This window comes from Phocoena sinus, chromosome 15 (genome assembly GCF_008692025.1).
Source record: "Phocoena sinus isolate mPhoSin1 chromosome 15, mPhoSin1.pri, whole genome shotgun sequence".
Classification (NCBI taxonomy): Eukaryota; Metazoa; Chordata; class Mammalia; order Artiodactyla; family Phocoenidae; genus Phocoena; species Phocoena sinus.
The window spans coordinates 84796488-84904571 of NC_045777.1; the positions used below are offsets into that span (position 1 = coordinate 84796488).

The following is a 108084-nucleotide window of genomic DNA, read 5'->3' on the forward strand; positions in this document are numbered from 1 at the left end:
GACCCGCCGCCCTTGGACCCAGAGGGAGCTGCTTCTGGTGGTAAAAGAAAATCCAAGAAGCGGGGCCCCGGCAGGAAGGGCGGGTACACACACAATGGCGAGAGCTGTGTCCTGAGCATTTTGAACCCTAACGTGGGAAACAAGGCCTCGAGAAAGGAACCTGTGAGATGAGAGTAGTTTCTAAGACGTGGGGAAGCAACCTGAGGACCACGGACAGAAACCACGGCTGTGCCCACCGCACCCCAGCCCCGGGCCTCCCTCCCTCCCTCCCTCTCGGGCCCTCCCACCTTTACAGCAGCACGCGTGAATGGTTTAAATGATGCTCTTATTAAACACCATGGTCTCTTGGCAGAGGTGTCACGAGGGCGGCTTCGGGCAGCCGTGGAGAAGCCACTTTCACCGTCAGCCACGCGGGGACGGGGCCTCGGTTGAGCAACTCCGGCCGCGTCTACTTGCAGGCCTCGTGATCATCTTGGGTAACTTATTCTAGAACAAGCAGCGCACTGTTTACTCGGCACTGAAGCGAGGGGCGGCCGCCATGGTCTGTGGCGCCCGAAGCCCGTTCCCGGGGGCACGACGGTCCCTCGTCCCAGATGAAGCCATCCCAGGGCAGAGCAGAACTTGAGGCGTTTGGAGAAAAACAGCTCATTCCCCCGCCTCAACTGTATGTTAAGTCTAAGCCCTAGAAGCCCCGCGAGCAAACCTCTCTTCTCTAACACGCTCTCACGTTTGGTCTGTTCTTTGTCTGCGTAAAGGAAGAAACTGACCAAAGTAAAAAGCCAAAAAAAAAAAGTCTTTCTCCTCTTTCTGAACTCCGAGCGGCCAAAGAAAGGGGTTTCTGTCCACAGAGATCTCACAACACGCCCCAGGAGATGCACAGCTCACTCGGAACGGTCCACGCAGAGCTACCTTTAGAGGAAGTAAGAGCAATTGCTGAACGATGTCTGCGACCTTGAGCTCGTCTTCCGCCAGGACCAGTGAGGTCCAGAGAAGGGGCCAGGCAGCCCCGGGGCCCCCCACAAGCCCACTCCCTTCCAGCTTGAGAATCACCGAGGCACGTTTAGCAGCTCAGAAATCCACTTTCGCCACAACTCCCACAGACAGCAAGCCCCAAACATGAACCAGCCAGGCCCCGGGAGGGAGACCGAAGGCCCCCCTGCAGCGAGCGAGTCAGAGACAACGGTGTCCGGCCTAGGGACCCGCCCCCCCCCCCCCCCCCCCCCGCCCCCCAGCACGACTCTGATCTCATGGGGAATGCAGGTTGTGTACGCTTTACGGACCTAAGAAGAAGCGAAGCTGGACAGACTGTCTGAGCACTGATCACAGGTCCTGCCCTCGACGGCGCTGTGTGACCGGGAGCTTCGCGTGGAGAGAAAGCTGCAGGTGGCGGACGAGTGACACTCGGTGTTCACCCCGGGGCAGCTGATGAGCTCCTAGGTACAGCCCTTCCCACTTCCGACGCTGCACCCAACTGTCTTGGGGGAGACACTCAACTGTTTAAGAGCAGTGATTTCGTGGCTTCCTTCCTGTGCAGAGCGTGTTTCCCTGTATCTAGCACTGGTAAAGGTGACGACTCGTCAAGCACAGCCAGACAGGTGGACCCAAGTACCCGGATAGAGACGGAGCCGCTGTGACAACAGGGGCCCAAGTGCCCCGCCCCGAGCCACACCCGCCTGGCTGATCCTCTGTGCAGATCCCAGCCCCTGGGTGCCCTGAGGCTGCAGTGACACGACCATCAGGCCAGGTCGACTTGCTTGCGCTTCCTGTCCCAGCCTCGGCTGGCTCAGCCCATGAGCCGCAGCGCATGCCCGTGGCGGGCCGCGGCGCCGGGCCCTGAGGGCAGCAGCTCCGCTGTCGCTCTGGCCTGCCGCCCTTGCTCCCCTGGACGGGTCTGGCGGGGGGGAGGGGGTGTGGAACCATCTGAGAACATCGGCGACCCTTCCGGCCGCGACATGTGTCTTCCCTGGGGAGCTGGCCACTCCTGGGGCCCCTGGCTACCAGCCCCAGGACAAGTGCTGGCAGGAGCCATGCATGCCATCTCGTCAGGTGACCAAAGGCCCATCCGGAAGCATACCGTGAACCTGGAGTGGTAGGTCCCCCGAGGCCAGGCTCCACAGGGTCCCTTCTTCTCCTTCCCAGAAGAAGCGAGAAAGGAACAAGTTCTCCACGTGGCAGAATGTCACCGAAGGATACCCTGTCCTGTCTCCCTTCCGGTTCCAGTCACCCCCCTCCACTCCCTTCTCCCTGAACCACGGCCAGAACAAACAGTGGGATCGCCGCTGATAACAGACAGAAACCAAAGAAGCTCAGAAGTCAGGAAAGCACAGGGTCAGGGCCAGACCGGCCAGACCAAGCAGCGGGGCCCGGGGCTGAGGGCGTCCCGTGGCCTCAGCTGTCCTGGGCGTCTGTCCTCCGTGGGGGGTGCCAGCTCTCCCGAGGAGGACAGGTCGCGAGCAAAACGCCCCTGCGGGAGGCCTGCGCGGCCCCGGGACCGAGCAGCAACGAAGGGGAAGGAAGCGACGGCCGCCCCGAAGCCCTGGCCGAGGACCCACGGGGGCCAGGCCACCGGCGTCGGGGCGCCCGCCTCGGCCTCACTCGCTCTCACACTCGCCCACACACACCAGGCGCGGCCAAAGACACAGTCCACGCGACACAGCACAGAACGTCAGCGGGTCGTGAGCGCCTCTCACCACTGGGCGGGAACAGGGCCGAGGCGCCACCCCTCCCCGTCTTGGCCACGTCACAGGAGAGCTCCTTCCCACGTGGGGTTCAGTGCCGCGGACGCCGGACCAGGCGTTTCCCGGGCCAGGCGTGCGGGGACAACCGCGACAGCTAGAGCACCTGGCCACGCCTGGCCCTGCGGTGGCGCTGCCGTCGGGGCCCTGATGCGGACGGCGCTCTGTGAGGGAGGAACCGTTCCCACCTGGGCCCCTGGAGCTCGTGCGGAAGGTCCGACGCGGGGCACCAGGCCAAGTTGAAAGCCACTTTTCACAGAGACGTGCGTAACATTTCCTGAGAACGTTCTCCCAGCGAAGCCGAAGGACTGTGGGCTCCCCCTGCTCTGCTCACGTCTCCGGGGGGCGCAGGGGGTCCCACCGAGCCGGCGCGAGCTGTGGGCCGAGCCCAGGGCCTCCGGCGCCGCGGGCGGCAGACACGGTTCCGATGGGAAACGCCAGGCAGGCTGTCGGGCGGTGAAGACACTGGAACCTGGTGATAAAGCCTGGTGAGCGGCCGCGTGGCAGCCGGCCATCAGAGCCACCGGGAAATGGGGGCCGCTCGACGTGACAGTCCTCCTGTCGAGTGGCCACCTCCTTCCCCCAGGGACCAGTGGCCGCGTGTCCCCCGTGTGGCCAGGACGCAGGTCAGACGCTGCAGCCGCTGGCTCAGGTGGATCTTTTGTGTGAAGCGCTTTCGGCCTTGAACACCAGTCCGGGAGGCCGTCAGTCTTTCTTGAAGTTAACAGACAGAGCGGCAGGTTTACCCTCCGTGGGATTAATGCCAGTAAGAAGCCCAGACCTACGGCCGCTAAACTGTCTACAGGTGAAAACCGCAAAAACAGATGATCCCTTCCGTGTCTGTCTCAGGTTGACAGTGAAGCCTGAATTCTGTGTTTCAACAAAACCAGAAACACTTGGGGCCCAAAGCCAAACCAGGCCCCTCCCCTCCGTCCCATTAATGCCAATACTTTCTATGTCATTTTTAGGGAAGAAGCCATAGGACAGTCTGAAATCTGGCGGTGCTGCCTTTCTCTCGCCTCTTTCCAATCTCTTACAAACAAGGCTGGATCCCCAGGCCTGTGCTCTCCTTTGGAGGCCCGTCTGCACCAGGATGCATCTCTGTCCCGTCCTCGGGGCGAAGGCTGCTCTGGGAGCCTGGCTCCTGTGCGGGGTCGGGGCCGCCTGGACGTGGTCCTGGAGACGCTGAGCTACAACCTTCTCCCCACGCCCTTGACGAAAGGCATGGGGAGAAAAGGTGCTGCTGGGGGGAGAAAGAAACGAAAACAAAGAATTCCCAGAACCGTACAATCAGCTGTCTGAACGTTTTTATGGGTTTTTGTTTTAAACCAGAGCGGGGGCAGGAGATAAGACGCCGGGAGGATGAGTGTGTCCGGGTGCACGTGGACGGAGGCGTCCTGCCCGTTTGGCACCGAGCTCGGTCCGCGTGGAGCCCTCTCATCTCGGTCCCGAGCGGCGGTGGTGTCGGCCGCCTTGGCCCAGCTCCGGAACTCCTTTTGGCGTGTGTCCCACTCCACCTCCACGCCGGCGACGTCACTCCCCGGTCCCGGGGCCCTGTGGGCCGGCGGCCGCAATCGCCCCGGCCTGCGTGGTCACAGTCCCCATGGGCTCCTCCACTCGGGACCTCTTGAGCTCGGGCTCCCCGGGGGGAGAAGCGGAGGCGCCGGTGGAGGCGGTGCTGGTGGCCGCCGCTGCTGCTGGCTCCTCAGGCCCCACCTCGCGCACACGCGTGACCACCACCGGGGTGGACGAGCTAGCCTGAGCCGCGAGGAGCTGCAGGGGGCTGGCGAGGGCTAGGGCGGAGGAGAAAGAGTCACGTTGGGAGGCCGGCTGGGAGCGGCGCCCGTCTGTCCTGAACACAGGCCAGCGTGGCCACACGAGGGCCGAGGGAAGCAGGGGCCCAGCTCCCCGGCACGCTGGGCGCCTCTGGGCAAAGCCAGCAGCAGCGCTTGGCTGCCAGCCCCTCCCGGACCCCGGCCCACTCCCCGCCCCGGGGGCCTCCGTCCCCGTCTCCTCCTTGCGCTGCTGCCTCTGTGTGTGGATCCCTCTAGACACCCCGCTGGCTCCCGCCTCCCCTCTGGCAGGGCCTGCCTGCACCAGGAACTCTCCCCAGCCCTCCCCACACCCTCCCGCGTGGCGCTCAGGGTGCCAGCGCCTTTTCACTTCCCTCTCTGACCTCTATCCCCCCAGCAGGGCGTGAGCCCCGTGACCTGGGGATTTTGCCCGTTCCCTCGGGGCTACCCTGGCATCGTATCCCAGTGCCCGGCACGTAGCAGGTGCTCGAAAAACTGAATGGATGACTGCCTTAACTGGGAAAATGTTCTTGCTGCACTGACCCTGGTCAAACCACACAGCTGAAGGCCAGGAAGTGGACGCCGGGCAGGGCCTCACCGTAAGCGCTGCTGGCTAGACTACTCGTGGGGACGGTGTGCTTGCCGTTCTGAGTGACCGCCCGGACCGGAAGGTGGTGCTGCCCGATGGTCACTGGTGTGGCCGGCTGCAGGATGGTGACCGTGTGTCCGGGGACCCCTGGGGCCATCTGGCTGGCCACCGTCTGGATCACTCGGCTGGCGGCAGGGATGGTGGCAAACGCGATGGTGGGCTTCTCTTCCAAGCCTGCGGGGACAGCGTGTGTCAGAGCCACATTCATGGCACCCGCGGTGGCACTCACAGGCGTCTCAGCCTGAGCCTGTCCACGAGGGGAAGGGGGCCCTGAAGCAGGGACACTGGGAAAAGACCCTGGTTCTCACCAGAAAACTTCCAGCGATGGAATGTTTTGAAACGAGAAAAACAAGTAATAGTGCTTTAGGAAAAAATGTAAATACCTTGCGCTTTAACCAAAGCAAATGTAATCTAAGAAAAAAAGCGTATTGCTTGGAATGAAAGGATTTGCACTTGGAGCCGTAACTTAGTTTTCTTTCCCCAGAACGCACGTGTCGTTCGGACGGTCTACGGAAGACGCAGCCGCTGAGATCAGCCGTCAGCGGCCAGTAGGATGCTGCCTGACTCAAGTGTCCCTCGAGGGTGTCTCACAGCGCTGGCTGCATTTTCAACATTTACCTCATCAGTTCCCTGGGACCCAGATTTCTAACCCAGGACTTTGTTTCTTACTTTGAACGCCTCCCAAGGACCCCTGCTGGGGGCCTACAGGACTCTTCCTCCGGCTCCAAGCTGAGGCCCCGTACCTAGTTCAGGGGCACCTGGGGGCGCCGGGCACCTGAGGTGCTGTGCACGGGGAGCAGCGTTTCAGAGGACGATCAGTGCCGCTTCATAGGACGCGCTTCCCGAAAAACAGGAGTGGGGCGCAGGGGCCGCAGCCCGGGAGCCACTGTCCCCCAGAGACAGCCTGGGCCCCACGCCTGGGCTCTGCCGCCCCCCTGGCCCAAGCTGACGGCTCCACCTTCTGGAGACCCACGTCCCCGCCAAGGGACCGCGTGGCGACGTTACCTCTCGCCTCGCTGCCCAGGTCCAGCACGGCCGTGCCCGCCGCTTCGTGGGCAGCCCCCGCCGAGGCCTGGCTGGCGAGGATGTATCCGTTGGCAGAGCTGGCGGAGCTGGTGACCACCCTGAGCATGGTGACAGGGGGCGCCTGCTGCACCACGTGGATGGCGTGGCCCGAGGGCTGCTGGGCCGTCACCAGGGAAGCCGGCATGTAGGCGACGGGCTTGGCCACCAGATTGGGCGGTCGGGGCGGCACGGCCATGATCACCGGCTGGGCGCTGACGGGAGAGCCTGTGGAGGAGGACGCGGGTCAGCGGAGACCCCCGCACGCCCCCTTCCTGCGTGGGGCGCGGCGCCGAGTTCCGCCACATCAGACCAGAGGACGAGACCCTTCTTACCGGGTGCGCTTTGGGAATACCGATACTCGGGAACGGAAGCTAACTTTGCCCCGAAGTCAGGGTCATGCGGAATGGGTGAGCCCTCCCGGGACAGGCACTCTGGAGTCTGCAGGCCACTGGAACGCGGGGACATGAGCCCGGGGTGGGTGGGTGAAGCTGGGGCGCTCCTAGGAGTGGGGAGACAGGACCACAGCAGTGAGTACATACGACAAGAAACGAAGACGGCACTTATCAAAACGGGAGACGTCTCAACGCCCGTGCCCTACGTGCTGCCTTTGCCCGACTTTTCCCGATGCCCCTCTGTCCTCGCGAGGGACTTCCGACCCTGGCACTCCGCCCGGTACGCATAACATCACCCAGCGCGTAAAGGCCCAGCGAAGGCCACGGTCCAGAGCGTTTACCTCCTGAAGGCCCGGGCCGGCCTCCCAGGAAAGCGGCTCGGGCTTCTGGGTGAAAACCAGCAGCTTTGCTGGGATGGGCACCAACCTCCCCCGGGACACATCGACACCCGGAGAGCAAAGCGCACGCCGGGAGCCCAGCCGTTCTGTCTCGCACAGATAGTAATCCACAGAACACTTCGCCTGGGTCTAAAATCGAGCATCTTGCCCAGCTCCTGCCCAGAGCACTGCCGGGATGGGCTGGACAGCAAGACTGTCCCCGACCCAGGCCTAGCGGCCTCATCTGACTGGTCTGACGCTCAACCTGGCGGCCACTGGGTCACTCTCCGGCCCTCACGTCTGTGGCGGCCCCGACCCCCCATCGGGGCCTGTCTAATCCGGCTTTGCGCCTCCACCCGCAGCACAGGCACCCCTGCCTTCTCTCCCTGAGACGTGGCGCATGCCAAGCTCTGGCTGAGCTCTCCTCCTGGCCTGGGGACTCCCTTCCCGAGCCCCACCCGCCCCAGTGCAAGTTCTGCCAGCACAAGAACAGGTTCCCAACTGCCAGTGTGACCTTGAGGACGGGCCCCCTTACAGACACTCTTTACGCGGGGTTCCCCGGGCAGCGCTGGACACGCAGCGCAGGCCCTGTCACTATCCCCCGCTGGCTGGCGGGCTTGTCTACACGTGACAAGCAGTGTTGGTCACGGGGTTGAACTGTGTCCCCCAGAGACATGCTGGGGTCCTACCCTCCAGGGCCTCAGAAGGGGGCCTTCCTTGGAGACAGGGCCTGTAAGAGGCGGTCGAGTCAGGTGAGCGGGAGGGGGCCCTCATCCGCCTCCGTTCCTCCGTTTCCCCCCATTCCCACCGTGCATCATCCCAGCGTCCGAGAACCGACGTGGAGGGCCAGCTGCCGGTCTCTCCAAAATCCAGTGAAGAGGTCTGAGTGGCCACGGCCCCCGGGGCGGCGGGGCGGGGACTTACCTGGATGACAGCGGCCCGAAGGGGGTGCGGAAGCAGGAGACGCCCCGCTGCCTCCGCTTCCGGAACGCCTGCTCCACGAGCTTGGCCTCGGAGGCGGGGTCTATCCGCCAAAAGGACCCCTTCCCGGGCTCCTCCTGGGAGCGAGGGACCTTGATGAAGTAGCGGTTCAGAGAGAGGTTGTGGCGGATGGAATTCTGTGGGCAAAGCAGAGGGAGTCACTGGTCACGGCGGGTCAGACCTAAGCACAGCAGCCGGGAGAGCACAGCCCCAGGTCCGGGCCGGAGAGGCCTCCTTGGGGGCAGGGGGCAGCTCACTGGGGAAGGACAGGGGTTCCACAGTGGTTTTTCTTGTGAAAATTCAGCACAGGCTCACGAGCACCCCTTACACAGGAAGCGAAACGTAAGGACAAACCCTGGCCTGGGAGACACCCAGCTCAGAGCTCATACTGAACCAACCAGCCAACGGGACAGAGTGGCCACGGAGGAGACCTGAGCGGCTGTGATATGCTGGCTGTGGCCAAGGCCGGCGACGACGGTCTTGTGAACCCACACAAGAAACCGTCTGGAAAGAGCGGGGACAGCGTGTTTCCAAGTTAGCTCAGGAGAAGCCGGTGCACCAAGCGTGGGAACGTTTCCGGACCCAAGCGGGCGCTCACTCCGGACACGACGCGGCTGTCCGGGGAACGAGCCCCCAGCCCCGGGGGTCGTGAAGTTGGGGCCTGGGCACACCGCACCTGCCAGCCCTTGTCGGCTGTCCGGTAGTATGGGTAATGCTTGGTGATGTGCGCATAGATGCCGCTCAGCGTCAGCTGCCGGTCCTGTGCCGAGGAGATGGCCTGCACGATCAGCTGTGCGTAGGAGTACGGCGGCTTCGACTCGTCCTGAGGACACAGCCAGCGTGGGGTTAGCCCGGAAAGACGTTTCCGGTCCGACCCCCACCCCCCGCCCCAGGCCAACTGCTCACAGAGAAAACCCTCCAATGAGTGCGCAGATTTGCAGGGTATCCGCTAAAACCAATCCCCACGACCTCCTCTTGTTTAATCCATGTGGTTTAAGCTAGGAAGAGCTGTGTCTCCCTCATGGGGGTAAAAATTCGGTTTATTCATAGTTTAATTCTGAAATTTCTCACCTCCTCTGCAAACTGATTTAAAAACAGTTGTCAGATGGGAATGAACTAAGACAAGGCTGTAAGGCGAGAGCCTGACATTCTTCTCAGAGACTGTAATTACGCTCGGAGCCATCCCGTCCTCGTGGACGGGACGAGGGGAGGACGAGGGAGGGAGGGGCAGGGACGCCAGCACCCCACGCCCGGTCACTGGCCAACGCGCCGAGGGCTGAGACCTTGGGGCTGTCCCCTCCGGACGCGTCGGCCTGCTGCTCCGAGGCGGCCTTCGCGGCAAACTCTGCCGCCAGCTGCAGGTCCGAGGTCACGTTCTGGACGAAGCGGTAGCTGGAGGACCCGGCCCCTCGGGGGCTGGCCGGGCAGGAGTTGGGGACACTGCGGAGAGAAAGGACACGTCCTGAGTTCTGACCCTGAGCCGAGGAGGTGGGCCCGGTGCTACAGGATGCCCGGACCCCCGGACGGCGCGGGTGGCCGGAGCTCACGGCACTGCCCCATCCCCACTGTCCTGACACCGCACCGAGGGCGGCCAGGAGACTTGGGCAGGTGGCGGCCACACGATGGCGCCCGAGGAGAGGCCAGGACGCAGGGAAGCACAGTGCCCGCCTGCCTCCCCGACCGGTTCCCAGGCCCGCGGCGCCCACCCTCACGGTCGCCGCCTCAACCCTCGGGTCCCGGGGTGGGGGGGGGTGGGGAGCGGGGAGCTCCCCTCCGGTTGGAAGCTGCAAGCCAATCCGTGGGCGGGAAACATCGGGGCTCCCACTCCGAGTCTCAGTCCGCACGGCCCAACCTGTCTGCGGTCTGTCCCCGCTGCCCTGCAGCTGGCACAGCGGGGCCCGCCAGCCACGGGCGGGGCCCAGTTCCTGCTGCTAACAAGGTGGACCGCGGTCTTCAAGCCGTGTCGGAATTTTGATTCTGTAAGTTACAAGCATTCACAAGCTCTGAAAGTGGGTCCCAAACCCAGGTAAAAAGTGTCCCTCCTGAGAGCTGACAGAGAGCCCGGGGTTGCCCCCCTCCTTCTGCCCATCCCCGCCTGCCCGCATCCACCAGCACCCCGGCAAGTCGCCCTCCATGCTCCCAACGCGCCCAGGCGTTCCCGCCATTGTCCAAATGACAAGACGCCCCCCAAATCCCCACAAGTCAAGCTCATGTGAAAGCTCTTTGTGCCACTTTCCTGGACACACACGCAGAGCCTCGTCTCCGGCTGGGCTGCCGTCACTGGCTTCCCTGCCCAGCTCCTCAGAGGGGGAGCCGTCTGTGGCTTTGAAGGAGGGGCTCAGGAGATAGTTAGTAAACACGGGAAGGGAAGAACGAAAAAATAAAAACACTGTGACTGGGAGAAACCTGGCAGGTGATATGAGTGGTGAGTTGCACTACAGTCAGTAATTACCCCTTTTTGGTCAGGAATCTGCAACCTATGTAGAAATTTTAAGGCATTTTTTTTTTTTTTTTTTGAGAATTCTTGTTCTCCTCTCCCCTAGACTCCCCAAACATGGAGAGAGTAGGTCCTGTGAGTACAGAAATTTTAACCAACGACCGTAAGGTAGGATGCAGTAATAAAAGCAGCTCTTTCTGAATTTCATTTTGAACGAAACATACAAAACCCCAGCTTATAAAGTAAGGCAGGAAGGGAGAGGAAGCGTCTTACTAGTAACGTGCTCACACACTCAGCGTCAGGTCTTCCAAATGCATCCACCTGGGGACCAAATGCCATGGCACACGGTGGTTCGATGAAGGTGCAGCCCTGAGGGGGCCTGGGGGGAGGGGGTCCCTGAAGACTCTCTGCCCTGCTTCCTCCAACGACGTGGTGCTGTAGGACGTGCCAGCACAGAAGCGCCGCTTCGCCAGCTCCAGTCCCAGACACGTTCAGCGCCCCTTCTGGACTTGCACACAAGTGAACCGAAACACCACGCCTGGCCCATGCTCTGACCACAAGGGGCGAGAACCATCCCCTGAAAACACAGTGGCCTCAGGACAGATCAGGAAACGTCCAGGTTGGTGGAAACAGACAGTGCAGGGCTTATCTGGGAAAACCTCGCTGACATCTGACCTGTGTGACCCACGGGGCACCCTGACCAGTGTAGACGACAGACAGCGACTTCTGGGCTTGGGCACCGGGGGATCCACGGCCTGTCCCAAGTCCATATTTTGTAAAAGATCATAGAAAATTTATATCTAACTCTCAAAAAGCAAAACCCAGAGAAAAGTCTGTCATTCCCCACAGAATGATTTCTAGTGGAAATAATGAACAGCGGGCTCGCAAACGGGAGGAGAGGCTGGGCAGCCTCCACGCCACTTTCTACGACGTGCGCCAGCTTGTGCCGACAAACCCTTCCTGGAGAAGCGTCCGCGGGGACAGGGCACCGCTGATGCCCAGAGGGCCCAGCAGGCCCGGCCTGGAGAACGTGCGTTCGCGCACACCGCCGCGCAGACCTCAATAAACCCCATTCAGCCGTCACTGCAGGCTGGCCTCGGCCCAGAGGGCTGTGCCTGGTACCCAGCCACCCTGGCGTCACACGTCCGGAGGGAAGGAGCAGAGGTGGAAGGAGGTGAGCAGGCCGTCTCTGGGCAGAGAACACGCGAGTCAAAGGCGGGCCTCGTGGGTGTGTGTGTGTGTGTGTGTGGGGGGGGGTGTCTGGGCGTCTGGGGGGCGTGTCCCACCCTGGGAAACCGACCAAGACACTGAGTATCCCCCGAGGGAGTTTCCTAGTCCTCTGCAAAGTCCCTGACAATCAGCAAAATAGGAAAGATTCCTACAGCATAAACACACACGTCACCTCTAGAGGGGTGGGGGAGAGGAAATGCCGGGCCCCCGGGGACGCCCGGCTTCAGCAAAGAGCCGCCCGCTGCAGGGGCCCCCCAAGTGCCCGGGGTGGGGAAGTCTGATCTGCGGACGGGGTAAAGCAGCAGAGGCCACGCAGCCTGGAACTACCCGACGTCACACGATAAACACCGTTCTTCCCACCTTGAGGCTGAAAGTGGTAACGACGTGGAAGATGCACTTTAGGACGTCAGTCACTGAGCCCCCCAGCCCCCCTTTTACGGAAAAACAATTCCTAAGTCACATTTACCGTTCAGGCAAGAAGGGCTTCGGGTCAGGAGTGGAATTGGCTCATGGCTGGCCTGTCTTGCCAGTGGCTGCCCTGCATCTGGGCCACCGTCTCACCAGGACAAACACGCCGGGCCCTGGGACAGTCCAGGCCCAGAACATGACTCCTGTGACCGCCCAAGACACACCTGGAACCACTCTGCACCCTGTATTCACAGCAGCCTGACGGGGAGAGAGCGCCCAGGCCCACTGCGAGGGTGAGAGCCTGAGCTGAGAAAAGCAGATCTGACCAGAGGCCACTGTCCCCAGAGACGCGCTGAGCCTCGTCCGGGCTCCTGCCGTGCCCGCGGCGTGGCCCTTGCTGCCCCGCTCAGACGCCTGGCGGTCCGGCTCCGGCTGGGCCTCAGCAAAACGCGCAGGCGGGAGGCTCTGGGTCCTGCCCCTCCCGAGCCAGCCTCCCGGGAAGGAAGTCCTGCTGGTCCCGCACCAGAAACATATTCTTTCGTTGTTACTTGTTTATAAAGCGCTTCAGCCACTTAAAGAAAATCTGCTCATGGCACAATTTGCCTCAAATCGATTCCAAGTTGTAGAAGGGTTTTTCAACAGAAAAAAATTATAATTGAAAAATACAAGGAAGCGGGAATGGATCTGAAATGGAGGTGGGAACGTGGGCCGCCCAGGCGCGGGGGCAGCGTGGCCCCTCCACCCTGGCCCTGTGCCTCGTTTGCCTGGATGGAGGGCAGCTGGGCCAGACAGGACACGGGGAACACACAGGGGAGGGGCTCGCGGAGGACGCCAGACGGCGGGGAGGGGGGTTGCCGGGGAGAAGGCAAAACAAAGCGGCAGGATCACAGCCCCGAAGAGGTGAAGAGGCTGCCTTCACAACAGCAGGACACAATTAGAACATCTGGAGGACAAGGAAATGCTCGTACGAGTTTTAAAAAGAGGAGAAACAAAAGTTCAATAAAGGGTGGAAGAAGAAACTTGAGAAAAGCAGAAAGCAGAAAAGAGAAAGGGACGGACAGAGGAAGAACAAGGTGGGAAAAGAAGACGAGTACGCAGGGGGAGAGAACGTCACAGAAGAAGATAACTTCCTAGAAATGCAGTAAGCGAGTCTTCAGATCCAAAGGGTCCCATTAAACGTCCAGCCCCCTCCTAGGCACCCCGCTGAGACGGGGCCGGTGCTGCGGATGCCGGAGACCCAAGCCCCCCCCCTCCACCGCTCCCAGGGGGACACACCACGTACAAAAGGGCCAGGATCACAGGAGCAACTGACTTCTTAACAGACACACTCCAAGCCAGAAAGCGACATCAGTTCTGAGCAAAAACGTTTCCAACCTAGAACTCTCTACCCAGGATAAACATCTACCTAGTGTGAATGGAGAATAATGATAATTTTCAGGTGTGGAAGTTTTTATTAAAAATTTGCCTCTCCTGTCCCCTTCCTCAGGACTGGAAGATGTTGTCCAATAAAAGGAAGGAGCAGATCAGGAAAGGGAAGACTGGGGAGCTGGGAGAGAGGGGATGCCCAGGATGGTGTGGAAGATGATCCCAGGGTCAGAGGCGCCCCCCGCACCTCGGGGCCAGGTGGGAGGAGGCCTGGGTCCCGGGTGATGATGTAAATGGGAAGGATGTGCCAGTCGTCCCAGGTACCAGGAGACCTAACCCAACAGAGAAGGGGCCACTGTAACTCCCGGGAGCGCAGGCCGGGGAGAGGCTCAGCAGAGTAGCCGTCACACAGCCGCACTGAGGCCATCGACCAACACTTCTGATGGGACCTCGCCGGGCTGATGGGGTGGGAGGAAAAGCCAAGTCCTCTATCCCACAGGAAGTCAGTGTACGATGCTCTGAAACTGAGACACCAGAAGGTGAGTGGGTACCGAGGGCCGTGAGGACAGGCTGGGCGTGGCCAGGGGCTGTTCTGTCATCACCAGCCCTGCAGGATCTTCTGCCTTCTTAGATCACGTGCACATTTTACTTTGATATGAATAAACCTTTAAAAAACACGAACGAAATCAGCACCACCTCTCTCCCTGTGGGCACCTGCGAACGCGCAGCCCAGCCGTTCTACCCGCTCTGCTGGAGAAGAACCTCAGTCTCCCATCTGCAAAGTGGGGACGGCAAGGCTGTGACACCACACAGCAACACCACACAGGGCCACTGTGGAGCTGAACGGATGTACTGAGCTCCCAGCCCACTGCACAGGTCTGGCGTGTACGTCAGAAACAGCTCTATTTTTTTTTGGGTTTGTTTTGCGGTACGTGGGCCTCTCACTGCTGTGGCCTCTCCCGTTGCGGAGCACAGGCTCCGGACGCGCAGGCTCAGCGGCCATGGCTCACGGGCCCAGCCGCTCCGCGGCACGTGGGATCTTCCCAGACCGGGGCACGAACCCGCGTCCCCTGCATCGGCAGGCGGACTCTCAATCACTGCGCCCCCAGGGAAGCCCACGGCTCTATTTTTATCACTGTTCTTAACATCTTGTGGCTCACGACCCTAACAAGTGTATTTTAACCAAAATAATCAAACCTGAGGGTTTCACGGCCTCAGCACGGACCGTTTAGACACTTCAGAGAGGCGATTTCAGACCGAGGAACTAAGAAACTGGAAAGAGCTGCTGGCCCTCGGCGGGGAACTGGTCAATCAAATACAGGCCACGTCAGACAGTCCACTGTGCAGCCACGAGCGATGCAGTGACACAGAAGGGAGCCCGAGACACAGAGGGACAGGAGAAAAAGCAAGCTGCAGGACATTCTGAGCTCCGAGGGACCTTTCTGGGGAGGGGCCACAAGTACTCACACCCGTCAGACAAGCTCTCGGGCATGTTCAGAGAAGATGCACCTGCAAACGTGGACTTCTCTCCAAGAATGTCACTGCACGGTTTTTATTTTCTGAAACATTTCAATTTTGTAGAGTGCACGTATATTGTCATATTTCTGTAATCCGGGGGAAAATAAAGGGAAAGAGAGGCCAGTCTCTTAAGAACACCTGTGCTCACTAAGAGACACTCAGTGCTGTGAAGTCCCGGGACACTATTTGAAAAGGTTAACTCATTTATGAAACACACCTTGTCCCAGTGAGAACAATAAGCGAACAGGCCTGAGCCCAGAAGTACCAGGTGCATCTCCCTCTGAGGAGAGGGCAGATCCGGGCGGGGGGCCCATGCCTCCCTCACGTCTTCCTCCAGGCTCTGCCTGCTTCCGGAAACCCAGAGCCGCAATCTGGAAAGGAAGGGCTCTCGGCGGCAGGGCACCAGGCCGGGCCTCGCCCAGAAGGCACACCCAGGAACACATTACATGGCACCCATCCCCCGAAGACGTGCCCGAGAGCAGGGAAACAGCTGCCCCAATGGACACGAGACTAAAGCACAAGCCCAGTCAACCTCCTCTCGACAATTTAAAGCCCAAAACACCCTGGCACGGATGCAGGCAGAAGGAAACTATAAAGGACACGGAGGGCCGCACCTTTCTGTGTAGATGAACCAATTTTTATTTCTCCCAAGTTTTCAGACGGGGAAAGGGACCAGGTGGGTGTGAGTGGGGCTGCTGGGTGCGAGGGCCACCGGTGCAGATACAGGTGCGGGACCCACTGACGGCGGGTCTCCCAGACCAGCCAGGCAGGGCTCCCCACTGTGCAGGCACCTTCCTCTCTGGGTCACTCGGGGGAACTGAGGCAACGCTGCAGCTGGAAACTTCGCAACAGAATAAATCACTCTCAAGGAAGGATCCAAAGTTTGCCAGAAACACAAAGACCTTCCAACAGCCAACTCGAAAACCTCCCAACTCAAGGCACTTAACACTGCAAAGTGAGTTAGGACTGAATCTCGCGCAGCAGTGAAGCAGGACTGGGCTGGAAGGTCATGGTTAAAAGTGGTTTAGGTTCTGAGGTTGGTTGCTTAATTTTTATTTCCTACAGGGTTCCGCTAACCTTGGCCAAATTCCACAAAACAAATTACTTTTGGTTTTGATCTCTATATTACAAAAATTAAGAAATGCCTTCCTCAAGAAATAGCTTCTAAAAACTTAGTATAAATTAGCTGCTCTCTTTCTGTGCTGCTCCCTTTCTCTGGTTGAATTTCAGCATTTTTCTTAACAAAAGAGAGTTCATTCATTTTCTGGGTGGAGGACTTCAGTGCAAGGAAAAAACCCCGCAGAACCCGCCCCCGCCCCCGCCCGGCCACCTGGGGAAGGAGGGAGGGGCGGGTCAGCAGGGAGGGTGGGGCCGCTCCTACAGGTGCAGCCGCTCCCCACACCTCGAGAGGACGGGCCCAGAGCCGGAGGAGGCCGACCCGGGCCGAGGCCTGCGAGCCTCTGCAGCTGAGCCGCCGGGCGAGCGGGCCAACCGGGCAGCGGGCTCAGACGCTCCAAATGGGGACCGCGGCGGGGCGGGGCGGGGATTGCGGAGGGGGCCGCGGGGAGGGGCGGAGGGGGCGGTTGTAGGGCGTAGGGACGGGGACTCGGACGGGGACCGGGGCGCGGGCCGCTGCCGGCCGGGGTCTCCCAGCCCGCCCGCTTCCCCGGGGACCTGCTATGGGCGACGGGCGCAGGGAGGGTGCCCGGGCGGGGTCGGGGGAGGCAGCTGTTTGTAAACACGCCGGCCCCGCGCCTGCGCCGGGCGCGCAGGAAAAGGATCTGGGCAGCAAAACCTCAAGGGCCTCTGAGGTTTCCAGCGGGCAATCGGATTCCGCGGCGCCAAGATAAACGGATGTAAACAGAAATCCTTTTCTGTGACACTTAAAGGCCCAAGAGTGAAAGAGCCAGTCTCAAAGTTACTACTTTCCCCGCAGAGCTGTTCTACCGGATGAAGACCAGAGGCGAGTGCCCCGGCGCCCCAGCGCCCCAAGCCCACTCGGGCCCGGGGTCTCCACAGTCACATGGCCGCGACTTCCCAGAACGGCGCAGGGACACCCGCCTCACTCTGCTCCGTGACACCATCTACGCCCCTTTAGAACCGCCGGCGCCTCCTAACACACAGGCGGCCGCAGCACGTGAGCCGCTGCACTAACTAGCTCAGCCTGCTGGCCGCTGTTTTTATTCAAAATGTTACTGGGAATTGTATCTATTTTATGAACACCTCCAGATACAAACCAAAACAGTTTTCTTTCTTAAAAAGCGTCGCCAAAAAAAAAAAAAAAAAAAAAAAAAGGGTCGATGTGGCAGGATTCCGCAGCCCCAGGCCAGTCTAAGGCTGACCTCGGGCTCTGGTTTCACCAGGTGTGTAAGGGCTCCGAGGCCCACCCGGAGGCCCACACGCCTGTCTGGCTCCCAACGGCACGTAAAACACACTTGGCCACTGCTCCTGCAGCCGCTCTGAGGTGCTACTGGATAAAGGTGTCAGCGCCTGCAAAGTTTTATCAGCTTCACTGAGCTAGAATTCACACACGACACAATTCACCCGTTCCGAGTGTACAGTTCAGTGGTTTTTAGTGCATCCAGCGTTGTGTGACCATCACCTCATTCCGCAATACTGTCGCCACCCCAGAAAGAAACTCCGTGACAGTGTGCAGCCCACTCCCTTGAAACCCCAGCCCCTGGCAGCCTATTTTCTTTCTCGACGGATTTGCCCATTCTGGACATTTCATATCAACAGAATCACACCATGTGTGGTCTCTGGGGACTGGGTGCTTTCACTCTGCATCATGTTTTCGAGGGTCATCCATGTTGTACCAGGCGCCAGCGCTTCATTCCTTTTTATGCCGGAGTAACCCTCCAGCCTGTGGCTGTAACACATTTTCTCTCCACTCAGCAGCTGATGGACACGTGAGCTGTTTCCACTTTGGGGGCTGCTATGAATAACACTGCCATGAACCCTTGTGGATGAGTTTCCACGGAGACCTCACGACCCAGGGAGCTGCTGGGCGGTTAAGGTAACCCTTTAACATTTTGAGGACCTGCCAGACTGTATTCCAAAGTGGCTGCTTCGTTTTACTACACACAATTTTTTATCTGCGCATAAATCATACACACGTAAGTAAGTGCGAGAGCGTTTTCACAGCACGACTTCATCGTTAACTCCAGTGGAGCCCTCGTGTTTTAGATGACTTTCAAGGTAGATGCCTGAAAGAACAGTGAGATGACGTGCTAAATTTCGGGTTTGAGAACAGAGCTATTGCTGGAAACCTGAAAAGAACTAAAGAAAAAAATCTATCTCGTAAATCCCTAAGGACTAAATGAAATAACACACGTCCGGCGGCTGAGCGCAGGGCCTGGCATACAGCGGGTCTCCGTCACTCACTGCTCCTCTTTGGCGTCCCAGACATCTGCGATGTTGGAGGGATCCACTGAGGGAGAAAACGAAGCCCGAGGAGGCTGCAGGGACCTGCCCCCAGGTCTCCCACCAACTGGAGATGCGGCCAGAACCGGAATTCAGGTCCGTGACATTTCAGAGCCGTCCCTGAACTTTCTCTCCGTGAGAGAAACGCGCCCGCCCGCTCGCTGGCTCGGGAGGAAACTGACTCCAAGCACCTCAATGCAAATGACTCCACACATCATGGTAGGAAAACAAAAGGCTGAAGGGAAACCAATGGTGACGCCATGATTAACCCATCTGTGCTTCTAAGTGTAACCCTTAAAGGTGCAAAACCAGGGACCACGAGCCTGGCTGGTCAGCCGGAGGAGAGACCTGGTAAGGCTCAGGGACGCAAAGCTCGAGCTCTGCTGAGAAGTGCTTCTCGGAGTGTGGTTCCCAGAGGCACCCCGGGGCCCCGAGACCATTTCAGGGGGCGTGTGAGGCCGAAACTGGCTTCGTGGCGACACCGAGACACGCTCTGCCTCCTCCACGGGCTGACGTTTGACGATGCCCAGTCCGCGGTGGCAAGCGCAGTGCACGGCAGGAACCCAGGCACCAGCACCAAATGCACTGGCGCTCACGGCATCGCCAGGGCCGCACGCACCAATAAGGCAAAGGCCAGCTTTGTTTTAAAATGTCCTCAACGAAGCGGTAAACTATTTAAAGTTTATTAAATCTTCATCCTCAAGTCCATGTCTTTCAACATGTTTTACGACAAAAGGGGAAGAAGGCATAGGACCCCTGTTGTCGCAAAAATACTTGTGCCCCTCAGAGGGGACAGCTCACCAGTCCCCTCCCCAGCCTCTGGCTACACACTTCACCCTCAGACCTGCCCCCAGGGACCCTCTCTGTATAACACGCCAAGGATGAGAAAGTTCGAGGACTTCCCTTTCTTCAAAATCTAGATTAATTTCTAAAACTTTGCAAAGGATTTCTGCCAATAAAGTTTAGAAAAACCTAGTCCACCAAATCCTGGTATACAAATACTCCTTTTAAATAGTTTCACTGTCTTTAAAAACTGATACCTAAGCTTGTTTTAAAAGACCCTAGTATATAAAATTTCAAACTGGAAAAGTGACTAAGTAGTGATTCTTCACTTTATAAAAGAATTCTCCAGAGAGTTTATTTAAGTCCTCAGGTCCCTTGATGCACTTAAAATTGTTTCAGAATTTCCATCCGTGGGCAATTTTCCAGAAACATACTTGATATCGTACGAAACACAGAACACCCATGTCACCTTCCCCTTTCTCGGCCGCGTTCTAAAGCACAGGGCCGCGGCTTCTGCAGAGGCAACCGCACGAGGGGGCCAGGCCACTCACCTGATGGTGCCAGTCGGGGAGGGGACGGGGCTGACCAGGCTCCGGAGGTCCGGCTCCGGGATGTGGATCTTCAGCGGGGAGATCTGCGGGTAGAGCGGCCGGAGGGGGGACGCCGGGGCCTCCTCCTGATGGTACAGCGACGTGAACTGGATCTTTATCGCCGTGCTGGGGAAGCGGAAGGTGCACCTGCAACGGGAGGGGAGCGGGACGTTAGGTCCAGCAGGGGAGAGGTGTCCCGGCGCGTCTACGCCGCCCGCCGTCACCAGCCAGTGTGCTCTCCGACTGTGCCGGGCACATACACGTACCCAAACCTGCGCCCAAACCACGCCACCCCCGCTTCCCTCGGGACAGGCCGGCGAGGGCACCGGGCTCCCCCCACCACGCGTGCGACGGCAAGACCTCCAGCCCGGACAAGCCCCCTGGTGTCCCCTCCCACACGGGCTCCAGATGGCCAGCCGGCTTCCTGTCCGCCACACGCGCCACGTGGGTCCAGCACCGGGCAGAGAACGCTCCTTGGGAAACCGAAGCGCCGCGGTCACCTCCAGGGCAGCTTTTTAACGACAGATGCCCGTCACCCAGAAGATGGAAAGCGAGCGCTGCCTGCAGAGGCGCCGGCGGGGGTCTCGGAGGAAGCGCCTGGAACCCGAGGGTATTGGCTGCCTTCACCGTCCGTTCTGGCCTCACGAGCCCCGAGCCTCGTCTCCTCTGCCGGCAGGGGACCGCCCGCCCCAGGCCACTGCAGACCCCAGTCCCTCCCTGTGTGCGCACAGGAACCCAGGGCTCATCTCCCTCCCAGAAACTCTGACCTGTAAAGCGGGGCATTACTTGTCAAGCACACCGTCTAGACTGACCAGTTATCCACAGGTTGCTAACTGTGGCTAGCAGACACAGGGTGCACACCGAAAAGTCCCTGATATTTGTTTGGTCCAGTCAATTCAATTCGATTCACTGTCTGAGTAGCCAATTACCTCCCACCTCCCACCCACACAGCAAGCACTGCTTCAATCCAATTCCCTTTTCTCGTATTAAAACAACTTTGGGGCTTCCCTGGTGGCGCAGTGGTTGAGAGTCCGCCTGCCGGTGCAGGGGACGCGGGTTCGTGTCCCGGTCCGGGAAGATCCCACATGCCGCGGAGCGGCTGGGCCCGTGAGCCATGGCCGCTGAGCCTGCGTGTCCGGAGCCTGTGCTCCGCAACGGGAGAGGCCACGACAGGGAGAGGCCCGCGTACCGCGAAAAAAACAAACAAAACAAAACAAACAAAAAAAACTTTGAAGAAACAAGACTGAAGAACAGGCTCTGGGACATGGCAGGTGGTGACTTGGCACCCCAGCACCCAGCGGGGGTGCTCGCGAGCCTTCCGCCGGGGAGACCCACCTCTCAGGAAATGACTCAACGGTACAAGCGTCTACTCTGAGAGCCCCTGCCTGCATCTCACAGGGAAAATCAGGAACTCCAGCTGGCCTCACTGGCCAGTACAGATTCTTCCAGAGACACCAAGCAGAGAGCGGCTGCGTGTGGCTGTCCAGGCGGAGCCCTGCAGCAGGCAGTGAGGCACGAAGACACTGGGAGCCGCGGCTACCAGGTCTGCATTTCCAAATCCAAAAGCAGAACAAAGGGAAGCTGTTTTCCTGTTGATGCTCTTTTGCTTCTGGGAAATTCCACCTAAACACCAAAACGTCAGGGATGGGGGTGGGGAGGTCTGGAATGGCGACATCTTCCCTCCGGTTCTGCTTATAGGGCCGCCCCAGGCTATTTAAAAAGATCGCCCGCCATCTCCTTCTTGTAAGCCAGTTAAAGGAACGTTTGCTGTCCTTTCCACTTTCTTTAGTTTCCCCACCACCCAGTGGAAATTTCCTCCATCAGTCTTGTGGCTAGAAAGTGACATCACACATATGCCTAAGATGCTTTCTGAGGCCGAGGGTCTCTCCAGACCCAGAGGCTGGTCAGCTTTTGTAAGTCAGAGTCAACGTGCATCCCCACCAGGTCCGAGACGGGCCCAGTGTCCCCGAGCCTGGGAACCGGCTGAGGGCTCCACACAGGTGAGCGGAGCGTGGCTGAGGTGGGCTCCACCTGTGAAGGACAGGACTGGATGAACAGCAGGGGTGTCTGTGCGCACGCACACCTGTTCCACCAGTGCTAGGCAGGAAGGCAGGAGTGCTGACAAACCGTTAAAAAAGAGTTTCTACGTCCCTTTACCATTTGTCTCTTCCTTCAACTGCTGCTGCCAATTAACAAAACAGGCTGCGTGCTGCTCTCTGCCAGAGGCGCGTGGAGTCCTGACTTCCTGCACGTGGCCCAAGTCCCTGTGTCAACATGAGATCGGACGACAACCTCAAGATCGTGTTGCAACTACAACTGCCAATACCAACTGGAAAGAGGCTGTGGCTTCTGGCCTCTGACAGAGGTCCCAAGACAGGCAGGGAATCTCAGAAAACGGGGTTTAGGGTGAAGACGAGAAAAGGCACGAGATCCGGAGAGAAGAGCTCTGGGCGGGGGTCAGTGCCCGCCTGGCCCTGGGCTGAGGAGGCAGATGCCGGGGAGCATCGTCAGGCCCCCTTCCCTCTGCTTCCAGCCTGACTTCTGCTGTGGGACCCCCTGCTGTAACCCCTCTGCAGCCCTGGATGCTCTGGGCAGGAGAGATCACCTCCAGGACGCTTTCCGGTTCAAATCCAAGACGCTAGACAGACAGCACCTGCACACAGACTGGGGTTTCAGTGAAACAAAGCACAGCGTTTTATAGGTCAGGGATTTGGGCATGTCATCAGTGGCAAAGTCTACTGCCATCCATAACCGATAACAGCAGGACAGTTTCCTACCGGAACGGTGATTTTCCAACTAAGGTTTAACCATGAACATTTTCACATTAGTTACAGCAACAGCTATTTCAAAAGCATCTCCTGACTCACTCTTCCAAAAATTATCCCGAGGCAGCTGGTCTACCAGGAGGAGGAGAAAATACCAGGAGGCTGCTTAATTTTAAACAGATGCCTCCCCAGGGTGCCCACCGAGTTTGCCAACTGTTACTTCTCTCCCTGGAACATTTTCGTTCTGGTTTAGGGCCCTGGCTAGAGCTTTAATGAGCGCGTTCTGCAATTAGAGCTACTCTCCTGAAGGCGCTCCACATTCGGGCTGGACCCAAGCGCACTCTGCCCCGTGCGCCGGGGTTCCTGCCGAGGGTGGGGATGCGCGCTGGAAACCACCGCCCACCAGCCCAAGGGAGGCTCCGTGCAAGCACCCGAGTTCTGCACAGAATTCTCGCCCTGCTTTGCAGAGGCGACCGTAGTCTGGTGGCTGCCCGGCGGGGGCGGGGGTCCTGCAGACGGGCGCGGGGCTTCCTTCCTTCGGAGGCGATGCGAACGCCCAACCATCGGCTGAGGCAGCAGCTGCACGATTCCCCGGGTCTCCTGAAAACCCCTGGCCTGGACGATCCGAGTGGGCTCTTCGTGCAGTGTATGAGCTGCACCCAGTCGAGCTGTTTTTGTTTTTTCATATAAATTTATTTATTCAGTTTTGGCTGCGCTGGGTCTTCGTTGCGGCGCGCGGGCTTCTCACTGCGGTGGAATCAAGCTGTTTTTTCAAACGCTCTTGCCCTGAAGCTCCTACGCCCAGGCCCGCTCTAGCCTGGGAGCGTCCAGAAGCCTGCGTTCCTGGAAATTGGGCCAAACTGGTATTGCCTCGGTTCCCCGTGAAGCTGCCCCGTTGAGCATCAGCTCAGAGATCCCTGCATGAAGGCTGGTCTGGCCCCGCTCGGCCACTCACGAGCCTCAGGGACTCGGGCTGTCACCCACCTTCACTCCCATCTCGTCCTTAGGGAGGAAGCCCCCCACCGGCCTCACCAACAGGAAGGTGTCAGAAAAGAAACATAATTTCCCTGTCGTCACTCAGTGCTCACAGAGAGGACACGGACCACCTGTGTCCCCGGGACGGGAGGGGGCGCCACCGTGGCCACCCACGGGCTGCAGCCCCAAAAGGCACCTCCAGGGAAAAACAAGGACCCTGGACGAGTAAATGTGACACAGAAGAAAACTTCACAAGGAAGCCTGGGTGACAGGCTTGAAAACACCTGCCGGAAAAGGCCAAGAAAATACAAGAAAACTTTGGAGGCTCGGTCCAGGAGGGAGAGTCACTCTGCAAAGGACGCCCCTCCTCAGGCAGCGATGGGGAGGGCAGCCCGGGACCCTGCTTCGTGGCCAGCACAGAACTGCCGCTGGCCAGGAGTCGCCAGGCGGTCACACAGTTTGAAGTACAGGGTGCTGCCTCGTCAGAGGGCAAGGACGGGAGTGCTGCAGGCTAGAAATCTGGTCACCTTCCCTGTGCCGGGTCCAGCGGTCCCCCGAGATACCCGAGAGCGAAGCCTGTGTGCCCAAGGATGCCACAAGCTTCAGGGGGACCACGGGGACCGGCGCCCGGGGCAGGAAACGATGCCACCGAGGCTGCAGCCACAGTGGCCTCAAAGGAGCCACGACTCGGGTGAGACAGGCAGAGAGGCCCCAGCCCAACGGCAGAAAAGACCAGATCAGGGTTTTCAAGAGTGAAACCCGCCCCCAGAGACCCTTGCTGTGCATCTGACCTGCGGATGTGACAGAGACAACACGCTCGGAGACTCCGGAGCCGGAGCAGCCCCAACCTGGCCTGCGAGGAGGCGTGACTGTCCCTCCCCCACCTGCCCGGCCTGGGGCACCGCCAGGAAGCACGGCAGCGTCGTCTCCGGAGCACCTCGGAGGAGGCCGGCGGACACAGAACCCTCCGCGTGCAGACACGGGGGCAGCCGGGCGGGCCCCCCGGAACCTGCCCCTTTGGGGAGCGCCTCTGAGAGCAGGGCGGCTGTGACCAGTGAGTGTACGTCCCACTCCTCCCTTTTCCAGACAGGAGCTGGGGCCGCCTTCCTCTGCTTCTCCTCGGCACAGCGCTTCACAGATCCACCACTTGGGGCCCCCTGGTGCGGGGACGCACACGTAACAGAGACCCTGGACCTCCGCGATGCGGCCACCAGGCGGGACTTGGGCCGCCTCCCTTGACGACGGAGATTAGTGGTTTTTATGTCAGAATAAGGGTCACAACCACGTGGGGGGCTGAAAGGGCAGGCTACGAGAGAGACGGCTGGTCCCCTGGACGCGTACCCTCTTCTGCTTCGACGCTGAACTCGTTTCAGCTGGACACGCGGCTGCCCGGCTAAGGACAACGCTTCTCTGCCTCTTGTGCAGCCACGAGACTGTGCTGGTTCGCGGGATGCGATGGTTCGTGCCCTTAAGAGGAAGAGAGTGTCTTCTTCACTTCTTCCCTTCCTATGGCCAGAATGTAGGTGCGATGGCCGTAGCTGGAGCAGCCGTGGTGGGCCGTAAAACGGACACTGGGTAACAGAGCAACAGAACAGAAGAGCCTGGAGCTGCCCTATCAGATTACACTGGGACTGTTATACGCAAAAGAAATCCACCTCCCTTGCCATCCTGACCTTTGTTACAAAAACCAAACCTCTGTTCTAATTCTAAACAGCTAGAGAGCTCCCCTGTGAGGAACATTCGTGGAGGAGTATCATTTGAAAGGACGCCTTCCAGGACTGTTTGTCTCTGGGCAAATCTCTTAATGCATCTGATCTGTTCTCCTCATCAGGAAAATTGGGGTATTTATGGTGTGTACTGTGTAGGGTACCCTACTGTGTAGGGTACACACACGAGACGTGTGAGTATCAGATGAAATAAGCAAAGTAGTTAGAAGCTCACACAGTACCTAACAGGTAATAAGCGCTCACGAAAACGGGCCCATGGAGGAACATTAAAAATGCTGATGACATAATGACAAGTGAAAACAGCAGAGACTAAACGGTCCAGCATTGCGGCTAAAGGCCTGGGATTTGAAATCAGACAGGCCTGGTTAGAGAATGGGCCGCTGGGATGCCGCTGGGACGCTGTGGGGGACCTGGGGCGAGTGGCTGAATGTAAGGCCCCTCCCTGGTAAACCAGAGACAGACAGGCAGGCCTGGTGCAGCAGGAGCCCTGGGGCAGGCGAGGCGGGTACAGCAAGCGGCCGATGACACCGGCTTCAGTCATTCTTGCAAACATCCCCGGGGTAAGAGTGGTATTGCCGGAGACCTCGAGTCTTTCAAAATGTTTTTTAAATGTTGTAACCGTGTCCTTTAAGAAGTGAAAGACTCAAGAATAGGGGGGAAAAGCTGTTACACATTTGATGACCAGTATGTTCAAATTTTGAAAATAACCACAACCTAGTAGTGGAAAAATGGTCAGGCTTGGGGGTCAGCTGACAGCCAGTGGCCCCACCCTCCCCCGCCGGCGTGTTCTAGGCCAGCAGGCAGCTTTTCCGGGTAGGCCCCCTGACAACAAGCAACCCTCATTTACAGAAGGTCTGCAACTGGCACACCAGAGGCTCTGAGTTTTGTAAGAACTCCAAAGAACAATAAGACAGTTCAGGAAATGGTTTTGAAAAACCTTTCACATACACAGTCCCCAAATCAAAGGATTCTGATCATCCTAAGTGTTTTTAACCTAAAATATCTATTTCTATTAAAAACGTAATACATTTTGCTAGAACGTCTTTAAAAAACAAAACCCAAAAGCAGAACCGAGCAGAGGAGGCTGGAGGCTGCAGAGGCCATAGTTCACTGCTGTGCTGGGAAGCCGTGCAGGCCGGCGAGGGGTGAGCACGTGATCCAAACACAAGCTCCAGCCAGGAAGAGGGAACGAAGCCAGGAGCCCAGGCCCCGGGAAGGCGGGGCAATGACCGTCCTGACCAGGCAGCAGCTCTGCAGGGTCCCAGGCACAACAGCAAAACCTCAAGTCATCCTACTCCAAAAAAACTGACGAGTGCTGGTGTATTGAGAGGCCCTCGTCCCCCCCTCCTCGAACCAAGGCTACCCGCAGCCTGGACCTCAGACACAGAGGGTCCCAGCAGAGCCACACAGGGTCAGGCACCCTGGGGAGGAACCCAAGCCATCTGCCCAGGGACACTCTTATCCCTCAGTGGGGAAGCATCAGGTTTAAGACAAGCAAAACAAAAAATGACTGTGGAAGTCGAGCTCCCAAGCTTTACAGTTTGGAAACTCAAATGGGGCAGAAAGTCCAATAGATCTGAAAAAGCAAATACCTTCCAGATTTGCCTGAAAAACATCAAAGGTTATCCAGTTGGGTGAATGGAGGAACTACAAAGATCAGAATTCCACTTCAAATGTTCTGGCTTCCTAAGGTTCACTGCCAACTGAACGGGCACTGCAGAGGGACATCCTGCACTGGGTGGCTCAAGTGTGGACCACAAGGCCGGGCTCTCCAGGGATGGAGCTTCAGACACAGCACCGCCACTGGGACGGACACGGCGACAGCAGAGCTCGCGGGCGACGGGCTGCCACCAAGCATAGGGCCTGGCCTCGTACCAGCAGACTCACATTCTTCAAGATTCTGTCCCCAAAGGCCACCCCCTGTACGGAGCCCGCCTCAAGGGCCCCTGCTGATCCCCGCCGGGCTTCCCAGACCACGGGCTCCCAGAGGGAAGTGTCACCTCTGCCGCTGCCTGTCCCCTCCGTGCTGCACACACACACGCTGGTGCACACGGCCGGGAGCTCACCACGCTCCCTGTCTCTGCGTAACTTAAGAGTCTATCGGGAGGTAAAGGCGGGTGTGAGGCAGGAGAGCGATTCCTTCCACGTGGGTGAGGCACCCCCGGAGGGTGTCGGCTGAAACCCAGCGGCCAGACCACAGGGAAACGATCAGACTTTTCTGACCCTGGGTTAACCTTGCAAGGACAATGACAACATGCCTTCCCTGTGTGTAGTACAATCACTCAGCCAGAGAATCAGAGGACAGCTGGCACCCCTCCATCTCACACGGAGGGCGGGGGCCACTGACTTCTCCACTCAAATCCACGTCCACAGTTTTTAACGGAGAGAGAGACTCATGTGAAAATGGGAGCGTCTGCTGGCAGCCCGACCACCGCCTGCGAGCTGCAGACTCTCCGCGTGCAGAGCCCAGCCGGCCACCAGGTCAAGTGCCACTGAAGATGGGTGGGGCGGGTACCACAGTGGTCTGTGCAGTGATGAACGCTGGCCCATTCCGACACTAACCTGATCTGAAGTCAGATGCCAAGATCATCTCCATATCACACATAGCTTCTCCCTCCCGAGGACGGGGTGTCTAAGCACGAACATGAAGACCCAGGAAAGAGCCCGGTGTGACGTCACAAGGACTACATGAAGTAAGCAATCACCGCATTTACACTTAAACATTCCACCCAGAGAGCAGCACTAACGCGCTTCCTCAGGTCAGGGAGCGCCCCTCCTGTGGGAGGATGCGATGTGGGATTAGGAACCCGAGACTGGTCGGGGCTGTCAGCCGCTGCCGGGGCCTTAACACGGCCAGTTACCCCATCTGCAACACGGAGAGTCTATTGCCTAAACGTTAAGCAACGTGAAATTCAATAATGTAACATAATACAACACAATGTAATGATAATAATAATTAAAAAGTAGCACTGGCCATTACTTATTACATGTGCCAGGAAGCCATGCACTGAGCAGGTTAAGTATACCGACTAACCAGAACATTCCATTTCTCTGGACACTCGAGATATATTTAAATACGTGTATTTTAAGGACATTACGGTAAGGGCTCTGCGCTAACACACCGCCTATAAATTTGAGAGGCAGAAATAAAAGGCTCCAGGACAGGGCGGCTGTTGCACTGGGGGGTGGGGGGGTGGGGAAAACAAGAAGACAGCAGAAATCTGCTCTGCACGTTTATTTTCTGGGTCCTGGCAAGGCCCGAGTTCAATTCTGTTAAACTCGGCCAAGGAAACGCTTCAGAAGCTGAAGGCAGGGCCCAGGAGGCCCTGCCAGAAAGGTGTGGCCACCACCGCTGCCACCGCCCACCGCGAGGGTCGGGGTGGGGGGGTGGGGGGGGGGGGAAGCGCGTCCTTCCTGAGTGGACCGCTCCAGGCAAACCCACGAGCCTCCTACCCAGGCATTACCGCCCAAACCAAGACCTTCCTTCCGATACCAGCCTCGGAGATACAGCAAAGCTCGAGAGGGGACCCCCGAACACAAACCTCAGCTCCGCCTCCAAAGAGAGCAAACAGCCTTTGCTGTTAAGGAAAAAGAAGGGAACAAAGTTCCATTTGTCGGAACACAACAGGAACCGTGTGTGCAGCCCGGCTCGGCCCCCCTTCCTAATTTGGGAAATCCGACAGGCACCCTCGGAAACCGGACGGAGCGGCCCTGCACAGAGGCTGGGGAGAGCGGGCGGCTCCCCTGCCCCCCACCCCCGAGCACCGCACGAGGCGTCCAGCCCATTTCCCTGAAGAACCGAAACCGTGAAAGCTGTGGAAGCGCCCGGGGAGGTATCGCAGTCGACAGAAGTGGAGAAAACCTTGCCTCCGGCCGAGGCCGAGTGGGATGGAAGCCCACCGCCTTCGCCCTCGTTCCCAGGGCAGCCCTGCTGATGTCAACACACAGCTCCCCTCTGTCCTCCCCAACGGGGCGGGGGTCCAAGGGCCTCCCTGCCGGGGAGCTGGGGGTGTTTCCCCAGGGCAGCTCCCACACCCAAAGGAACGTGGGCTTCACGGGGGGAGCCGATCACGGGGCCGCCAGGGGAAGGCTGGGGAGCGGAGTTCCGCCAGGCAAGTTTCCATAACTTCCTTGTAAATCAGGTCTTTGAGGGAGGCCCCTGAAAACCCCCTGTGCTGTAATGAGCGAACTCCAGGCCGTCAGTCAGCTGCCCACACGACACTGAGTCTGCCCACGGCCAGCACCCTGGCCCTGCTCTCAGGACAGTCACCACTGGGGGCTCCAGACGTCCTCTGGCTGAGATTTCAGGGAAAACCTACTCACAGAGCACTCCCTCCACTAAGGAAGTACCGCCAACTAACGTCAGAGGCTACAGTGAGAACCCGGGCACAGCTTCCGAGGGTTTCTAGAACCACACACCTTGGACAGTCCCTGCAGCAGGGACACTGGGAAGGATAGAGGACACAGACCGCAGCCCACCTCGTGGGGTTTGTCTTCGGGCAGCAACGGAGGCGACATCAGATGTTCACTCGGACACACACCCCCCCCCCCCCCGACACGACCAAGCCCCAGGCCCAGGGCCTAACCCAGGTCACCTCTCCCACGAGGTCCCTGTCAGCCAGGATGGGGGCGCAGGCGGCAGGGCGGCCACACCACTCACAGCTAAGCTCAGTTCCCCTGGGGAGGGTCTGCGCAGGTCCCAGCTCCCGCAGGAGAACGGGCTGCGTTGCTGTTCAAGAAGTCTAATTCTGAAATGAAAACCGAACGGACGGCTCTCATCGTCCTCCTTATTTTTCAGTTGTTCCCCAGTTTTCCTGTCCTCCTTCAACGGAAACCTAGGGGAGCATCCAGTCCATCTCTTCCGCAAAGTCTAAGGTGAGCTGCGGTACTCACACCTTTTCAAGTCAATTACTTTCATGACGTTGAACGTGGGTCACGACTCAAAGGGAGAAGACACAGACCAGGCAACACAGAGGCCTGATTCTAGGTGTGCCGTGGACGCAGCAGCTGAGGAGAGCCATCCTGCAAGGACGCCGCGGTAGCCTACTGATGGGAAGCAAGTTTTTTTCTTTTTTCCAAGGGCCAACTCAGGGAAGAGTTAAATATTCAGAGGCTTTTTTACAATTAAAAATTAAAATAATATTAAATTCTGTGCAAAAACCCATACGTTCATCAGACGCTGGGCTGGAGCACACGAGCCCACCTGCGGGTCAGGAATTCTCATCACTAAACTCTTCTGCCTGCATCGCCCATCAGGACAATGTCCTGGCATCACCACCTAATGACGCATACTTGCTTACTTCTTTATGAACTATATTCACGATGCCGTCTGCTAATATACACTTGATGAAACATGACACATACACTCTAAAAGGAGAAGATTAACAGTAACCAAATGGAAGTTCTGACGTTACCTCCTGCACTCCGTGGACCCTGCTCCCGGGTGACAGGTCAGCCCCAAGGGCTTTCTGCCGCTTCCCACCCCTCCCGCCACCAGGCCAGCAGGACAGACTGGGCGAAACCCCACGACAAACCGGGTCCTTGCTCAGCTTAGAAACGGCCCACAGCTCTTGGGAGACAATGCAGACTTCGGGCCCCGCCAGCCTCTCCGATGCCACCCTGCTCTCTCCCGTGCCCCCTCACCAGGCCTCCTGGCACTAGCGGCCTCGCTCAGAGAGGTCGCCTCCGACCTCGACGCACAGCAGGCCTCCGTCCTCCCTCGGGGCACTCAGGCAGCTCCCTCCCAGGACAGGGCCCAGGCCTCCTGCTGGCTGTCATATGCCAGGAGAGGCGAGACGGAGAGACAGGAAAACTGCCTCTGAGCTGCCAGCTGTGGAGACTCGCAGGTCAGGGGCTGGCATCAATCTCACTCTCAAAGTTTAAGAAAATTCTTTATGTGATTTATTTATTGATTTATGGCTGCGTTGGGTCTGCGTTGCTGCACGCAGGCTTTCTCTAGTTAGAGCGAGCGGGGGCTGCTCTTTGTTGCGGTGCGCGGGCTTCTCGTTGCAGTGGCTTCTCTTGTTGCGGAGCACGGGCTCTAGGCGCGTGGGCTTCAGTAGTTGTGGCACATGGGCTCAGTTGCTCTGCAGCGTGTGGGATCTTCCCAGCCACCGTCTCACCAAGGCTGCTGGAGCGGGTTACACCCTCATCAGAGGCCATGAAGCCGCAAGGGCCTCCCGGGAAATTCTGGTGGGATTTTCCATCCACTTCAACAGCACACACAATGCAAGGCCTCCACAGAGCCGAGGACCCCCTGTTAATCTGGGGCGGCTTCATAATAAAGCACAGCTAGATTTCGACAGAGACCTACTTCAAGGCAGCAATAACAGCACCCGGAGTTTCACAGCAGAAAGCTGTTAATTAAATGGAAAACTCTGAAAGCAACAATGATGACAACAGAATAAAAAGTAAGTCTCAGATATGCAACACCTTTATGGAGAAAAATGATAAAACTTAATTAAAGGACAAAAAAAAGACCCACCTGAATGGGAAGACAGGTCACACAGCTTATAACAGTTTACAGTAGGTTTGTCTAGTCCTGTTGGCGGGGAGGACGGGCACTGAAATGGGTGGCAGGATGAGATGGCACCATGGCGAGTGAGGCTGGTGATTCACGAGGTCTGGCTCAGCCACCAAGCCACGGTGGAGACCAGCCCCTGCCGATCGCACCATCCCCCCCGGAGGGCGGGGACACAGTATGTCCCCACCCAGGATAGGGGGCTCACACCACCCCACTGAGGACCAGAGAACACATGCCGTCCACACCAAGGACAGGGGGGACAGGCTGTGCCCACTGAGGGGCTAGGAGACATGTCATTCTCACTGAGGACTCGGGGACAGACAGGCCAGTGCAGAGAGCCAGCAGCAAGGGTGGGAGCAACTCGGGTGCACCTGTGCTCGCCCTCAGCCTCAGTGGTAGCCACATGGAAATAATAGGGGGTGTCCCCCCTTCTCCCAGTGCCATGTCAGAGGAGTGCTAGTAAAATACTGGATTTAAATAAGATCCAAAGTCTTCAAAGATTATACCCCAAACATGCAGATTTCAATTATGAGGAAAATCTCAAACAAAATGAGAAAAGGCGTCAACAGACACCAACACAGGGTGACCCTGGTGTCAGAATTATCTTTCCAGGACTTTAGAGCAGCCATTATAAAAACTCCAATGAGCAATTATAAGAAATAGAAAATCTCAGTAAAGAGAAGATATAAGGAGGAACCAAAGGGAATTTTAGAACTAAAAAAAAATATAATAACTGAAACAAATATTCAGTGACTAGGCTCAAACAGAATGAAAAGAACAGAGAAAGTAATCAGTGAACTCATAGCTAGAACAATAAAAATTACCCAACCTGAACCACAAAGAGAAAAGAGACTGAAACAAATGACTGGAGTCTCAGGGGCCCATGGGACTACAACAAAAGGTCTAACCTTCATGTTATCCAAGTCCCAGAAGGAGAACAGAAACCGGGGGGGGTAAAAAAAAAAAAGCTGAAAATTCCCCAAATTTGGGAATAAAGTAAACTTACAGAGATTCAAGAAGATGACTGAACCCCAAACAGGATAAACTCAAAGAAATCCACACCAACCTTTTGAAAACTGAAGACAAAGAAAATGTCTTAAAAGCAGCCAGAGAGAAATGATATATTATCTATGGAAGGAAAACAATTCAAAATTCAAAAAAAAAAAAAAAAAAAAGGCACCTAGGGCTTGATGAAGGCATGACACCAAAAGCATGATCTGTAAAAGAAGAAAAAAAATCAAACTGGATTTTGTCAACACTAAAAACTCTTGCTGTACAAACAGCCCATCAGAGGATGACGACAAGCTTCCGGCTGAGAGAAGGAATGTCAAACCATACATTGCACCAAGGACCATCCAGAATGCGTAAAGAACTCTCAAAACCCAACAGGAAAAAACAATTCAGTTAGAGAGTGGACAAAAGGTACGAAGGGACACTTCACTGCAGAGGACACCCAGATGGCAAATAAGCACACGGACGGACGTGCACGGCGCCACCAGCCAACTGGGAAGTGCAAAGTGATGGCGACGCACCTAGAAGAGTAGCTAAGATAGAAAGCAGCCACACCACCAGATGCCGGCGAGGATGCGGAGAAGCCGGGTCTCCCCTGCCCTGGTGCTGGGAATGGAGAACGGCACCGCCCCTGTGGGAGATGAGTTAGCAGCTTCTTAAGCTAAACATACCCCGATGATGCAACTGATCAACTGCCCTCCTGGGCATTCATCCCAGAGAAAGGAAGGCTACGTCAACTCTAAACCTGCCCGTGACTGTTCAAAGCAGCTTCACTTGTAGGAGCCAAACGCTGGGATGAGCCACTGTGTCCCTCAGGAAACGCAGGTGGAACCCACACAGTGGGATACGGGTTACTCAGCAAAAAAAGGGAACGAACTACTGCCCCACACAGCCCGGATGGAAGGCACGATGCCGAGCCAGGAAAAGCCGAACTCCCATTTATGTCACATCTCAAAATGACAAAGCCACAGAGACAGAGAACAGATGCGTGGCTGCCAGGGGTTTCGGGGCGGGGGGCGGTTAGGTGTGACGAGCGCAGGGGAGAACCGGGTGGTGGGGCGAGAGCCATGTGTCTTGGGGGAGGTGGTGATCACACAGATCTACATGTGCGGTAACATGACAAAGAAGGACACACACCTCGTGCCAACGTCAGTTTCCTGGCTTTGATACTGTCCTACAGTCGTGTAAGCTGTAACTAGTAGGGGGAAGCGGGTGAGGTGTACAGGGGACCTCCTGGAACGTGCTGAGAACTTCCTGGGAACCTATCAAAGTAACAAGTGCACCTGTGGAGCTGCAGCCCACTGTGGAAAGCCATGTAACGACGGGGTCTCACATGGGCAGCAACCCACACTCCACCCTGGACTATAACACGTGCGGAGGGCATTCGCTCCCCTTTATGTCAAAACTGAGTTATCATGGAGAAGGAATAAAAAACCTTACAGCTGGTTCACTCACATAAAACAGTGTCTGCAGACGCTCGTGAAGAGAAGGTGAAGGTAAAGATGCTGAATAATCCACCGCGTTTGCGACAGAAGAAACAAAACAACACCTGACACGAGGCACGTTATCAACTCAGGGGCTGCCGTCTTCACCTCCTGGAGGAATTTTAACCATTCCACAAGGGAACGTGGACCAACATCCTGTAACTACAAATGCACCGGCGTAGTAACGCTTCAGAATCAAGAGGACTTAGCCATGATGCTCAAGCACTTGCTTTCATAGATGAGGAACTGCATTCCAGGGGAGAGGAAGGGGCCGCCCAGGCCCAGCTGGCAGCAGGGGTCAGGGGTGGGCACAGGGCCTCGCCTCTGGGCCAGGGTGCCTGGTCACAGCACGTGGGTCCCATGCGCTGCAAACCTCCCCTCTGGCTGTAGAGGGGCTTCACTAAGAAAATCAGACGTAAACCAATTATGGGCTTTAACTTACTTAAAAAAAAAAGAAAAAAGAAAAATCAAGCAATCAGCTTCAAATGATACATAAAGTTAAACCCCGTAGGTGTCCTTCCTCCTCAACTTTGTCAGCCAGCGGCGAACCTCTGAGATGGAGATGCCCACGCTCCCGCACACGGGCTGCGGAAGGCACACACACACATGATGGGAGCCTGTGGCTCCAGGACGAGGAGGGACGGCCGGCCTGCCCTTGGAGCGCCCCGTCCAAGGACGCGGCGGGCTCCCTTCCTCTCCCTCCCCCCGGGAACTGGACAGACTGGGCTGTGCGTTCTGACCGCCCAGCCCACCGGGATGTGGGAAGCCCGCTAGCACACGGACCATGGCGGCCCAGGAGCTCTGCAGACACACGCCATCCTGCGGCCCTCATTTCTGGCCCCTTAATTACAGCTTCCAGACGGTGGGGTCTAGGTTGAAGTCTGGCAATCGCACCCTGGACCAGCCGCTGGAGGCACTGCTTTCGCTCATCTTGTTTTCCCTACATTTCTCGTTTTCCAGGAACTGGCTGTGGATGTGGGCGCTCTTGCTGGTGGAATCTGTGAGCCGCCCCAGGCTCCCAACTTGGTAACATGCCCTGCTCAGCCAGTTGGCAAGACCTGGATCCCATCGGTCAGTTACAGCGAGAAACAAAGAACCGGCAGTTTCCTGTTTCACAACACCAGAGTATTTCACATCATCCCGTTCATTCATTCTGAACTCAGCTCTGCTCAAGTCAAAAGCTGTTAAACAGACGGCTTCTCGTAGGTCAGGCTTCGTAGCCTGTGCCCCTGGCCGGAGGAGGCCCGCGTCCCGGCCAGTGCGCAGGCAGAGCGGGGCCGGCAGGGCACACAGATGTCCCCGGAGCCGGGCCCGTGGCACACGTGGGCCTCACACTAATGGCTTCGCCCTGAGACACACTTTGCCAGCAGACGGAAGCTGTTAGTCGTGATCCCTCCTTGAGATCAAACCCCCAGACACACAGCACAATCCCAGCTAAGCTCCCTCTGAGGATTTTCCGCCAGGAGACCCAGCTGACCAGAGAAGCTCCCCTCCCTGCCCGGGGGAAGGCTGATTAGCGCTGCGTGCCGCGCTTCTGACTGCGTTCTGCTTCCGCGTGCGCTCGCCTCCACCTGCACGCGCGCCCCCGCGTGCGCTTCCCGTGCACTTCCGCGCGCGCCCCCGCGGCACACAGACTTCCCGCAGGGCAGGTGAGAACACACGCTCCCCACGGCTGTGTCCGGGGAAACGGAGCCCCTCCCGGGTGAGACACCTGGGCGGGTCTGTGGGACGGAGGCTGCGGTGACCGCACACCTGCAGCTCTGAGCTGCGGCCGTGAATCACCTCCTCAAAAAGTACTTACATCAGAACTTAAGATGTGCCTTAGAGACGAGACAAAACAAACAGCACCCCGACTTTTATTAGAACAGAACGTGGGAAGAGCAAGAGGGTACAGGATACCATTAATCTGCAGAGACGACTCCCCACCGCCCCCCGTCCCGTCCCTGTGATGAGGTCCGGGAGTCACTCAAAAGCATCCTCTCAGCGACGCTTGAGACATCAGAGGACAGGGCTCCCAGCACGCTTCTGTTTAGGGCTTTCCTAGGATGAGCAGCTGCGTGGGCTGCGCGTCTCCTGATTCTTCTCCCGCCTCGGCTTTTCCAGGAGCCCTGACCCCGGGCCAGCGCAAGGCCCCGCCCTCAACAGTGCTGAACTAATTATATAAAACATTTCCCACTATTTAAAGTTTACACAGTTAAAGGTTATGAACAGTTATGAACTTTCTCTGTTGACTATTTAAAAATGTAATCAACTATCAAATTAATTGGGTAGGAAAAGAATTTTTTAATAAGCTTTTTTTTAAAAATATATTTTTGGCTGCGTTGGGTCTTCGTTGCTGCGCGCGGGCTTCCTCTAGTTGCGGCGAGCGGGGGCTGCTCTTCTTTGCGGTGCACGGGTTTCTCACTGCGGTGGCTTCCCTTGTTGCAGAGCACGGGCTCTAGGCGCGTGGGCTTCCGCAGCTGTGGCTCACCGGCTCTAGAGCGCAGGCTCAGTAGTTGTGGCACGTGGGATTCAGTAGTTGTGCCTCTCAGGCTCTAGAGCGCTGGCTCAGTAGTTCTGGCTCACGGGCTCTAGAGTGCAGGCTCAGTAGTGGTGGCACACGGGCTTAGTTGCTCCGCGGCATGTGGGATCTTCCCGGACCAGGGATCGAATCCATGTCCCCTGCATCGGCAGGCGGATTCTTAACCACCGCACCACCAGGGAAGCCCCCCAAATTTTTGTTTTAAGTCACAAATTTACTTGGATAAATTACCTGGGCATCTGACTATGAATCTGGATGTGAAGTTTATCAGCCAAAGGGGGCCAGGGAGTTGGCCTGCCCCTCAGAAGTACTGACCATTGTCTGTTTTTTTTACCGTAATTTTAAAATGAAATCTTGTTTGTAGTTCTGCAGAAGTCACAGAGCTGTGAGCACAATTTAAAGATAAATAAATAAATGTCATCTCTTGTCAACTGAAAATAAAAGAGAGAAATGATGCACACCCCCGCCCCCCATCCTCCCCAGCCCTACTCTGCGCCGATAAACCTCCCCCTGAATGTTTGAACAGTGTTTAATCATAAACGGATTCGAATGCACACAGAAGCATGAACAGAACTAAGCGTCTGTCACCCGTCCAGGAGAGGAGCAGGTTGGCAAGGTGAGAGGACAGAAAACCCCAGCTGTACAGGGAGAAGCCAGGCAGCTGGCACGTTTAAGTCCGAGGCAGACAACAGGACCATTTTCAAGATTACAAGAATAAACCCAGAATCCACAGAGTGGCGGTCTGATTGTCAACTATCAGTATTCTTTCCCAAGGACGTATGAAAGGCAGAACAAATGGGTTTCACTGTGTCTTAGAAATGCTTATCCCTCGATGGTAGTAAATGATCAGACTGACCTTAAGTTGTCCTGTCTGCCGTGGGCGATGCTGCTCTGTACACACAGGGCGAGTGGTGCTGGGAAGCCCTAGCGAAGGCCAGCCCCACTCTCCAGAGGGCGGCTCAGTCCTCAGCCTGTATTATTCAAAACCAGCGCGATCAAAACTACACACAAAGCAGACACTACTCACAGCACCCCGCACGTTTCTGTCTAAAGTAACTTCCCTGGTGGCGCAGTGGTTAAGAATCCGCCTGCCAACGCAGGGGACACGGGTTCCAGCCCTGGTCCGGGAAGATCCTACATGCCACGGAGCAATTAAGCCTGCGCTCTAGAGCCCGCGAGCCACAACTGCTGAAGCCCGCGTGCCTAGAGCCCGTGCTCCACAACAAGAGAAGCCACCGCAACGAGAAGCCTGCGCACCGCAACAAAGAGTAGCCCCCGCTCGCCGCAACTAGAGAAAGCCCGCGCGCAGCGACGAAGACCCAACGCAGCCAAAAATAAATAAATAAACAAATAAATAAAGTAACCACACTTACGAGCAGGCACCGAACGCTGGAGTGGGCACCACACCTGGCAGGACCACGCATGAGATGCAAAACGCCGGCTCGGACCTCGTCCCCACTCTCCTGGCCTGTCTCACGCATGAGGGCAAGTAACAAATAAGCACAAACAATCTACCTCAAATATCTAAGAACCATGTGCCTGGCTTCGGCCTCGCTGGGAAAGAATTCCAGAGCCCACCCCCCCCCCCCCAACCCCATTGCCACTGTCCCGCCTCTGTGCACCAGCCCTCCGGCTCTAGTCCCACCCATCTTGACCTCCCTCCAAAAGCACATCTTGATTCCCTGTCACCTGGGTCCCTGCCCCACGCACACCCTGAGTCCACCTTAACCAAAACCAGCTCATTGAGGCCCAGCTCGCGTCTCCAGCCCTGAGCCCTGATGCCTGGCCCCTGTCCCCTGGGGCCACAGCACTCCTCGTCTGCACATCTGAAGGTTTGCTTGCTGGTGATCCAGAGCTGTGTGGCCTCGGGAAGGTCCTTCCTCTCTCTAAACCAGGCCCGTCCTCTGTCAAGCGTGGGAACACACACCACACCTACCTCGTGGGGCCATGGTGATAACCGTGAGACTGCGTGTGACGCGCACAGGGCACGCGCCAAGGGCCAGGAAACACACGCAGTTACCGTCGCCCTCGTGGCTCTCCTACGGGTTTGGTGTTTAGGCCTTTCCTCACAAAGTGCCCACCTCACTACGCTCCCATCTGCAGGCTGGTGCTGACTTGGGTTCTGTTCCTGAAACACGGGCTAATCGCATCGCTTGCTTACTATGAAGCCTCCAGGGGTCCCCCACGGACCTTGGGTTTGAGCATACGTTACCACCCTCCCACCTGCCAAGCCGTCTGAGGCCCACGGGGGGCACCCCCGCCCCTGCAACATCCACAGCACCCCCTCTCGCCACAGTGACCGCTAGCTGCTCGGGGCACAGAGCTACACATTTCTCAGCATCCCGTGTGGTTCTGTGCGTCCCTGACACTCGTTCTCACCAAGGAAATGTCAGCGGGGGATACAAACCACCTCTGGGGCAAGGCTCGAGGAAGGCAGTGTGCCCGCTCCCGTTCCGGCCCCGTGGGAAGGCGCTCTCCTCCCTGTACCACCTGGAAGGGGCTGGCGACTTACTTCCTCCGTGTTCGAGCCGCTGGTACATTTGTTACGACACCCTCGCCTCCCTGACTGATGCATCACAACACAGACCACAAGCAGCCTTCACCTCTGCTTGACCAGAGCTGCCCTGTGCAGAGGGGTGGGAACTCACTGCCCTCGTGTTTCTGGTGGTACCTGCAGGACATACGCCAGCACAATGATTCTTCCACTGAACTAGAATAGACCGTCTTAGGCACAACATCCCAAAGAAACAGGCTGTTTTAGTAGAAAAAGCAATGGTGACTAAGGGTCAGGAGATGCGGGGTCCAGTCCCAGCTTTGCACCTGTAACCGACTCATGGGTCAGGGTCTTTGGTGCCTCTGCTCTGTGTTCTCCAGGGCCCTTCTGAGCTCCGAAACTCCCTGAGGTCCAGGAATCGCAACCTGCTCTCCATACACCCCAAGGGCGAGGGCAGTGGCCAACCAGCACCCATCGGTCACATCCACTGACGCACACACACACCCACCACCAAGGAGGAACGACACAGAACAGGAGAAGTGAGAACAGGACAGCGATAAGTAACTACAATGACAGATGGAAGACAACGAAGGGGGAGAAACTTGAGACGTGTAACTCCACGTGGGGGAGAGAAGAGGCTCTGAGTTCAGTTTCTATTAAAAGCAGCCTCGGCCACACAGACAGATCAGGCCCCTCTCGCCGCGGAGCAGCCAGCCTGGCCCCCGCGTGCTGGGGTCAGGACCAGACAGCCTGCGGTGCCAGAAACGAGGGCCACGGCGATGTTTTCATTACAAGCACCAGACGGTCGTCGACACAGATTCCCAGCACTCCGCCCCTAATCCAAATGCCGATTAAAACCCGGATGGACGCACTGTCCCTGAAGCCAACGTGTGGGTCCTGGAAGGAAACTTCCTTTAAACAGAACCTTCACTGAGGCGGCCGTGATCTCAGAGGGAAGCTGGCATCCTCACTGCTCTGCAGACAGGACACCATGGCTAAGAGGCACAGGCCACCCTCCAAAGTCACCAAGTCACCCAGAGAGCAAAGGGCAGCTCCTGTGCGAGCTCTGACCTCCTAACTCCTCAGAGCATGAAACAAAGAAACTGGATTTTGTGAAACAAAGTTGACAATAAAACCATAAAAAACTCCTGCTGAATCAACCTACCCCCACGAAATTTATTTTAAAAAGTCATTTCCGTGCTGCCACTGGGCTTCAGAGCAGCTCTGACCGGAGCACGGGCCCTCGCCCCTGCTGTCCCCTGTCCCCACCCACGGGCTGTCCTCGCACTGAGGAATCTCACCGCTCAAGCGCTTGGGCCAACGGCCTAACGGGCAACTTGAACTCTATGCTGGCAAAATTAACCAAAGTTCAATTCTGAAACTTTGCCCTGTCATGCCTCGCAGGCCACAGGTGCTGTCACAAAAGCAAGAAGCATTCCAGGTGGGGAGGACGTGGGTGAGGCCTGCCCGGTGGCCGGGTCCCCAGGCCCGGGCAGGGCCGTCTGGTCCACCGGGCGTCCGCTCAGCCTTTCACTCACCAACGCAGGTACTGAGCGCTTGTTGACAAGCAAGTGCTGGCCCCGCACGGGCCCCGAGAATGAAAATGATGGACTCTCCGAGGAGATGGGGCTTGTGACCCGGGCAAGGAGGCCCGTGACACAGCAGCAAGGTGGTGGACGCTGCGCCAGAGAATAAAGAGGACGACGGGCCCAGCAAAGGGCCCCCTGAGCCGGCAACCCCCTGCGGGGCGGAGGTGGAGGGCGGCTGGCTTCGGGGCTGCAGGGGGGCCCGACAGTGCAGACGAGGCTCCAGGCGACACCCAGCGCTCACCCGGAGTCCACATGTCACCAGCCAGGAGCAGCGCTTCACTGCCACCCTCACCACCCCCCGAACTCCCCAAGAGGGGGGAAGCCAGGGGCCGGGGGCCACCCCCAGCAGCCAGGGCTTCACCAAATGTCCGGGAGAAAGTTCCTTCCCAAGATCACACGCAAGTAGAAGTTTACACCATTTGGAGCAAACGTCCGTGTTTTTATTACACCAACTTGCTACACTTTCGTTACCTCGGTTGTCGTTCTGTCACACGGTATTCCACAGTAAACCAAGAAAATAACTTTCCATCATTTAAGGTCAAGCTTTAACCCTTTCAACCTTTTCCAAGGGAGTGGTGTTTCTCTGCGGCCCTCTCCGACTGACCGCAGGCCACTGATAAAACAGAAGCTGGGTCAGAGAGTCAGGAAGCTAGCCCAGGTTTCCTCAGGGAGCCGGGGTCCTCTCCGGTAACCAGCTGCGGTTTATGAAGCAGCGGGGCTTGTTTAGAGACCCCCGGCTTTGTCCTGGAGGAAGCACACAACAAAGCCCAGCGAGCAGCTATCAGCACAGGCAGAATGTGAAAAGGCCTGTATCTGACTCAGGCCCTCCCCAGAGCACATTCCTAACATCCCGGGGGGCTGGGAGAAAAGGCCGCCACATCTCCCAGCCAATCCCCAGCATCCGTCCAAGCGGTGGGGCCTGGCTCTCCCTCCACTCAACTCAGAACTGGCAGGAGACCTGGAAACAGTGCCGATGGACAATATGCTTCCACACGCGTGGAGCAGAAGACGGGGGAGGCGGAGGGACACCCCCCCCCCCACAGCAAACAGCTGGCCCTCCGTGGTGGCTCTTAAAACCACTAGCTCGCTACCGCAGATCCCCACAACTGCACGTATTTTAGCACCGCGGAGAAGAAACGATCCATTTGGGGAAAGTGGGTCATAAAACAGATTAATAACACTGAATAACTGTGCAGGGAGAAGCCTGGTTTCAGCAGCGTGGGGATAAACCAAACTGGCTTAATTGTCATGTAAACTGCAGCCTCAAACGCATCAATTTATCCCTGATGGCCTATTCGTCAGAATGGTTTTCTCTGATATAAAAACTGAGCCAGACACTTCTCAGGGCTACACACCCACCCTCGCGACACAGCCAGCCTCCGGCCTGGATCTCCTTAGTGTCTGAGCAGCGTCTGCCGCCACAGGGCCAGGGCACCGGATGGAAAACCCGGCACACAGTCTTCTCTCCCGGAGGCTGGAGGCTGACGCTCCGCCCAGTATCACCGCCCCGCGATCTGCTCGGGACGAAGGCAGGAAACCCTTAGGTTTTAATTTTCATTTTTACAAAGAAAATGCAATGGAGTTCAGTTAAGGTATAAACCAGCTAAGTTATACCTTATAACAAGTAACGAGCTCTTGTGTGACTTGTTCGGTTCCAACAAAATTCTTTGTAGACCCTGCTGCAAAGAGTTTCCGGAACAGTGGGACGTCTCTGTGGGCCCCTTGAGAAGGAGCCACCTATGCAAGGAGAGGATGTATGGGGTGTGGTACCCAGGCAGGCGAAGGAAGGACCAGCCCTGACCTCGGGGTCCAACAGGACTCAAGGGCACTTAGAGCAAAGGAAATAATCCCTCACGCTTCCAAACACGCCACCCCGTGATAAGTCCCTAACAAGATGCATCTTTTATCTTCCACATTTCTCCACGCTGACGACAATCCAGAAAAAATTAGAAATCACATATTGGTTTTGGTTACCATGAGCATTATTCGATCCAGTTGGTAGAAATGAGGGCCCACGATGATGGAGCTGGGTGGGGAGGGAAGCACAGAAGCCAGGTCCTGCCCTGACTCGGCCTGGCCACGGCTGTCAGTGTCCAGTGGCCTCTGAGAGCCGGGCCACACCGCCCACCCGCATTCGAGACCCTGCTGGGGCTCCCAACTCAGGACGGGCGCAGGATCCTAACCTACTCAGCCACACAGACGTTAACATGAAAAAGGTGCTTTAAAGCCCCTGGCTAATTGAATTCCGCCCCCCCAGCAGTAGTGATTGCAAATATGCAGTTTCAGCAAAGTGACTGCTCTGGTTTTTTAAAAGGAAACGGGCACGAGGAAAACACGCTGAATGCCATAGCGGGAACCTCGGTGAAGAGCAGTTGTACACGGCTTTTCTCCTTCCCACACTTCTGTATTTCCCAAATTTTCTGTCAGCGTGTATGCGACACCAAGAAGTTTGAAAAAATAAAGGCTGCATAGATATGTAACATCAAAGCTAAAGTGCACTCTTCTTCTTTTTTTTTTTGCTTTCTTTTAAATACTGGATCCTCCGGAAAGAACACTGAACAATTTTGACTTTTAAGAAAATTAGAGAATGCAGGCTGATAAAGTAAGCTCTCCAAAAAGCTTGAGAATTCAAGACTTTTAACTTGGTGTTAAACTACCATGTTAGTAATATGGAATCCTCTGGAAAAAAGTCACTGTGGATAGAAGAGTTCTCCAAAGAGACCCTCGTCTGCTCCTTTAAAAAGTTACTGACTTTAGGGCTTCCCTGGTGGCGCAGTGGTTGAGAGTCCGCCTGCCGATGCAGGGGACGCGGGTTCGTGCCCCGGTCCGGGAAGATCCCACGTGCCGCGGAGCGGCTGGGCCCGTGAGCCGTGGCCGCTGAGCCTGCGCGTCCAGAGCCTGTGCTCCACAGCGGGAGAGGCCACGGCAGTGAGAGGCCCGAGCGCCGCAAAAAAAAAAAAAAAAAAAAAAAAAAAAAAAGTCAAACTTCCTTGTCTGCTTAAATGACAGTGAACAAATTGAAATTACAACTCTGAAAATTATAAAAGGTGAAGTCTGAAAAGATGAAGAGTACAAGGAGTTAAACAAAGAAACTGGCAGAACTGCTCAGGAAAGGGAAATACGACCACAGGCATCGACTCCCCAAATGGCAGGATTATGGTTCAATCCCTTACAGGCTAGAGGTGTATCAGAAGAAACTTGAAGAATTAAGTATCCCCAAATACGGGCTGAACGTCTCATCGGGGTCCCCTACTTGCAGATGATAAACAATGAGCGATGCCGGAGCAGAGAGCACGGGAGACGCCAGACGGGGACGGTGATGGGGCGGGGATGGGGCGGGGGGGGGGGGGGTGGTGGTGCGTGGGTGCGGGCGGGCGGGGGCGGGGGGTGAGGGCAGGGCACTCCCGGGGCTGCCAGTATCTGGGTGGGCGGCCTGTCTGACAAGGGCTATTCCAAGGGTGGTTCCCGAGTCCTGAGACCCTCCCCACCCACTGCCCCTCTGTGAGCTGACGGGAGGGCCACGTGTTCAGCGGGGGGGGGGGGGGGGGGGGGGGGAAGGCCCAGATAAATTCTTAGGAACCGCAGCAGAAACACTTCCACACACACCCTCGCCCTCAGGGCCTTCTAGATGAATGGGGCAGGAAGTGGGGAGGGGAGGACACACAAATACATCATATAGGAAATAAACGATTATAAACTACAGGAACACGTGGGGAAACAGAGTGCAGACAGTGAGTGCCCCAACCCAGCCCCGAGGCAGTGACGCTGGGTGACCCCACGGAAGAAGGTGGACGCGCTCCAGGCAGGGCATGGCAGGGAAGGCACTGGGCGCTGGGGCCACTGAGCAGGGATGGGTGTGTGAGAAACACTTAAGTTAAAGGCTGTACCCGCCTGGACCGACAGCAGCGTGAAAGCTAAGGGCAAACAGGGATACGAGAGGGGTCAGGCCCACAGAGGGCGGGTGCCAGGGGCTGGGGGAGCGGGCTGGGGCGTTGGCGGTCAGAGGGGACCGAGTTGCAGTTTGGGGAGATGAGAAATTCTGCAGATGGATGGTGGTGATGGCTGCACGACAATGTGAATGCACTGGATGCCCCTGAACTTACACTTAGAAATGGTGAAGATGGTCAATTTGATGCCACGCAATTAGAAGGGTGGCTGAGGCTCTGGGGTAGCTGACGTGGGAGACGAGCGGCCTGGGGTGTCCTGGCCCGGGGTGGCAGGGACACGGGAGAGGTGGGGGCCTCACGGAGTCTCAGGGGCAGGCAGAGCTCGGGACGCCCGCTGAGGAGAAGGAGGCCCAGAGGAGACCGGGGACTGCGCTGCCCCGACGCGCCCTCCCCGCCCGGGGCCCAGCTGACCACCTCTCACCGCATCACCGAGAGACCTCCTTGCGGGCCTCGGTGTCACAGCCTGTGCTCTTCCCGCTGCGTACGGCGGCCAGTGATACCACTGCAAATCTCACGGGCATTTAAGAAACAAACAAAAACAATCTGCTTTAGAAAAATTAAATGCGCCGCACGGATCCAAGCTCATAGATCAAAATGACATCAGGGAAAGTCTTACAAGTTAGCACAACATATAAAACAGGAGGGAGAAGCTGTTCTGTCTTGCGGTCCATCCTCACGGCCCTACCCGCCCACCCCAGAACACCACACCAGGCCAGGGGCTCCTGGGACCCAGTGTGACAGTGGGCTGGAGAGAGACGCCATCTCGGGGCCCGGGAAGAAGCGCCCCTGCGGGTGGACGCGGCCGGCCCTGTGCCTGTCCCTCGTAGACGGTGACTGGGGCCGAGGACAGACCCTGGCACATAGAAGGCGCTCGGTGGCTAGAGACAAATCCTCCGGGTTTCACTCGGAAGCGGTGGACAAAGCCAAGGTCTCCGTGGGGCTGGGGAGTCGGCGAGGAGCTGGCCAGGGTGGGACGGGCCCCCCCCCGCCCCCGTGCTGCCGGGGCTGCGGCTGGGCCACGGTGCACACGCGCGCCTCCCACGAGAGGCCCGGGAGCCGCGCACCTCACAGCCTGGCACGTAGAAGGAAGGGCACCTAGAACCCGGGCTGAGGGACGACCAAAGGCTCCAGCCATTGCCCCAGCCTTTTCGCTGACATCTGGACAAGCCCACTGTGGGCTGGATCTCAGCCCGTGGGGCTCAGAAACAAAGAGAACGTTTACTCATAATCCTGTGAGCGAGATGCTTTCAGCGCTGCTGCCGTCAAAAAGGCTCCAAGGGCAGGATCTGAAGCCGCACCGTCCACTGTCTGAGTACTTCCCTCCCAAGTTATTTTATTAAGTGAGTAGTAGCCGATTTTCCAAAGATTCAGATAGCTACTCTCAAAACAAACAAAAAACCACACAATTTCTCTACGATGTCTGGCTTTCTGTATCAGCGACTAGCAGGGTTTTCAGCCTCTGTAAGCTTTATCTTACGTGGCTCTCACAAACTCCCTTCTGCAAGTGGAATCATGGGTCAGGTAGTTTCCCCCGTTATCATGGACTGTTCCACAGGCGCTGCATCGCGAAAGATGAGCTGGAAACACGTCCAGATCCTGGAGGAACTTCCCGCAGAGCAGGTACCGCTCTGCATGTCATGGAGCCCCAGTCCCTGGGCCGGGGCTTCCCCCAAATCATGTGGTTTATTACTGATGCTTTTAGTTTTACCACACAGAATAAAACAACCCTTCCTAAAAATGTCTGGCACTGACGCTCAGATGAATCAAATCTACCCGTCTCCTGGGCTCCGGACATCGTGTGTACACTTCCCTGCCACCCCACGACAAGGTCAGGCGACGCGGGACGCACCTGTGTAGGATGAGGACCTGAGCTGGAGGCCGCCGGCCACCCCTGGGGGCTCCGGGGGCCATCCTCCCCCACCCTCCCCCACCCTCAGAGGCAGCCCGTCACCCAGCCCACGGGCCACGTCCCGAATGGCCTTCAGCGTTACGAGCCTTGGCCACGGCCGCAGCCAGCACCCCGGTCCTCATGCCTGAGCGTGGCCCCCCACGGTCCGTCCCACTGGGTGGCCCTGGCGGTGCCCACATCACTTCTCTCCTTTGAACCTGCAGGGGGACCCCGAGGCTGTCTGCTCCATCTCTGGCTTCCCCATCAGAGCACCCCACCGTGGCCCCCGAGCCTCTGCCCTGACTCTTCCCTGTCACCAGCTCGTAACTCAGACCTCAGTTAAGATGTGGCTTCCCAGGAAGGCCTGCCACCCACCGTCTCCCCCGCCTCCTGCGGGGCCTTCCTCACTGTGCCCGCACCCCCTGAAGTCACACCGTCACTCGCTCTCTGTGGTCACAGTGTCGCCCTCCTGCTTCTCAGGAGTGGGGAGGCAGTGTGTCCTGCTCGCCCCGCACACCCATCCCCGTAGCGCCTTACACACAGGAGCGCTCCCAAGGAAAGGAAACCAGAGACCTCAGGAACCTAAAGGCCGCTGGGGTGTGGGCAGGGGTTCCGTCCAGGTCCAGCATGGAGACGCGCAGGGGCCCCTAGATCCGGCCGGGAGCTCAGGGGAGGCGGCTGCAGGTGAGCCCGGGGCCCCCGGGATGGGACAGGAGCCGGAGCCAACGGGTCGGAGGGCGGGCAGGGATGCTCCGTCTGAGGCCCGGGAGCGCGCAGGCGCACGGGGGCTGAGAGGCTAGAGCGACGAGAACAGGGGAAGGAATGCCGGGAAGGAGGCCACAGGGCCGGGAAGGGCTGTGGTCAGACGGTGGGGCCGCGAAGACACAGTCAGTTATGTGTCTGACAGTCTCACCCACGAAGCAGTCTTTCTGGAGCCGTGGAAAACACACACAGAGTAACGAAGTAGACTGTATGACGCGACTTGTGTAAATCACCCCCCACCACCCCCCCCCCCCCCCCCCCGCCACACACACAACTAAACGAACCATCATTTGCAGATGTCTCTGGGTGTGGAAGGTACGAGAAAGGCCTAGAATCAAACTCCTACGGGTCTCGGGAACTCAGAGGACCCCAATGTCAACCGTAGCGTGTCGTTTTTCTTATTTAAAAAAAATATGACAGGACGTGAACAAGGATGCGTTACATTATCCTCTACACTTTTCTGTATTTTTTAAATGCCTTGCAGTACATGTGAGCTGTTTCATCAGTTCTGGGCATCCGTCTCCAAGTCACAGCTTTTCCTTTGCCAGATGCCCTGCATCCCAGCTGGTGGGGGACAGAACACCGCGGTGACGAACAGCGAATCCGAGGCTGGCTTGAGATCAAGGCCCCGGCCCTGCCTGTCTCTCGGTGTCCTGCCCGAGTGGGAGCCAGTCCCCGCACCCTGCAGAGGCTACTCAAGCCGATTCAAGGTAAAATCCCCTGTGCTCTGAGATCCCATCCTCCGTCCGGACAAGCAGCTCAGAGAAGCACAAGAACACACACCCTCCTAATTCACTCTGATCGTACGCCCTTAGCAGCCGGGAGGCATCCTGCTGGAGCCGAGCCCGCCCCACAGCCCACGCACGAAGGCCGCCCTCTACAGAGCCCCACTAGCGACTGGCGCCTTGGTGAGAGAGCACAGGGCCAGTCCGCCCCAGCGCGACCAGCCTGAGGCACGGCAACGGCTTCCCCAGCAACAGCCCAGATCTCACTGCCGACGCCAGACGCCTCACCAAGCAAACACAGTCCCTCTCCTACGTGGTCACAGGGACAGCAGGGACGACGACAACGACGGGGGCTTGCGCCGGGTGTGTCTAGCGCCAGGCACTGCGGCGAGGGCTGTGAACACACTGCTTCCAGTTCTCAGGACCCAGGAAGTGGGCAGCGTGCCCATCTTACAGATGAGGAAACGGGAGCTTGAGCTAGGTCACCTGTTCGAGGGCACCCAGCTGGGAGGTATGCCGGCCAGGTCTTTTCAAAGCTAAGCTACTATATAACCTTCAGCCACTTTCTCTGGCCGGCTCAGCTTTGCATTCAGACCTCTACTGTTTGTGTATTAATTTTGCCAAGAATTTATGAACTGCCGACTATGTGGCAAACACACTGGTAGGTACCGGGTTTACAGTAACGAACCAGAAGTGCAGCCCTGCTCCCCTGACACTCAGACTGTGCCAAACGGTGATTAACTATAAACCCGCCGGTAACAACAAAGAGACGGTGACACCCTGGGGCGCTGGGGGGCGCTCCCGTGGGACCTCCCTCAGAGGAACGTCGGGAAGGCTGCCTTGAGAAAGTGGATTTCCAGGTCCTACTGTACAGCACAGGGCACTGTATTTGGCATCTTGTAATAACCTATAACGGGAAAGAATCTGAAGAAGAATATATATACACACACGTGTGTATATGTATGTGTGTGTGTGTGTGTGTGTATATATAAAGCTGAATCACTTTGCTGTACACCTGAAACTAACAGAACATTGTAAATCAACTATATTTCAATTAAAAAAAAAAACCTAATGAAATCTGGGAAAAAGAAGAAAGTGGATCTCAGCAGCAAAGCTCCATTTGCTCTGAACCAGCTTGTAAGCTCTCCTTGTCAGGCTAGAAATGAGAAAGGAGCCCATCATCATGGTATTTATTTAGCCACACCTGGAGGCTACAGCCAACTGAACAAGGCAACAGAAGCCAATGAGACATGAAATAGTGGAAGAAAGAGACAAAAATAATCATTATGTGCAGGTGAAGATTATGACCTAGAAAACGCATCTGAAAAGTGAATTTAAAAACTGTTACTAGAAATGGTAAACGTGGCTGGATACGAAATTAACATTTTATTCCAGTACCGCAAAAATTACTTATTAATTACAAGGAGAAAAAACAGTTAACTGTTTGGTGGAGTAGCCTGACAACACCTAAACCAAGTGACCACATCGAGAAGGCCCCATGCGCCTGGGTGACACCCCCCAAAAGGACACACGACCCCTTCCTAGCATTTCAGCCAAAGATGCTTCACCAGAACCTGATCAGGATGTTGTCAGATTAGACAAACCTAAACTGAAAGACATCCGATAAGATAACTCCTGTGGACACGAGCAGGGCTGAGGGGATGGGCACCTGAGCGCAGCCTCCAGCCTGGATCCGGCCTGGACGGCGCAGGAAACCACGAAGGAGGCCGCCAGACAACTGGCAGAAGTGGCATCTGGGGTGAGGATGTGATAAAGCGTCACAGTTACTGTGACGTTTCCTGAACTCACTGCCAGGACGGCGGTTATGGAAGCATCCTTGTTCTGAGGAAATACAGACTGTAGTACGAAGGCAGAAGAGGCCCCTCTTTCCTACCCGTGAGCACTGACCCTTCAGAAAATAACGAGGGAAAAAAGATCCAGCACATTAACCATCCCCTAAAGAAACATATAAAATGCCCAGGATTCAGCGTAACAAGAAACATGGGGGCTCTGTGTAAAGGGAGCCAGGCACACAGGGGTGCTGGCTGTGGCCCGTGGCCGTGTGCGGTGAACAGCGCGCTGTGCAAGCCGCCTTAGGCTCTTGTGCCCTGTGGGAGCCGGTCAATGAGTGGGTGCGGCCGTGCACCGGGGAAGACTTGACCGACGGGAGCCTGGGGGGTTTGGCTACAAACGGAGCGGCTCCAGTCTCCTCGGGGCCAGCCCAAGCCCATCACACGCCCCCGCACAACCTCCCGGCAGGCCTGGTGTAGACACCACTGCCGCCAGAGGCTGAGCTAACCAGCGGGTGGGGACGAGGGGACATGACACCGGACAGTGCCGGCCTGGTTCCCGGCATCGGCACCACTGATCAGAAACCCCTATTTTGTACTTTCCACGAGCAAGCTGTTGGAATGGACCCTTCCAGCTGCCTGCAGGCCACACAAGGTCAGGTACATGGGTAAACGCTCAGCCGACGCTTAGCGCCTCCCAAGGGCCAGGTGCGTGCTGGCCCTGGGGACACAGCGCCACCCTCACGGAACCTCCAGCTCCCTGAGCGGGACAGACACGGACCAGCGCTCTCACGGTATGGCGGCTGACCCTGGGAAGCCCCGAGGGCTTGACGCGTGGGCCCCATGCGGGCACACGGGGCAGCACCACCCGGTCCGAGCAGGCGTCCACATGGACAGGCGACAGGCACACGTCCGCCTGCGAAGGAGTTAAAAGTCTGCAAGGACAGAAACGTAAGCACTGGCGTTGAGGAGTTGGACTCGCAGGGGATCCATCCGTAACCAACACGTACCGTAAACCCAGGGCTATGAAGGGCCAGGGAGAGGGTTTTTTTTAATTTCCCTCAAAGCTGCAAATCTGTCTCCATCTTTACCTGCCATTCACAGGGGTCGTGTCTCAGACCCTCTCACTTTCTTCCTCTGGCGTCAAGAACAAGGGCAACAAAGGGAAAAACGGAACCGTCCATCTGGACTGGGTACAGACAGGGAAGGGGACCCCTCTGCGGAAGGGCTGCTTGCCCCGCACACAACCTGACCCCATGGCCTGGACCAGGCCTTCCCGTCCCTGCACCTCGAAGCGCACGGCGGAAAGCAAGACTCGTGCCTCGGAGGCGAGTGGGTAAACTGAGGCAGCGGCCACACCCCTGGGCTTGGGCACCCATGGACCTACCACGTCCCCAAGAGCACCCGGGGGGCCTCGGCACATGCAGTCAGTTTAACTTAAATTAAACTGAAAAATGAAATAAAAAATTAAAATTCAGGGACTTCCCAGGTGGTCCAGTGGCTGAGACTCGGCGCTTCCACTGTAGGGGGCGCGGGTTTGATCCCTGGTCGGGGAACTGAGATCCCACACGCCGCGCGAGGCAGCCAAAAAAAAAAAAAAAATTAAAAAAAATTAAAATTCAGTTCTTTGGTCACATTCGCCACAGTTCAAGCGTCAACAGCCACGCAGGACCCGGGCTGCCCTGCTGGCCGCTTCTATCATTGCAGGCCGTTCCAGACTCCAGGAGATCCCTGCCCGGCCAACCAAGGGTGGGCAGGCCTGGAAAGTCTGCTCACACCGCAACGCCAGAGAAAAACAGAATTGCTGAGCGAGTGGAACAATCAGCCGAGTCACGCTGCAGGCCAGGACCTAACAGGGCAGCAAGCGCTCCTGGTCAACGCGGAATCAGTCCAGGAGCTGGGCACTCTGAAGGGAAGGTGCTTTCCTCCGGCTGCGATGAGTCACTGTTCCCTGCGTCGGGGACGTAACTGCCAAGCAGACCAGATATTTACATCCCCACGGGTGGAGGTGGAGGAGAGCACGGACTTCTGCTGTGCGATCTTCCTTTTCACGTCGCCCCGACGGCTCCAGCCTGTCTGCTCTGTCATGTGCTTTGTCACTAGTATCATCGGATTTCATTCTAACATCCTTTCAAAATCAGCTCCGAAAAGTTACTAAATTTACAAATTATTTTTCACCGAGGAAAGTTCCAGCCAAGACTTCCTGGTAACACACAGGAGGCTCCTTAATTTCCTCAGTAAACTGTATCCAAACCACACTCGGGAGGGAGGATTTCTGGGCAGGCTTTCTACAGACAACAGCCTGGCCCCGGGAACGTGCGTTCATCTGCGGGACTCATGCCCAGCTCCCGAGGCTGGTCTCCCCGCAGCTCACCCCGAAACCCAGCGTTGCGGGTGCCCCAGCAAAGGTACACCCGCCACATCGGGTCAGCACCACCCACCTTACATGACAATTGGCACAAAATCCCAACGGAAAGATATACACTCACTTTTTGAATCCTATATGCTGCTCCCCAACCAAACACAATCTGTGAAACAGAGCACTGCAAGTGGGGGGCGGCAAGGGAGGCATCCCAGCACATATGATGTTACAACCGTCCACCTGGAAAACAACAAGCCCCGCTGGTTTTCATGATACAAGTCACAAAAGGCAAAGCTTTTTCAGCACAGACGAAAAATGTGTTTTATCCTATATGTGATACTGAGTTACTGGTGCCGGAAGGAAGAAAGAGAGAGAAAAAGACCGGATTGGGAAGGGGTAGAATAAGGTTTACGTTTATCAAAAGGGGGCCGAGTTGTTCACAAGTGTGCTCAGAAAGGTTACCCAAAAAACCCCAAAAAAGGAATAATGTCCATAAAAGCCCGTTTTGTCACTGACATCCCTCGAGGGCTGAGTCACTCCGTGTCCACCCACTTCACTCTGCTGTTTCCTGGTGGGTCCACACCCACGGCTGAAGGGAAAAAGCAGGGGTGTCACCCAGGAACCCCAGAGCACCCTGCTTGGCTGTGGGAAAATAACAGAAATAACTGACAAGCTGGATAGTTCCACCTGAAATAAGAATTGATTGTAGATACAAAAAATACTAAATTTAAGCCAAATTATGCCACCAGATGCTAATAAAGGTCAATGACAAAGTTATGACTTCTTTATTTCTACAAAATGTACTGTCACTCAACTTTTAAAGCGAATTTAAAAAGCAAATTACATCAAAAAGCCTGATCCTTTCATAGATTTCTATTTTCAAAACCATGAATTGTGGGACTTCCCTGGTGGCGCAGTGGTTAAGAATCCGCCTGCCAGTGCAGGGGACACAGGTTCGAGCCCTGTCGAGCCCTGGGAAGATCCCACATGCCGAGGAGCAGCTAAGCCCAGGTGCCAAAACTACTGAGCCTGTGCTCTAGAGCCTGCGAGCCACAACCACTGAAGCCCGCGCGCCTAGAGCCCGTGCTCTGCAACAAGAAGCCACTGCGATGAGAAGCCCGCGCACCACAACAAAGAGTAGCCCCCGCTCGCCGCAACTAGAGAAAGCCTGCACGCAGCAACGAAGACCCAACACAGCCAAAAATAAACAAATAAATAAATACATTAAACAAAAATGAGTTGTTGGGTTCAAGGGGATCAATTTAACTACCAATCGAAGATAAAACATTTGTGTAGTAAGATATACGGACATTAGATCTACGTAATTCAATCAATATTTTTCTCAATGACTAATGCAAGAGGTTACAAATTCACACATGGGTAAAAGATTTATTCAAAATGCAAGAGAAAGCAACGGATTTCACGGAGTTTCACCAAAACTCCACTGATGAGGTTTCAGATTCCATCCTGCAATTAACGTTTAAGAAACTACTACTGTCCAGTTCTGGAGAGGCATCAAAGAGCATCCACAATTTCCTGAAAGGCTACTACAACACTCCTCCCTTTCCCAGCTACATATTTCTGTAAGGCTGGATTTTCTTCATATACTTCACTGAAACAACGTATCACAACAGACTAAAAGCAGAGGCAGCTATAAAATTCAGCTGTCTTCTATCAAGGCAGACATGAAAGACATACCAAAAAATGAATACCCCTATCCTAACTTCTTTTGTTTGAAATACAAAATAGACTGAGCTATTTTTTCATAAAAACTTATTTTTGAAATAGGCTTATTATTGCTATTTTTGAATAGATTAATATATAGAGTTTAATTTCTCAGTTCTAATTTCGAATGAGGTAAGTGTAACAGACAAATCCCACATAAACAAAAGCTCCCTGGGCTCCCCAGTAATGGGTGAGGGCCCCAAACCCTGAGAGTTGATGGACTAAACAGAGGTACGGGATGCCCAGAGGCACCTCTGCCCAAAGGCAGCCGCGTACCTTGAGACGCAGGTGGCAGGTGAAGGGAAGGCCTGCAGAAGCGCTGGGACCTCTGCTAAGGGATGAACGCCAGCAGCCGTGGGCAGCAGGGTGGTCAGAGCTCAGCTCTACACGCACACGTCAGGGGAAACAAATGGTTAAACACGTCACGGGTGACTAAGGGCAAAAGTTCCTTCTTAACCAAGTCATGGACAAACTGTCCAGACTGAAAATCGTTCTCAGGAGAGAGAAGCCGCGTATTTGCAAGCAGCTCAGGATTTAGCGCTGGAACCGTCAGGTCTAAGGGAGGCAAGCCCCGCACTGGCTCACCCCCATCGCACCCAGGGAAAGAAAGCCTGTGATGTCCACCTCAGGGGTGCAGCCACAGCCCGTCACCACCAAACCAGCCGGGACACCTAGTGCTCTGCAGAGCCCTGGACAACACCCAGCATGCCTCCCTGGCTTCCCTTTACACGGTCATGAAACACGTGCACACAGGCAACACCCAGCATGCCTCCCTGGCTTCCCTTTACACGGTCATGAAACACGTGCACACAGGCAACACCCAGCATGCCTCCCTGGCTTCCCTTTACACGGTCATGAAACACGTGCACACAGGCAACACCCAGCATGCCTCCCTGGCTTCCCTTTACACGGTCATGAAACACGTGCACACAGGCAGATTACATTTTTCTTTCTTTTTAGATCAACTGGCAACATCTTACCAGAAAACTAGAAACTCGTGAAAAGCGACGGCAGCAATGAAAATTAACTACAAAATCTCCTAACAAGTCACGATGCAAGGGCCTATTTTCCAGGAAATCAAAGTAAAAGCAAGTTATAAAATCCTCTCATTTTAATATGAAATCCTTTAAATATTCGTTAATTATGGAAACGAGGCATCACTGTAATTCCAGTTGTCATTAATTTAGCAAGTTTATCTCCTGACATTCACAAGACGCAAAAACAGCAAATTACCGTGTCTCCGCATCAAATGCTTTCATTTCAGCACATAATTTTAAACATAGCTGTGTCTTTTTCCAAAGTACTATGAACACCATTAAAACTCTACTCAAGGGCTTCCCTGGTGGCGCAGTGGTCGAGAGTCCGCCTGCCGATGCAGGGGACACGGGTTCGTGCCCCGGTCCGGGAAGATCCCACGTGCCGCGCAGCGGCTGGGCCCGTGAGCCATGGCCGCTGAGCCTGCGCGTCCGGAGCCTCTCCTGCGTACCGCAAAAAACAGAACAAAACAAAACAAACTCTACTCAATACCCTTTTAGCACCTACCAATTCCATTCCTTCATCGATGACAAAGGCTTTAATAAGTTTATTACAAACTCAACACATACGACACGATAAATACCATCCTTCTCATAGACTGATTTTTTAAATACTATAGAAACTTTCTTATATGGGTGATAAGCCCAAAAAACTCAATGCGAACTCAACACTAGAACATAGATTTAATGTACTAGCTCCCAATTTCCTACACTCCTAGAAACCTTTTTTTTAATTAAAAAAATTCTTTTTTATCTTTTAATAGACCTTTATTGGAGTATAACTGCTTCACAGTACCGCCTTAGTTTCTGTTACGCAGCAAAGCGAATCAGCCACATGCAGACACATGTCCCCAGATCCCCTCCCTCTGGAGCCTCCCTCCCACCCTCCCTACCCCACCCCTCTAGGTCATCGCAAAGCACCGAGCCGATCTCCTTGTGCTGTGCTGCCGCTTCCCACCAGCCAACTGTTTTACATTCAGTAGTGTATATATGTCCATGCTACTCTCACTTCACCCCAGCTTCACCCTCCCACCCAGTGTCCTCAAGTCTGTTCTCTATATCGACTTCTTTATTCCTGCCCTGCAACTAGGTTCATCAGTACCTTTTTTTTTTTTTTAGATTCCATATATATGTGTTAGCGTATGGTATTTGTTTTTCTCTTTCTGACTTACTTCAGTCTGTATTACAGACTCTAGGTCCATCCACCTCACTAAAAATGATTCAATTTTGTTTCTTTTCATGGCTGAGTAATGGTCCATCGTATATATGTGCCACATCTTCTTTATCCACTCATCTGTCGATGGATGCTTAGGTTGCTTCCATGTCCTGGCTGTTGTAAACAGAGCTGCAATGAACACTGTGGTACATGACTCTTTTTTTTTTTTTTTTTTTTTTCCGGTACGCGGGCCTCTCACTGTTGTGGCCTCTCCCGTTGCGAAGCACAGGCTCCGGACGCGCAGGCTCAGCGGCCATGGCTCACGGGCCCAGCCGCTCCGCGGCATGTGGGATCCTCCCGGACCGGGGCACGAACCCGTGTCCCCTGCATCGGCAGGCGGACTCTCAGCCGCCGCGCCACCAGGGGAGCCCCCCATGACTCTTTTTGAGTTATGGTTTTCTCAGGGTATATGCCCAGTAGTGGGATTGCTGGTCCTATGGTAGTTCTATTTTTAATTTTTTTAAGGAACCTCCATACTGCTCTCCATAGTGCATTTATCAATTTACATTCCCACCAACAGGGCAGGAGGGTTCCCTTTTCACCACACCCTTTCCAGCATTTATTGTTTGTAGATTTTTTGATAATGACCATTCTGACCGTCGTGAGGTGATATACCTCGCTGTAGTTTTGACTTGCATTTCTCTAATAATTAGTGATGTTGAGCACCTTTTCATGTGCCTCCTGGCCACCTGTATGTCTTCCTTGGTGAAATATAAACCTTTTTAAAGAAAGTCTTTAACAAGACACAGCCTAACTCTGAACAAATACACGTGACACACAGTGACCGCCAACTAGCAAGAAAAGCAGAAGACAGCTTTTATTTAGAGAAAATGCCACATTTCGTATTTTGACCACACCATCCAGATGCGGCCTACGTCTAAAGCTCCGTTCCCGCCACGGCACGTTCCCCGCACCCCTGACCCCCCCAGCTTCATTCTGCGTGGTTATCATCCCTCCAGCTTCCAGACGCACTGTCTCTTCTACCCCGTCGCTAGATCAGAACGTTCTTCCATCAGAAGGTCTTTCAGCTGAATCTCTTCCTCGCCAGTCCCCGGGCCACCCTCCCGCAGGTCCTGCCGGGTCAGGCCTGAATGACCAGCTGGCTCCGTGGCCCTCCCAGCTCTGAGCAGGCCCACACATGTCACTGCCCCCTGGTCACCGCTCTCCTCTCCACGTGGAAACACAGCTGGCACGATCTCAGTCTCTACATCTTCAGCCACTGGCGACAGACTGATCTGATGCCCTCTCTTGCCCCAAGCGCACCCCCAGCTCAGCACACAGATACACTCCTGAACCCACCACCCAGCAAGAAGGCTTCGGGTCACGGAAGGACCCCGTAGCGCCCAGCAGACTGGGGAGGCACAGTGAGCAGGGTGGGGGAGAAAAGGAACACTGCTGCTGTTTCTGGGACGCTGGGCCCTGAGGCATTCGGCAGACACCTGCTGTCTCCACTAAGTCTGGGGCATTTTCCAGTTAATTTCAATATAATCTCAATCTGAGAACTACTGTAAGATGGTTAGTAACAAAGTCGATGTTCTTCACAGGACCAGTTGGAAGAGCAATGAGAAACTATGTCCTGTATGTTTTCACAAGGCCTAAACAATTATTTATGTAGTGAAATGCCTTGGTGGTCACTGTTAATTACTTTTATTAACAGTGCGCGTGTGGAGGCCGTGATCCGTAACATCTGCCGTTCAAAACATGCCTTTCAGAGGGCAGAATGCGTCAGCATGCTGAGGTACACGTGCTGGCAGCCAAAATGAGTGGCAAGAGTGCAGGGGAGGGCTTCCCTGGGGGCGCAGTGGTTGAGAGTCCGCCTGCCGATGCAGGGGACGCGGGTTCGTGCCCCGGTCCGGGAAGATCCCACGTGCCGCGGAGCGGCTGGGCCCGTGAGCCATGGCCGCTGAGCCTGCGCGTCCAGAGCCTGTGCTCCGTGACGGGAGGGGCCCCAACAGTGAGAGGCCCGCGTACCGCAAAAAAAAAAAAAAAAAAAGACTGTGGGAGGAGCTTCCCTGGTGGCGCAGTGGTTGAGAGTCTGCCTGCTAATGCAGGGGACACGGGTTCGAGCCCTGGTCTGGAAGGATCCCACATGCCATGGAGCAACTAGGCCCGTGAGCCACAACTACTGAGCCTGCGCGTCTGCAGCCTGTGCTCCGCAACAAGAGAGGCCGCGACAGTGAGAGGCCCGCGCATCGCGATGAAGAGTGGCCCCTGCTTGCCACAACTAGAGAAAGCCCTCGCACAGAAACGAAGACCCAACACAGCAAAAATAAGTAAATTAATTAATAAACTCCTACCCCCAACATCTTCTAAAAAAAAAAAAAGTCCTGGTGTAGGTAATGGCCAAAAGAATTCAGAACACGGCAAATTAAAAAAAAAGAAATAAAGAAAAGAGACCGTGGGAAAGTGTACGGGACAAATGACCCTGTTTCCTCATTGAGAAAAGAAAAAAAAAAAGAGTGAGATGAAGCCTATAGATTGAGAGAGATGGGAGAGATATGCCAACCAATCATAGTGTCTGGACCTGATTTGGTTCCTGATTAAACAAACACACTGCAAGAAAAGAAAAAACCAAATTCATGAGATGGTAAGGGAAATCCACATCCATTGGAAGTTTGATGATAGTAAGAAATTGTCATCAGTTTTCTAGGTGTGATAAGGACATTGTGGTTAGGTTTTAAAAAGGGGATCTTTACCTTTTACTGAAATATTTACAGATGGAGTGATAGGACATTTGTGATTTTCTTCCAAATACCTGGGGGTCGGGGGGTGGGGGGGGACGAAGATGAAACAAGCTTGGCCACAACATGGTAGCTGTAGAGGCTGGGTGATGGGCACGTGGAACTCACTCCTCTGTTTTTATGCTTGAAACTTTCTGTAATAATTAGTGTTGAAAAGAAAAAAAAAGAGCCATGCTCATCCCAGAAAATTTGGGACACAAAGTAAAAAGAAGAAAAGAATCACATACATCTTACCACTCACAGAAACCACCACAAACGGAAGTCTAGTTTTTACTGTAATTATTCATATAGTCCATGCTTATTTTATAACAGTATCAGGAAAGAAGGTTGGAAGAAAGAAAGGAAGAGCAAGTACAAGGCTGTGCTGGGTCTTTTTCCTGTAGTTCACAGATTACGTCTAATTCAAACTCCAAATCTGCTGGTATCAAGACCTACAGTCACACACACGAACCATGTCCACCCGCAGACCCAGGAAGGCCTGCTGACCACCCACCTCGGAAACCCACTAAGTTGGTGACACTGCTTCTCCTCTGGGGAAGCTGCAGATTCACTCATGGATTTTTCATTCAACAAACGTCAACTCCTCTGTGCGCACCTACTGCCAGCCAGCTCCCGTGCTGTGTCTCCACTTAAAGATAAAAAGTGCCCAGCCCAGCCCTGGGGAACGAGGGCCGGAGAATCGCACAGGAGGGGCTACACCAGGACCTGCTGCACCTCCCTCTGCATGCACCCACAGTCATGGATCAAGGTCAGCTCTAAGTTGTGTCATGTGGAATTTTTTCCCTACCAGTAATTTCAAAATTATTTCATTTTAGTTTTCGAAAAACTTACTTGTAGTCACAAGTGTGGGTGGACTCTGGGGCTCCTCTCCACCTAGTGCTTCCCTGAGTCCCGGGTGGAAAGGGAGGGGCGGCCTGGGGAGCCGTGCCCTGGGGGCGCTGGAGGGGGGATGCGGCCTCACAGGGCAGGAAAGGGTGAACCGCTACAACGCAAGGAAGAGCTCCAAGTCTCAGGCAGCTGTAGCCACAAAATGCACACAACAAAATTCCAACATGGATAAGAACTCTGAATTTATGGTGGAGAAATTCACAACTTCGAAGGCTCATGGCAAAACTGTGCACCAACGCCTGAGAGGAAACAGACAGTTAACTGCTACCGTTCTTTGAAAGTCAGCACTGAATTTCCCATTTTGAGGTGACAAGAACGTACACGTCCAACTTCCTTCCTCTGCATCATTAGCATTTCTTGATTACTCTCCACGTGGTGGGCCAAAGCACCCTGATCTAATTCTAAAAAGCAGCTTCCAACAGCCTGTCCTACAGATGCTACCACCTACAGGTTTAGTTTTCTCAAATAAAAAGAACATAAAACCGCTCGGACTGCTAACATGTTTGTCCACGGGCTCTGACGGTTTCAGAAGCAAAGTGCCCTCTGCCGGGAGGGCAGACACGGGCATCCACGTGGTGTTTCTCCGCCAGCATGTTTCTCCTGTTCCTGTAAATTCTCCAGCGCCGCCTGCGCGGCTGTTGCTCAGAGCACCACTGAACTTGAACCCAGCCAGACGCGCACCGTGGGCAAAGCCCCAGCCAGAGGGCAGGGGACATCTGGGCTGCTGGCTACACGGGCTAGGAAGGCAGCGTGAACACCAACCACATTTCATAAACAAGGGACTCGGTACTCGCACGTGATCTGAGGACTCTCGGGCTGAAATGTCCTACCCTTGAGTTAGAGAAAAGAGTAGCTGGGGCCTCTTTGGGGCTGCACCCTCTCAACAGCTAGGCAGGGAACTGTGAAAACAGGGTTGCTGGATGGACGCCCGTACAGAACCTGAATTATAAAAAGAGGCCTGAGCAGAACGGGCCTCTGAGAGCCACCAGGCAGGCCAGGGAAGGGCAGGGAGGGGAAGGCGCTGTTTACCTGTCACTTTCTCACCGTGAGGGACTGGACCCAGAATGCATTTAAGGGCCCAGAAACGCAGAGAGTGTGTAGGTCACAGAAAAGGCAGGACAGAGTAACAGCAGCCATGGGATAAAACAACTCTGTCATTCACCAAGTCCCGATTTTACAGAAACACACACACACCTTTCACGTTTGGAGAACAAAGTCTGTATACGCACCCCCCCCCTCACGCCCCGAACACCAGTGAGTCATCGTTGATGTTGAAAAGTATTCAGTACAATACTTACAACCAAACGTGCCAATACCCTCGAAAGGGGAGATGGTTACAGAAACAGGCAATCACCCCGGCAAAAACTCTCTGGACCCAGGGTGCTTATAAAAGCGAGAGTAATTAGTCAGAGACAACTCTGGAACCCAAGCACGCTGAAGAAATATAAACACTGCTGAGGAGTTAGAAGCAACTGCTACACAGAAAAAGAAAGTGCCTAAGGACCGCATGAGTAACCAAACAGGCTTTCTCCTGATCAAAAGATCTCCGGAAAGCAAGATCTCCTGGGGCAGAGCAGCTGCCCCGGGAACCGGAAGAGCCCGGGAACACGAGGATGTTGCTAAAGCACCGTGGGGCATCCGCGGCCTGTCCCCAAGCGCGCCGGGTCCCCCTCTCCTTACCCTGCCTCCCCGCCCGGCCTCTTCCCCTCCTGCCCAGGAACCCCAACTGTGCGGTGAACGCCCCCAGCGCTGGCGACCCCAGACCTGCGTCCTCAGGTCCACTGAGGAGAGGGCACTTCCTGTCCCGACCCCAGCCCACTCTCCGGCCGTCCCCTCCCGGCCCAAATTCACAGCTGGCCCCTATGGCCGGGGGCACTGCCGCTGCCCCCAGGGACCCCGCACCTCCCGGAGCGACACCGCCTGACGCCAACCCTTCTCCGCGGGAGTGCGTTTGGCGCCGACCCGGGTCCAAACAGGGTGGCGGGGAGACGGCGACCCTGGTGTCCAGCTTGGGGAGGGGCAAGGGCGACCCTCGGGGCCCGGTCCTCGGGGCTCCCGGGGCCGTCCCCGGGGGTCGGGTTGATCTCGGGCCCAGGCCCGGCGGGGGGCGGGGCGGGGGCGGGGGTGACCCGGGGCCCGGGCCGGGCGGGGGCCGCGGCACTCACTGTTTGGGCAGCTGCAGAGCGGGCGCGCCGCGACGCTGGAAGGCCCCGTCCACGAAGACGCCGTTCTTGCCGAGGCACCGCAGGTAGAAGTGCGGCTCCTGGAAGCTGAGCTGCAGGTGGCGTCGCGAGATGAAGCTGGACAGGCCCATGCTCAGGTCCACCGAGCCCTGCGACGAGTTGCGACCGATGGTGACGCTGGGCTGCCGCATGAGAAACTCGAACTCGCGGCCCTCCAGGCGCGCCAGCGCGGGCCCGGGGCTCCGGCGCACCGAGGCGGCCGCCGCGGCCACCAGGGCCTCGCCCGCCGCGCCCCCCGCGCCCCCGGCGATCGAGCCCGGCGGCGGCGGGGGCGGGGGCGGGGGCTGGGCGGGCGGCGGCGGCGACGGCGCGGCGGGCCCGGGCGCGGGGGCGGCGGCGGCGGGGAAGGCGGCGGCGGCGGCGGCGGCGCAAAGCACGGGGCTGCAGGGTGCCGAGCGCAGCGCCAGCAGGGCGCGGGCCCCGCTGTCCTCGCCGACTTCGGCCATGTTCGCACAGCTCCAAGCGGCCTCCGGCGGCGGCGCCGCGCAGGGGGTGGGGCTCCGCGGGGCGCGGCGGGAGCGGGATCCCGGTCCGGATCGCGGCGGAGCGGAGCCTGCGGGCCGCGCTCCCCGCCCGCCGGTGCTCGCGGGGGCGCGCGGGGCGGGGTGGGGGACGGTGTCCGCGCCCGGCCAGCCTCGCCGGCCCCCGGGTAGCGCCTCGCCCACCGCCCCCGGCCGTGGGCTGTCCCTTCCTCCGTCCCGGGACTGGGGCGGGGAACCCCCGAAAAAGTCTCCCTGGAAAGTTTTGATCCTGAGTCACTCACTGGAGAAGGGACAACTGACGTCAGCAGTCTCCGGGGCCCTAGTTGGCTGCATCCGCCAACCCTAAAGTGCGATACTTAGGCACCCAGTTTAAGGGGTTTCCAGCTGTAACTGAAGTTTGCCTAGAGATGCTTGCGATCCCTGATGCCCCGTGTTCCTTTTTGGAGTCATACATTCGCTCAACAAGTATCTAGACAAGTATCCTGGGACCCATACTAGGGCCCGGTGCAGTCGCCCCTGGCCCTTTACACCTCTTACAGTCTCATGGGGGAAGGCAGACGCCTGCAGAGGAGTCTTCTGTGAAAACGCAGACTTGGCCACCTTAGGCATCCTTCGGATCCCGCAATGCTTCATGCATTCCTAATTCAGCCAGGGCCCCCTACAAAAAGGTGGCAGTGTCTGCACACTGCCATCATTTAATAATTATTGAGCCGGAGAAAACAGACCCTCCCTGGTAGAGCTTACGGTGTACTGGGAGATGCGGACAGGAATCAAGTAACATTCTAATAAATACATACAAAATTACATCTGTCTCAAGTCCCGTGAGGCACTGTTGCCCAGTGACATGTGTAGGGAGTGTGGCCCCCCTAGGGTGGGAAGCTTGTCTTCGTACCCACTGTCCAGCCTGGGGCTGCAACAGATATTAGCCCAACTGTCACATGACTGAATATATAGGTACAAACAGAATTAGTGCTTGGGGGGCAAGTAAGACATTTTTACAAGAAGCTGTAACGGGAGAACCTACTTGAAGGTGGAGGAAGACAAAAACGGGGTCAGGGATCTCTTCCCTAAGGAGTGATACTTGAACTGAAGTCCAGCGATGATTAGGAGAGGGGGTTGGAGTCCGGGGATGGCATTCCAGCCAAGGAACAGCACGTGCTAAGGAACGGAGCGTGGTGCCTTCCCAGGATTGACAGGTGGAAAAGAGAGAGTGACCACACCAGCTGAACAGCATCAGTCGTGTAACTGGGGTCTGATCCCCAAAGCAATGGGAACCACTGAGGGGCTGTAAGCAGCATGGCAACATGCAGACCCACATATCGGAATTAGGATCACTGGCTGTCGGGCAGAGCCTGAATCCGAAAGGGGTCTGCGTGATCATAGGAGGCCAGCTAGGAAACTCGTAGACCAGGCCAGGGGCTGAATTAGGGAGATGGGGAGAAGTTACGGGAGTCAAGCAATATTTATCTCAGACAAAGACGTTTACAGACGCATTGCTGGCGGGAATGGAGAACGCTGCAGCCCCTCTAGAAAGCAGTCTGGTGGAAAACATACGATCATCTGATTCAGCGATTCCACTTTTCGGTCTATACCCACGAGAATTGAAAGCAGGGTCTTTAAATAAATTTGTTTATTTATTTTGGGCTGCGTTGGGTTTTCATTGCTGCACGCGGGCTTTCTCTAGTTGCAGCGAGCGGGGGGCTACTCTTCGTTTCCATGCATGGGCTTCTCATTGAGGTGGCTTCTCTTGTGGAGCACGGGCTTTAGGCACACGGGCTTCAGTAGTTGCAGCACGTGGGCTCAGTAGTTGTGGCTCGCGGGCTCTAGAGTGCAGGCTCAGTAGTTGTGGTGCATGGGCTTAGTTGCTCTGCGGTACGTGGGATCTTCCCCGACCAGGGCTCGAACCCGTGTCCCCCGCACTAGCAGGCGGATTCCTAACCACTGCACCACCAGAGAAGTCCCGAAAGCAGGGTCTTGAAATGACATCTGTACACTCACATTCATAGCAGCGTTGTTCACAATATCCAAAAGATGGAAACAAGCCAAGGGTCCACCGACATGTCTGATGGGACATTATTCAGCCTTAAACACAAAGGCAGTTCTGACACCTGCTACAACGTGGATGAATCCTGGAGACATGGGGCTAAGAGAAATCAACTGGTCACGAAAAGAGAGGTCCTGTACGATTCCGCTTATGTGGGGTCCCTAGGAGAGTCAAGTTCACAGAGACAAAAAGTAGAAGGGTGGTTACTTCCCAGAGGGACAGGGAATGAATGGGGAGTGAGCGTTTAATGGGGACAGAGCTTCCGTTTTGCAAGATGAAAACGTTTTGGAGATGACGATGGTGATGGCTGCCAATAATCTGAATGTACTTGACGCTACCAAACTGTACACTTAAAATAGTTAAGATCGTAAATGTTGGGTTACGTGTCTTTTACCACAATGTTTTCTTTAAAGAGAGAGATTTACATAAAACCTCCAAAGTTCTTTCCTCTGGCTCATCTGGGGTGACTTCTCTCTTGTTAATGACAGGTCTGTTTGAGAACAAGAGGGATATATGTGCTTCCACGGCCCTCAGGCTTGACGATATTAAATGTGAAGACTTCTGCGCATACTGACAGACCTGGACAGTTCTTTTCCTGACCAGCAAGAACCTGTACGTGACAATAGCAGGAGCTCCCAGGGCTGACTCACGATGACCCTGCAATCCTAGACACCCACTGAACCTTGCAGTTCCTTTCCTCTTAAACAGCAAGCCTTCGATACACTGACAGCTTCAACAGAGAGGTCCAGAAAGGGGGCAATAAAAAGCCATTATAGAACCAGAATCGGAGAAAGTGAATTCTTCTCACACTCTCTCCGGGTCTAGAGGGCCTGCTAAAGCTGCTTCACGATGCATTCGCTCAAAAAAGGAAAAAGAAAAAATTTGCGAGGGAGAACCCAGTCAACGCTGAGAGCCCACGACACCCAGGCTCTTACCCTGATGGAAGCCTCTGGAGCTGGTCGCAGGAACAAAAAGGAACAGAATTAACTACAAGACACTAAACCGTTTACAAGAAAAACACACCGTACTGGGGGGTGACGATGAAGGCCATGTTAAAAAGAGGCCATGAAATATCTGGAGAAACAATCCATTAAAAACAAACACACGTGGGACTTCCCTGGTGGCGCAGTGGTTAGGAATTCGCCTGCCAATGCAAGGGACACGGGTTCGAGCCCTGGTGCAGGAAGGTCCCACATGCCGCGGAGCAACTAAGCCCGTGCGCCACAACTATTGAGCCTGTGCGCCTAGGGCCTGTGCTCCGCAGCAAGAGAGGCAACCACAATGAGAAGCCCGCGCACCGCAACGAAGAGTAGACCCCGCTCGCCGCAACTAGAGAAAGTCCGTGTGCAGCAACTAAGACCCAACACAGCCAAAAAAAAAAAAAAAAAAAAAAGATAATTAAAGTCTTAAATACAAAACAAAAAAACCCACATGAACAGATCCTTCACTAAAGATACAGGCGTGAAAAACAAGCCCAGGAAAAGATGCTCAACGTCATTCATTGTTAGGAAGCAGGATAAAACCGCGCTGGGATTTCTGGGAAAATTGATGAGAAGGTCTGGAGTTCTCCCACGTGGCTCGCAGAAGTCAAGACGGTACTGCCACTTTGGAAGAGTCTGGCAGTTCCTCATACAGTTCAACGACCTTACCGAATGACCTGCAACCCCATCGCTAGCTCTTTATCCAAGTGAAATGAAGACTTGTGTGGACACAAAAACTTGTACGTGATTACCTGCAGTGGCTCTTTCCCTAAAGACCCCAAACTCGACTAACCCAACAATCCAAACGCACCTCACTTGGGGAGTGGAAAACAAGCTTAGGTACAACCGTGCAAAGGAACATCACGCAGCACTGCAAAGGAGCAAAGGACGCATACAGAGGACAACACGGAGGACCCCAAGGGCATCCTGTGTGCTTTCATTTGGAGGACATCCTGGAAAAAGCAAAACTAGAGAGGCAGAAACAGATGAGTGATTCCAGGGGCTGGAGGTCTGCGGAGAGGCTAGCTACAAAATGACACGTGGGAATCCTGGGTGGGAGGTGATGGTTGTGGTGGTGATTATATGACCCCACGTATGTGTCAAAAGAAGCAGAATTGTACCCAGAAAAAGTGAATTTTACTCCGTGTACCTTTCACTCTATGTACATTTAATTTAAAGTTAAAAAAAATATATATATATATATATACACATCTCTAGAGAGTTTGTGATTATAGACCCAAAACAAGGATTAAGGGCCATATCGTCCAATTCAGAAGCCGCTAGTCACATCTGGCTATCTACACTTATACTATAACGAAAATGAAATAAAATGAAACCCTTCCTCGTGAAACGTGGCACGAGCCACATTCCAAGAGCTGGATCTGGAGACCCACGTGGCCAATGGCTGCTGTACAGAACAGTGCAGGTGAAGAAAGTTCCCATAACTGCAGAAAGTTCTGGACAGTGCTGCTCTGGGGGCGGGGTGTGGCTGGGCTGCGTCTGCCCCCTCCTCCCTTCATCCTCCAAAGTCAGGGAATCACACCAACGTGGTCCGGGCAGAGCCGTACAAGACCTCCGCAAAAAGCGCCGACGGGGTCACCCTCCTGCCCTGAGCCGAAGGGGTCCTCGTTTGGCCTGCTGTTCCCCATCACAAGACAGGGGCCCGGTGGAAACCCCTCCACCTAGTCCTGGCTGGGCCTGAAGGTGGGCGGATGGGCTGAGAAGCCTCAGAATCTGAAAGCGGCGGGTCCACACTCACAGCTTCGAGGGCCTGAAGCTCGACGTGCACCTGGCAAATGAGTGATGAGCCCAGAGCATTCTCTGTGTTTTCAGCGTCCCCTTCCTTTTCCTGTCTGCTGAATGTCACTTCCTGCTGCTTCGATATCCTTCTCGGATCCTCTCTGCATCCCCAATGCTGCTTCCTGTCTGCTCACTGAGTCCCTGGGGCGTTACATCACACAGTGATGGGCCTCTGACCACTACCGAGAAGGACCGCATTTTTGTATCACTACAGAAGATAGAGACAGACAGACAGAATGATCCTCCAAGAAACTTCCTCACCCATTTGAGGCCCCCCAAACCTGAGAGAGACATGGCCCCTGTGCCCTCAGCTCACTTGGAACAGGTGGGCTTTTCTTTCGCAGCCTCCCCTGGCCACCCTGTCAGTTAGAACCGATCATATTTCTTAAACGCTAATTCAGGAAAAGACATGTCTGACTTCGACACCACAGGAAACTTGTTCAAACAAAGCTGGGGTGAAAACTACTCTTGACAGAACACTCGGGTGTTGGCGCTCAGGAAAAAAACAAAAAGATGTTCTGTGTGTTACTCATCCATGGCTGTGTAACAGCAAACGGTTCCAAAACGTAGCAGCTGAAACCAATCAACGTGTACCATCTCACAGTGTCTGTGCGTCAGGGATTTGGGGGTGACCCAGTGGGGTGGTCCTGGCTCGGGGTCTCTCGTGAGACGCTGGCAGGGCTGCGTCTTCCAGACGTTCGCCTGAGCCTGGAGGATTCTCCATGTCAAGACAAAGCGGAACGAAGGTGCCGGGGGAGGGGCGCCAGCCCCACTGCTAACCAGCTCTGTGCCCTCCAACGAGTTACTTGGCCACTGGGCCTCAGTTTCCTCTGCTGTGAAATGGGCTTAGGGCTGTTGGAGGACACTGAGAGAGTCACTCCTGTGACCTCAACAAAGGCAGAGTGCTTTGTAAAAATAGACTTGGAAATAAGGAAAGCAAGACTCTTAGCCCGAGGGCCAGCTCCGCAGAAGCCCCCAGAAGCTGCTCAGCCAGGCGAGCCTCACAGAGGATGGAAAGAATGCATGATGCCTGTTTTCCTCCCCTGATGGAAGGAAGCTCAAGGGGATTTGGTTTTTTCCTGATCTTTACTGTGAAAACCTGGCAGGGCTTCGAGTGGTAAAACTCATGGCAGTGTCAGGGCCCCCAGGACAGGCGCCCAGGGGTGTGTGATCTGTCCACCCAGCCCTAGATCCCCCCCACCGTTTCCTGTTCTCTGGCTTCGTGCATTGTGACTCTGCATTCGTCCGTCTGTCCAAACAACCTAGGGCGGTGGTTTGCCCTGTGACCTCACTGCTCTGGCAGATCTAAGACGAGTTTTGATTCTTCAGCTCGTCTAGCTTTTTTCTTGCGTGGCTGGGAGTGGTTGTTATGGACCAATGCAAGCTCCGTGCATGCAGGAATGGAAACAGAGGTCATTCCAAGCAGTAATTCAGCAGCTCTCTTTCTGCTTCTCCGCAAAGGTTTCTGTGCTGTTATTGCCACCACAAACAGGCTCAATCCTCTAAGCGCTCAGGGGCCCGCTCTTCTGGAGAGACATCCGATGGGCTGCATAAATCACCTTTGTACCCGGTGAACAGGTCACGCCAGGTTTTTAAATCAGCGGCTTGAAGTCGGGCCCTCCGAGCGCCCAGTCAGTGGTGTCATCCCAGTGGAGGGTCCCCACTAGCAGACAAAACCAGCCCCTGACTGATGAGCCACTGGGGTTGTGCCCTCGGCGGGAGCCTTTGCTACAATCCTAAGGATGCAGCTGGGCAGAAGTGATGGTCCTTCTAAGGCTTCACGATCCAGAATACACGCAGAAACCCCAGACGGATAATTTATAGCCGCTTTATAATTTATAGCTCTTGAGCACAGGAAATGTGACTCAGCCAAAGTGAGATGTGCTGTCCGTGTAAAACACACTACACACCGATTTCAAAGACCTAGTTTAAAAAAAAAGGGGCAAAAGGTTATTAATAGTATTTTATATATTTATATTGGTTATAGTTCGAAACGATAATTTTTTGGATATATTGGGTTAAATAAAATGTACTACCCAGATTAATTTCACCTGTTTCTTTTTACCATCTTAATGCAGTTACTAGAAAATAAAAAATTACCTCTGTGCCTCCCATTTGTGGCCTATATTATACTTCTATCAGACTGGACTGTTATAGACCAAGGTAACTTTTTTGTCCCAATAGATGTTTCTGTCTCAATTATGACGGTGCTCTGAGTTTGTGTTTTAGCAGAGCTCGGGCTGACCCCTATCAATCTGGTGTCTTTGTATCATGTGGATTCCTTCCTCTTTGGTTATCAGAGCACTCTGTGGGAGTTTTAACGTCCAAAGGGTCTGTGTTTGTGGCTGGATCAGACAAGGGAGGTGGAGAGATTTAAAAGCGCACATCGACCACTTGGTGAGCTTCGCTGTCTCCGCCACTGGGTGCTTCGGTTTTCTGCCACGGAAACCGACTCTGGCCAACTTCAACAAAAAGGGAATGTGTTGGCATGAACTGGAGAAAGCCGAGATCCAGCTTTCAGAAAGGTCTGGAGTCAGAGCAGCCCTGGGGATTTAGCTGCAAAAACCGCAAGGCTGGTCTCCCAGGATGCCCGCGCTGGGATTAACCAACTCCAAGCTTTCCCCTTTCTTGCATCATTCCATAGGAGATTGGAATTCCCAGGAGAAAGCAGCTGACGGGTTTAGGGAGGCTCTGTGCCCGGGCCTGGGCCAAAGGAGGGCAGGCACCAGGCGGGGCCGGCCCTGGAAGGCGTCATACAGCCCATGCTGTGGGGCTGGCCCGTCCACGAAGCAGTCTGGTTACTGTTAGCAGAAGGGGCGGGGACGCAGAAAAGGCAAACAATAGATGTCCACCTCCTCATTCCAACTGGATTTCGTCAGGGACCCGCCAAGAACTCAGCCAATTCAGCATTTTTTCAAAGACTCTTGAGCTCATCTTTTAAAACTTTTAATTGTGGGAACGTTGAACACATAGAAAAAAGAAGACAGAATAATACAACATACCTCCATGTACCCAAAACCCAGCTCCAGCGGGGATCCGTATACACAGCCTTGTTTCATCTATAAGCCGCCCAAATCCTCTCTTATTATTTTGAAGCCAATCTCTCAGGCATTATATCATTTCCTATAATTCAGTGCGTATCCCTAAAAGATAAGAGTTGGTTTTAAAAAAAATCACCACAATAATCCATGAAAGAATCCTAACCCTTGCCTTAACAGTATACAATTTTTGGCCAGTGTTTAGATTTTCATCTTTTCATAACCTTACTGAGGGATAATTTACCTCAATTGAGGTATAATTTACATACCACAAAATTCACACACTGTAACGTAGTTGGACAAATTTTTGGAGAATTGCACATTTGTTCAATAATCACCCCAATCCAGTTTCAGAATATTTCTGTCACCCAAAAAGTTCCCTCACGCCCATTTGCAGTCAATTCTCACTCTGACCTTCAGCCTCAGGCAAACACAGATATGCTTTTTTCTCTATGGTTTTTCCTTTTCTACCAATTTCCCATACACAGAATCACACACTATGTGGTCTTTTGTGTCTGGTTTCTTTCATAAAGCGCAAGCTTTTGGGGTTCATCCATGTTGCACGGATCAGCAGTTCATCCCTGTTATTGCTGACAATGCTTTGTTGTATGAATATACCACCGTTTAAAAAAAGAAATCAGGGCTTCCCTGGTGGCGCAGTGGTTGAGAGTCAGCCTACCGATGCAGGGGACGCGGGTTCGTGCCCCGGTCCGGGAAGATCCCACATGCCGCAGAGCGGCTGGGCCCGTGAGCCATGGCCGCTGAGCCTGTGCATCCGGAGCCTGTGCTCTGCAACGGGAGAGGCCACAACAGTGAAGCTCGCGCACCCCAAAAAAAAAAAAAAAAAAAAAAAAAAAAGAAATCAGTCCAAAAGTTGAGAGACACACGTGTTGTTTCCGGTTTGGGTTTTAGTAAAACTTCTGCTATAAACTTTTATGTACTACTTGTTGACATGTGTTTTCATTTCTCTCCAGTAGATTTATAGGGGTGGAATTGCTGGGTTACACGCCGAATGTATGCTTAGCTTTTAAAGAAATTACCAGACCGTTTTCCCAAGTGGCTACAGAATTTTATGTTCCCAACAACGAGTGAGGATTCTCTTAATCTCTTTTAGTCCATGTTTTCCCTCCACCTCCTTTCTTCCCCCTTTCGATTTATTTTTAAAAACGGGGTCACTTGTTCATTAACGTTTCCCAGAGTCTGTTTCCCACTTTTGCTGATTGCATCTCATGGAATCTAAGTTCATATGAGCTAAAACAAACAAACAAACAAAAACAAGATTAAGCCGCACGTACAGTCAGTACACAAAGTGCAAACCTTAAAGTTTAAGAGAGTTGGTAGAGATAAATCCCGGTTTTAATTCTGAGCTTCCTAACCGCCCAAAGAAGGAAGGAGGTTTGGTTACAAGAGTCACTGTCCATAAGATAAAAACAAACTGATTGCTCTGAGGAAGCTGGCTTTTTTCCTGCCAGAGACGAAAGAGAAATTTCCACCATCATTCCCTCTTCCTTATTAGGGACGTGGTAGGAGTTCGTGGGGCAGCACCCTGACTGGTGACCCAGCCAGGGCACGACAGTGTTCTTTGTCGGAGGATGTCAATGATTAAAAAAAAAAAAAAAAAGCCAGTAGGCTCCTTTGGGATCTGATGAGGTAACATAACAAGTCAGACTCCCAATTCCAGGTCAAAAAAGGCAACTTTTTTTTTTTTTTTTTTTCCTTTTTTGCGGTACGCGGGCCTCTCACCGCTGTGGCCTCCCCCATTGCGGAGCACAGGCTCCGGATGCGCAGGCCCAGCGGCCACGGCTCACGGGCCCAGCCGCTCCGCGGCACGTGGGATCCTCCCGGACCGGGGCACGAACCCGCCTCCACCGCATCGGCAGGCGGACTCTCAACCACTGCGCCACCAGGGAAGCCCAAAAAGGCAACTTTTAACCACAGAATTCAGGTCCTCACCTGAGTGTCCATCATCCAAGCCCCAGTGCTGTGTTGCTGGGAAGAGAAAGAAACATTGTTATAACATAAAGATAACTCCCAACAAAGTACCTACTATATTAGCTGCCCTTTCAGGTCTGTACCAAACCTCCCCACAAAACACAAAAATACACGAACAAAAACAACCCACTGTCAATTCATCTTTTTTTTTTTTTTAATTCATGTAGAGTTGATTTACAATATTGTGTTAGTTTCAGGTACACAGAAGAGTGATTCAATTCTTTTTGATTCTTCTCCATTATAGGTTATTACAAGATATTGAATATAGTTCCCTGTGCACTAAAGTAGGTCCTATGTTGTTTATCTATTTTATACACAGTGATGTGTACCTGCTAATCCCGAGCTCCTAATTTATTCTCCCCACCCCCCTTTCCCCTTTGGTAACCGTAAGTGTGTTTTCTATGTCTGTGAGCCTGTTTCTGTTTTGTAGATAAGTTGATAAGCAGCCTTTAAATGAAGATCGTAAGCACAGTCCTCTGTGCCCATTCTCTCACCCTCAAGTGACAAACGGGCAAGTGTCTGAGATGTAGGGGGACAATGCCCAGCAGATAAGTGGCACCTTCCTGAGGAGGGTGACTTCCTCGACCAGCTTCCCACGCGGTGGACCTGCCTCTCCCCACGAGGCCACATTTGGCCAGCTTATCTCGGAGGCCCAAGAAGAGGCCCCCCCCAGTAAAGGAGACGTTTGGCCCTGACCTTGCTTGTTGCAAACCTGGCTTAGATAAACTCACGACCTTTGCATCCTGTTTTTCTTCTAAGTGTCAGCTGTACATCAGGGTCCATCTCAGCAATTTTCTCTCCCTCCTTTCTCACTGCCCACGTCACGCCTTGGGGGGTCTCCACGGTGATGAAGGGCACTGGACAAGAGCGACTTTTCACCCCAAGAAACTTGAACATGGAGTTGCTGGCTTACTTGAAGCCTCACTGTTTATTCCAAGTCCGGACTTCCCGGCAGGAGCTAAATAATTTCAATATCTTATATTTTTGTAGCAGTTTATAAATGTAAGATGTGAGAGAATGAATTCGAATCCAAGCCCCAGGAGGGCGGGGCCCGTCTTTTGTTTGCTGTGGCTTCCCAGCACCCATAACAGAGTTCGTGCTCAAACTGTTGTTTGAATGCATGCATGACTACGAATGTACAGCCATTCTACGGGATGTAGGAGATGTCCCTGTGTTTCTACAAAATTTAAAAATAATTCTTTGAGTGCAGAGGGGGTGCAAAACTCAGTTTCTCTCTTGCTGGCGTCCTCCCTCTAACCCGGAGGTGTGCAGAGGCCTAGATGTCCCGCAGGAGGGCTCAGGCCTTTAGCCCACACTGAGCTTTGCTGATACGTCCTTTGACCAAGACCAATGCGCTCAAGGACCCCGCAGCTTTGTGGCCAAAGTCAGACACAGCAATTTCTGCAAGGCTGGAGGCCTGGTTTGTGGGGTCCAACCTTCGCATGTGCGGCCCTGATCCCTTCTTGGGGCTCTCCAAGAGAGCAAGACTTGGGTCCCCGTGGCTCACAGCACCCCAAAATCTGGCACCTTCCTTGATCTTAGTTTGTGACCCCTCCTCTGGGAGGGGCTGGGAGCCACCGCTTCTGGGAACTTTTCTCTCTCCTTCTCCCTCTTCGGAGGCCCTAGCATAACCCCTCATTGAAAACTTAGGCTTCACTTCTGCAACCCAAGCTCACCTAGAACAAGAGGACGCAAAGCCCGGCTACTTTCAAAGATAAACACAGAGAGGACAAAAATACAAATTCATATATCAGGAAACACCCTGCCGCAGACATTTTGAGGAGCCTGTCTTCATGTCTTATCATTTTCAAAGTTGCTGTTGTTCTTTAAAAAAAATCTGATTTGCTCGCAGAGGCCAACACAGAGGGAGGCGTCATCAGTTCCATTTTACAGGCTGGAGGCTGAGGTTCCAATAGGACTGGTGAGGTGCCCTCGCCTTGCAGAGGTGGGCCTGCAGCCCAGGGTTCTCAGGGTCTTTCCCACCCTCATGAGGGGATTAGAGACTGCTGTCATGGCCACGCAGGCTTGAGTCTCATCTAACCTCACAGAAGCTGCTAGTGAAACATTGACCAGGCTCGTCCCCGCAGATCTTCCCCTACCAGAACCCCAGCTCTCCCTTCTGGGTCACAATTTACTTTAGTTGACATTTATTGAGCACCTATTGTGTGCCAGGCACTGTGCTGGGAGTCTTGGGTATATTACTTAATTCTCCAAGCAACCGGGTGAAGCGTTATTAGCAGCTCCATCCCAACAGGGCCCAAAAGTGAAACTAAGATCTAGAGAAGGGAAATGACTTGCCTGAGGGCACGCTGCTGGTGGGACGGGCTGAACTGAGGCTTAGCTCTCAGGCCATCTGACGCTAAAGCCCCCTCCAGCTCTTGGTACTCCCTGCTCTTTGCAAAGGGATGGAAACAATTAATTGGAGGAGAAGTTACTAACATACTTAAGCAAAAGCTTTCCCTTTGTACTTTCTACAAAATGCTCTGTAACGCATGCAGTTGATACTATGCCTGTGTCCTCAGGTTAATGGAGCTGACGGCACACGGGTGTGTTGGGTGCATGGACAGGCCCTGGAGTCAGAGCCCCTTAGGGTCCAAATGCAGCTCCAACACTTAGTAAGTGCAGGGCCCTGGGCAAGGCACTTAGTCTCCACAGGTCTCAGTTTCCCCTCTTCACACGAACCTCCAGACCACAGGAGGGCCGTGCGTCCAGGGCATGGTGCGCAGCCCAGAAGGTAAGCAAGCTCTCCACACGTGCTACTGAGTGTCAGGACGACCCAGACGCAACTGCCGTTCAGAACTGGGCAAACGCGGTCCATCGGATGGTGTTCCTTTCACATGGTTCAACCTAAACCTATAATCGAAACTGAAGTTGAGGGTCTTCCCTGGTGGTGAAGTGGTTAAGAATCCACCTGCCAATGCAGGAGACATGGGTTCGAGCCCTGGTCCGGGAAGATCCCACATGCCACGGAGCAACTAAGCCCGTGTGCCACAACTACTGAGCCCACGTGCCACAACTACTGAAGCCCACGCGCCTAGAGCCCGTGCTCCGCAACAAGAGAAGCCACTGCTATGAGAAGCCTGCACAGTGCAACAAAGACCCAACACAGCCAAAAATAAATAAATATAATTAAAAATTTTAAAAAAAAGACTTTGGGGCTTCCCTGGTGGCGCAGTGGTTGAGAGTCCGCCTGCCGATGCAGGGGACGCGGGTTCGTGCCCCGGTCCGGGAGGATCCCATATGCCGCGGAGCGGCTGGGCCCGTGAGCCATGGCCGCTGAGCCTGCGCGTCCGGAGCCTGTGCTCCACAACGGGAGAGGCCACAGCAGTGAGAGGCCCGCGTAACGCTAAAAAAGAAAAAAAAAAAAAAAGACTTTGCCTTCCAATGCAGGGGGTGTGGGTTCAATCCCTGGTCGGGGAGCTAAGATCCCACATGCCTCGCAGCCAAAAACCGAAACATGACAGAAGCAATATTGTGACAAATTTAATAAAGACTTTAAAAAATGGTCCACGTCAAAGAAATCTTAAAAACAGAACAAAACAAAACGGAAGTTGAAACAAATAGGCCCAAGGGTGGGAGTTGAACTGGAAATCTTCAGAGCTCCAAACAGGGAAGAGGATGAAATAAAGACAGTGAGAGAAAACGAAATTGGGCTTCGGTGACTTATGCGCTGTAGGTAGGACATGCTCATTTCTCATTCTGCTCTAGGTATATACGTTCCTAGTTTTGAAGTCGGAGAAAAGGAAAAAGCAAATGTAGCTTCCCACATCTATGGGGAAACCTGTATCCGAGAGAAGGCAAGGGAATTCAAGAAGTCCTAGCTTTCAGCCCTGCTCCGGCCGTGTGTAAGAAGAGCAGTTGTACTAAACACACACGGCGCTAGGGTTAGGGAAAGCAGAAGAGACGCGGCCTCCTGTTTCGGGTGGACCTTGCGGATACCTAAGCATCGTCTCGTCCCCATGCAGTTTAACCTACCCATGCTTCAAGGGAAAGAACAAGTTGGCTAAGAGAGTCTTACGAAGTTTAAGTTAATCGAAAGATCAAAACGTCAGGACACAATGTCGCCTCCCTCTTTTTATGTTTTTTTGTTGCCATAAAGAACAGGCAGTGAGCTGTTGAGATTCAAGTGAGTCAGCATACTGACTTACCGGCTTTGAAATCCTCCCTAGCAAGTGTTTTCCTACCAAGCCAAGAGTAGTAAATGCAGGTACCGAAGGATATTTACAATAAACCTAGGATACGATAATTTCCATCTGAGAAAAGCGCCAAATACATATAAGATTTATTAAAAAAGAAAAGAAATACAGGACCCAAGATTCCTGAACCCCTCTCAAAAGTAAGAACTGAAAACCCCGATTCCCACTCGTGTAGAGCCTTATTGGACTGTAAACACAGAAAGGAAAATAGAACTTATGTAAAACTGCCACGTCTCATGTGGTGGGAGGGGTCACTGCCCAGCCCCTCGGCTCTAGGATTTAAGTAGCCCCTGAAGATTTGAAACACTGAAGGATGGGCGTGATTCTCCCCTTCGGGCTGCCAGAGAGGAATCACTGTTTGAATGAGGAAAACAGGCAGCATGCCGTAAGGGAGACCACCGTCAGAGGACGGCTTCTCATCACAACCCTGATGACAGCTGTGTCTCAGGCAATGCTCGCGGGCAGTCAGTGGTTACAGCCTGGAGTTAAAAGGGCAAAACCACCAGCAGCCTCCCCTATGGCCATTCTGCCCTTTTCCCTAATTTTTCCTGGGACGGTAATGAGCCCAGCTAAAAAACTACATTTCCCATCCTTCCTTGAAGCCAAGTGCGGCCATAAGACGTAAGTAGGGTTAATGCATTTGATGAAGACACAGGGTTTAGGACGACCAACTCATTGCCTATACGTTCTGAATTTCAGCCACGAAAACACTGCATCCCGGGAGACTCCTCAGCCCTGGACAAACTGGGACGGCTGCTCATCCCAGTCGAAGGCTCTGTGAAAGGCGAGATGGCAGGTGGCATGTGCCGGCTCCCGTCTGCCCGTCCCCTCTTGATGCATGGGGTGTGGACTCAATCCTAGAGGTGACGATGAATCGACAGACATGAAGACAAGAGCCACCAAGTTATGTCAGCAGCAAGAGCTTGACAGGAAGAACCGTTAACTAGGTCCAAAGCTGTTACCAGCTAACGGAAAGGGGACAAAGAGAACTCTGTCTCTTGGGAGGTCGGGACTAAACGAGGTGGATAATTTGGTGGTGGTGATGGGGGCACGACAGGAAGGGCTTGGGATTATGGAGATGTAGGAAGTCAGAGGAGCTGAAACTCTGGTTCCCGAGGGGGGGGGTGGGCTGGCTGTGCTGGTGGTCCCGAGGGGTCACAGTGAGTCGTTTCCATAGGCGTTCGAAAAGCAGAAGACAAGAAGCTGCTGCTACCCAACGGAACTGACGATGCAGCAGTAGAGAGGCTTTGCTAGAACAGAGTTTATGGGAGTAAGGAGCTGGTGCAGACCTAACGCGGAGGAACCCTTCTTTCCTTCCTCTTCCCTGCCTCTCAGGCTTGGTCTAGCGCCACCTATTGGCAGATCCTGCCAGGGAGCCGGCTGGCTAAACAGAAGCATGGTGTGCAGGTCTCAGCCGCAACTCCACAGAACCCCAGGCTAGGACGATGGGTTTGGGGCTGAGAGGCCGTAACTTAATAACTGGCACCCCTCCCCCGGTCACATCACCTTCCCTTCCCCCCAGGAGGAAACCACGGCACCAACTTTTCAGTTGTTTTCTTGCTGTTCCTTAGAGTTTTATCACATACCCATGCAACCCTGAATGACCTGGCTTGATTTTCCTGTTTTTAAACACTTAATGATGGGAATTCAACTGCCTATGATCTATCCTGTCTGGCTTTTTACAGTCAAATTGGAGATGCACCCGTATTTTGCAGGTGGGGGTAGTTCATTCATCTCCAGTGCTTTACCGGATTCCGTTGCGTGAGCGGGCCGCACTTTATCCATTCAACTGTCGATGGACATTTTTGGCTACGACTCTGAGGACAGTTCCTGTACGTGTTTCCTGAAGCCCGTGAGCACACGTTTCTCCAGGTGGTTCCCAAAGTGTGGCCCCCAGGTCAGCTGCATCAGCGTCACCTGGGAGGGAACTTGTTAGGGATGCAGATCCTGGAGCCCTACCCCATACCTACTGACTCATTCTGGGAATGGGGCCCAGAAGCCCTCTGGGGGATTGTGACGTCGGCTAACGTTCGAGAACCACTTTCCTAGGTTACACATCCAGAAGTAGATTTGTGAGTCATCGGACGTTTTTCTAGACAATGTCAAACCATTTTCCAAAGTCACTGTGCCAGTCTGTGCTCCCACCTGTGCTATCTTAGAGTCCCCGTGGCTGTCTTGTCTTTGTGACCACTTGGCTGGGTTTTGCCAGTGTGGAAGGTAAAGAGGTCTCTCACAGTTTTAACGGGCACTTGGGTAACTTCCAATGAGGGTGAACACCTTTCTCCAAAGTTTCTTGGCCCTTTGGATGGCCCTTTGTGTGAAGTGCCCATTTTTTCCTATGGGGTTGTCTATTTTTCGTTATCAGTTTGAAGTTCTTTACATATTTGGAAAACTGGTTTTTCTTGGTTATATTTGTTGCAGCTATCTTCTACCGCTCTGAGACTGGCCTTCTCACCTCAGTTTTCTCTTTGTTGCCATTCTTTGATGAACGACTTCTTGATTTTAATTATCGCTATTTTTATGATGAATGCTTTTAATGACTTAAGAAATCATTCCCTACCCCCAAATCCTGAAGATGGTCTCCTTTAATGTCTTTTAAAAACTTTGTAGCTTTGCCTTTCACATTTAATTCTTTTTTTTAATAAAGTATTTTTTAAAATATTTTTATTTATTTTTGGCTGCGTTGGGTCTTCGTTGCTGCACACGGGCTTTTCTCTGCTTGCGGTGAGCGGGGGCTACTCTTCGTTGCGGTGCGTGGGCTTCTCATCGCGGGGGCTTCTCTTGTTGCGGAGCACGGGCTCTAGGCGCGTGGGCTTCAGTAGTTGTGGCACACGGGCTCAGTAGTTGTGGCGCACGGGCTTAGCTGCTCCGCGGCATGTGGGGTCTTCCCGGACCAGGGCTCGAACCCGCGTCCCCTGCGTTGGCAGGCGGATTCTCAACCACTGCGCCACCAGGGAAGCCCCACATTTAATTCCTGAATCCATCTGCAATTGATTTTTGCGTATGGTGTGAGGTAGGGGTTCCATTTCGTTCTTTTTCCATGTGAATACCTAATTTTCTCAGCACCATTGATTGAAAACTACGCCTCTGCAGTGCCACTTCTGTCGTCGTTTATGCACATGGATCTGCGTCTGAGTGCTCTGCTGTTTCACTGGCGTATCTGTGTGTACTGGAATGGATACCACGCTGTACAGGATACCCTGTCGCCTCCTCTGCTGCCGCTCTCCGCAGAAGGATCCATCCTCTCAGAGGAGCTCGATGCCCTCAAGTTGAGTTGTTCCTTTGTGCCGATATCATTACACCCGGATGAGGTTAACAGCGTTGTCTGTCATTTTGCTTCTGGCTCACACGTTTCCGTGGGTGTCTCACGCCCTCTCCCCACACGGCATCCCTGGCTTGTTGACACCCTACCCTTCCTCCAAGGCCCCTGCAAGGCCGACACCGCTGATCACCTGCGGCCAGAAGGGAGCCCTTCCTCCTCAGACACACCTGCAGTAGGACGTCTGTGTGAGTTTGCTGGGGCTGCCGTAATAAAGCACCACAGACAGAGTAACTTAAACCACAGAAATATATTATGACGGCGCAGTTTGGGAGGCCAGGGGTCTGAGATCAGGGTGTCGGCAGCGTCGCGCTTCCCCTGCAGGCTGTAGGGAAGGGTCTGTCCCGGCCTCTCTCCCAGCTGCTGGCAGTTCCTTGGCTTGTGGCAGCGTAACTCTAGTCTTCCCAGGGCATCCTCCTGTGTGCCTGTCTGCCTCCATTTCCCCCTTTATGTGAGGACACCAGTCATCTTGGATTTGAGGCCCACCCCCCTCTGGTACAGTTTCATTTTAACTAATTACATCTACGACCACCCTATTCCCAAAGAAGGTCCCATTTCGAGTTACCAGCAGTCGGGTTTCAACAGGTGAATTTTTCAGGGACACAATTCAACTCGTAACAACAACTGATCATCTGAAATCGGGACACTCTGGAGAGTGAACCGGGACACTCGTGAGGATTAATTATCCCAGGATCACAGCTTAGACCGTGAGTGCTGGGGATGGTCCACGATGCGTGGGTTACCCCACGAAGGGGGAGGCCAGGGGATCCCCATCATGCGAACCTTCAGCATCGGCACTGGCTCACGTGGGAGGCTTTGACTGCAAATAACAGGAAGCCCAGCTTGACGTGGCTCCAGCACGGAGCGGGATTATGACCTTACAGACGAGAACTCAGGAGCAAGGGCGGCCCTAGGATGACTGACTCAGTGGCTCAGGGATGCCACGAAGGACTCAGCTTCTGGCCAGCACGTGGCTCCTTTGTCCCTGATGGATCGACTCTTGTGATTTTGACGTGGCTGCAGGGGCCTGAGGCCCCTCATCTTCCCAAACCAGGATCTGGAGACCGTCTCTGCTTCGTGCATCTCTTTTCTAGGAGCAAACACTTCTCTCGGGACCTCCCTCCCCCAGCCCACTTCCCCTCACGTCTCATTCGCCGAAAAGACACCACATGCCTGTGTTTAAACCACTTCCAGGCAAGGGGTTTGCGACCACCATGCTTTTCTTAGCCCGATCATGGGTTTCTCTTAGGAGCTGGGCCCCAGCTCTCCTGAAGCCGATGGAAAGATGGTACAGGACAAGAATCTGGGTTCTCGCGGCAGGAAAAACAGAAGGGTGGAGAGGAGGCTGCTAGGTTGGCAACTACAACGCATTTGCTGCAACAGGAGAGAGAACAGCGTCCCGGAGACCAGCAGCATCTCAGGGACAGGTAGGGGAGGTTTTCACGGCTGGGCATGGCAGCGGAAAGCCAGGAACCATGGATGTTTAAGGCGGTGTTCTTTCTAGGGCATTTATTAAATGTAATGTTCGGGGAAGTTGGCAGCAGTACCCACGTCTCCTAAGGTGGAAAGTGGGATAATTGAGGTCAGATCGTGTCGTTCATTGCCCTGGTCTGAAATCACTTCACACCGATTTGCTATGCAATTCAGCGTCACTACAGAGTACCAATGAGGAAAAGGCAATCAGTAACAGTGACTGTTACCAAGCAACAAGCAGCCGTAGCAAGAATCAGATAAAAGGAACGTAAATGGACCCGTCAACTCAATCACCAGAAAAAGGCAGCATACGGCAGGAAAAGAATAGGAGCAAGTTTTTCCAGTTTCTGTTCAATTTCATTGAGAAAAACGACATGCCACGATGCGACATGCGGTCGCTGCAGGAAATTAGGAAAATATGTTTCAGAAAGAAACTAATCACAGGCATGACTTTACCACTGACGGCTTTTAAGAGTTGGGTGCAGTTTCCTATCTCGCTTTTTCCACTTCACTTTATATAGTGTTTCCCCACGTTATTAAAAATCCCTAGTGGACATCATGTTAAGTAACTGCATAGCACAGGCATTGATCCATTACTCTTTGCAAAACACTATAAATTGGTGCTTTGGAAGGACGGCGCAGGGGAAAGGAGGTGAGTTGAGAACCTACGCGCCAGCCCTTCCTCACTGTTCTCCTTGTAAGGCCAACCGGCCCGAGGCAGGGGAACAGGTTGAAACTGCCCTGGAGACTTTCCACCCGGCCCAGCCTTCCCGCCTTTCGAGGAGCGGGACTAACGCTCCCCCACGATACCCGAAAAGACCACCAAATAAGGAATAATCTGTGCCCTCCCGGATTCGCCACACGCCTTTCCCTTCTTTCCCTATAAATTCTGCCCAAACCCTCGTCCGGGGGCGACTTCTCTGGCCCCTTTCTCTCGGACCAGTGAACCTCGCCCGGGAACGTTCCCAAATAAAGCTTGTTTGGGCTCTCCTCTGTCTTTGGTGCCGTTCCTTACACTCCTGTGCTGAGTTCTGACGTTACGTCAAAGGTGTGACATCTTGCTAACCTCCAGTTTGGGAAAAATAAAAACCTGCGCTGGGGATGGGGTGGGAGGGAGGTCTCTGAATTTTTGGGGGGCACCCCGTGCATTGCTTTGTGCGGCAAACCATAAAGCCAGTACACAAAACTTTCCAATTATTAGTGGCATATATATATATTTTTTAAGGTCAGCCATCAAGGGCCTCAGCACTCCCTGGAATCACAGCCTTCAGCTGTACCTTAAATTTCCTACCTTCACTGGTGTGATGGCTCCTTCGGAAGCTCTGGAGAGCTATTATTATAATCATCTCTCCTGTTAGAGGGTCATTTTATTTAATTAAAAAGAAAAAAAAAAACCCTCACAATAGCGAAGCTCCAGAAGTACTTTTTAGCCGCCATGCTGGCAATTTCCCCCGCTGCGTGATTACAGCGCCAGAGCCAGGCAAGATCGTCCACGTTCTAGTCACTCAACTCCGTTAACCTCTGAGGGATGAGCAGGCATTACCTGTCGCAAATCAAGTCGCAGAATCTGCCTCTCAGGTTTTTCTTTCTGAGAAGAGCGCTGCTAACCCTCTAGGGTTGGAGCAGTGCCTTGGTGGTGTCACGTGAGACTGTGCTCCCCTGGTCTCCTGGGCGGTAGCGCGTGAGAAGCACCCGCCCCCGCGTCCCCAAGTGTGTTCTCGTAAATTATCCAAGAGGCCAAGTTCAGGCGAAGGAGCATGGACTCTGGAGCAAGACAGACCTGGGTTTAGATCCCAGGTTTACGCTAAGTGGCCTGTTCTCGTGACTAGACCAGGGCAGCTGCTTGGCCCCTGGGAGCCCTGGTGTTTGTTCTCACCTGTAAAACAGGAAAAGAATACAAGCTCCACGGAACCCAGAACTCAGCAAGGGCTCAGGACTGGACGAAAATGGCTAGTGGGAGGCTTCTGTGCTCAGAGCCCAAGGTCGTGTTCAAGGTGAGACTGGCACGCATAGGGAGGCCGTATCCCGGGCAGGCCAAAATCTGTACCGTGAATCACACCCCTGCCTTGCGAGGCCAAGGCTGATGCTTTTTCAATAAACTGCTGTCTCTTTATTCATCTGCTTTTCCAAGCTCATCTCTGCGTTGCTTTTGGACGGACTTCTGCCCTCAAATCTAAATGGATGACATGCCGATGCTCTTTGAGCCAGCTTTTTTTCTTTCCTTTTTTCCCTTCAAATTAAATTTTAACAAAGAGAACTTGCCTTCACTCAGAGGCATAAATGTCTAGGACTGTCGCTCCTGCCGCCTGATAGGGGCCCAGCACCTGAATAAAAAGGCCATTTCTCTCTGTAACAGGACAATTCGGACACAGACACGGGACCAGAGATAACATGCCCCCTGGTCCCTGGGGGGATGAGGGCTTGCTGGGGAAATGCCTGCCTGGTGTTCTGGCCTGGGCCTTCTGTTTAAAAAGAGAAGCCAGGGCTTCCCTGGTGGAGCAGTGGTTGAGAGTCCGCCTGCCCATGCAGGGGACGCGGGTTCGTGCCCCGGTCCGGGAGGATCCCACATGCCGCGGAGCGGCTGGGCCCGTGAGCCACGGCCGCTGAGCCTGCGCGTCCGGAGCCTGTGCTCCGCAACGGGAGAGGCCACAACAGTGAGAGGCCTGCGTACCGAAAAAAAAAAAAAAAAGAAATGAGAAGCCAAACTTCCTATTTATAGATGAACGAGTAATGCAGTATCAGTTATTGGTTAAGGCAGGACAACAACATGGGAAAAAAATAGACAAAGGGGTTGAGGTTCAAGGTTATGTCGGAGAAAGAAAGCAGATGGGATTTTTTGTTTCATCTCTCCCATCCTCCTAGTATGTGTCTACTTTTACAAAATACCATTTAATTGGGTCTTGTTGGTTTCTAAAATAAAACAAGGCAGGGGCTGTGTGCAGGTGAGACCCCTCGCTGGCCATGCCTGCACAGCCTTTTGGGGGCACAGGTGCAACCGGTTGAGGTCCAGACCCCTCTCCAGGCGGCTCCTGTTCGTGTGTGTGTGTGTGTGTGTGTGTGTGTGTGTGTGGGTCCGGGAGGCCGCGGCAGGCGTCTTGTTAGTGTTACGCTGGTGAGAGGGGCTGGGGACTCTCTCTGTTCAGTTCTTTCTCTCTCTCTACAAAGCTCTGTCTGCTTAGAAAAGAGGTTTTGTTCAACTCCTTTTTTGGCCTTGGAGGCACCAAAGGGAGTGATTAATAGGGAACCACCTCGAGGTTTCCATAGGCCACAGCTAGAGCTCCAGGGCCTCGGGGCCTTTGTTCCCCGGGCTGCGGCCTTGCGCTTCGGGTGGGCCCAGGGGGCGGTGGCTGGGCCTCGCCAAGCGCTAGGGCCCGCTGGGGCCTGGAGACCAGGGTTTCTCTTGTGAAATCCAGCAGACAGGAGGCAGGGCTGGAGACGAACCTACCGATTCCCGGGGGCAGGTTGCAAGGAGGGCTCCTCGGTGGAGGCGGCATGGCGGTCTGGCCTCCAGGCCTGGGGACAGGGACGCGGCACTGGGCCAGGCTCGGCTAAGCTGTGGGCAGGCTGAACGGGGCTCCTGTGACCACACAAAAGCAAGGCAGGCTTGGGATGCAAGCGGAAGGTGACCAGGCACAGGGCGGGGAGTGAGGGGGCGGGTTAAACGGAAAGGAAAGCAGCCTGGCCTGCCCAGGCCTGGAAACCATTGTCCCTGCGGCGAGGGGGCACATGGCTGGATGCTTCCTGGGGTTGCGTTTGTCCCCGCGGTGGAGCAAGGGGATTAGAAGGTTCTCCTGTGGAGGTTTGCCTTCCTCAGGCCCCAGGCCCCAGGCCCCTTCCCTTCATTCATTTGACAACTGCCAGGCCCCCATTAGGATGGGAGCATCCTTGCAAACTCAAGCCGGGCGCCTGGCAGCATCTGTGGAGACTGTGCCAGGCCCTGACCACGTTCGCAGGCGCAACGCAGAGGGGAAACGATGACACGGCTGACGGCGACCTCCCTGTAGCACGGAAGTGTTTCACGGCATGTTTTCAGAGGAGCTAGAGCATGGTTGATGCGGGGAGTGTCTCAGTCAGCTCGGCTGCTGTAACAAAGACACCACGGACTGTGGGGGGCTTAAGCAACAGACATTTATTTCTGACAGTTTGGAGGCTGGGAAGCTCAAGACCAAGGTGTCAGCTGATCAGATGTCTGGTGAGAGCTTGCCTTCTCTCCGTGTCCTCACGTTGCATGGTGAGAATGAGAAAAATTGCTCTTGTGTCTTTTCTTATAAGGGCACTAACCCCGTCCACGAGGACTCCACCCTCATGACCTGGTTACCTCCCAAAGGCCCCATCACACTGGGGATTAGTGTTTCAACAAATGAATGGTGGGGGTGTGTGTGTGTGAATAAACATTCAGTCCACAGCAGGGAGTAAGGCTACCTGGGTGTGAGCCCTGGCACTGCTCCTTATAAGTCACGTGGCCTCGTGCAAGAGGCATGGCCTCTATTTCAGCGTCCTCAGCTGTAAAGTGGGCGTTTGTTGTGGCTGAACTGCATTTTCTCCAAATTCATATGTTGATGGCCTGAGCCCCAGTGCCTCAGAGCGTGACCTTATCTGCAGACAGGCCTTTACAGAGGTGAGTAAGGCAAAGTGAGGGCACAACATGGACCCTAATCCCATGGGACTGGTGCCCTTATAAGAAGAGGAGGTCAGGACACAGACACGCACAGAGGGATGACCATGTAGAGACACAGGGAGAAGACGACCATCTCCCAGCCAAGGAGAGAGGCCTCAGAGGAAACCAATATTGATCTCAAACTTGCAGCCTCCAGAATTGTGAGAAAATAAGTGTCTGTTGTCTAAGCCGCCCCATCTGCGGCATTTATTACAGCCGCCTGAACTAAGATGGGGTGATAACAGTACCTGCCTCCCCCCAAGGCCGTTCTGAGCATCAAGTGATGGAACACCTGGGGAGCAGCTGTAGGCGGCATGTCGCACGCCACAGAGGGCTTCAGCCCTGAAAACATGCCACCCCTGTGCCACGCCCGCCCATGTCTAGGCGGAGCTGCAGACACAGCATCCAATGGCCACTGTCCCTCGTCCCCATCCCCGTGTACGGACCTGGTTAATGGCTTTACATGGCGAATGAATCAGGATGCGGGTTCAGCCCATCGGGCACCACAAAACCCAACTCAGGATGGTCTAAACAATGGCGAAGCGTGTCAGTCACATACCTGGGATCTGGGTACGGATGGCATTTCGGTGTGGCTTGACCCAGGGCTCCAGCTTCCTCGGTTGATGACGACGCCGGAAGCCTGATGGTTGCAGCGTCCCAGGCTCTGCACTGCTCATCCTCTGTCACCGTCCCTGGAGGGGAAAGGCCATTTCTTCTCACGGCTGCCTCGTCGAAGATGGGAACGTTTCTCTGGAAACTCCTACCAAATGCCTGTTTCAATTGGACGCCTGATCTTTCCTGAACGGCAGACGGTGACTCAGAATCGTTTGCTGGTGGGTCACCCTGTGTGGTGTAGACTCAACCGGACCCACCCCAGAGCTGGGGTCAGCACCTCTTGCCCCTTGATGGCTCTGTAACGGGTGAGGGCTACAGGAACGCTGGCCACTTAACGATGTGATCCGCTGAAAGGGGCCATCTCACCACATCCTGACGCTGTCCCACAAGGCAGGGACCACTGTCATCTCCAATTTAAAGGTAAGGAAACAGAAGCTCGTGGACACAGGTAGGCAGGAGGTAAAAACTCAGGCACTGGAATCCAGCTCTCAACCTCAGACCCGCTTTGCAGTGTAGACAGGCCACAGAGTCAGGACAGTGAGATCACAGGGGCAAACAAACCCACTAAGACCCACTGCTAACCTTCCTCAGAGTCAGACTATCCGAGAGCGTTCTGGTGCAGTTATTTCCTGCTATTTTTATTGTACTTACATTTCCTCCCCAACCTTTAAAAATTGAGACATGTAACTCACATACAAAAAGACGCATACGCGCAGTGCTGCAAAACAAAGGACCAGGAGTTTAGCAGCTAAAACGGACACACATTTCCAACCTTGGTGTCTGTGGGGCAGCAGTCCCGGTATACTGCTCAGCTGGTCCCACGTGGCCACAATTGAGGTGCTGGCCCAGCTTCTTCTGGGCTGCTGGCTGCCCTCAGGTCCCAGAAGCTCCATGGTCCCCTGCCAAGCGTCCTTCTCTGGGGCCGTTCACAACATGGCTGTTTGCTCCTGAGAGGCCAGCGGGAGAGTCTGTCTCCAGTTGTCATGGGGTCCTGGGAGTGATGGGCGTGACATCCAACTCCCTTTACATACGATGCGACCCAAAGGGAAGGGATGACATCACAGTCCTTTCACCAAATTCTACTGATTAGAAGCACACTGCAGGCCCCGCCTACACTCATGGGGAGGTGATGATACAGGGCATTGACTCATTGTGGGGGGGGCAGGGGTGTTTCACCTTCCCGTGTGTCTAAGTTTAACCCAGAAACAGAACATCGCCTACCCTCCCAGAAGCCTGGCTTACCCACCCCCAGGTCCACTTAGAGGTTAGACCAGTGTGGAGTTAGAGCCAGTTAGAGCTGATTGTTAAATATTCAGGAATTCCATGAGCTAGCTGTTAAACACAGATGTTATAAAAAATTGAATTATATAAACTTAGAGTGAAATCAATTCTATCAAAAACAAGGTCTCAAAACTCACCGCTTCATGATTACTTTACTAAAACCCGTGCTTTTGAGGTTACTCACATCTCTTGTACCTGTATGGTGAAAATACTTTCCCTAACTGTGCATTCAAGGTATTTCAAGTTGGTTCAGATACTCCCAAGTTGGCCATTAGAGAAACAGTTACACTGTGGAACTCTGAAAATGCTACAATTCAGAGATTGAAGGCCAAGTGAGGCCCTTGCTCAAGCTAAGAATGGCTTTTACATTTTTAAAGGTTGGTAAAATATAAAACAAAGAATATGTGCTAGAGACCACTGGTGTCCGGCGAATATGTATCTGGCCCTTTGCAGAAAACATTTCCCAACCCCTAGCCTAATAATGGAGAAAATTAACAGCGCAGCTAAACTTAAAATTGTGTCCAGTTTTTAGCCATTATATTATGACTGGCACAAAACATTCGTCCAGTACTGGAAAAACGATCCAATACGGCAAAGAAGTTGCCCACATCACTGATGAACAAAGATCTATGTCTTTTTGGTTCATTTCTGTCTCACTCACTGATGTGATTAAATCAACCAAAGTTTGTATCACATATTACACTTAATGACAATAAATTTATCGGAAAAACAGTGGGTTGGGAGACAACTCAATTTGATAGATTATGATTGAATTTTAACCATAGGCTGGCCATGGATACAAGAGTTCAGCAAAAATAAGAGCAACATCTGAGAATCAAATGGCTCCAGGGAATTTACAAGAAAGAGTACTGTGTTTTCCCATTTTTGGTAGGCTGTGTACTGCACATGCTTTATACTAGTTAAAATTCATAATAAATGTATGTGTCTACATATGCACTCCTCCCCCTGCCAGCTGTTAAACATGTACCATCAGCCTGAACTGTGGGCGAGATACTTCCTGATTTCCTTTATAATTTAACCACTTTTAGGTTTCCTCTTACCTAGGTGTGGCCCATCTTCCTTAGGACCTGTGGCAACGTCTGGTACATACTAGGTATTTTAAAAATACGGAAGTGGGTAAACTTCTGAGAAACACTAATTTTACACAGCAACCAGCAGTGGCAATGCAACTGTGAGCCTTTAAGATAAAATGGCAGGAAAAAAAGGTGGAAAGTTTCTTTGCTTTTCAATCTCTATAAGGCCCTGCTCAAATCTTTTTTTTTTTTTTTTTTGCGGTACGCGGGCCTCTCACTGCTGTGGCCTCTCCCGTTGCGGAGCACAGGCTCCGACCTTGCAGGCTCGGCGGCCACGGCTCACGGGCCCAGCCACTCCGCGGCATGTGGGATCTTCCCGGACCGGGGCACGAACCCGCGTCCCCTGCATCGGCAGGTGGACCCCCAACCACTGTGCCACCAGGGAAGCCCACAAAGGTTTGTTTTTTTTAAGGCCCTTTTCAAATCTTTTTATACTTAACGGAATAAAGTCAAAGGCCAAAAAAAAAAAAAAAAAAAAAAGGCAACAGCCATAACAGTAACTACCACAAACTCCTTGCTTACTATGGGCCCAACGGTGTTTCTCACGTAGAATCCCATAATTCACCCTCCGTTCATTTATTTCACTAAGCATTTTACAGCGCGCCTATAAGAAACCAGCGGTGTCGGCCCTCTGGGAACTTAAACTCAGGCTGGGGAGGAGCAGCCGGCCTGCAGCCAACCCCGCCCCCCCCCCCCCCCCCCCCCCCCCCCCGGCCCGCGCGGATGCCCCCAACGCGCGTCACAGCCCGGCTGCCGTGCACGTCCGGCCGCGGGCCCCACTTGCGCGGGGCACGGTCTCAAGCCTCCGCCAGCCCCGCACGTGTGCCCCCGGAGGCTCGCCCCGCCCCGCCCCGCCCCGCCCCCTTGGGGACCGGGGCGCCGCGGACCCGCAGCCGTCACGAGCAGGCAACGGACCTACGCCCGGCTCCCGCGCAGACCGGAAGGCGCGTCGTGACGCGTTGTGCGCAGGCGCGACGTGCAGCGCACAGCACCTGGCCGCCGCTAGGGGGCGCTGGGGCCGCCAGCGCCTTGGGGGAGGGGAGGCCGCCGTGCCGGGACCGGACCACGTGCGCACCACGTGGCGCCCCCTGCAGCCCCGGACTGCGGTAGGGTCGCCGGACCGGCAACGCCGCGCAGCCAGCAGCCCGCAAAGGCGAAGGGCTGGGTCTCCCCGCCGGCGCCCCCGTTGACCTCTGACCTCTAACCTCACTACCGTTAGGGTCACCCCTTGCCGGTGGCCGCGCGGTGTGTTTATAAACAGAACTCCCGGCGGGGCCAAAACCCCGGATCGCGGATTCACGCCCGGGGGAGCGGAGCTTTCCGTGCCGTTTGCCTTCTGCGCATGCGTCCTGCGGGGCGCCGGCCTGTTCCTCCTGCTTTTGCGCACTGGCGGGCGGGGCGGGCCGCCGCGCCGGGCGGGGTCGCGCTGCCGGGAAGAGCTGGATGAGGCGGCTGCAGCCCTGTCCCCCGCCCTGCCCGGTCCTTCCCCACCCTTCCTGGCTGTGTGACCTGGGCAGGCCGCCTGCCTGCTCTGAGCCGGGTCCTCGCCTGAACGGCGGGTCACAGATGGGTGGTCGCGCAAGTGAAATACTGACCTTCCCTGGCTGTGTCCTTGGCCCGTGTTGACCCCTCGGGGCAGTGTCGCCTGGCCCTGAAGCGAGCCTTAAACATTTCCGTCCACCCGTGTTGACGAGTGGGTGAACAAAATGTGGTATCTCCCCGCAGTGGAATACTATTCAGCCTTAAAAAGCAACGGAGTAAAATTTGTGTTATGCATATATATATATAATTTTTTTTTTTTTTTTGCGGTACGCGGGCCTCTCACTGCTGCGGCCTCTCCCGTTGCGGAGCACAGGCTCCGGACGCGCAGGCTCAGCGGCCATGGCTCACGGGCCCAGCCGCTCCGCGGCATGTGGGATCTTCCCGGACCGGCATACGAACCCATGTCCCCTGCATCGGCAGGCGGGCTCTCGACCACCGCGCCACCAGGGAAACCCTGTGTTATGCATATTTTAACCACAGTATGACATGTGCTGTAGAACATGGGTGGATCTGGAAGAATACTCCAGACACAGAATGACACATGCTGTATGATTCCACTTACAGACATCTCTGGAATAGGCAGATGCACAAGTAGCCAGGGGCTGGGGAGGGGACCAGGGAGTATTGATAGGGACAGAGTCTCAGTTTGGGAGGATGAAAAAGTTCTGGAGAGGGATACTGGTGGTGGTTGTACAACAATGTGAATGTACTTAATGCCCCCGAATCTACACTTAAAACCGGTTAATGCGGTAAATTGCATGTTACGTGTATTTTAAGACCCGCCCCCCCATCAGTTCACGTTGTGCTTGAAAATATCCTTCCCATGTTTTAAAAGGCCTGGACCTCTCTCACCCTGCCTGTGTCATTTTGAACCCCTCTAGCCTCAACCTGGTGCTTTTTTTTACCTGGAACACACCACCCTCCTCATTTCTTGCGGTTCTCTCTGACAGAAATGTTTGTCCCTCTCATGGATGTGTCCTTCTTTGTATATTCATTCGTTTAATCAACATGTATCCATGCTTACCTTGTGCTAGACTTTATACAAGGAGCAGGGGACACACAGGTGATCAAAGCAGGGAAGGGCTTTCCTCTCACAGACTTTGTATCTGGCAGAGGGCATAGTCAATAAACACAAACAGAAAAATATCAGATGGTTGGTTAAGTGCTTGTGATGTGATAGCAGCTGGGGATCAGAGATTTAATCTAGATCAGGTGGTCCTGAGGGGCTCTCTGAGCGCTGACTGTTTGAACTGAGACCTTACAAGATAAGGAGGCGGCCATGGAAGATGCGGGGAGGGAGGGGAATTTCCAGGGAGAGAGAGGAAGCTAGTGGAAAAAACCCTGAGGCCAGAACCATTTCAGTGAGTTTTAGGAACTGAAAAAAGGTCAGGTGGTAGGAGCCCGTGAGCAAGGGAGAGGTTTAAGAAGTGAGGGCAGGGGCTTCCCTGGTGGCGCGGTGGTTGACAGTCTGCCTGCCCATGCAGGGGACATGGGTTCGCGCCCCGGTCCGGGAGGATCCCACATGCCGTGGAGCGGCTGGGCCGGTGAGCCATGGCTGCTGAGCCTGCGTGTCTGTTCGCAACGGGAGAGAGCGCAGCGGTGAGAGGCCCGCGTACCAAAAAAAACAAAAAACAAACAAGAAAAAAAGAAGTGAGGGCAGAGAGATAGGTGCTCCCATTACTAAAACCATGGAACAAATTACCCTCAAACTTGTAGTGTAAAACAACCAACTTATCTGACTCACGATTTGATGGCTCAGCAGTTCGTTTAGGGCTCAGCCGGGCAGTTCTCGCTTGGGGGGGGGTGGTCTATGCGGAGACCATGAGACAGTGGTGAAGGCTGGACGGGGCTGGATGTCCAGGTTGGCAGGCGACACTGGCCGTCAGCTGGGAGTTCAGATGGGGCTGCCCGTCTGTGGCTGCCTCCACGTGGTGATCTGAGATGAAGTGCTCTTTTCTTGCAAAGCAAGGTTCCCAGGGGAACCAGGTGGAAAGGACACCGACTTTTTTTTTTTCGTTGCGGAGCACAGGCTCCGGACTCGCAGGCCCAGCGGCCATGGCTCAAGCCGCTCCGTGGCATGTGGGATCTTCCCGGACCGGGGCACGAACCTGCGTCCCCTGCATCGGCAGGCGGACTCTCAACCACTGCGCCACCAGGGAAGCCCCTAGGACACCGACTTTTAAGACTTATCCTTGAAAGTCACGTAGTCTCATTTTTGTCATACTTGGAGCAATCAGAAACCCACACAGTTTCAAGGAGAGGGGGAAAAAGAAAAGATGACATGAATGCATTTCTACCCTAGATTCCTAGATTCTCAAACCAGTCCATAAGCACCCTCTGGGAAACGTACGGACTGATCGTCCTCAATAATGGTTAAACACAGCTGTACCCAATCTAGCATTATGTATTTACTCTTTTAGACTATAACTAATTTAGTGTTACTTTAATATTGCTTCAAGAATAGCTCACCGTAATGTTGGTGGAGATAGGGAAAAATAAATAAATAAAGCAGAGGGGACGGAGACCCCACCTCTCAGCGAGAGGAGTGTCAAAGATTTTTGGAGCCAGGTTTTAAAATCACAGCACAGGTGATCTTAGCTCTTTGTACAGGTGGAGAAAATGATGCTTCCGGGCAAAGTGACTTGCCCCGGGGTTACAGGACAGAGCAGGGCTGGGCTGAGTGAGCCAGGCCCCTCCCACATCTTTCCGACCCTCCTCGGCTCTAGCCACAGTGAAGGGAGGCTTCAGGATCAGAGTCTCACGACCCGGTTTTGGCTCAGACGTCTCCTCAGAGAGGCCTTTGGAACACTGCCCCGTTCGAGTAGCGCACGGCCTTCTGGTTCATGACCCTGATTTAGTGCCTTCACAGCCCTTATCACTCGGATTATGGGTTCATTGTCTGTCTCGCCTGCTCCCGGGAGCCTCGTGTGTCTCTCACCGCTGCCTTTGCAGCCTCCAGCCGGGGCTTAGCCCGCAAGAAGCATCGATGAAGCTCCCGCAAGGAGCCTATGGGTTTAACGCAGGGTTGGCTCAGCCGGTGCACCCGGCCTTCCTAACTGCCGCCTGAGACAGCCATATAGACATCAACGTGGTCCTCCCAGCAACCCTTAGGCCCATTTTATAGAATAGGAAATAAAGGCTCTGGAAGGGAGAACCAGGATTGGAGCTGCGGACTGGATCGTTTTTCCACTGACGACAGCCCTCTCCCCTTCTCCCAAACTTGTCACGGGTTAAAGAGGCAGTAAGTGGGGGGCTTTAGTCAACTGTGGGGTCCGACGGGGATGGCTGTGAGCGGTCTTTATTAAAATGTGTGTCTGGGGACTTCCCCGGCGGTCCAGTGGTTAAGACTCGCGCTTCCACTGCAGGGGGTGAGGGTTCGATCCCTGGTTGGGGAACTAAGATGCCACGTGCCCCGCAGCGGGCCAAAAAAAAAAAAGAAAAAAAAAAGTGTGTCTGTTTACATCACACCTTATCTCTGAAAGGACAGAGGCTTGCCACACCCTTTGGTGGCATCGCCTTCCTCAGTGGCACCAATGGTTGATTTTAGAAGAGGACCCTCGGGGAGTCTAACTGCAGCGTGTCGGCAAGTTTCATCACCGGCCAGCAGGATGGGTAGGCCCGGCCGGGCCCATGGTCCCCAGGATCCGGCAGGAAAAATCCTCGGTCTCCCTACCTCATGTGACTTGTCCCCCTGCCAGCAGAGTGGAGCAACTGGCAGAGTCCCAGACACCACTCCTCTGAGTGTGCCACAAACAGCTTGTAAGACATGCGGGGGCCAATGCGTAATTACGGGATCCCAGACCTGGAGACAATTCTGCTGGTGCAGGAGCTGTGAGGCCACTAATGCCACTTGTGACACGAGTCCACAGTAACAGGAGACAGCTTCACTGAAGCATCTATTTTTAAAAATTTAGCTTTCCCTACCCACCAAATTGTAATTTGTTCAGAATTTTTTTTTTTTTTTTTTGCGGTACGCGGGCGTCTCACTGTCGTGGCCTCTCCCGTTGCGGAGCACAGGCTCCGGACACGCAGGCTCAGCGGCCACGGCTCACGGGCCCAGCTGCTCCGCGGCATGTGGGATCTTCCCGGACCGGGGCACGAACCCACGTCCCCTGCATCGGCAGGCGGACTCTCAACCACTGCGCCACCAGGGAAGCCTCAGAATTTTTAAACATTATTTTTTGGCTCAGTTTTCTCCGGCTCTGCCTCACTCCCCCAAATTTGGAGAAAATCTATGAACTCCTTCAATATCAAGGTATATATCTATCCCTGGAATGGTATCCCTTTTTTCTGATTTTCGACAGAAAAAGTCCATTACACTTACACACACACACACACACACACACACACACACACACAGTACAAGGTAACTTTCCATAAGTAGTATGATCTTGTAGTAATAAAGAGTTCGGTTGCTGAACATGTGAGAACACATTGTAGGGTATAGGTTTGGAATTCTAACATTTAATAACGTTGGAGACAATGTCTAAAGCAATGATCCTCCAAATGAAGCCTGAGGACCACTCCTGGTCTGTCCAATGTTTAAAGGACAGAAATCGGAAATAAGCATCTAGAAACTTCTTTAGCAATTTGACCTTTTAATGACATCCAGGAGTGGATTCTGTAGACGTCATTTATTTTACAAAACACATTGGGAAGAAGACTGAAGCCTGGTTCTTCAGCACACATAGAACTCACCTAAAATTTTTCGTACATGATGTGAGCTCTACCTAGAAACCCAAGACAGTTGGAAAACTACCATAAGAAGGGTGGGTACACAGCATAAAAAAAAAAAAAAAAAAAACGACAGAAGCTCTATATACAAATAATACCTCCTTATAAAATAGAAGATCCCTTTTACAGTAGAAGCTAAAATGAAAATATCCAGGAATAAATGAAGAAGTGTGCAAAATCTTTATGACTGATTTTTCTCCCTTTAAAAACCGGAAGACACAAGGAATTTTCTTGACAAAATTGAGGTGTTTTAGCTGATTGAGTAGGACTCGGACCACTTTGCAATAGTCCAAAAGAAAGCCAAGGTGTGAGTCCAGGAACTCATGGCTTCTTGAAGAGACTGAAAAACACACGTCTGCCACTATGAATGTGCCTATCCCAGATGTTTCATGTAAAGGGATCATACGCTATTATTCTTTCCTGTCTAGCCTCTCATTTAGCTTATAATGTTTTCAGGGTTCATCCGTGGTGTAGCACGCATCACGACTCCATCCCTTTTTATGGGCGAATAATATTCCATTGTGTGGACAGACCACATGTTGTTTATCCATTCATCTATTGGTGCACACTTGGGTTGTGTCTAGTTTTTGGCTCTTGTCAATAATGCTGCAATGAACATGCATGAGCAAATATCTGAATTCCCGTTTTCAATTCTTTGGAGTGCATTCCTGGGAGCGGAATTGCTGGGTCATATGGTAGCTCCATTTTAACTTCTGGAGGAACTGTCAGACTGTCTTACAGCATTACACCATTCCACGTCCCATCGGCAATGTGCGAGGGTCCCAATTTCTGCCCATCCTCACTGGCACCTGTTACTTTCCACTGTTACCATGAGATCCATCCTGGTAGGTGGGAGGTGGCATCTCACTGTGGTTTTCTCCTGCGTTTCCCTACTGATAGTGAGGTTGAGCGTCTTTTCCTGTGCTTGTTGGCTATTTGTATATCTTCCCTGGAGAAAACAATCTCCAATAGATATTAAGAAAAATATTAGCAAAACTTAATAAAATATTGATAAAGTATTCTAGTAGAAAGCAAAGTGCTTGAACTTTTCTATTAGAATCACCTGGGGAATTTTTAAAAATCCCTGATATGCAGGTTGCAGCCAGTACAGATTAAATCGGGGTCTGTAGGGATTCCCACATCAGCAATTTTTTTTTTTTTAAAGCTTCCCGGGTGGTTTCAATGTGCACCTGAGCTTAAGGACCATGGTTCTTGAGCAGAGCATCTCAGACTTTACCATGTCTATGAATCATCTACAGATCTGGTTCAAATGCAGGTTGTGATCCAGAAAGTTGGGAGTGGAGCCTGAGACTCTATTTTTTTTTTTTGCGGTACGCGGGCCTCTCACTGCTGCGGCTTCTCCCGTTGCGGAGCACAGGCTCCGGACGCGCAGGCCCAGCGGCCATGGCTCACCGGCCCAGCCGCTCCGCGGCATGTGGGATCCTCCCGGACCGGGGCACGAACCCGCGTCCCCTGCATCGGCAGGCGGACTCCCAACCACTGCGCCGCCAGGGAAGCCCCTGAGACTCTATTTTTAACAAGCTCCCAGGGGATGCTGATGCTGTCCAAATGGGGACGGCATCATGAATAGCAAAACCCTTCCAGGAATGCTGATGTCGAGGCTGCTGGCCTTGGACCACATTTTGAATATAGCAGATGGACTGCTGCATCACACCACAGCACCAGCATCTGGCATTTGCTAGGAATGCAGACTCTCAGGCCCCACCCCAGGCCACTGCCACGGAATCTGCATTTTACACGATTCCGGGTGCTTGCCGGGCGCGTCACCCTGGGATCAGCGCTGATCTGGCGCTGTGGTCTCCCCAGCTGGTGGAGTAGGAGGCAGGCAGTGGGTGTCACCACTGCACAGCAACGATGAGCAAATGCTTCTCTAGAGCTCTGACCTTTCTCGGATCAAAAGCTCTGATTATGAGGGTGATTTTGCGGTTCCAGCCAAGTTGGCCGCACCCTTGATCATCTCGGAGCGCCCTGGTGCCCTGGAGATGGCACTGCAGGACGGGAATTGAACAGGACCGAGCTGAGAAGAAAACGGCAGCAGCTCCTCCCTGACTTCTTGCCAATCGGTGCAGCTGTAACTGCCAGGACTGGCCGGGGCTCTTCCGGGGGGTCCTCCCCCGACCTCTGGCTTCCCAGATAAATGGGGAGTGTGAGTCACCCCAGCACCCCTCCCTGTGCGATTCTCTAACAGGACGACTTGGACGGACCCTGGTAGGAGGTTCGCGTTTATTGGCTGGAACCGGAGAGCGTTCATTCAATTACTCAACCAGCATTTACTGATTGATTACTGTGTGACGGGCAGCCTGCTAAGTGCTGGGGACACAGATCGAGGGCAAAGAAAACAGTCGGGGACGAAGCGTCACCCAGATGCATGGAAACTATGAACAAGTGCTACCGAGGAGAGCCGCCCGGTGCTCAGAACAGAGAGAAGAAGGGGCTTTGACCTTGCCTGGGAGGAGAGATCTAAGGGATAAACAAGCAGACAGCTCTGCGGAGTGGGCTGGGCAGGAAGCAAGTGCAGTGATTGTAAAACATAAAGCACGGCTCTGTGTGTCTGTACGAACGACAGATTTCCTCAGTTTCCCCTTCTCCCTGGGGACAACAGGTCTTGGCCAAGCAAAGCTGGAGTTTATGGGCCACTGTGTCACTCGGAAAGTGCCATAATCTCTTCTATAGGGATGGCCCCAAACTCCGGGGCAACCCCTGACCTCAAAGCAATCAGCATGTGCTCCCTGAGTGTGTATCTTGTGCAAGATGTGGCTCCGGGTCACCCCAAGAAGCGCTATCTGGGCTCTTGTCTGCAAAGAGCCACTGCTTTTATTGCAAAGGTTGGAAACTACCAAGGAAAAGAACAGGAACACGCAACATGGTTTACAAAACGGCTGCTTTGGGAGTTCAGAGGAAAGGAGGTGCTGAGGGAGAATGGAGTGGTCTCGTGGGGTGGGGGGGGCAGGGTGGGCCGGTACAGACAAGAGGACTAAGGGGGGCTGTGAGCCTGACCCTGGAGGGAGGGGTGGAGTGCCTTGTCTCAAATGCACACACCTGCACAGGTGTAGATATAGATGGGAACCCAGGTACGACTGGCTGCAGGGACCCCGTTCCTCCCACACAACCAAACTGCTCAGTTGTACACATGTTGAGTTTGCCAAGATGGCGGGCTTCTAGATGGATATGTCCAAAGGGCGCTCGCAGATGTGAAGGGATTGTAGAGGCTGTTGTCGTACCCTTTCATCCAGGACTGGACTCTTGTGTTCCCGTTCGTGGAAGGTGGTCATCCAGGGGCTGCTCAAACACACCCGGTGATGGGATTCCCCACCACAAAGGGCCTCCCAGTTCTTCTTTTAGAGACGTTTCATTGCTTAAGTTCTTCTTTATCCTGAGCCAGTATCTCACTGCGGTGGCTTCTCTTGTTGCGGAGCACGGGCTCTAGGTGTGAGGGCTTCAGTAGTTGTGGCACGTGGGCTCTAGCGCAGGCTCAGTAGTTGTGGCTTGCTGGCTTAGTTGCTCCGCGGCATGTGGGATCTTCCTGGATCAGGGATCAAACCCGTGTCCCCTGCATTGGCAGGCAGATTCTTAACCAGTGCGCCACCAGGGAAGTCCCCCCCCCCCCCCCCCCGCTTTTTTTTAATGATAAACAGGACAGAGCCAAGAGGAGACCCATGAGATCTCACGACCTTTCTCTGGCTTGATATCAACCCATTCATCAAAACTTTGCATCTAGTCCTTCAGCGTCTTCTCAATCAGTCTCACTCAACTACCCTTGGCCCACAGTGGTCTAACCCGCCCAGAGGGGCATCAGGAGGACCTGTGTCAAATGTCTGGCTGAAACCCAGACATGCAGTCTCTTTAGTCTTATCCTAAAGGGAATAAGGAAGGGGAATGAGTTTCCTCTGGTATGAACAGTCCCTGTGGATCCAAGCAGTCTCCCAGGGACCATCTATCTGTGCCTTCTCCCAGAGCCTACAAGAGTGTAGAAGTTTTGCCCAGCCAGCCGTCCAGCTGTGCAGCTTCTAGAATCTACCCTTCCTCGCTTTTTGGCAAAGTGCGACAGCTGTCTTCATTTCTCCTCTCCCGGCACCTCCCCAGCCCTCGCGGCTCTCTGAGGATGGGGACTACATCTGTCTTGGTCACTGTCCTGTTCGCTGCAGCGCCCCCAGAGCCTGGCAAAGAGAAGTGCTCAGTCAGGGTGCGGTCCGTGCTGAACTGAACAAGCTCCGATTCTGCAATCTCGTTCCCGAGTTCTGTCCATCCTCACCTGTCTCCTGCTGTTGCTCTTCTTAAAAACAAAACAAAACGAAAAAAACAACCAAACAAAACCCAGCATACTCTCTTTTGTACCTAGACAAGAAACACATGCCCGCTAAGGATCCTAAAAATAACCAAACAAAAATCATCCACAGTTCAATGCTCAGAGGTTATGACTGCCAACATTTGCTTCCTGAGTTTCTGACTGAGATTTCCAACTGCCGGTAGAATACTTCCATCAGGATGTCTCTCAGACATCTCAAGCCCTACCTGACCCCAATCAACCTCATCATCTTCCCCACTCACACTGCTCCTGAGTTCCCTAGATTGGTGGATAGCTTCACCATTCACCAGATCACCCAGGACAGAAATCTCGAATTATTTTCCTTTTGACCCCCAACATCCAATTATTCATCGAGACTTGTCCAGTCTAGTTCCCTGCAACGTGGTTTTGCGTTGTTAGCCCGGCTTCCCTGGTCTCCAAAGCAGTCCCTTATCGTGGCTCATCTGAATGACTGCAACAACATTCTTACGCGTCTCCTAACTTTTAACCTTTGCCACTGGGGCAATCTAATCTCTACACAGCTGCTGAGATAAGACCATATTATCTCTCTGCTCAAAAGCCTTCAATGACACTCCATTTTCCAAAGGAAACTTCAGCATGACATTCAAAGCTCCACATCCTTTGGTACAAATCTCTGTCTTCATTCTCATCTTCTACTCAAATGTCACCTCCTCCAGGAAGCCTCCTCTGATCTGGAGGGTCAAAAGTAACAACCCCCTTTCTCTGTTCTCCCATGGTGCTCTGGTCGGGTACCTTTAATAGGTCTTAGCAATCATCTTATGGTTTATCCCATGTATATCTTGCTCCCCCTCTAGATGAGGGACTCATTGATGCTGGGGACCACTTCATTTATCTTTGTGTGACCTGAGAGAACCACAGCGGTGTTCAGGTTGATTTCAAGATTCATCTGGGCATGAAAACTTGAACTCTGTAAATTTTAAATTAAGTTTTCTTTTTTAAAAGTTTAATTTAAAATTTGCACATTAAAATGTTTTTAAATATATCTATTTCCCAGGTATCCATTTTCTCTGATCTCCCTTGAGGAATCGCCAATCCCTTTCCCATTGGATACAGTTCAGTGGAGGCGGGGTGGAGTTTATAAATAGGAGTCTGCCCTCCCCAAAAAGGGAGTCTGTGACCCACGCTAGACCCAACTAGACTCTTCTTCCTCTGGAAACTGAATCTGGGGCAAAAGAATGAAGAGGATAAAAGTGAGTGAAGTTCTTGTCCGTCCTCCCCGGCTCTCCTTGTGGGACCTTCTGTCTTAGGGTTAGGGCCCCACCCCTTGTACGTTAGGTCACACTCTGATTCTTTTGCTAAGTACCAGATGGAAATTCCAGGACTCCAGAGGGCTTTGCCATCCACCCATTCCCTGTCAAACACTACGTTAAGCCACATTCAGATCTACCCGTAGTACTTCCAGTTCTGCCAGGGACAGGCTTCATCAACTTGTCTAAACATCCTGGACCTCTGAGCTGGCAAGGCTCACCTGGTGGAGGTGTGGGCGCCAGCCATTGGTCACAGTGTACAGTTCAGCACAGTGGAGAAATCGTTCACAGTGGAGAAACGTGGGCACATCTATTCATAACACTTGTCTTACTTGAGACACTGAGAGGGTAAGTTTCTCTCTGGAAATATAACAGTAGGCGAGCAAAATCTCCCAAGAGGGACCTTTTAGAAGGCTAATTTATAGACTGGGAAGTTCTCTCTCCTCATCCCAACCTATAGCTTAGCTTCCAGGAAAGGGTGTGGTTTGTTTTCACATACCAATGACTGTTTACTAAGCCAGCTGCTCCCTGGAGAAGGAGAACCACGTGATGGTGATAAGATCACCCATAACTTTGCGGATATGGTTCTCGCTTCTTAACTCTTGAGCTGCCTTGGTTCTTGCTCATTTCCAGGCCTGGTTCTCCAGATTCCTACTGCTCCTCTGAGCCCTGGATTGGTTAGGGATGAGTTTGCAGGCAGCAGAAAAAGAGTGGCTTAAATGTCAGAGGTAGACAGCCCAGGTCTGGTCTGTAGCTCCACAGAGTCACCAATGTTCCAGACTCGTCCTCTCTGCTCCAGCCATCCTCAGCACGTGGCTTCCATCCTCAAGGTCTCATATGGTCATAATTGCTGCTGTGGCACTGGCCATCACAATGATATTCCATACAGGAGAAACAAGGAAGGGAGGATGGTCAAAAGCACTTTGCCAGCATGGCCAACCACTTAAAAAAAAAGCTTTCCCAGCATTCCAACCCAGTGATTTCCATTTATATCTTATTTGCCATAACATGACAATCCCTAGTTTTAAGAGAAACTGAGAAGGCAATTTAGCTGGACACATTCCTAGCCTGAAAATCAGGCTTCTGCTAGGAAGGAAGAGGTAGACGATGGGCGTTGGGTGGGCAGGTCTTGCGCTTTGTCTCAGCCTCCCATATTCTTCCTTCTTTTTGCCTAGATTAGAGTTACTTTCCATGGTTTTCAAAAGAAGGCTCACACTATATTTTCCTTCTTATAGAAACAATGCATTCAGATTTATTGTGGGAAAAAACAGGTTAAAAAAAAAAAGGAAGATCAAAATCACCTATAATCCCACTATTCAGAGATAAATATCATAATATATTCATATTAATAAGTATTCTACTAACTAGTGGTTTTCTAGCTTGAAAAAAAATAAAATCTTAAAGGGATGCTCAGTTCACAAAATAGATAAAATGGAGCTGCTCTGGTCGATGTTGGAATGGGAGGCCCAGACCCCTCCCAGTGAGGCCCCTCTCCTCTGGCTAAATTTTGGATTTAGCTGGGAAACGACAGTTTTAAAGGACTTCCCACTGGCCACTGCACGGATACGTTGTCATTTACTCAATCAGTCCCCTATTGATGAGCACGTAGGTTGTTGCCAGTTTTCCATCGTTATAAACAAACTTTGTTATAAACAAACTCTCTGAACTTTCCTTTCCAGGTAGCCAGGTTTGTTGGAGCTCATTTACTGCCTTGGAGAAGGTGGCAGGACAAGGGGAAAGATGAGTCCTTCTTCTGCTTCTTTCTCTGCCATCTAGTCGCCTTACACCAAGGAAGTGTGTCCCTTTTCTTCCCTCATTTCCATCTTGACAGGCACCAAATCTTTTCAGTGCATCCCCTCCTGGGATGCAGCCTTCCACGACACCTCCATTCAGTTTCATCCTGGGGTCTGTGAGAGGTCTATATGCGCCAGTATGGGGGTGACCACGCTGGCTGTGCCTGGGCTCTCTTCAGACTGGTTAGCGTCCAGGCAGTACTGGCTCTTCAGCTATTTTAAAAATGCTTTTTATTTTTAAGTTGTTCTAGATTCACAAGAAGTTTCAAAAAATATGCAGAGGTCACTTGTTCCCTACCTCCAGCTTCCCCCAATGGTAACATCTTGCATAATTATAGTACAACGTCAGAACCAGGAAATTGACATTCGTACCACAGAGTTTATTCAGATTTCACCAGTTATGCGCGCGTGTGTGTATAGTTTTATGTACTTTTGACCGCATGTGTAGATCTGCATAACGCCCACCACAATCAAGATACAAAACTGGGCTTCCCTGGTGGCGCAGTGGTTGAGAGTCTGCCTGCCGATGCGGGGGACACGGGTTCGTGCCCCGGTCCGGGAAGATCCCACGTGCCGCGGAGCGGCTGGGCCCGTGAGCCATGGCCGCTGAGCCTGCGCATCCGGAGCCTGTGCTCCGCAACGGGAGAGGCCACAACAGTGAGAGGCCCGCGTACAACAACAACAAAAAGATACAAAACTGATCACCGCCACCACAAGGATCCCCCTAATGGGAAGGATTGGGAGTTTGGGGTCAGCACATGCAAACTCTTATATACAGGATGGATAAACAACAAGGCGCTACTGTCTAGCACAGGGAACGATATTTGATATCCTGTGATAAACCACAATGGAAAAGAATATGAAAAAGTATATATATATATGTATACATATATATGTATAAAACAGAATCACTTTGCTGTACAGCAGAAATTCACACAACATTGTAAATCAACTATACTTCAATAAAATTTAAAAAAAAGTCTCCCTTGTGCTGCTCCGTTATAGCCTCCTATCCGCTCACCCCCACGCCTAACCCCTAGAAACCACTAATCTGTCTCCATCACTATAATTTTGCCATCTGAAGAATGGTATATAAATGGAATCATATAATATGTAACCTTTTGGGACTCACTCCTCCCTTCCCCCCAACATAATCCCCTTGAGATGCATACAAGTTCTTATGTGTATCAACAGTTTGTTCCTTTTTATTGCTAAGTAATATCCCTGGTGTGGATGTAACAGCTTCCTTAAAGGCAATTAGGTTCTTTCCAGTTTGGGGCCCTACGAATAAAATTACTCTGAACCAAAGTTTCTGTGTGCCATAGTTTTCATTTCTGGGTAAATGCCCCAAAGTGTAATTTCTGGGTTGTATGAAAAGTGCACATTGAGTCTTGTAAGAAAGTGTCAAACAGGGAGTTCCCTGGCGGACCAGTGGTCAGGACTCAGCGCTTTCACGGCCGTGGGTCCGGATTCAACCCTTGGTCAGGGAACCAAGATCCTGCAAGCTTCTCAGCGCAGCCAAAAAACCAAACCGAAACAAAATAACTGTCAAACAATTTTCCAGAGTGGCTGTACCATTTTACTTTCCCACCAGCAATCATGTACAATCCGGTTTCTCCACATCCTTGCCAGGTTCGGGCGCTGTCCCTATTTTTCATTTTAGCCGTCTGGATGCAGTCACACCCCACTGTGCTTTTCATTGGCATTTCTCCTGTGGCTGACAATGCTGAAGTCTTTTCATGGGTTCATCTGCCATCTGTATATATTTTTCAGTGAAATATCTCTTCATGTCTTTCTCCCATTTTCTAATTAGGTTGTTTTTTACTATTGACTTTTTTTTTTTCTTTTTTGCGGTACGCGGGCCTCTCACTGTTGTGGCCTCTCCCGTTGCGGAGCACAGGCTCCGGACGCGCAGGCCCAGTGGCCATGGCTCACGGGGCCAGCTGCTCCGCGGCATGTGGGATCTTCCTGGACCGGGGCACGAACCCGTGTCCCCTGCATCGGCAGGCAGACTCTCAACCACTGCGCCACCAGGGAAGCCCTACTATTGACTTCTGAGAGTTCTTTTTTTTCTTTTAAATAGATTCTAAATACAAGTCGGTTGGTAAATAAATGGTTTGCAAATATTTTCTCCCACTTTGGAGCTTGTTTTTTATTTTTTAAACCTCTTAATGGGGTGATTTTTGTTTTCGATTGAGATGTAATTGACATACCATAAATTCACCCTTTTAAAGTGTACAGTTGGGTAGATTTTAGTTTATTTGCAAAGTCGGTGTAGCATGTGTCACTACTGCATTCCCTCCCATGGCTGGATCGTACCTCATCGTGCAGATACACCACATTTCATTTATCCATGGTTAGGAGTTGAATTGTGTCCTCCAAAAGCACAAATGAAACCCTAACCCCTAGTTCCTCAGAAATGTGACCTTTTTTGGAAATAGAGCTGTTACAGAGGAATTAGTTAAAATAAGGTCATCCTGGGGTGAGCCCTTAATCCACGATGACCAACGTCCTCACAAGATACATAGAGAGAAGGTGGCCATGTGACAACAGAGACAGAGATTGGAGTGATGCAGCTACAAGCCCAGAAATGCCAAGGATTGCCAGCAAAACCAGAAGCTGGAAGAGGCAGGGAAGGATTCCCCTACAGGTATCAGCCCTGCCGAAACCTTGATTTCAGACGTGTGGCCTCCAGATCTGTGAGACAATATGTTTCTATTGTTTTAAGTCACTTGGTTTGCTGTAATTTGTTTCAGCAACCCTAGGAAACCCAAACACCCATTCCTCACGTGATGGTTATTTGGATTGTTTCCACCTGAAGGCTGTGGGGAATCATGCCGTTATGAACATTCCTAGGCAGCTTTTCGTGTGGACACGTGTTTTCAATTCTCTGGGCTCTACACTTCAGAGTGGAATCGCTGAGTCATATGGTAACTCCAGGTTTTTGTGTGCACAGCAAAATGCACACAACATAAAATCTCTCATTTGAATCATTTTAAAGGGTACACTTCAGTGGCATCAAGTAATTCACAGTGTTGCGAAACCATCGCCGCTATCGAGTTTCAGAACTTTTTCGTCACCGCCAACTGAAACCCCACCCACGAAGCACTCACTGCCCCCCAGTCCCGTCCTCCCCCCTCCCCCACACCCCTTGCCCTCCCGGCCCCTGGAAATCATTCACCTCCTTGCTGTCTCCGTGGATTTGCTATTGCACTATTTCACAGAAATGGAGTCACACCACTGTGTGTCCTTTTGAGTCTGGTTTCTTTCACTTAGCATCCATCATGTTTTCAAGTTCAACCACATTCTAGCATGCATCAGTACTTGATTCCTTTTATGGAGGGATAAAATCTACTATACGACAAATGAACGTAGCTACGAAACGGAAACAGTCTCACAGACGTAGAGAACAGACCTGTGGTTGCCGAGGGGAAGGGGCTGGGGGAGGGATGGATTGGGAGTTTGGGATTAGCAGATGCAAACTCTTATACGTAGAACGGATAAACAACAAGGTCCTACTGTAGAGCACAGGGAACGAGATTCAACATCCTGTAACCAGAATGGAAAGGAATATGAAAATGAATATATGTATACGTGTAACTGAATCACTTTGCTGTACAGCAGAAATGAACACATTATAAATCAAGTATACTTCAATCAATTAAAAAAATCTACTGTATGAGAGTGAAATAAGTCAGAAAGAGAAAAACAAATACCATGTGCTAACGCATATATATGGAATCTAAAAAAAGAAAAATGGTTCTGAAGAACCTAGGGGCAGGACAGGAATAAAGACGCAGACGCAGAGAATGGACTTGAGGACACGGGGAGGGGGAAGGGTAAGCTGGGATGACGCGAGAGAGTGGCATGGACATATATACACTGCCAAATGTAAAACAGATAGCTAGTGGGAAGCAGCTGCATAGCACAGGGAGATCAGCTCCGTGCTCTGTGACCACCTAGAGGGGTGGGATGGGGAGGGTGGGAGGGAGACGCAAGAGGGAGGGGATATGGGGATATATGTATATATACAGCTTACTCACTTTGTTATACAGCGGAAACTAACACAACACTGTAAAGCAACTATACTCCAATAAAGATGTTTAAAAAAATCACATTTTGTCTATCCATTCACCAACAGATGGACACTTGGGTTGTTTCCACCCTTCGGCTGTTGTGAATAATGTTGCTACGGCCATTAGCGTACACGTTTCTGTTTCAGCTCCTGTCTTCAGTTCCTTTGGGCACCTACCTAGGAGTGGAATTGCTGGGCTGTGTGGTCATTCTAGTTAAAGGCATTTGCAACCTAGAAGAGGGTCCTCACCAGAACTCGGCCGTGCTGGCGCCCTGATCTGGGACTTCCAGCCTCCAGAGCTGCGAGAAATAAATTCCTGTCGTTCGCAGCCACCCAGTCTGTGGCGCTTTGTTCGAGCAGCCTGAAAGGACTAAGACAGTTTTGCCTGTCTTTGAACTTGATCTGAATGGACTCGTACAGTACATACACTCTAACTTTGCTCAGTGTGGTGTATGTGAGGCTCACACATGTTGTCGGAATGGGCTTTGTTCACTCTCACTGCTGTATCGTATTTCATTGTTACAGCCTATACACCCATGCTACTTACCCATTCACCGTTGACAGACATTTGAGTTGTTTCCAGGTTTTGCCTGTTGTAAGGAAAGCTGCAGTGGCACGCTTGAATGGTCCTTTGGGTGGGTCCATGCCCTTCTTCCTCTTGCGGATTAGTGAGCTGGCTGGGGCATGGGGAACGTGTATAATTAGCTCCGGCAGGCACTACCAAACAGACTTCCCATGTAGCTGTACCGTGCTGTGCTCCCATGTGATGGGAGAGAGTTTACTTTTGCCCAACCTGGTATCGCATTGTAATTTTTCTTGGCGTTCCTTGGATGGTTGGTGCCGTGAAGCACCTTTCCATATGCCAATGTCCCATTTAGTAGTATCTGCAACGCTCACTATAATCCTGAGAGGTTAGTGTCCTCGGGGCCATTGCACCGAGGACAGAGGCCGGTGGCCTGTCCGAGGGTGGGCAGCTGGGAAGCCCTGGATCCCGGGTCTATTCGGATAACAGAGTGAGTTCTCACTCTCTGTCCTGTAGAGGAGCCTTGATTCCAGGAGAGGACAATGTTCTTTTCCCCCGTCAAACTGGAGGAAGAACTCAGGTGAGCACTTGACAAATTCAAGTTGGGCGATGCACGGGATAAGAAGGCTTTTCTGGGGAGCGGGCGTGGTCAGCGGTGGCATATGGATACTGATGTTAGCCGTCGCTGTTATTTT

The 108084-nt window shown here is 53.7% G+C and overlaps 1 protein-coding gene across 1 annotated transcript; it reads right to left on the reverse strand.

Moving 5' to 3' along the window:
- Positions 1 to 713: 713 nt before the first annotated feature.
- FOXK1 (forkhead box K1) lies at positions 714 to 62605 on the reverse strand. The gene is made up of 9 exons (XM_032604847.1): positions 62079 to 62605; positions 19708 to 19893; positions 9276 to 9432; positions 8669 to 8815; positions 7936 to 8129; positions 6575 to 6741; positions 6183 to 6467; positions 5127 to 5351; positions 714 to 4528 (listed from the first exon to the last, which is right to left on the reverse strand). The coding sequence occupies exons 1-9, from the start codon at positions 62600 to 62602 to the stop codon at positions 4269 to 4271; spliced, it is 2145 nt and encodes a 714-aa protein (XP_032460738.1). The 5' UTR covers positions 62603 to 62605; the 3' UTR covers positions 714 to 4268.
- Positions 62606 to 108084: the final 45479 nt, after the last annotated feature.

What these genes read in the sequence shown, in the direction of transcription:
- FOXK1 (XM_032604847.1), bottom strand. Translation starts at nt 62,602, where the DNA reads ATGGCCGAAGTCGGCGAGGACAGCGGGGCCCGCGCCCTGCTGGCGCTG. An exon ending in GTATTCCCAAAGCGCACCCG is followed by an intron (nt 6,468 to 6,574) that starts GTAAGAAGGGTC and finishes CCTCCTCCACAG; the next exon opens with GCTCTCCCGTCAGCGCCCAG. An exon ending in TCTAGCCAGCAGCGCTTACG is followed by an intron (nt 4,529 to 5,126) that starts GTGAGGCCCTGC and finishes CCTCCGCCCTAG; the next exon opens with CCCTCGCCAGCCCCCTGCAG.